Genomic DNA, 144,179 nt, shown 5'->3' on the forward strand with positions numbered 1-144,179 from the left:
GAGTGTTAGGACTGTTTTAGGGTAGGGGGTCTCTCAGTTGGAGATTGGTTAATACACGGAATGGTTGTGGAGGGGAAGGATAGGTTTATATTGGAATTAGATGGGCACCTGGATGCACTCGAGATAGAGGAGTATGGGGGTATTGGCAGCACTTGAACGTAGTTTGTGTGTGCATGGATGATGGTTTGTGGAGATGGTGCCGCGCAGGCGTGATGGGCCGAATGACCTTCTGCACCAAAGTTCATTGTGAGTTTCGGATTTTGAGATCCGTGCAAATGCATGTTTCGTTTTCCACATGATCATTAACTTTGCTTGAATTTTTAGCCACATCGCAGATGCTGCTAATAGAGTGCCCTCTGCTGTTGTTGTTGTTCTTCTTGTTCTTCTTCTTGTTCTTGCAGAGAAGACAAAACCTCAAAGCTCCACCCATTCTGGGAATCATAGCTCCACCCATTGTGGGAGAGGCTTCATATAAACAAATATCCACCATTTTATTAACTCGCATAGCTTTGAGGCCTGTTTTGTAGGCCCGTGGTGTCTTCCTCTCTCACACAGTTTTATTTCAAATCAAATTCGATATATCATTTCATTTTTCACAGTCGCTAACATAGTTTTAGACTCGGTTGAAAAAAAACGGGAAGAAAATCCGATGAAAGTTGCCCTTTATAGAACGAAATGAATTCTCAAAGGCCTGTAACTTCAAGTCCATTGAGATTTTTTTTTTTTTAATCGTGGCATGCTCAGTCATACACCGCCCGAAATAACAGACGGGAAAATGCCGAGATATATATATTTTATTTAAATCGCGGCATGGTCAGTCATACACCGCCCGAAATAACAGACGGGAAAATGCCGAGATATATATATATTTTGTTTAAATCGCGGCATGGTCAGTCATACACCGCCCGAAATAACAGACGGGAAAATGCCGAGATATATTAAAAATTCGTCCATTTGATGACAATCGTCACGATGAAATATTTAATTTATACGTCGTCACAATAATGTGGAGAGAGGAGCATAGCTTCGTTCACGTGTCGCTACACACGAGAAATTGCCGAGATATATTTTTTTTAAATCGCGGCATGGTCAGTCATACACCACCTGAAATAACAGACGGGAAAATGCCGAGATATATTAAAAATTCGTCCATTTGATGACAATCGTCACGATGAAATATTTAATTTATACGTCGCCACAATAATGTGGAGAGAGGAGCATAGCTTCGTTCACGTGTCGCCACACACGGGAAATTGCCGAGATATATATTTTTTAAATCGCAGCATGGTCAGTCATACACCGCCTGAAATAACAGACGGGAAAATGCCGAGATATATTAAAAATTCGTCGCCACACGGGAAATTGCCGAGATATATTTTCACTTTGCACAAAAATAACATCAAGTAATCGAATCAATAGGAATGTCCTGTGCCTATAACATCGACGTTATAGGCACAGCTGCATCTAGGCATTGTGTAACATCGACGCGGCTTTTGTTTTAATTAAAACTTTTTGTACTTGTTAATTTAAAATAGCTTTGTGTTTAAGATTGACAAACCATACTGGAGAATAAAAAGAAATGCACAATCATTTTTGTGGAGATGGTGGGAGTGGGACCCCTCCAAACCTGTTAACTCAAACAAGGTGTTTCTGTGGATGCTTTTATTGATCATTTTATTGACTAAATCCCTCCAGAATACTGGATCAAACTGATGGTGTAAAGTTAAATTTATCATGTGCTTCGGCATTGACTTGATGCACTTAAATCCATGAAGGAATGTGTGTATAGCTATCGGTTAACAAGTTAATGAATCAAGGTAAGCAATAAATTGATATCACAGGTATTGAAGGAGCTGTGCTCCCACGTAATCGGAAGAATGGACGCGACAAAAAGCTGGAATTCGTCCGAGTTTCTTTATTGTCACAAAACAACTCGGGTACTCTGAAAAGCCCGTTTATCGGGCAGCAATATATATATACACACATTATCCCGGAGCGTTTGCCCGGGAAAGGCGAGAGGGGGCATGCCCGGGCGTCCCGGCCGAGGCCTGGCAAGTTGAGAGCGGGCCTGCCCGGGCGTCCTGGATGAGCCCGGCCTGGTGATCGCTCCGCGTCCTTGGTAGGTGCAAGGCGATTGTGTAAACCCAGCGGTAGCCGCTACAGAAGGGTATTTAGTAGATAAACTCATCAAATTTGAATAAACCTTTTTGGCCCCCCCGCCCATACCGAACATGGAAACTTTCATGACATTGACCCCCTCACGCCACACCCATTCGGGTGGTCAAAACCTTTTGGGCCCCCCCTACTATTGCACCGCCCCCCCCCCCCCCTACATAAATTATGAACACTCCCTAAAAATTGTATCGCCGCATAAAATAGATTTGTCTCGCTCTTGTAGTCACCAGCCAATATTCTAGCTTGGTGGCAAATATTGATTGATTTTGTGCATTTATAATACTAGGGCATGCCCGTACTATATATATATCTAAAATTATATCCCCCCCCTCTATTTACATGAAATGGTTTGGTCCAAAGCGAACGGCTTGCGAGTACGGTGACAATCCCCCCCCTCTATTTACATGAAATGGTTTGGTCCAAAGCGAACGGCTTGCGAGTACGGTGACAATCCCCCCCCCCCCTCTATTTACATGAAATGGTTTGGTCCAAAGCGAACGGCTTGCGGAGTTTGGTAAAGAAATCGCCATAACGTGCACAAACGCGCAGGAAAGCGAAAGAATCGCAAATTAGTTTTAATTAGTTTTAAAACATAGTTTAACGCCAACATAGCGGCAACATAGTTTGCCAACGTGAAATAAATGAATACGCTCTCAAATGTGCCGTCCGAGGCAGAGTCTGTTCGGCACGTTCGGCACACGTGATGGCTCGCTGCTCTCTGATTGGTTGAATCGTTTTTTGGACATAGCTCGGTAACTACTTGTCCGATTAATATGAAACCTTGAAAAGGCACATCCTCGGGTCCCCAGCAATATACCTGGCAAGTTTCAAGTATATCGAACCCGTGGTTGTCGAGAAACAGCGGTCACAGACATACATACATACATACATACATACATACATACACACAGAGATTACTGGAATTATAGATAGATATTGTTGCGGACGCGGTTAAATATGTTATTTACCGAGCGGTTGGTATTACCGCGACTGAACAGTTCCCCCGATTCTTCCCCAACTCACCCGATTCACCCAGACGTTGGCCAAATCGCGCTATGCCAAATCAATGAGAGAAAGGACACGACGACTGGGAAAGAGGAAACGACGCAAGGGGTACAGTTCTCAAGACCTCCGGAGGAGGGTATAATTACAGTGGTGGAGAAAAGGGGTAGATTACAAGGCAGTGAGGTAAAGACACAGAAAAGATGGGCACTTAATTACCGTCTTATCTTATCCCAGACAGACCACAGACAAACGGAACAAGGCAGACTTACACAGGGATTGATGGCAGGAAGGGACAGGTAGGTCGATAGCACAAGGTGCACCTTGGCTCGGGGACAGGATAAAGCACGGTCCAGAAGATGCGGGGAGGCCTCACAGCGCTCCGAGGGGACGTCTTTCTTTCTCCAAGCTCAGCGCGCATCTGACGTCACCCCCCTCTCACTGCGCATGCTCAGTAGGGAGTGACACGCCCTCGGCTGGTTGGTTCCGCCCCACTGGGGCCGGTCCGCCGCTTCCATTGGGTGCGGGGGTTACCGGGCTCCGTCCTTGACGAGGAGCTGACAGGGAGCCCCTATTTGGTAACCCCGTCGAGCACATGTTTGATGGCGGCTCGTTGGGAAGGCCTGGTGCCCTCCCAACACCCCCTACCAACCAAGCCGGAGTGAGGACGCGCACTTCCTGCGCTCGTTGTTGTTGTTGTTGTTGTTGTTGAACTGTGAGGAAGAGCTGCGGGGAGGTATTGGGAGGTCCTAAACTTCCTAACGGTGCCATACAATCACATTCTGGTGCAACGAAGGGTCAGAATTAATGGAAACGAGTCCTTAACTGACATAGACTAAGAATAACTAGCAAGATGTCCTATAGTTGTCTTACATGAGATGCGGTGAACCTGGGCACGACATTTAATGGGGGAAATAGGGGGAGGTCGGGTCGACAGAGTGTTGTTTACAGAAAATGGGACTAGGGAATGGGGGATTGGGGATAGTTGGGAAGTATTGAGGAAATAGGGGAATATTTACAAGCGGATATGGATGGATGCAAATCCCATATCCGCAACACTGCACCCTTCTCTACCTCGGGGCGTCCCGACCCGATAAATTTTTACCTACTTTAGTGTGGCACTCAGATGTAGTTCCCTCTACTATTAACTCAACCCTGAGTGCGACAGTTTTACAGATGTTCACAAATGAGTAAATATGTCCCCCTGCGACGTTGCACCCTTCTCCTAACAGAAACACACCCACAGGATAACCGAATCGCGGAAAGCATCCTCAAACTAAACATACAGCCGGTAGGGAGCATTATTTATACAACACTGATATTTACACTACGATCCAGGACCTGTTCTTTGAGGAACATATGCAGATGTTATGCATAGGGAGAGCACGCATGCCATCATCGATACACCAACCCACGAGTGCCCTGTGGCCCTACGGCCTTTAATAATGTGCAGAGCACCCCGTCCAAGCACCAAAAGCACCACCCCATTACGCACCGTCAGCACCATCCGGTGCACCAATAAAGTGTTCATAAAAATGCACAATTAAGTGTCCATGGTCACCGGTGGTGTCGCAGCCGGCCGATGTTCTGCCGCTGGTCTTGCCTTCATGGAGTGCACTTGGCTTTCTGGCTTCTTTAGAAATAAAGAAAGGCGCCAACCGCGTCCATTTCTGAATTGTGGCCGTCAGGGCGGCCAACTAAAAGTGGTTCACCTGTATGGCATAGGTGCCACGTTGACCCAGAGGTCCATCCATGGGTGGTGCTTGACCGCAAAAGAACTGCGGTCCATTGTGGGCGGCCACAAAAATTGCGGTCCATATGGTGTATCGATCCAGGCAGCAAGCAGCGGAAGTACAGGCCCACAACTGCGGAGCCAGCACCTCTCTCTCCTCTCTCTCTGCCCCAAAGCCAGATCCTCGGAGGTGGGAGACAAAAGAAGACAAGTGAGTAAGGTGGTAAGGGCGCAAAAGTGCACGCAATACAAGGTAATGCACACTGGGGGCACATGGGAACCAGGTGAGACAGGTACGTTCCTACCGTACGCCCCCCCCCCTCCACCAGGTAACCTACATTGCCCCTCCCTTACCCCTTACTGTATGCACAAAACACAACACTACCCATAAACATCTACTTTACACATCAACAACGTCCCTACTGTCTTCCCCGTTCCTCCCATAAACCAAATTCGTCTTCTCTCCCTCCTAACCAATCAAATTTGCCATTTCCAACTCTCATCAAAATCTGCCATCTCCAACTCAACATCAAAATCTGCCATCACCAATTCATCATCAGTCCCTCCTAAGGAGGGAGAGATGGAATCACCCCAATGTCTCATCCACGTCGTGATGCGTCTCACAAATCCAAACAGCAATTCTCCTTTCCTGCAACACAAAACAAAGAAAACACAGGTGTGGAGTCATCAGCATCACCTAAGGTAAGCGGCTGCGTATGGTGCAACAGGTTCATCAATCCTAACTATTTCCTAAATGACTAACAACTTTACATTACCCGGGGTCTTTCCCTGCCAATCCATTGGCCAACTTACACTATGGGTTCTAAAAACCAATTCCCATTGACCAAACTGTGGTGCTTCTCAATTTGGGGTCTCACTCCCCCGATTCATCTCCCGGTGCCCTTGCACAATTTCTGGGCTGGGGCGTGTAGCTCTCCCAGCAGGTCTACCCACCTGCACACCTCCACCGCTGCAGTTGCCACCCGAGCTTACCTAGCTCCTCACCCTAACCTAACTAACTGGGGAAGGCCCCTCCTGGCTCTGTCACCCCATGGTGCCCTCTGGCACTGGGCTACCCGGGTCCGTCCTCCGGATCCTCGGGCCCCATCCACAACTACCGGCTCCCAGAGCCCACCTGCGGCCTCACCTGGCCGACATCCTCACAGTGGTGGAGTGCCCAAACCAACTACACACACTAACAGGCTACACGCCCAGCCATTTCCACAACACTAATGCACCCATCCAAATATCATTCTTCCACTCGCACCACAGATGCCAATATCCAACCACAATTTACCTATACCCTCTACCTAACACTTACACTACCTGCCCCGGGTATCCGTGATGGGGGTCCACTCTTCCCCCATCCACACCTTCGCACCACGCACACTACTCCGTACCACTTACTCCAACTCTCTCCACACCACTCATTCTCTGCTCCATATATTCCACACACCTGTACTTGCACACCTGTGCTCTCATATTTGGTGCCGCCTGCACCCTTCTCTCCCCCAAGCGCATTCGCGCTGATCCACAACACTCACTACTCACCATGACACTCATCCGCAATGCTCTCTCATTCATCACTTGTACACTCACACACACCTCGGAGCATTGCCTCACCGATGCCTCATTTGAAGCTGCTCACCAGCACTTCCATTCACACTGCATCATCTGCTCTGTCTACTCCCTTCTAAAACTCGCGCTCCTCCGTCTTCCCTTACACTCAGCGCTCCCACGTCATTATCAAACACTAAGCTACTACGTCCCCACTACAGGTACCAAGTCTCTTACTTAAATCTTGTCACCTATAGTCACCTCTAGTCCCTATCATATATAACCAAGCCCTCCCTGGCTCGGTTGTCATAGCCACCCCATAAACTATAGCGCATTTGCCCCCGATCATGGGAAGGGTGGCAGGGATGCCACCCTTACCCACCGTCATACGGCGCGAGTGGGACCTTGTGGGACCACCTCGTATGTGAGTCGTTGCCCGCCTGCCGGACCCCGTGCGTCGCCCCTTGCGGGGTCAGCGCGGGGCCGAACCGGCCGGGCCCCCACAGTACATTACCCCCAAGGGGCTCCCGTGCCTCCCCTGTCCCTCTAAAAACTACCCCTGTTGGTGTCGATGCATGGGTCACGCTTCTGCAACCCGCTACCCATTCCATACCACCACAACCTTGCTCACTCACACCTCGCACCTCTCCCATCACCGGACCCTCTCGCTCGCACCCTCGTTCCATACACTCCGGACCAGCCATACACCTCAATCTTGGCCTCTCACGAACATCCGGGTCCATCTCGACCCCCAAGCTTATTAAATCACCTGGCGCATCATACGCACGACCATATTGGTCACCACTTACACCGGGTCCTCTTTCTCTTCGCTTCTCCTCCATCACCTGCGAATCCCTCATCCGGTTAATGAGCACATCATCACGATCCGAACACAGACTTTGGACCAATTCTTTTACTTCCTCTTTTATCTCTTTCTTATCCTCTCTCCGTCGCTTCTTAATTTCGCTCACCCCTTCTTCCACTTCTTCTAATTTCTGCTTCACCTCCTTCATCTCCTCGTGCGCCCCCTTAAGTTCTTCCTCTAACTCCACCTTATTTTTTTCTATGTGCTCCCGCACCTCCCGCTCTTTAACCTCCATCACCTCTACCACCTTGTTCATTTTCCTCGTCAGGTCCTCATGTACCGTCTGACACTCTTTTTTAATTACCCCTACGTCCTTTTTCATCTCCTTCTGTGTCGATTTTAAACCCTCTATTACCGCTGTGTTCTTCTTTACCTGGTCCCCCAACTCCTTTTGTCCCACTGTCAGCTGTTCTACTCCCAGCGTCAACTCCTCTATACCACCTTGCAATTTTACAGTCCCCTTTCTCACCTCCTTCTCCATGCACTCCTCACAGTGCCTCACCTCCTCGCGCACTCCTCCGACCTCCTCACTCACACCTCTTCTGATCTCCTCTCCCATCACTTGCATCTCCTGCCCAGATGCCACCCTCATCTGCTCCATTTCCTCCCTGTGAGCATCCAATTTAGTTTCTACCCCCATTCTGGCCCCCTCTGTCTGCTGCCCCATTTGTTTAACTTCCCTTTCCGCTTGGTCCCTCATGTCCCTCAATTTGCCTTCCATACTGTTTTCTAACCCCTCTAACCCCTTTTTCATCCCTTCCATTTGATTCTCTTGAGCGGCCATTCTGTTTTCTACCCCCGTTAACCCCTCCTGTATTTCCCCTAATCTATTGTCTAATCCCTCAAATTTGTTGTCTAGTCCCTCAAATTTGTTTCCTAATCCCTCTATTCTACTCCCTAACCCTCCGATCTGGGCCCCCATGTCCTCCCTCAATTTCTCGCTATTGGACCCCATCCTTTGTTCTAACCGTTGGCTATTGGCCCCCATGTCCTCCCTCAATTTCTCGCTATTGGACCCCATCCTTTGTTCTAACCGTTGGCTATTGGCCCCCATGTCCTCCCTCAATTTCTCGCTATTGGACCCCATCCTTTGTTCTAACCGTTCGCTATTCTGGGCCATAAGGGCCTTCATTTGTATAAAAAAAAGGTTCAAATCCACCAGCGGCGCTGCTACGGTCGCGGGCGCAGTCGCCGTAGCCATCTGCGAGGCGCCATTTTGCACGCCCGTAACCTCGTGCGCGAGGACGCCATTTTGCGAACCTGCCGCCCTCACTGCTTCGCTCTCCTCATGTCCCTCAATTTGGTCCTGGATCGACCCTGCCTCACTCTCCTCTACCGGAACCCAGCCGTCTTGATCTCCCATAGCGCGACTTTCAAAATTCGGGTTTTTTTTTGTAAAACAAAATCAAATTTCGGTGACTTGTAATTTTGAGCGTGTTAAGTGCGCTTCGGGTCCGTATCTCACTCCCAGACACCCATTGTTGCGGTAATAACACAATTGGTGTCTAAAATTTGGGCTAAATAAATTTAGTCCCAGGTTCGAATCCCAACTCCTGACTACCAATTGTTGCGGACGCGGTTAAAGACGTTATTTACCGAGCGGTTGGTATTACCGCGACCGAACAGTTCCCCCGATTCTTCCCCAACTCACCCGATTCACCCAGACGTTGGCCAAATCGCGCTATGCCAAATCAATGAGAGAAAGGACACGACGACTGGGAAAGAGGAAACGACGCAAGGGGTACAGTTCTCAAGACCTCCGGAGGAGGGTATAATTACAGTGGTGGAGAAAAGGGGTAGATTACAAGGCAGTGAGGTAAAGACACAGAAAAGATGGGCACTTAATTACCGTCTTATCTTATCCCAGACAGACCACAGACAAACGGAACAAGGCAGACTTACACAGGGATTGATGGCAGGAAGGGACAGGTAGGTCGATAGCACAAGGTGCACCTTGGCTCGGGGACAGGATAAAGCACGGTCCAGAAGATGCGGGGAGGCCTCACAGCGCTCCGAGGGGACGTCTTTCTTTCTCCAAGCTCAGCGCGCATCTGACGTCACCCCCCTCTCACTGCGCATGCTCAGCGGGGAGTGACACGCCCTCGGCTGGTTGGTTCCGCCCCACTGGGGCCGGTCCGCCGCTTCCATTGGGTGCGGGGGTTACCGGGCTCCGCCCTTGACGAGGAGCTGACAGGGAGCCCCTATTTGGTAACCCTGTCGAGCACATGTTTGATGGCGGCTCGTTGGGAAGGCCTGGTGCCCTCCCAACACCCCCTACCAACCAAGCCGGAGTGAGGACGCGCACTTCCTGCGCTCGTTGTTGTTGTTGTTGTTGTTGTTGTTGAACTGTGAGGAAGAGCTGCGGGGAGGTATTGGGAGGTCCTAAACTTCCTAACGGTGCCATACAATCACATTCTGGTGCAACGAAGGGTCAGAATTAATGGAAACGAGTCCTTAACTGACATAGACTAAGAATAACTAGCAAGATGTCCTATAGTTGTCTTACATGAGATGCGGTGAACCTGGGCACGACATTTAATGGGGGAAATAGGGGGAGGTCGGGTCTACAGAGTGTTGTTTACAGAAAATGGGACTAGGGAATGGGGGATTGGGGATAGTTGGGAAGTATTGAGGAAATAGGGGAATATTTACAAGCGGATATGGATGGATGCAAATCCCATATCCGCAACACTGCACCCTTCTCTACCTCGGGGCGTCCCGACCCGATAAATTTTTACCTACTTTAGTGTGGCACTCAGATGTAGTTCCCTCTACTATTAACTCAACCCTGAGTGCGACAGTTTTACAGATGTTCACAAATGAGTAAATATGTCCCCCTGCGACGTTGCACCCTTCTCCTAACAGAAACACACCCACAGGATAACCGAATCGCGGAAAGCATCCTCAAACTAAACATACAGCCGGTAGGGAGCATTATTTATACAACACTGATATTTACACTACGATCCAGGACCTGTTCTTTGAGGAACATATGCAGATGTTATGCATAGGGAGAGCACGCATGCCATCATCGATACACCAACCCACGAGTGCCCTGTGGCCCTACGGCCTTTAATAATGTGCAGAGCACCCCGTCCAAGCACCAAAAGCACCACCCCATTACGCACCGTCAGCACCATCCGGTGCACCAATAAAGTGTTCATAAAAATGCACAATTAAGTGTCCATGGTCACCGGTGGTGTCGCAGCCGGCCGATGTTCTGCCGCTGGTCTTGCCTTCATGGAGTGCACTTGGCCTTCTGGCTTCTTTAGAAATAAAGAAAGGCGCCAACCGCGTCCATTTCTGAATTGTGGCCGTCAGGGGGGCCAACTAAAAGTGGTTCACCTGTATGGCATAGGTGCCACGTTGACCCAGAGGTCCATCCATGGGTGGTGCTTGACCGCAAAAGAACTGCGGTCCATTGTGGGCGGCCACAAAAATTGCGGTCCATATGGTGTATCGATCCAGGCAGCAAGCAGCGGAAGTACAGGCCCACAACTGCGGAGCCAGCACCTCTCTCTCCTCTCTCTCTGCCCCAAAGCCAGATCCTCGGAGGTGGGAGACAAAAGAAGACAAGTGAGTAAGGTGGTAAGGGCGCAAAAGTGCACGCAATACAAGGTAATGCACACTGGGGGCACATGGGAACCAGGTGAGACAGGTACGTTCCTACCGTACGCCCCCCCCCCCCCCACCAGGTAACCTACATTGCCCCTCCCTTACCCCTTACTGTATGCACAAAACACAACACTACCCATAAACATCTACTTTACACATCAACAACGTCCCTACTGTCTTCCCCGTTCCTCCCATAAACCAAATTCGTCTTCTCTCCCTCCTAACCAATCAAATTTGCCATTTCCAACTCTCATCAAAATCTGCCATCTCCAACTCAACATCAAAATCTGCCATCACCAATTCATCATCAGTCCCTCCTAAGGAGGGAGAGATGGAATCACCCCAATGTCTCATCCACGTCGTGATGCGTCTCACAAATCCAAACAGCAATTCTCCTTTCCTGCAACACAAAACAAAGAAAACACAGGTGTGGAGTCATCAGCATCACCTCAGGTAAGCGGCTGCGTATGGTGCAACAGGTTCATCAATCCTAACTATTTCCTAAATGACTTTAACAACTTTACATTACCCGGGGTCTTTCCCTGCCAATCCATTGGCCAACTTACACTATGGGTTCTAAAAACCAATTCCCATTGACCAAACTGTGGTGCTTCTCAATTTGGGGTCTCACTCCCCCGATTCATCTCCCGGTGCCCTTGCACAATTTCTGGGCTGGGGCGTGTAGCTCTCCCAGCAGGTCTACCCACCTGCACACCTCCACCGCTGCAGTTGCCACCCGAGCTTACCTAGCTCCTCACCCTAACCTAACAACTGGGGAAGGCCCCTCCTGGCTCTGTCACCCCATGGTGCCCTTTGGCACTGGGCTACCCGGGTCCGTCCTCCGGATCCTCGGGCCCCATCCACAACTACCGGCTCCCAGAGCCCACCTGCGGCCTCACCTGGCCGACATCCTCACAGTGGTGGAGTGCCCAAACCAACTACACACACTAACAGGCTACACGCCCAGCCATTTCCACAACACTAATGCACCCATCCAAATATCATTCTTCCACTCGCACCACAGATGCCAATATCCAACCACAATTTACCTATACCCTCTACCTAACACTTACACTACCCGCCCTGGGTATCCGTGATGGGGGTCCACTCTTCCCCCATCCACACCTTCGCACCACGCACACTACTCCGTACCACTTACTCCAACTCTCTCCACACCACTCATTCTCTGCTCCATATATTCCACACACCTGTACTTGCACACCTGTGCTCTCATATTTGGTGCCGCCTGCACCCTTCTCTCCCCCAAGCGCATTCGCGCTGATCCACAACACTCACTACTCACCATGACACTCATCCGCAATGCTCTCTCATTCATCACTTGTACACTCACACACACCTCGGAGCATTGCCTCACCGATGCCTCATTTGAAGCTGCTCACCAGCACTTCCATTCACACTGCATCATCTGCTCTGTCTACTCCCTTCTAAAACTCGCGCTCCTCCGTCTTCCCTTACACTCAGCGCTCCCACGTCATTATCAAACACTAAGCTACTACGTCCCCACTACAGGTACCAAGTCTCTTACTTAAATCTTGTCACCTATAGTCACCTCTAGTCCCTATCATATATAACCAAGACCTCCCTGGCTCGGTTGTCATAGCCACCCCATAAACTATAGCGCATTTGCCCCCGATCATGGGAAGGGTGGCAGGGATGCCACCCTTACCCACCGTCATACGGCGCGAGTGGGACCTTGTGGGACCACCTCGTATGTGAGTCGTTGCCCGCCTGCCGGACCCCGTGCGTCGCCCCTTGCGGGGTCAGCGCGGGGCCGAACCGGCCGGGCCCCCACAGTACATTACCCCCAAGGGGCTCCCGTGCCTCCCCTGTCCCTCTAAAAACTACCCCTGTTGGTGTCGATGCATGGGTCACGCTTCTGCAACCCGCTACCCATTCCATACCACCACAACCTTGCTCACTCACACCTCGCACCTCTCCCATCACCGGACCCTCTCGCTCGCACCCTCGTTCCATACACTCCGGACCAGCCATACACCTCAATCTTGGCCTCTCACGAACATCCGGGTCCATCTCGACCCCCAAGCTTATTAAATCACCTGGCGCATCATACGCACGACCATATTGGTCACCACTTACACCGGATCCTCTTTCTCTTCGCTTCTCCTCCATCACCTGCGAATCCCTCATCCGGTTAATGAGCACATCATCACGATCCGAACACAGACTTTGGACCAATTCTTTTACTTCCTCTTTTATCTCTTTCTTATCCTCTCTCCGTCGCTTCTTAATTTCGCTCACCCCTTCTTCCACTTCTTCTAATTTCTGCTTCACCTCCTTCATCTCCTCGTGCGCCCCCTTAAGTTCTTCCTCTAACTCCACCTTATTTTTTTCTATGTGCTCCCGCACCTCCCGCTCTTTAACCTCCATCACCTCTACCACCTTGTTCATTTTCCTCGTCAGGTCCTCATGTACCGTCTGACACTCTTTTTTAATTACCCCTACGTCCTTTTTCATCTCCTTCTGTGTCGATTTTAAACCCTCTATTACCGCTGTGTTCTTCTTTACCTGGTCCCCCAACTCCTTTTGTCCCACTGTCAGCTGTTCTACTCCCAGCGTCAACTCCTCTATACCACCTTGCAATTTTACAGTCCCCTTTCTCACCTCCTTCTCCATGCACTCCTCACAGTGCCTCACCTCCTCGCGCACTCCTCCGACCTCCTCACTCACACCTCTTCTGATCTCCTCTCCCATCACTTGCATCTCCTGCCCAGATGCCACCCTCATCTGCTCCATTTCCTCCCTGTGAGCATCCAATTTAGTTTCTACCCCCATTCTGACCCCCTCTATCTGCTGCCCCATTTGTTTAACTTCCCTTTCCGCTTGGTCCCTCATGTCCCTCAATTTGCCTTCCATACTGTTTTCTAACCCCTCTAACCCCTTTTTCATCCCTTCCATTTGATTCTCTTGAGCGGCCATTCTGTTTTCTACCCCCGTTAACCCCTCCTGTATTTCCCCTAATCTATTGTCTAATCCCTCAAATTTGTTGTCTAGTCCCTCAAATTTGTTTCCTAATCCCTCTATTCTACTCCCTAACCCTCCGATCTGGGCCCCCATGTCCTCCCTCAATTTCTCGCTATTGGACCCCATCCTTTGTTCTAACCGTTGGCTATTGGCCCCCATGTCCTCCCTCAATTTCTCGCTATTGGACCCCATCCTTTGTTCTAACCGTTGGCTATTGGCCCCCATGTCCTCCCTCAATTTCTCGCTATTGGACCCCATCCTTTGTTCTAACCGTTCGCTATTCTGGGCCATAAGGGCCTTCATTTGTATAAAAAAAAGGTTCAAATCCACCAGCGGCGCTGCTGCAACAATATTTTCACATGTCAAGCTTTAATTCGATTTTATTTTTACAATAATTGCACATGCAAATTATATCATATATTTTGTTTCTGTACTTTATTTTCACCAGCATTTCCATTTCATTTGCATTTTTTTTAGCTATTTAAAAACAATAGAATTAAGCAAATGTTCCACTCAGACATGCGTTGGTGAACAGTGTTTCTGCACAGAGGTATGCTATGATTTTGGTCTCAAAATAAAAGGCACCCCACAAATAATTGTACCATGCCCCCCACAATGTTAATCCGGCACTGGCCAAAGCCACTCCCCCACCCATACACCTATCATCTGGTTTTCCCCTGACGACTTGTCATAAATAAGACACTGTTTGAGTAATCTAATTTATCAATTATAATAATAATAAAGGAGTCATATAGCCCCATCAAGCAGAGTAAACGACCCTCATGGCGCTTTACATTATCATGCGAACGCACACACACCGCACACACACACACAAACATACACACACACTCACCTTCACTCTTGCCCTATTCCTCTCCCTCCCCATTCAAAACCCACAGATGTGTGGAGTGCTCGCCTTATTTTAAACACTCAAGCAAGCACTGCAAAGAAAGGGTTGAGAAGGAACGGCTGGCTTGGCCAGCGACAGAAAGCTGATTGCTCATGGAAAATACATTATGTTGCAAAGCCTCGTTGTCGTTAAGGACGCGAAGACTGCCTGGAAACCGCTAAGCCACGCCCCTCTGTCAGTTGTGTTTTTCATGAGTCGAAATCGATGAACTAGAGCAACCCCCCTCCTCCTCCCCTCCCTCCCCCGCACATGTACACAGACATACTCTCGATCTCTGTCCCACCTCAAACCAAAGGGAAAACAGGACTTAGACATTGAAAGACTTGTGAAACAGATAGGTTTTGAGGGAGGTTTTAAAGGCAGGAAGAGAGTCAACATGTCGAACAGAGGAAGGCAAGTCATTCCAGAGCAGAGGTGCAGCAAACGAAAAGGATTTCTCGCCAAACGACTTGGTGCTGGTGCGCGGCGGCTCTAAGGTCATAATTACATAAATAATTATAATACATAAATTATAATATAATATATTATAATTATGATTATAATGCATAAATAATCATAAAATACGTGTCAGTCGGAGGACACGGCAGGAAAAGTTCGTTGCAAAACAATCACTAACTTCCCCATTGACAAAAAGACGAACACATGCTAACCTTTATAGTGTTTCTGTTGTACGATAATCTGTTGTGCACAACATTATTCCACTTACCTATGAAATGATACATTGGAGCTCTTCCCTGTGGCATTTGTGCAACCAAATGCAGCACATCGAGGCATATTTTTAGCGTGAGACTTATGCAGAGCTGTCTGTGTCAAAAAGTTCGAAGCAGCTGACAATCGGCCCTCCAAGATGGCCGTCTCATTACTTCCGGCTGCTTCAAAAGAGAGGCTTCATTGGCTCTCCAGATTCGATTTATAACTCCGTGCGTTAAAATCATATCCTCGACACTACAACTGCAATTGCTTTTCAATATACAGAGTTGTTTTTAACGGATGTGCAATGGAGCCGTCAGGAGATGGCGACTGGGCGCTGTAGTCGTCGTCACGAGATAGCGACTGGGCGCTGTAGTCGTTGTCAGGAGATGGCGACTGGGCGCTGTAGTCATCGTCACGAGATAGCGACTGGGCGCTGTAGTCGTTGTCAGGAGATGGCGACTGGGCGCTGTAGTCGTCGTCAGGAGATGGCGACTGGGCGCTGTAGTCGTCACGCGATGGCGACTGGGCGGTGTAGTCGTCACAAAATACGTCACGTGGTCACTGCCCATCGGCCCCTCGTCCGAAGCTCGACGCAGCACGGCGACTTCGGTATGTTTGCAGTCGTTGTGGAAAATTTTATCGTTTTTATTCTTAAATGGGCGGTCAAATGGTCAAATTGTTTTTGAATGGGTGTTGTACACTGAAAGTGAAAGATCGATATCCACAAAGAGCAATCAACCTTGTTTGTTAATCGCGTTGTCTGTGACGTTTAGGTTAAAGATCTACAAAGATCTATATAACATCACAAATGCATGGCACGTTTGAAGCTTGACACAAGCTCGTCATGGCTCTGTATTGTTTTATTTTTGTATACAGAATTCGAGGCTCGTGTAAGAGCGAACACATTAAACATGAAAACATGCACTGACACATGAAACACAATGAAGGGAGCGGGAAACAGATCTTGTGCGACTTGTAAGAATATTTGGGGGACAGAGCACAGACAGAGCTGGGGGAGCAAGGCCGGAGAGGAGTCGGTAGAAGACAGAAAGACCACCAACCTGCCTGCGAAAAAGAAAAGAAACAAAAAGAGAGAGAAAGGCCCTCAGAATCAGCTTTATCGTGGGAGATTCCAATGATTCTGAAAGCTTTGGCTTCAACAGCGTGAAGCCGAGCCAGGTGTGAGGCAGGAGCACCAGCCCAGAGGGGAGAGCAGTATTCCATTGAGCTGCGGATGAAAGCCTTATATGTGGTGAGGAGCTCAGGTGTGCCAAGGAAGGGCTTCGCACGATGGAGGATGCCCAGTCGGCGACTGGCTTTGGAGGCCAGCTTGGAAATGTGGTTTTCCCAGGAAAGATCATGGCAGATAGTGAGACCCAAAAGCTTGAGCGACAGAACTTCTTGGAGAGCATTATTCAGAAAGGAGATGGGAGGGTTGTCCAGTCGGTCCTTTCGGAGAGGCATCGTAAGAGTGTGAGATTTGTCAGGATTGAAAGACATGTTCCACTTGTTTAACCAGTCTGTGATTTTGTCCAGGTCTGCAGGGAGTGAGGAGTAGTTTGCTGCTTGTGGTGGCATGTCGAGCTGCCGATCGGTCTTGTCACCTAACCAACTCATCTACCTCGTTGTGTCATAACTCGTCCACAACGTTTTGAGACATTGTGCTAAATATCATTTTTGGCTCCATCACTCAATGGTGAAGAATCATTTAAAAGTTTCTCGGATCTTGAACTTCACCAAAATTCGATTCTTCCTTGCCACACACCTGACTTGTCCACCAAGTTTCGTCCAAATCCGTCCACAACTTTTTGAGATGTCCTGTTTGCAGACAGACAAACAGGTGAAAACATGACCTCCGTTCACCTTCGGTGGTGCAGGTAAATATCCAGCAGTTTTGAAATAGTCAAAGCACTCAAGGGAAAAGTGAAAGTTGATCAGGATGTGAAGTCATATATTGTGATTTATTAGTCCTCTACGCGGAGGGGAATATAGGTTTGCTCTCTGTCTCTCCCACCTACCTGAGGTTTTCTGCACCTTTCCCCATTACCTTTAACATATTGAACTGAAACTTGGAACATGACTTTATTATGATAAATTACATACGTTCAAGTTTTGGGTTGTTCGGGTTAGGGTTACGGTTAGGGTTAGGGTTAGGGTTAGGGTTACGGTTAGGGTTAGGGTTGTTCGGGTTACGGTTACGGTTAGGGTTCGGTTTAGGGTTCGGGTTACGGTTAGGGTTACGGTTAGGGTTAGGGTTGTTCGGGTTACGGTTACGGTTAGGGTTCGGTTTAGGGTTACGGTTAGGGTTAGGGTTAGGGTTACGGTTAGGGTTAGGGTTGTTCGGGTTACGGTTACGGTTAGGGTTCGGTTTAGGGTTACGGTTAGGGTTAGGGTTACGGTTAGGGTTACGGTTACGGTTATGGTTATGGTTAGGGTTAGGGTTAGGGTTAGGGTTAGGGTTGTTCGGGTTACGGTTACGGTTAGGGTTCGGTTTAGGGTTACGGTTACGGTTAGGGTTCGGGTTGTTAGGGTTAGGTTTCATCAATCTCTATAGTTTGTTTAAACATTTAAAAAGCATTCATTTGCACCTGTCGGGGACGTGTGTTGCAAAGCAATTCTCGTCTTGTTTAAATGGCGGCCGGACGCCTTCAGCGATAATTGTTTCTTTTTGAGGCTCATAAGCATAAGCCAGCTCTTCCATGAGCCTCGACTCTGCATACAAGTGTTTGTTGCTCCTGCAACAGTCATCATCTTGGAGGCTGTATTTGTCATCAAGGCACAATCCAAGGCAGCTCTCATCACACCGCAACACTCTCCACATGTTCCCCTCTGGAAAAGGCAAATGGCTTACACTCCTTCATGGGGCAAATGGCTTACACTTCTTCATGGGGCAAATGGCTTACACTCCTTCATGGAGCAAATGGCTTACACTCCTCCATGGGGCAAATGGCTTACACTCCTTCATGGGGTAAATGGCTTACACTCCATGGGGCAAATGGCTTACACTCCTTCATGGGACAAATGGCTTACACTCCTTCATGGGACAAATGGCTTACACTCCTTCATGGGGCAAATGGCTTACACTCCTTCATGGGGTAAATGGCTTGCACTCCTTCATGGGGTAAATGACTTACACTCCTTCATGGGGCAAATTGCTTACACTCCATGGGGCAAATGGCTTACACTCCTTCATGGGAGCTTACAAAGTATTGGCTCACGTGATGCCAAGATGTGCGTCACTCCTTGTGCCATGAGATGATGCTCCCGCTAGTCGCGGTTAATGCCCTGACATTGGTGTAGTTAACACCCTGTCCTTGTGGTAGTTAACACCCTGTCATTGGGGTGGTTAACACTCTGTCCTTGCGGTGGTTAACATCCTATTCTTGTGGTGATTAAAACACCCTGTGCTTGTGGTGGTTAACACCCTATTCTTGTGGAGGTTATCACCCTGTCCTTGTGGTGGTTAATGTTGTACTTGGGTTGGTTAGCCCTGTATTTGGATGTGGTGGTTAGCCCTGTATTTGGTTGTGGTGGTTAGCCCTGTATTGTGGTGGTTAGCCCTGTACTTGGATGTGGTGGTTAGCCATGTATTGTGGTGGTTAGCCATGTATTGTGGTGGTCAGCCCTGTATTGTGGTGGTTAGCCCTGTATTTGGATGTGGTGGTTAGCCATGTATTGTGGTGGTTAGCCATGTATTGTGGTGGTTAGCCCTGTATTTCGTTGTGGTGGTTAGCCCTGTATTTGGATGTGGTGGTTATCCCTGTAGTTGGATGTGGTGGTTAGCCCTGTCTGTGGGGTGGTTAACACTCTGCCCTTGCGGTGGTTAACATCCTATTCTTGTGGTGATTAAAACACCCTGTGCTTGTGGTGGTTAACACCCTATTCTTGTGGAGGTTATCACCCTGTCCTTGTGGTGGTTAATGTTGTACTTGGGTTGGTTAGCCCTGTATTTGCATGTGGTGGTTAGCCCTGTATTTGGATGTGGTGGTTAGCCCTGTATTTGGATGTGGTGGTTAGCCCTGTATTTGGATGTGGTGGTTAGCCATGTATTGTGGTGGTTAGCCCTGTATTTGGATGTGGTGGTTAGCCCTGTATTTGGATGTGGTGGTTAGCCCTGTATTTGGATGTGGTGGTTAGCCCTGTATTTGGATGTGGTGGTTAGCCCTGTATTTGGATGTGGTGGTTAGCCATGTATTGTGGTGGTTAGCCCTGTATTTGGATGTGGTGGTTAGCCCTGTATTGTGGTGGTTAGCCCTGTATTTTGGTGGTTAGCCCTGTATTGTGGTGGTTAGCCCTGCATTGTGGTGGTTAGCCCTGTATTTGGATGTGGTGGTTAGCCCTGTATTGTGGTGGTTAGCCCTGTATTGTGGTGATTAGCCCTGTATTTGGATGTGGTGGTTAGCCCTGTATTGTGGTGGTTAGCCCTGTATTGTGGTGATTAGCCCTGTATTTGGATGTGGTGGTTAGCCCTGTATTTTTTTTTTTTTTTTTTTTTGTATACAAGATCGAGGCTCGTGAAAGAGCGAACATTAATCACACAGAAAGACAAACCGACACATAAAACATATAACATCGGGAGCGGTAGACAAGATGGGGAGAGAGGGGGAAGGACACAAACACAACATTTGAGAGCAGGGACCTAGAGACATGGAGACATCGAGAGATCTGAGAGAGGGCGAGGGCTTTGGGGGGGGGGGGCATGGGAAGGGGGCGGTGGGAGAGGTATAAAACATATGGACACTGCCAGGACTTCCAGGAAAGAAGTTGGAATTTCAAACAAGGTGGATCTGGGGTGAATTAGCGGGGGTAGAAAAGATCAAGGTTTTGGATGGGGGAAGATAAGAGATGGTGGTGAACAGCTGTTTTAAAGACCTGGAGGGAGGAGTGGGATTGAAGGGAGTGAGGGAGTTTATTCCAGAGGCGGGAGAAAAGAGGAATGAAAGAGTGAAGGTGAGCAGAGAGCCGAGATTTCGGCAGTTTAACCATCAGAGGGTTGCTGGCAGATCTTGTGCGACCTGTAGGAATATTTGGGGGACAGAGCACAGAGAGAGCTGGGGGTGCAAGGCCGGAGAGGAGTCGGTAGAAGACAGAAAGACCACCTACCTGCCTGCGGTGAGTGAGTGAAAGGCCCTCAGAGATAGCTTCATCGCGGGAGATTCCAATAATTCTGAAAGCTTTGGTTTCAACAGCATGAAGCCGAGCTAGGTGTGAGGCAGGAGCACCGGCCCATAGGGGAGAACAGTATTCCATTGAGCTGCGGATGAAAGCCTTGTATGTGGTGAGGAGCTCAGGTGTGCCGAGGAAGGACTTCGCACGACGGAGGATGCCCAGTCGGCGACTGGCTTTGGAGGCCAGCTTGGAAATGTGGTTTTCCCAAGAAAGATCATGGCAGATAGTGAGACCCAAAATCTTGAGCGACAGAACTTCTTGGAGAGGATTGTTGAGAAAGTAGATGGGAGGGTTGTCCAGTCGATCTTTTCGGAGAGACATCGTAAGAGTGTGAGATTTGTCAGGATTGAAAGACATGTTCCACTTGTTTGACCAGTCTGTGATTTTGTCCAGGTCTTCAGAGAGTGAGGAGGCAGCAGACTGCCGATCTGAGGGAAGAGGAATGGAGCGGCAGAGAGTGGAGTCATCAGCAAAGAGATAGAGAGGATTTTCGAGAGAGTCAGAGAGATCATTGATGAAGACCAGAAAAAGCACGGGGCCCAGAACACTGCCTTGGGGAACTCCAGCCTGAACAGGAAGAGGAGATGAGAGAAACCCATTCAGGGCCACACGTTGACGACGACTAGAGAGGAAGTCCGCCAGCCATGCGTGGAGATTTCCATGGATACCAAAGGAGGAGAGTTTGGTGAGCAGAGCGGGGTGCCAGACCGTGTCGAAGGCACGTGATATGTCGAGGGAGACAGCTCTAATTTCCTGTTTGGCATTGAGGACCTCCATCCATTGTTGAGACAGCAGAAGCAGCATGTCCAGAGTAGAGTGACCTGGTCTGAAACCAAATTGATGATCAGAGATCAAGCCATTGGAGAAGAGGAAAGATTTCATATCCGAAGCAATGATGGATTCCATGACTTTGCTGATAATTGGGAGAAGGCTGATTGGTCTGTAGTTGCGAGGATATGTTTTTGCACCTTTTTTGTGCAAAGCGGTGATGTTGGCTGATTTCCAAGCAGATGGCAGTTGACCTTGAGCAAAAGAGAGGGTGAAGAGAACAGAGAGAGGGTGAGATAGAGCAGCAGAGCAGGATTTTAGGACCCGTGGGCTGATGCCGTCGGGTCCAGTTGCAGAATCAGAGTCGAGGGTTGACAGAAACTTTTCCACCTTGTCAGGAGGAAAGGACACGGAGTCCAGGAGCAGCAGGGTACGACTGGGTATGGTGGGTACAGAGAGGGATGGGTTTGGGACACAAGATTTAGAGGCAAACACAGAGTTGAGGCATTCAGCTTTTTCACGTGCGGAGTCAGCTGTGTAGCCGTTTGAGGTAAGGGAGGGGATGGAGGGGGAACAAACACCAGAAACGGATTTGACCAGACGCCACCAGGATTTGGAAGAGGGAGACAGATAAGAGAGTTCGGTCTTGAGAACGGAGAGATATTGTTTCCTGGCTCTCCTGAGGGTGGACACACACTTGTTTCGGGCTTTGTGAAAGGAAATGAGATTTCCTTCCGTTGGATTTGCTTTCCAGGAGACGAAGGCAAGTTGTTTCTGGGCAACAGCCTCACCACAAGATTCCGTGTACCATGGACGGGAGGAAGGGTATGACAACTGAAGACGAGATGGGATAAATCTGTGCATGAGAGAGAGCAATTTACTTTGGAAGAATTCCCAGGATGAGTTGATGTCAGAGGTGGTAGAGATGGGAGACCAGTCCAGATGATTGATGGCTGCTTGAAGACCGTGCCAGTTGGCCTGAGTGAAATGCCAGACTCGTCGACGCTGAGCAGGCTCCCTGAGGATGGTCAGAGAGATGTCCACTTTAACAAGGACATGATCAGATGATCCGATCGGAGCAGAAGAAGAGCAGCAGACATTTTCAGGGAAGTTAGTCATAACCAAGTCCAGAAGAGAAGATGTTCCGTTGACTGAGATCCGGGTCGGGAAATTGACAGATTGTGTCAGTCCCAGTGAGTCGCAGAAGTCCTTTGCTGAAGAGCCATGGCTGGTGAGAGAGGTACCCACACCCAGCCAACTGGCATGGTGACAATTGAAATCACCACATATGAGGAAGAGAGAGTTGGGATGAGTAGATAGAAGTTGGTCCATATCATCAGACAGCGAGATGTAGATGGAGTCATCACTGTTTGGTGGACGGTACAACACACATATGAACAAGAGGTGGGAGCGAAGGGGAAGCCGTAGCCAGAGGTATTCCTGGGGGTGAGGTGGAGAGAGTGCAGTGCAGGGCGAGTGAGGAAGAGAGTTTTTGATAAAGATAGCAACCCCGCCTCCAGGACGAGGCTCAGGTCTATCATACCGGAGGAGGGAGTAGCCCGGGAGAGATACTATGGAATCGGAGACATCATAAAGGAGGAAAGTCTCTGTTAAGCAGATCAAGTCTGGATTGTCAGAAGCAACCTGTATGGAGATATCAGTCAGGTTTGAGTGAAGGCCCCGGATGTTTGAGGTCCATACCATTAATGAAGAGAGAGTGGGAGCATCGGGTACAGGACAGGGGAGGGGAGGAATAGGGTAAGATGTGGAAGAGGTGGAAGAGATAGGGAGAGCTGTTGAAGGTGTGTCAGAGATTTCAGAATAGCTCGGAGAAAGGGAAGGATGGGGCGGACAAAAGGTTTGATGGTGATTGGGTGAGCCACAATGAGGTGTTATTTGAGGAGGGGGAAGAGCGAGGCAGAAGGTTGGGGGAGATGGAGGTGAGAGTTTGAAGGGGGAAGAAGCGGGGAGGACGCTTTGAGGAGGGGGAGTGAGAGGGGGGAAATTGAGAAGCAATGAGGGTGGGGAGATTTGAAGGGGAGGGGTGAGGGGGGAGTTTGGGAGGGAAGGGACAAGGGGAGGGATTTGAAAGGGATGGGATATGGGGGAGATTTGGAGGGGAGGGGTGAGGCAGGAGTCTAGGAGGGGAGGGGCGAGGGGGCGTCTTGGCGGGGAGGGGTGAGGGGGTAGTTTAGGAGGGAGGGGGCAAGGGGGGAGATTTGAAGGGGATGGGTGATGGGGAAGATTTGGAGGGGAGGGGTGATGGGGAAGATTTGGAGGGGAGGGGTTATGGGGAAGATTTGGAGGGGAGGGGTGAGATTGGATTTTTGAAAGTGTACGATTTATGGGAAACGAACATTTATTGCAAAATGAGTTTCTTGTGACCTTCGAGTTAAAAATACGTTTAAGGACGCTGGATGGAGGATGGAGTGCAGGAGAGTTTAGGGAATGTAGAAAAAAGGCACTATAGGAGATGGATATTTTTTTTGGGATGAATTGATTTGGTGAGCAAGTCGAAAGCAGCCTTTTAAAGAAGAAGAAGAAAAAGGTGTTATAAAATATGACGGAATACATAACTTGAGGGGAAAGTGTAAACATTGAAGGTTAATGAGTGAAAACTATCTGGGGAAATGGGGGAGAAACACGTGGTCGAAGAACGAACGAACGAATAAGAATGAATAAACGAATGAGAACAGAGAAGGAAATTTTTTTTTTTTTTTTTTTTTTTTTTTTTGAGTTGAGATTTACACAAGGAAGTAGGCTATGGGTGAAAAGACTGGGAATACAGAGAACGAAAGTTATTGGATCACAAACGACGGACCACTGAGAGAAAAACAAAGCCTCAAGGTTGTACAGTGCACACTGTACAAGGCCTTGCTCGCGACACGGCAAACAGACGATCAATTTATGAAAGATAAACACCGAGAAACAACCAAAGTTGCACACAATAACTTCACACACCGAAAGATAAATACAGTTTCGACAAAATACAATTGTGAACAGACTTAACTTCGAAAAACGTGGAGACCGTGTGGAGCTTCGAAAATCCCTCCCACCGTCTCCGAGATCTCGCGAATCTCCGAATTGTGGTATTGTGGTGGTTAGCCCTGTATTGTGGTGGTTAGCCCTGTATTGTGGTGGTTAGCCATGTATTTGGATGTGGTGGTTAGCCCTGTATTTGGATGTGGTGGTTAGCCCTGTATTGTGGTGGTTAGCCCTGTATTGTGGTGGTTAGCCCTGTATTGTGGTGATTAGCCCTGTATTTGGATGTGGTGGTTAGCCCTGTATTGTGGTGGTTAGCCCTGTATTGTGGTGATTAGCCCTGTATTTGGATGTGGTGGTTAGCCCTGTATTGTGGTGGTTAGCCCTGTATTGTGGTGGTTAGCCCTGTATTGTGGTGGTTAGCCCTGTATTGTGGTGATTAGCCCTGTATTTGGATGTGGTGGTTAGCCCTGTATTGTGGTGGTTAGCCCTGTATTGTGGTGGTTAGCCCTGTATTGTGGTGATTAGCCCTGTATTTGGATGTGGTGGTTAGCCCTGTATTGTGGTGATTAGCCCTGTATTTGGATGTGGTGGTTAGCCCTGTATTGTGGTGGTTAGCCCTGTATTGTGGTGGTTAGCCCTGTATTGTGGTGGTTAGCCCTGTATTGTGGTGGTTAGCCCTGTATTTGGATGTGGTGGTTAGCCCTGTATTGTGGTGGTTAGCCCTGTATTGTGGTGATTAGCCCTGTATTGTGGTGATTAGCCCTGTATTTGGATGTGGTGGTTAGCCCTGTATTGTGGTGGTTAGCCCTGTATTGTGGTGGTTAGCCCTGTATTGTGGTGGTTAGCCCTGTATTGTGGTGATTAGCCCTGTATTTGGATGTGGTGATTAGCCCTGTATTTGGATGTGGTGATTAGCCCTGTATTGTGGTGGTTAGCCCTGTATTGTGGTGGTTAGCCCTGTATTTGGATGTGGTGGTTAGCCCTGTATTGTGGTGGTTAGCCCTGTATTGTGGTGGTTAGCCCTGTATTGTGGTGGTTAGCCATGTATTGTGGTGGTTAGCCATGTATTGTGGTGGTTAGCCCTGTATTGTGGTGATTAGCCCTGTATTGTGGTGATTAGCCCTGTATTTGGATGTGGTGATTATCCCTGTATTGTGGTGATTATCCCTGTATTGTGGTGGTTAGCCCTGTATTGTGGTGGTTAGCCCTGTATTGTGGTGGTTAGCCCTGTATTGTGGTGGTTAGCCCTGTATTGTGGTGGTTAGCCATGTATTGTGGTGGTTAGCCCTGTATTGTGGTGGTTAGCCATGTATTGTGGTGGTTAGCCCTGTATTGTGGTGATTAGCCCTGTATTTGGATGTGGTGGTTAGCCCTGTATTGTGGTGGTTAGCCCTGTATTGTGGTGGTTAGCCCTGTATTGTGGTGGTTAGCCCTGTATTGTGGTGGTTAGCCCTGTATTGTGGTGGTTCGCCATGTATTGTGGTGGTTAGCCCTGTATTGTGGTGGTTCGCCATGTATTGTGGTGGTTAGACCTGTATTGTGGTGGTTAGCCCTGTATTGTGGTGGTTAGCCCTGTATTGTGGTGGTTAGCCCTGTATTGTGGTGGTTAGCCCTGTATTTGGATGTGGTGGTTAGCCCTGTATTTGGATGTGGTGGTTAGCCCTGTATTTGGATGTGGTGGTTAGCCCTGTATTGTGGTGGTTCGCCCTGTATTGTGGTGGTTAGCCCTGTATTGTGGTGGTTAGCCCTGTATTGTGGTGGTTAGCCCTGTATTGTGGTGGTTAGCCCTGTATTGTGGTGGTTCGCCCTGTATTTGGATGTGGTGGTTAGCCCTGTATTTGGATGTGGTGGTTAGCCCTGTATTTGGATGTGGTGGTTAGCCCTGTATTGTGGTGGTTAGCCCTGTATTGTGGTGGTTAGCCCTGTATTGTGGTGGTTAGCCCTGTATTGTGGTGGTTAGCCCTGTATTGTGGTGGTTAGCCCTGTACTTGGAGTGTTTGGGAGATTTCCATTTGCTCATTCACATCTCACAATGAGTGATGGAGGTCTTGGTTGTTCGACAATGAACGATTCAGTAACTCTTCCCTTTCATCTTCCTTGTGTACTCTGATACCCTTCATATGAGGGAAAGCCATTTACCATACACGTGGTGCTGTCACTCGGTGAGTGCAATGCGACACTCCTGGCACTCCACACATCCGACCCTCACCCTCCCCGTTTCCTATTTTTTTTCTCGTTTTACTGTAACAATGATCCAAGGAAGTATTCCAAGAGGAAGTGGACCTCTCACTATTCCTCAGAAAGCCATGCCACCAAGTCCAGTTTGTGGTTTCCCATCCTGCCCTCAACCACCTTCTCCTCCTCCCCAGGATAAGTTGCATGGTGGTTAAACGTGGTTTAACATCCACTTCGCTCACCCCCACTAGTGAGAATCAAAACGCCGTTAAATGTGGTTTAAGACCCCGACACCCTCTCATGGGTTCCATGGCGGTTAGATGTGGTTGAAGACCCCTACACCCTCTCATGGGTTCCATGGCGGTTAGATGTGGTTGAAGACCCCTACACCCTCTCATGGGTTCCATGGCGGTTAGATGTGGTTGAAGACCCCCTGCACCCTCTCATGGGTTCCATGGTGGTTAGATGTGGTTGAAGACCCCCTGCACCCTCTCATGGGTTCCATGGCGGTTAAATGTGGTTGAAGACCCCCTGCACCCTCTCATGGGTTCCATGGCGGTTAGATGTGGTTGAAGACCCCTACACCCTCTCATGGGTTCCATGGCGGTTAGATGTGGTTGAAGACCCCCTACACCCTCTCATGGGTTCCATGGCGGTTAGATGTGGTTGAAGACCCCCTAAACCCTCTCATGGGTTCCATGGTGGTTAAATGTGGTTGAAGACCCCCCTTCACCCTCTCATGGGTTCCATGGCGGTTAGATGTGGTTGAAGACCCCCTACACCCTCTCATGGGTTCCATGGTGGTTAGATGTGGTTGAAGACCTCTACACCCTCTCATGGGTTCCATGGCGGTTAGATGTGGTTGAAGATCCCCTACACCCTCTCATGGGTTCCATGGCGGTTAGATGTGGTTGAAGACCCCCTACACCCTCTCATGGGTTCCATGGTGGTTAGATGTGGTTGAAGACCTCTACACCCTCTCATGGGTTCCATGGCGGTTAGATGTGGTTGAAGACCTCTACACCCTCTCATGGGTTCCATGGTGGTTAGATGTGGTTGAAGACCCCCTTCGCACGAGTCACGTCATTGCGGAAAGTCATTTTGGAGACGATGTGGATTGTGGGCCCCTGGTAATACTCAGTGCTCATCTCTGTGTAAGATTGGGATCATTTCCACGAGAACATTCCTGACATTCCTTTGGGAACAACAGAGTTCCTGCTCAGAAATTGGTATTTTACATTTTAGACCCCCAGCCTCCTCATTCCAGAGCCTGTCGGAGGGGTTGGGCGGGGGGGCGGGAGGGGGGGGTGTCCTCGAGTGGACCTTTTCTTTCCAACCTTCGTCGTTATGAGATTTGAAAGTTTCAAAAGTTAACCGCTCCACCACTCCAGGTCACCACAACAGAAAGTCTGGTGTTATGAGGGTTAGGGTGGTTGCCTTAAGATCCTAAGGTCTTGAGTTCAAGCCCCGGTTGCTCCATTGCATGAAGACCAGGCGGGTCGACTCGGCCAAATGAAGACCAGATAGCTGGTAATGGAGCACTGCATCAGTGGCACAGCTGTGCCTCCACAAAATGGTGCCACAGGGTAACGAATGCATACAAAACCACAACAACATAAACAACGATGACACATCGCCAATCACAGTAATGTGCATGGAATGAGCACAGTGATGTGATGTGATGTGCATGGAATGAGCACAGTGATGTGATGTGATGTGCACGGAATGAGCACAGTGATGTGATGTGATGTGCATGGAATGAACACAGTGATGTGATGTGATGTGCATGGAATGAACACAGTGATGGGATGTGATGTGCATGGAATGAACACAGTGATGTGATGTGATGTGCATGGAATGAACACAGTGATGTGATGTGATGTGCATGGAATGAACACAGTGATGTGATGTGATGTGCATGGAATGAACACAGTGATGTGATGTGATGTGCATGGAATGAACACAGTGATGTGATGTGATGTGCATGGAATGAGCACAGTGATGTGATGTGATGTGCACGGAATGAGCACAGTGATGTGATGTGATGTGCATGGAATGTACACAGGGATGTGATGTGATGTGCATGGAATGAACACAGTGATGTGATGTGATGTGCATGGAATGAACACAGTGATGTGATGTGATGTGCACGGAATGAACACAGTGATGTGATGTGATGTGCATGGAATGAACACAGTGATGGGATGTGATGTGCATGGAATGAACACAGTGATGTGATGTGCACGGAATGAGCACAGTGATGTGATGTGATGTGCATGGAATGAACACAGTGATGTGATGTGATGTGCATGGAATGAACACAGTGATGTGATGTGATGTGCATGGAATGAACACAGTGATGTGATGTGATGTGCATGGAATGAACACAGTGATGTGATGTGATGTGCACGGAATGAACACAGTGATGTGATGTGATGTGCATGGAATGAACACAGTGATGTGATGTGATGTGCACGGAATGAACACAGTGATGTGATGTGATGTGCATGGAATGAACACAGTGATGTGATGTGATGTGCACGGAATGAGCACAGTGATGTGATGTGATGTGCATGGAATGAACACAGTGATGTGATGTGATGTGCACGGAATGAACACAGTGATGGGATGTGATGTGCACGGAATGAACACAGTGATGGGATGTGATGTGCATGGAATGAACACAGTGATGGGATGTGATGTGCATGGAATGAACACAGTGATGTGATGTGATGTGCATGGAATGAACACAGTGATGTGATGTGATGTGCATGGAATGAACACAGTGATGGGATGTGATGTGCATGGAATGAACACAGTGATGGGATGTGATGTGCATGGAATGAACACAGTGATGTGATGTGATGTGCATGGAATGAACACAGTGATGTGATGTGATGTGCACGGAATGAACACAGTGATGGGATGTGATGTGCATGGAATGAACACAGTGATGGGATGTGATGTGCATGGAATGAACACAGTGATGTGATGTGATGTGCATGGAATGAGCACAGTGATGTGATGTGATGTGCATGGAATGTACACAGGGATGTGATGTGCATGGAATGAACACAGTGATGTGATGTGATGTGCATGGAATGAACACAGTGATGTGATGTGATGTGCATGGAATGAACACAGTGATGGGATGTGATGTGCATGGAATGAACACAGTGATGTGATGTGATGTGCATGGAATGAACACAGTGATGTGATGTGATGTGCATGGAATGAACACAGTGATGGGATGTGATGTGCATGGAATGAACACAGTGATGTGATGTGATGTGCACGGAATGAACACAGTGATGTGATGTGATGTGCATGGAATGAACACAGTGATGTGATGTGATGTGCATGGAATGAACACAGTGATGTGATGTGATGTGCATGGAATGAACACAGTGATGGGATGTGATGTGCATGGAATGAACACAGTGATGTGATGTGATGTGCACGGAATGAACACAGTGATGTGATGTGATGTGCATGCAATGAACACAGTGATGTGATGTGATGTGCATGCAATGAACACAGTGATGGGATGTGATGTGCATGGAATGAACACAGTGATGTGATGTGATGTGCACGGAATGAACACAGTGATGTGATGTGATGTGCATGGAATGAACACAGTGATGTGATGTGATGTGCACGGAATGAGCACAGTGATGTGATGTGATGTGCATGGAATGAACACAGTGATGTGATGTGATGTGCACGGAATGAACACAGTGATGGGATGTGATGTGCATGGAATGAACACAGTGATGTGATGTGATGTGCACGGAATGAACACAGTGATGGGATGTGATGTGCATGGAATGAACACAGTGATGGGATGTGATGTGCATGGAATGAACACAGTGATGTGATGTGATGTGCATGGAATGAACACAGTGATGTGATGTGCATGGAATGAACACAGTGATGTGATGTGCATGGAATGAACACAGTGATGTGATGTGATGTGCATGGAATGAACACAGTGATGTGATGTGCATGGAATGAACACAGTGATGTGATGTGCATGGAATGAACACAGTGATGTGATGTGCATGGAATGAACACAGTGATGTGATGTGCATGGAATGAACACAGTGATGTGATGTGCATGGAATGAACACAGTGATGGAATATGATGTGCATGGAATGATCACAGTGATGGGATATGAGGTGCATGGAATGAACACAGTGATGGGATATGATGTGCATGGAATGATCACAGTGATATGATGTGCATGGAATGAACACAGTGATGTGATGTGCATGGAATGAACACAGTGATGTGATGTGCATGGAATGAACACAGTGATGTGATATGATGTGCATGGAATGATCACAGTGATGTGATGTGCATGGAATGAACACAGTGATGGAATATGATGTGCATGGAATGATCACAGTGATGTGATGTGCATGGAATGAGCACAGTGATGGGATGTGCATGGAATGAACACAGTGATGGGATATGAGGTGCATGGAATGAACACAGTGATGGGATATGATGTGCATGGAATGCCCATCATATCCCATTGGCCCGACCGTGGAGCGATTGAGTGGAACTTGGCTTGGCGATTGGTCGGGGTGATGTCGGTGTGACGTCAGAGCGAAGGTTCGAACAGGAGGAAGAAGAATCAGTCTCTCTCTCTCTCTCTGGTGCTGGATTTGTGGCGGGCGGTTGCGGTTCTTGTGTGCGCTTGGGGAGAACTGTTCGGAGCCCGGAGAACCTGGCTGCGTTCGAGCCAGGGGTGGTGTTGACTCGGTGCTCTTCAGGGAAGCTGTGGACCGTGTTGTGCTGGCTGGCCCGGGATCGAGTGGGGACGTTTGCTGCCTGCTGCATGGCTCGGTGTGCTGGCGCGATTGACCGACGCCATTGTTTGGGCGCTTCGACACGCGGTCCTCTCATCGACCGACCCCACAAAAGTGCTCGTCGAGACCAGAGCTGAGTGTCGGCAAAAAGAGGGGATGTTCTTTTCTTTTCTTTAATCATTCCCCTATCTCTTTTCGTGTCTGAGTGGAGACGGCTCAAGTTAGGATTATAGATTTGCCTCACCATCCATTTTGTTTCAGTGATTTAATTTCATTAAACCCATTATTGTGCATTTTCTTTGTTGTGTCTTGTTTGCATGGTGTTGGGTTTCGGATAAAACCCAGTGGCTTTCGTCCGTGCAGGTAAGCACCCCGTTGCCTTTTGTCCGGCGCGTGCCAAAAAGCAAGCCAAAAAATTGTCAGCTTGATCGCCTCAGAGTGAAGACCGACTAGCTATTCATCCAAGGCTGGTCTTCATCGGCCGCGGACTTGGTATTACGTAATATGCAATTCATTGATGTACGTAATTAATACACAAAAAGTATGCCTCGCACGCACACATACACACAACTCAACCATTTATAGTAGATAAGTTAAGCGTACCCCATATGTACTTGAGTCAGTAAGTATTCAACCCCTTTGCCATGACACTCCAAATTGAGCTCAGGCGCATCCACTTTCCTTTGGTCATCCTTGAGATGTCTCCATAACTTGATCGGATTCCACCTGTGGCAAATTCAGTTGATTGGACATTATTTAGAATAAACACACCTTTCCATACAAGGTCCTACAGTTGACAGTGCATATGTCAGAGCAGAAACTTTACCATGAAGTCCAAAGAACCATCCATAGAACTCTGAGATAGATCTGGGGAAGGGTACAAAACAACTTCTAGAGTGTTGAAAGTTCCCAAGAGCTCCATCATTAGGAAATGGAAAGAATGTAAAACTACCCAGACTTTTCCGAGGGCTGGCCATCCGACCAAATTGAGCAACTGGGCAAGAAGGACCTTGATCAGGGAGGTGACCAAGAAACCAATGACCACTCTGACAGAACTACAGAGTTCCTTCGCCAAGATGGTAGAACCTGCTGGAAGGACAACAGTCAGTGCAGCACTTTACAAATCTAGGCTTTATGGTTGAGCAGCCAGATAGAAGCCACTCCTGAGAAAAAGACACATGAAAGCAAACCTGGAGATTGCAAAAAGGCAGGTGAAAGACTCAGAGCATGAGGCAAAATATTCTGTGGTCTGATGAGAGGAAAGTTGAACTCTTTGGCCTGAATGCAAGGTGCTATGTCTGGCAGAAACTGAGCTCATCACCCATCTAACACCATCCCTACCATGAAGCATGGTGGTGGCAGCATCATGCTGTGGTGATGGTTTTCAGTGGCAGGGACTGTGAGACTTGTAATGATAGAGGGAACATTGAATGGAGCCAAATACAGGAAAATCCTTGAGGAGAATCTGCTTGAGAGAGCAAAAGACCTTTAACTGTGACGAATATTTACGTTCCAACAGGACAATCACCCCAAGCATACAGCCAAAGCAACACGAGAATGGCATCAGAAGAATAACGTGAAAGTCCTTGAGTGGCCCAGCCAAGGCCCAGACTTGAATCCCATTGAGAATCTGTGGAAAGACTTGAAGATTGCTGTTCACCGACGCTCCCCGTCCAACTTGACAGAGCTTGAGCAAATCTGGAAGAAAGAATGGGAGAAACTCCCCAAATTCAGATGTGCAAAGTTGATACAGATGTACCTAAGACTCGAAACTGTAATCGCTGCCAATAGTGTAGCAGCATAGCAAACCTGTTGTGCATTTTGTGATACAAGCACCAAATTTGGCACAAATGTACATTAATATGTTGCGAACATTTTCAGATATTGGGCCACTTGAAATTCCGTAATTTTTTTTTTCAAATTTTTTCAAATTTCGTAATTTCAAATTTTTCGGGTGACACCGTCACAATTTCGGTCTTCGAGGCCGGCCGATATAGTGGGGCGGCTTAGCCCAAATATTCAAAAGAATTGTGCATTTTGTGATACAAGCACCAAATTTGGCACAAATGTACATTAATATGTTGCGAACATTGTGTGGTCAGCAATGAAGACGAGAGTCTGAATTACATGTATGCAAAAGACCTTGTGAACCAGTGAAGCAAATACACGGGTAAGCATGAATTAAATCTAGGGCATGATATAATTTCCATGATGTTTACCTCTACACTCAATGGTGGAAGGAGGTAATGTTTTGATCCCAGCTTGTCTGTATGTCTGTTTGTCTGTTTGTCCACAAAATTCCAGACAAAGCTTGTAGTAGTGGTAGTTGTAGTGGTAGTGGTGATAACATGAAATTGTTATATAGAACTGAACTTATATTATTATTATATGCAGAAAATAACTTCATTTCTATATGCCCTGCAGTGGACAGGTTAATTGGTTTATGCACTGAAGGGGTCACCCTGGTGTGCACTGCTGTGTTCTGCCTCACTGAGTTGTTCAGGTATGATGTACTCAGCACAAGCTTCCGGTCGGCCCGGAGGTGGGGGTGCGGGGCCTGTCACGGAACGTCAAAACAAACGGCCTGCCGGGGCCGCCCGAAAGTCGGGCGTGAGGGGCGCGTCCGCTAATGGAACGCCTCTCGCTTCCCGGATCGAGGGCCACGTGGTCAGGAGAACCTCGTCCCTTCCGGTCACACTTTGCCTATCGGCCGGCCTCGAAGACCGAAATTGTGACGGTGTCACCCGAAAAATTTGAAATTACGAAATTTGAAAAAATTTGAAAAAAAAAATTACGGAATTTCAAGTGGCCCAATATCTGAAAATGTTCGCAACATATTAATGTACATTTGTGCCAAATTTGGTGCTTGTTTCACAAAATGCACAATTCTTTTGAATATTTGGGCTAAGCCGCCCCACTACAAAGTAAAGTCGCTTCTACGAAGTATTGACTCATGGAGCTGAATACTTATGTAAATTCGGTATTTCTGTATTCCCTTTTTAATTACTTTGTAAAAAATCTCTAAAAACAATTCGACTTTAACATTATGGGGTATTGTGTGTTGATCAGTGACAAAAAAAAATCTCAATTTAATCCGTTTTAAATTCAGGCTGAAACAATAAAAAATGGGAAATAAGTCAAGGGGTGTGAATACTTTCTGAAGGCACTGTATCTACCTGTAAACATTACCTAGCTGTAACGGTTATCCATCTGTAAACATTATACATCTGTAATGGCTATCCACCTGTAAACATTATCCATCTGTAACATTATCCATCTGTCATGATTATCCACCTGTCATGGTTATCCACCCGAGTAAGCATCATAATGTCGAGGTGAGCCAGTTCACTAAGGGTCCAAGGTTTTGAAAGGGTCGCGAATCGTTACCCTTGTGATGGTCGTGAATCGTTACCCTTGTGATGGTCGTGAATCGTTACCCTTGTGATGGTCGTGAATCGTTACCCTTGTGATGGTCGCGAATCGTTACCCTTGTGCACCATTACCGTTTCCAGGCCTGACCAGTATCGTCCCGAAACCTGTGGACCATGGCCGTCTCAACACGAGCACTGAAGCAGATGGCCATTTTCTGGGGCATTGTGTCCGGTTCTGGAAGCCTGCTGATGTACTGTCTAATGCAGAGTACGTGAGTTACCTGCTGATGTACTGTCGAATGCAGAGTACGTGAGTTACCTGCTGATGTACTGTCTAATGCAGAGTACGTGAGTTACCTGCTGATGTACTGTCTAATGCAGAGTACGTGAGTTACCTGCTGATGTACTGTCTAATGCAGAGTACGTGAGTTACCTGTTACTGTTCATATTCTTCCATATTAATGCTCCCCTTTTCCCACCTGTGGAACTGTCCAATCACAGCCCATTGCCACGAGGTCTGATGTACACTATTTCAAGTGTGCTGCCTTCAGTCACCTCATGCTCTCACCTGTCACTATTTTGTTTTATTGCACCCACCGTGACCCTATTCCTGTCCTTTACCAGCAATTCCTCACCTTGTGATGTGGGGCATACATTTGTTACCTTTACATTGTTTCCCCTTTACCCTATTTTGTCAATTGATCCTTTACCTTCTGTCATGCTGCTCTTCCAAAACCCGGTTACCTGTATCGTTAAACACACTTGGTAAATGTTGAAGGCTCCATCCTATGTGTTTGGCCTCATCCGTTACCTGCCCTCCTCTCCTATACACTACGGTATTGTAGACTCTGCTCGGACACCACAGGTGTTTTCGAGATAAATCTCTTCCCGTATGGGGTTTGCACGAACCTTGAAGTGATGGTTTTTGTCCCTCCAGACAAGTTGGCCAACACCGAGGCCTACAAGCAATCGTTACAGCGTCTGGAGGAGCACTCGGAGGCCACGGCGGCACTCGGAACGCCACCTCTCCGCACTCACTACGTCAGCCTTTCTGACGTCAAACGTAACCATCTTGACGCCTCAATTGCCCAGGTGAGATTGAATGCGGGCCAGGTGTCGAGTTTGAGGCAATTTGCAATGTCACCAAGTTTCTGTCATACCTGAATGTAAAACTTCACAAACTTTTTCTGACAAATAAATTGAATTTTGGATCATTTGGATCAATAAATTAATGAAAATGTCGATATTTTTTGTGTGATATTTGTTTAATCAGGTTCTCTTTATCCATCATTACCACTTAGATGAACATGTGATCATATTTTATGCCAAATTTATGCAGAAATACAGTAATTTCTAAAAGGTTCGCAAACTTTTTCTCACCACTGTACACCTCGTGTACTGGATATATACCTGGGGTGTCCAAAAGTCCTTGTGCAAGTTTGAACTTTTATAACTTTTGATGTACATATCTGATAGAAACAAACTATAAATGGCATTTGAAAGCATAATCCATCAAGTTTTGGGAATGTTAATGTTATTATTTCCCTGCACATGCGAAGTGAAAGACTCGGTTCAAGGGGATTTTTGGTATAAAAGAAAATGTCCCTTTACTTTTGCATTTTATTTTTCGTGTTTGGTCAATAGGAAGAGCTGAGAATGGATAGTTGTTCTTCACGACGACTCGATGCTCCTTTTAATCGCCTTTAAAAGCTGGTGGCAAAGGTTTCATGTCGCGAAGAAGATTTTCATATAGATTTCAATGTATGGCCGCCATCTTTTTTTCTTGAAACTTTTTCAAACAAATAATGATTTCAATGGATTCGTTGTATCTGAAAACATATAAAATTACATTTTATTCTTGTTTCTATCTGGTCTAGCACCGAAAATATTATAATTTATGGATTTTGAGAAGTCCATGGCAGCCATCTTGGATTTCACCTCCTTAATATGGACTGGTTTTTTGGAGCGTGGGATTTTTTTTTAAATCTATACATTTCTAGCGACTCAAAAATAAATTGCACTTTTGTCACTGTTGCAACAATTTCATCATTTTATGGCAGTAAGCCACCTGACTACTGGTCCTATCGGCGTCTAATCTGCTGAGCCCCTCCATTATGTTAAACGTCTCTATCATATCCCTTCGTAACCACCACCTTTCTAATATATAAAGCCCCGTCTCCTTCAGCTGCTTCTCATAGCTAAGTCTACCGAGGCCCGGAATCAATCTAGTAGCCATACGCTGATCCCACTCCATGGCAGTGACTGTATGTGCTTCTTGAGTTGTGGTGACCAAAACTGCACACGATATGCTCGATGAGGCCTCACTAAGTGTTCAAGTATATACTTCAATTTTAATGAAATAATGATATTCAAGATCGTTGAAAAAAATCCGGAAGTTTAGCACTACTAAAGCAGAGTTACACATCACCCTTATACACTGTAATAAGACGACATTGAGTCGCAGTTTAGTCTAGCTGAATCGCCATCGCCATATTTGGCAGAGTCCTCTTCACCCCGACACTATCCATATATCTCATGGTTCTTGGAAGTATTATGAAGGCAATTTGTGTTCTACAGTGCTCAAATATATAATTCCGTTCTTATTAAGGTTTAAAAAGGCTTAAAGTCGGAAAGACAAATTGTCTTTGCAGGTTTTACCACCGTTTTATCCAGTTACTATTACACCACCCTATCGAACACGTAAAATTAGTTATTTGCACCTGTTGTTTGTGTCCTTTATGACGTTATTAACAACAGCAAGTTTCCTGTTTGAAATGATTTTCAATTTGGTTTGATTGTCATGCAGGAAGACAAAGTAACAATACCCTCGGACCCCGCTATTCACGGGGGATACGTTCCTGGCAAATCCGCGACTAGTGAAACTGAGAATAGCGGGGCAAGGTTCCCGAGTCGTGAAAATCCGTGAACAGAGAGGACCAAACCGCGAATAGAGAGACCAAACTGTGAACGGCGAGGCAAAAAAACACAAATGGTGAGGCAAATCCAGAGAATGTCGACGATAATCCATGAAGGTCGATGAAAATCCCACGAATGTATGCTGCGGCATCGTTTCAATGCCCCTGAAAAATCGTGAATTCGCAGAATACGGCTGCAAATAGGGGGAAAAAATAAAAATCTAAAAAACAACCCGATTTCACGAAACACGGCTGCAAATAGGGGGTGGGGGGAAACCGCGATTTAGCGGAACACGGCCGCAAATATTGGGGGGGGGGGGGGGGAAACCGCGATTTAGCAGAACACGGCCACAAATAGGGGGTGGGGGGAAACCGCGATTTAGCAGAACACGGCCACAAATAGGGGGGGGGGGGGGAAACAGCGATTTAGCAGAACACGGCCGCAAATAGGGGGTGGGGGGAAACCGCGATTTAGCAGAACACGGTCGCAAATAGGGGGTGGGGGGGAAACCGCGATTTAGTAGAACACGGTCACAAATAGGGGGTGGGGGGAAACCGTGATTTAGCAGAACACAGCCACAAATAGGGGGGGGGGGGGGGGAAACCGCGATTTAGCAGAACACGGCCGCAAATAGGGGGTGGGGGGAAACCACGATTTAGCGGAACACGGCCGCAAATAGGGAAAAAAACCCCGCAATTTTGCGGAACATAGCCATGAATAAATAAAAAAAACCCACAAATTTGTGGAACACTTTTCCGCAAATAGAGAAACAGGTCGCATTTTATCACCCGGGAATACGCGGAACCCGCAAAATTGCGAGGTCCAACAGTATTATCTCACTCCTCTCTGCGCATGTTCAATCGGGACAAATTCAGACCCAAAGTACTGTTAAACTGCAAACTTGTCTTTCTATTCATGTTCCGATTCGTGTTCAAAATATAACATTCAATTTAAATAAAGTTGTTCCTTGATCATATACTGATCAGATGGACATGAGCCAGATGATTAACCCTGGTGTGGGAGTCAGAGGATAGCAGAGTGGTGGTGTGGTTGCCTTTCCCTTTGTGCTTTCACTAAAACAATATTTGCTAATTTTGTTTTTGATTTTTTAAAAGATGAGTAGAAAGTGTCTTCCCAATAACTGTTGTGTAATATGAGACTTTTGAAATAACATGAATTTTAAGGGAGGCCTTTCACGCATGTGCTGTGTGTGTGTTTACACCAACTCGGTTCTGCTAGCCAGACACTTTTAACCTGCCGTTACACTAGCGTGACATCGAGTTCAAATCGTCTTTGTATCATAATTTTCAGCATTTAGACAAAAGAGGGTAATTTCAAAATGGTTTAACCACATTGTTTTATTCCTAAATTAAAATCGGACTCACAGAAATATTGGAATATGAGAAATATCTGTGTATGAGAGTTTGTCGAGTTCATACCATTTCCTTTTCGTACAAATGCGCAGTGGCTGTGGTTGCACGCACGCGCGCACAACTTTTACCAATAGATGCAAAAATCCAGTGCAATTTATCTTGTGGCGTCGCAACCAAACAAAGAAAACATTTATAACGGACCTTACAGCTCATACAACTCCCACTCGCCCCCCACCCCCTCCACAAACATGATTAACAGTAAAATCATCATTTAAAATGTACCTTGTGCATTGACCAGCCTCAGAAATGACCTTCTCATCGGTGTTAAGAAGCACCCAAACCAGATAAGGTGTCTCCCTCTGGGAAGTCTGCCTAAATGTTGACGGCATCGGCTTTCCAATTGATGAGGTGCATTAAATAATTCGCCAAACCTGCCATGTTCATACAAGGTACAAATAATGTTTACATGAGGTTCAAAGTCCACTAATGTACAGAGATGATCGGGGAGGTCGGGTAGCATGCGCCATCCACAGGTCTTGCACAGGCCCACTTTGCCGGGAGTTTTTGCAGTACGTGATACAAGATATCAACTTTTTGGATGATTTGATCAGAAAGTTCTCCAAATCGTTCGTTGTGCGGTGGCACACCCCTTTCTCTCAGGTACATTTCCATGTATATTTGGCTCGTTTTAGAAGTTTGGTGAGCCATTGTAGGTGATAATCCTGACCTGTCACGCATGGTACAACGTTCCCTGCCCCGATGACCGTTTTTTCTCGGGGTTTCTGCACGTGTGCCGAGCATTTTGTTTCAGAATACATTATTTTAAAAGCCACATATTGAACAATGAGGAAGCCAGTTAGTTATTTCTGTAAACAATTTATCATTTAAAAAAATAACAATAGTTAGGCTAACCTAGCAGAAAATGCTAGTTATTGTCGATAGATTGTGGGAATCAATTCCAATGTCTTTGCAGCTTTGCATTCCCGTTTCTGGAGCGCTTTCATCTGGGATGCTGCGGACACGCTCTGTGCGGGATGCACACACAGGGTATGCACACTTTGTCCGTGGAAATGTTTGTCCCATGCACCCAGGGGTATGGACACGCTCTGTGACGTACAGGGTGGGTGTGCACACAGTACATGTGACGTACACTTGCTTTTGAGACTCAAATGAGTAATTTATTGCTCAATATGACATTTCCCCATTTTGATGTAATTGTCCTTCTCGCTCTGAAAACACAACTTTAACTTACAAAGGGGATATTCACAATGTACTTAGTTTTCATTCCGTTGGTTCATTTCATCTTACCGATCCTATTCCTGCTCTTGCAGAATAACAAAAATGCCGTTTTGCTAATACCGTTTGAAAGCTAATAATAGATTTACTTGGTTGGAAAGCATCGGCATAGTTTGACTTCCCTATTTGGGGGGCGAGGGGGAAGGAGAAGGGCTTAATATTAATAATGGGTAGCTAGGCCTGACTTCCAAAATTACCATTTGTTAGTGTAGTTACAGTGTACGTGAAATCACAAATACAGTTTACGTTCATTATTGTTACTCACGTTTAAATACAGGATGTTTTAATCTTAATTGTAAACTACTGAAAAAAAATTAAGATGGGGGCATTGCCTCCCCCCCTTTCCTCATACTCCACCGGTGTTGGAAAGCTAATGATGGATTTACTTGGTTGGAAAGCTGCCGAGGAGAGAGGAGAGGGAGGATGGAGAGGAGAGGAGAGAGGGAGGATGAAGAGGATGGAGGGAGGATGGAGAGGAGAGGAGAGGAGAGAGGGAGGATGGAGAGGAGAGGAGAGAGGGAGGGTAGAGAGGAGGGAGAGAGGGTGGTGATGAGAGGAGGGGTAGAGAGGAGAGAGGGAGGGTAGAGATGGGGGGAGGGTAGAGAGGCAGGAGAGGAGAGATATTGTAGAGGGAGGAGAGGAGAGAGGGAGGAGAGAGGGAGGGTGGAGAGGAGAGAGGGAGGGTGGAGAGGAGAGAGGGAGGGTGGAGAGGAGAGAGGGAGGGGAGGAGAGAGGGAGGGTGGAGAGAGAGGGGAGGAGAAAGGGAGGGGAGAGAGAGGGAGGGGAGAGAGAGGGAGGGGAGAGAGAGGGAGTGTAGAGAGGAGAGGGAGTGTCCAGAGGAGAGGGGGTGTAGAGAGGGAGGAGAGAGGGAGGGGAGGAGAGAGGGAGGGGAGGAGAGAGGGAGGGGAGGAGAGAGGGAGGGGAGGAGAGAGGGAGGGGAGAGAGAGGGAGGAGAGGAGAGGAGAGAGAGGGTGGAGAGGAGAGAGAGAAGAGAGAGAGGAGAGGGAGGAGAGAGGAAAATATATTACATAAAGAACACAAACTCTCAAAGCAGTAGAGCAGAGAAAGGCACCTATTTATACAAGGTAAAGTCATTTTAAATGATAGAATGGGTGCCCTTTTCAGTGATTATATTTTCAGGAGGGGGGTGGGGGGTGGTGGCATTATTACACGATTATCACCGGGAAACAGCTTTCTTTGTAATGAAAATTGGTCTTTTCTTGGTTTTTCTTTGCTCCACCAATCCCGAAGTGTTCCTGGCACACTTGCTGGCAATGAAACCATCAGCGTTGGTGATCAATGGCTGGGTTCAAACCTGAGGGGGGTGGAGGAGGGGCGTGTATGGGTTCAACCCTAAAGGTGGGGGACCTTTTGGGGAGTTTGTACCTTTGCACAAGCGATGACAAGTTTTGTATCAGTAATAGATTTGGTTTCCTGAGTCAGTGCCCACTCTGACTCATGTGAGGAACTGCAGACAAGTTCGTGCAGTAATGCGATTAAGGTGTCATTTCCACTGTGCTTGCAGGTGGCACCTTGAGGAAGCGGCGCTGGATATGAACAATGAACACGTCATCACGATACTCCCATCCACTACAGGAAGCCATCAATCATGATACCCGTGAAAAAGCACGTTTACCCACTCTAGCCTGATACGTCTTGGCTGCTCGGTACCAAATGAAGAGGTCATCCTTCAAACTGTCTTAAGGCTTCATCCTCTGACAAATTTCTGAAGATGTTTACAACATCATGAAAGTTAAATGACATGTAATACTTTATTTGTATGACATAAAAACGTTTTTTCAAATGTTAAACAGTTATCAAAGTGTGCACCAAAACAATTAAATAGCAGAACAACACATTTTCTACATTGGTGCTGGAGGTAGGTACAAGTAGTACACTGACCGGTATCAAATAGATGGTATAGACAGTGGAGACCACCGAGTGGTATTACATACATGGTGCAGACAGTGGAGTCCACCGAGTGGCATCACGTAGGTGATACAGACAGTGGAGACCACCGAGTGGCATCACGTAGGTGGTACAGACAGTTGAGACCACCGGGTGGTATTACGTACATGGTACAGACAGTGGAGTCCACCGAGTGGCATCACGTAGGTGGTACAGACAGTGGAGTCCACCAAGTGGCATCAAATAGGCTGTGCAGGTGATTCATCCCAATGACCTATATACAATGGCTGCCGATTCAGCAACATAACCGCCTAGGCCGTGCCACATTGGATAAATCAGCAAATGGTCGAATTAAGGTTTGTTCATTCACAAAACTTCATTTATCATGATAACCAGTGAAGGTAACGCACTGTGGCGGTTTCCTGATGCATCGTTTGGTGACTAAGTGCGTCGATGGGCAAATGAGTCAACACCTTCTCAGAGTACGAGTCCACGGTGATCCTCGGGCGTGGCGGGGCTGAACTGGAGCAGCTTGCAGTAACACAAACGAGCGTCCTGCTTATTATCCAGGAAAGTGTCCGAGATCGGAGAGCACAGCGAGTTCTCGTCCAAGCAGTCCGCCGGCCTGGCCATCGGGACAGGTGTGGCCATCGGGACAGGTGTCTCGTCCGACCGGGAGGTCGTCTGCAGCCACGGGTGACGAAGGCACTGCTCTGCCGTGGCTCTGAGGCTGTCGGCAGACAATGTGGACAAACCATGTTAAACGACCTAAACACAATAATGTATGGTCGTAAAGTACGGATCACAACCATGTTTATGGCCAACTTGCTCGACATGCTCATTATGTTTACTCAACTTTCACAAATCATTACTCCCATAAAGTTATACTATGGATTCTACATGCAAAAAAAGCAGCTTCCTGAGCAATGGTTGTACTAGGTGGTTTGCCATTGCCTTTCAGCAGTGGTTCGGGCAGAAATTTGTCATTTATTCAGAGTGCCGGCGATAGCTTGCCCACTCTTCATGAACCGTGGGGATCTTTAACGTCCACCAACTAATGTCGGAAGACGGGATTGCCCAGTTTAACATTCCCAGACGGGATGCCCTTTTTCTGGTCTTCATCAATGATCTCTCCGACTCTCTGGAAAATCCTCTCTATCTCTTTGCTGATGACTCCAGTCTTTGCCACTCCATTCCTCATCCCTCAGATCGGCAGTCTGCAGCCTCCTCACTCTCAGCAGACCTGGACAAAATCACAGACTGGTCAAACAAGTGGAACATGTCTTTCAATCCTGACAAATCTCACTCACTATGCCCCTCCGAAACGACCGACTGGACAACCCTCCCATCCACTTTCTGAATAATCCTCTCCAAGAAGTTCTGTCACTCAAACTTTTGGGTCTCACTATCTCCATGATCTTTCCTGGGAAAACCACATTTCCAAGCTGGCCTCCAAAGCCAGTCGCCGACTGGGCATCCTCCGTCGTGCGAAGTCCTTCCTCGGCACACCTGAGCTCCTCACCACATACAAGGCTTTCATCCGTAGCTCAATGGAATACTGCGCTCCCCTCTGGGCTGGTGCTCCTGCCTCACACCTAGCCCGTCTTCACGCTGTTGAAACCAAAGCTTTCAGAATCATTGGAATCTCCCGTGATGAAGCTAACTCCAAGGGCCTTTCACTCACTCACCACAGGCAGGTTGGTGGTCTTTCCGTCCTCTACCGATTCCTCTCTGGCCTTGCTCCCCCAGCTCTCTCTGGGCTCTGTCCCCAAAGTATTCCTACAGGTCGCACAAGATCTGCCTGCAACCCTCTAATGGTTAAACTGCCAAAATCAAGACCCCCTGCTCACCTTCACTCCTTCATTCCTCTTTTCTCCCGCCTCTGGAACAAACTCCCTCACTCTCTTCAATCCCACTCCACCCTCCAGGTCTTTAAAACAGCTGTTCACCACCATCTCTTATCTTCCCCCATCCAAAACCTTGATCTTTTCTACCCCCACTAATTCACCGCAGATGCACTTTTTTTTTGAAATTCCAACTTCTTTCCTGGAAGTCCTTGCAGTGTCCTTGTTTTATACCTCTCCCACCTCCCCCCAAGCCCTCTCCCTCCCACAGTTCTCTTGATGTCCCTGCTCTCAAATGTTGTGTTTGTGTGCTTCCCCTTCTCTCCCCATCTTGTCTACCGCTCCCCTTATTATATACTTTGTGTGTCGGTTTGATTTTTTTGTGTGATAAATGTTAGCTCTTTCACGAGCCTCGATCCTGTACACCCAACAACAACAACAACAACAACAACAACAACAACAACCAAAAAAAAAACCCATCCGACGGATGGGACACTGATGAAAACAACAGTATGATCCAGTCTGTAAAACACCAGTATGATAGTTTATGGCTGCACCGGGTTTCGAACCCATGCTAGACAGCTTAGAGGTGTGTACAGGTACCTCGAGATCACACCTGAACACCCCGTTAATACCTAAACGGATTCCATATTGGACCGGTACTATACGTTAAAAATGGACAATAAAAGTAGAATCCGAAACCAAAAAGATCGTGACCGATGTACCTGGGCGGTGTAAAATAAAATAGGATGTACAATAATTACCTTTAAAAGTGAACAATGAATTTTGGAGTGATTTTACCTTGATTTTACCTTTTACCTCACACTAGGCCTTTTGTTTAATTTTTAAAATTGCTTTTTCCTAATTTTGTTCCAATTTCACTCGAGATTTTGACATTATTTACGTCATGAGTTCCAATCGTGAAATATGGAATCAGATTTTCAATATTAGCTTTTAATAAGCCTATAGAATTCATTATTCAATCTTGCCAGGAGCCAATCACATTGCACCTCACATCACACGAGCCAATCACATTGCACCTCGCCTCACACGAGCCAATCACATTGCACCTCACCTCACACTAGCCAATCACATTGCACCTCGCCTCACACTAGCCAATCACATTGCACCTCGCCTCACACTAGCCAATCACATTGCACCTCGCCTCACACTAGCCAATCACATTGCACCTCGCCTCACACTAGCCAATCACATTGCACCTCGCCTCACACTAGCCAATCACATTGCACCTCGCCTCACACTAGCCAATCACATTGCACCTCGCCTCACACTAGCCAATCACATTGCACCTCGCCTCACACTAGCCAATCACATTGCACCTCGCCTCACACTAGCCAATCACATTGCACCTCGCCTCACACGAGCCAATCACATTGCACCTCGCCTCACACTAGCCAATCACATTGCACCTCCCCTCACACTAGCCAATCACATTGCACCTCGCCTCACACTAGGCAATCACATTGCACCTCGCCTCACACTAGGCAATCACATTGCACCTCGCCTCACACTAGGCAATCACATTGCACCTCACCTCACACTAGCCAATCACATTGCACCTCCCCTCACTAGCCAATCACATTGCACCTCGCCTCACACTAGCCAATCACATTGCACCTCACCTCACACTAGCCAATCACATTGCACCTCGCCTCACACTAGCCAATCACATTGCACCTCGCCTCACACTAGCGAATCACATTGCACCTTCCCTCACACTAGGCAATCACATTGCACCTTCCCTCGCACTAGCCAATCACATTGCACCTTACCTCACACTAGCGAATCACATTGCACCTCGCCTCACACTAGGCAATCACATTGCACCTTCCCTCGCACTAGCCAATCACATTGCACCTTACCTCACACTAACGAATCACATTGCACCTCGCCTCGCACTAGCGAATCACATTGCACCTTACCTCGCACTAGCCAATCACATTGCACCTTACCTCACACTAGCGAATCACATTGCACCTCGCCTCACACTAGCGAATCACATTGCACCTTCCCTCGCACTAGCCAATCACATTGCACCTTACCTCACACTAGCGAATCACATTGCACCTTACCTCGCACTAGCGAATCACATTGCACCTTCCCTCGCACTAGCCAATCACATTGCACCTTGCTTCACACTAGCGAATCACATTGCACCTTCCCTCGCACTAGCGAATCACATTGCACCTCGCCTCACCTCACACACAACCAATCAACGTAACCACGAACAAACAGCAATCTGTTATATACATATATAATATATATATATATATACTTGTACCAAGTCTGATTTAAATTCCTTCAGCTGTTCTCAAGGATCACATTTTTACCTGACATGACCTCTAACCTTCACAGTGAAATCTAATCAGTTTATCTTTTCATCATATTAAATAATATATAGTTATACCAAGTTTGGTCAAAATCCCATCACTTTTGTGTGCTGGTGTTACTTAATCAATAAAAAAAACCCCCACCTTTAGAGGCCATTTTTCCCCGCAGAGCAGGGGTTGGCCATTTTTGGGCACCCTGGTCCCCTTTTTGAAGCAATGTTTTACGGCCGGATGCCCTTCCTGCCGCCAACCCTGTTAGTCGCCTCTTGCGACAAGCAGGGAATTACCAGTGAACTGGTACTCAATTTGCCGACCTCGGAAGGATGACAGGCTGTGTCAACCCTCCTAGTGTTAATTCAGCGATCGACCGGGATTCGAACCCAGGATCCTAGGATCCCAAGCCGGCACCCTAACCGCGAACCCAGGATCCTAGGATCCCAAGCCGGCACCCTAACCGCAAACCCAGGATCCTAGGATCCCAAGCCGGCACCCTAACCGCGAACCCAGGATCCCAAGCCGGCACCCTAACCGCGAACCCAGGATCCTAGGATCCCAAGCCGGCACCCTAACCACGAACCCAGGATCCGAGGATCCCAAGCCGGCACCCTAACCGCGAACCCAGGATCCTAGGATCCCAAGCCGGCACCCTAACGGCTAAGCCAACACCAGGCTTTGTGTTACTTAATCAATGACACACATAATTACAAGATCTACTCAGTTGTAATAGTACGTAATTAATAGACACCCTCATGTTCTGTGTGGCCAAACGGATCCAAATGCAATACCCCATCCTCTGGTCTTCTGGCAAGAGTAATGACCAAACACTTAATGCTGATAAGATTACCTGAATGGAGGTGTAATACGATGAATCACACGAGGAATCGGGGATAAGGTGGTTCGGCACTTTTTGTAGCGTCAAATGGTTTATTTATCACTAAAGGATCGGAGGCTTCTTCGTATCCGAGTGAGGGAGCTTCATTCACAACAGGCCGCAAAGGCTTCGTTCATTACAGCAGGCGGTGGTGGTTTTGAACTGATTGATTTTTCTGATAAGCATTTACTTGTAAGGTGAATAACCACACCTTTAAGGTATTAAGGAGAGAGAGAGAGAGAGAAAAAAAGAGAAGAGAAGAGTGAGTGAGAGAGAGAGTGGGTGAGAGAGTGTGAGTGAGTGAGTGAGTGAGTGAGTGTAAGTGTGAGAGAGAGAGTGTGAGTGTGTGTGTGAGAGAGAGTGTGAGTGTGTGTGTGAGAGAGAGTGTGTGTGTGTGAGAGAGAGTGAGTGAGTGAGTGAGTGAGAGAGTGAGAGAGAGTGAGTGAGGGAGTGAGTGAGGGAGTGAGTGAGTGAGTGAGAGAGAGTGAAAGAGAGAGAGAATGTGTGAGGGAGAGCGAGAGAGTGTGAGAGTGAGAGTGTAAGTGTGAGAGAGAGTGTGAGTGTGTGTGTGAGAGAGAGTGTGAGTGTGTGTGTGTGAGAGAGTGTGAGTGTGTGTGTGAGAGAGAGAGTGTGAGTGTGTGTGTGAGAGAGAGTGTGAGTGTGTGTGTGAGAGAGAGTGTGTGTGTGTGAGAGAGAGTGAGTGAGTGAGTGAGTGAGAGAGTGAGAGAGAGTGAGTGAGGGAGTGAGTGAGGGAGTGAGTGAGTGAGTGAGAGAGAGTGAAAGAGAGAGAGAATGTGTGAGGGAGAGCGAGAGAGTGTGAGAGTGAGAGTGTAAGTGTGAGAGAGAGTGTGAGTGTGTGTGTGAGAGAGAGTGTGAGTGTGTGTGTGAGAGAGAGTGTGAGTGTGTGTGTGAGAGAGAGTGTGAGTGTGTGTGTGAGAGAGAGTGTGAGTGTGTGTGTGAGAGAGAGTGTGAGTGTGTGTGTGAGAGATAGTGTGAGTGTGTGTGTGAGAGAGAGTGTGAGTGTGTGTGTGAGAGAGAGTGTGAGTGTGTGTGTGAGAGAGAGTGTGAGTGTGTGTGTGAGAGAGAGTGTGAGTGTGTGTGTGAGAGAGAGTGTGAGTGTGTGTGAGAGAGAGTGTGAGTGTGTGTGTGAGAGAGAGTGTGAGTGTGTGTGTGAGAGAGAGTGTGAGTGTGTGTGTGAGAGAGAGTGTGAGTGTGTGTGTGAGAGAGAGTGTGAGTGTGTGTGAGAGAGAGTGTGAGTGTGTGTGTGAGAGAGAGTGTGAGTGTGTGTGTGAGAGAGAGTGTGAGTGTGTGTGTGAGAGAGAGAGTGTGAGTGTGTGTGTGAGAGAGAGAGTGTGTGTGTGAGAGAGTGTGACTGTGTGTGTGTAAGAGAGAGAGAACACACAGGGGTAGGATAACAGGTTAGGGTAGTAGGTCTAGCAGATCAGCATGGGCAGCATTGCTGATTGATGACCTGACTATCCCAAATTGATAAAGATTGTACGAGCTCTGCCAGGTGAGTAGTGGTTCAGAAGCAATGTCAGGCTATGTAGTTTGGATGTGGGATCAGTGGGAGGTGGGAAGGGGAAGGGGGAAGGGGAAAGGGGGAAGGTTGAGGTTGTGGAGATTATGCACAGAAGGAGGTTGGAAGTGTTGTGTGTACACAAGACCAGATGGAAAGGAGACAGTGTGAGGAGGTTGGTACGGGGGCACAAGCTGTTGCATGCAGGTGGGGATACAAAGAGTAATGGTGTGGGAATAATAGTATCGGAAGAGATCAGGAAGCAGGTCGTCGGAGTGGAAAGGTGTGTGGGGTTAGATAGTTATGGTATGGGTGGTGATAGACAAATCGTGGTATTTCGGTTGATGGGCCACAAACGGGAATGACAGGTGAAGAAGAAGGAATTCAGGGACACACTGGAGAGGATGATGGGAATGGTTGAGATGGAGGCGATGTTGTGCATTGAAGGGAGGGGGGGGGGGGGGCTTTAACATGGATGTGGGTGTAGAGGATCGTGTTGGTAAATTTAGTTGGTTGAACGGGGTCAATAGAGCTGGTGGCAAGGAATGGGACGGCCATAGCTGATTCATTCTTTCAAGAGTGGGAGAACCACATGATTACCTATGGGAGTCCACAGCAGAGAACAGAATTGGATTTGGTGGTGGTAAGGAAGTGACAGCAGTGGAGGGTTGAGGATTGCAAGGCAGTGGCAGGAGAGCATGTTACCATCCAGCACAAGGCTGCGGTGTTTGTGGTGAAGATGAAGAAAAGGAGGGAGGTTAGCAGCAGGGGACGGAAGGTTATTATTAGGTGGGGTAAGGCGTCTGGGAAACGTCGCCGTAGAGTACAAGGAGATGGTGAGGGCCATGCTCGAGCAACTTGGTGAAGAAGCGGAAAGTTGAGGAGTGGAAGCAGTACAGAGAGGCATTTTGGGGAATTGCAGAAGTCTTGTGTGGAAGGACATCAGGAAAGGGTGCAACATAGGGATAGAAACCAGGTATGGTGTGTACAGAGGAAGTAGCAAAGGCAGTTGGTGAAAAGAAGGCGGTTTGGAAGAGGATAGAGAAGATCAAGGATAGAGGGAGGCAGCCGGATGTGGGGTTGCTGTACCCGTATGGGTAGAAGAAAGCTGTAAGGAGAACCTTGGATAAGGCGAGGGAAGGATACTTCAAAGCTGTTGAATCCGGAAGGAAGCAACGGCGAGCTGGAGCTACTGAGTTATGTGGAGAGGAAAGTAGAGTTCGTGAAGATCAGTGTGAAGAAGAAGTGTGAATGGTATTGAAGAGGATGAAAAAGGAAAGGGCACCTTCCGAGTCAGTTGGACGAAGAGGTTGTTGAATGTCCGTACGATAGATGGTTCAAATCGAGGAGTGGAGGACAGGGTTAATTGCACCGATATGGAAGGGGAAGGGGATGTTCAACATCCGAGGAAGTGCAGGGGCATCACATTCCTTCGTGACACCATGAAGGTGCTGGAGAGGGCTCTGGGCAGGAGGATAAGGAAGAGTGTGGAGACAGAGATCGAAGAAGAGCAGCAAGGTTATATAAAGGGTAGGGGAATGACAGATGGGATGTTCACGTCGAGACAGCTGGTGGAGAAGAGGTTGGAGGTGCAAGGTGAAATGGCATTGGGATTTGTGGATCTGGAAAAGGGCTATGGCATTGTCCCGTGAGAGATTGTGATGGCGACATCAAGATGGATGGGAGTGCTGGAAACGGAGGTTAGGTTGGTGGAGGAGATGTACAAGGGAATGAAGGGAAGAGTTTTGGTTGTTCCTGGGGTGTTGGAGGAGTTCAATGTGAACATCGGTTTTAGGCAGGGAAGCTCTCAGCCCTCTGCTGTTTATCATGGTGATGGAGCTGGTAAGCAGGAAAGGTAAACATGAAAGGTATTCTGGGGAGGATATTGTATGTGAACGATCTGGTTGTTGTGGTGGAGAGTTGGAGGGAGATGCAGGAAGTACTGGGGGAGTGGAAGGAGGAATTTCAGAAACATGGGCTGAAAATGAGCATGGAGAAGACGGAGGTGATGTGGGTCGGGCAGCAGAGAAAAATAAATTAATATCAGGTTGGAGGGGAATGACATTAGACAAGGAAATAGGTTTGAGTGTCTGGAGGGAACAGTGACCGGGGATGCGAGAACAGTCAGAGGTGGAGTTGCGGAGGAGTATTCAGGTGGGTGTGAATGCGTGGAGGAGGGTTGAGGGTGTAATGGCAGAGAAAGATTTCAAGGATTGAAAAGAAAGGTTCTGATGTCCCGTGTAACGCCGGCCTTCCTTTACGGTCTGGAGACGGTGGCACTGAGAGACAACAGAGGCTGCAGGTTTACGAGAACAACTGGGTCAGGAGGATTGTGGGCAAGGCAGGGCAGGACATTGGTACCATTGCAACTCACCATTTATAAAGGGAAGTGGAGGAGGAGAAGAAGGGTCTCGTCTCACATAATCCCCATCACAACCCCTTGGCTACCTTACCAGGTTCTCCACTAGAGGTAGGCCCGCTTGAAGTAGGATTTGAATTAACTTTTGGATTATTTGGATTAGCGTGGAACCACCGATGCATTATTTACAATATGGCCACCTTAAATCAAGGATCAGTGGATCCACGTTTAAAAGTAGTAGGAGCTTAACCGACATGAAAACAGAGGTTTATCACCAGGTACAGTCAACAAAACAACAACGGCAACTTGGTTTAGGCCATCATGAAAATAAGCTCCGATAACTCGAGGGACGAACGCAAGGCAAAGGAGATGTGAAAATGGCAACACCACACAAGACACCGAAAGGTGTGGTTTGCCATTTTGTTTTTTGTTTTTTTACAATCGGTTTGCTTTGCCCGAACTGCTTTCTATGAACATTGGAGTCATCCATACTCGGGCTTTTTGATGAGCAGCGTCTGGATGAAGTCAACGGCCGCCTGGGAGACTCCTGTGAAGGCGCCAGGTGAGTAATCCACATGAAGCAGGGAAATGTTGAGAAAGGTCTCCAGCTTGTCCTCGCCAAGGAAAGGAGACGTGCCCGTCAGCATGACGTACGTCAGGACGCCTACACTCCTGTGCAAGGCACACACACACACACACGGACACACCTGTGCACGTCCCACCTTGAAACAATCACGGTGACCCAACTTCAAGCTCAAAATGTCACCTTTCACTCACTTTCAGCAATGACACTGCAATTACGATCTCCAACCCCCTCTACTCCCCACCCCAGGGCGAAAACCAAGGTAACATACCTGTTTATGTGCAAACTGCCAGTTTCACCAATCACACAACAACAGGACATGACACTTACCACATGTCTGTTGCTGTCGTAATAGGTTCGTAGTCCAGTATTTCTGGTGCTGTCAAAAAACAGAGGCCAGAATGTAGCACAAACTGTTGGATTTTCAATAGGTCAGACGAACCAATCTACTTCCGCATTTGTGACTTGGGCAAAAAACATTTGAATGGAATGATTGTGTCCCTTACATGATTGACGTCATGTAGTTTGCATGTACGTACAACAAAACCACCTGAAATGGATCATTGTGCACGTATTACCTCCTCTGGGGACTGTTACCAGATTTGAAACGTCCAACCTTATTTAGGGTCGACAGGATGGCCTATAGGTACGCACACCGGCCTCCAAGATGCCCAGCCAACCCACACCCACAATTCACAGGTATGGTGATTCATAAATGTGTGCGCCGTCCCTTGGATGGACGTTAAACGGGCGCCCCGTCTGCAGACATTAGTCGATCGATGTTAAAGACCACACGGTGTCCTTCGCAAAGGGCGAGTGACCTATCGCTGGTACCCTGAACAAAATTCCTGGTGACTAAGCAGGTGGTAAAGCCACAGGTAAACCTTACCGACATACTCGGGCGTCCCGAGAATCTCGCGGAGTTCGGCAACGCTGCTCACGCGACGAGACAGGCCCAGATCCGCAATTTTTATGTCCCCCAAAGGCACGGCGCTCGTCAGCAGAATATTCTGAGGCTGAGAAAGGTTGAAGAAGAGGAGGGAGAGGGGTGTGGATGGAACAGGTTTTTCACATCGCAGGTGACTGTGGCATTCCCTTTTAACCACTTGCACGTAACTTGGTACGGAAGGCAAAGATCTTTTGTAGAAGGGTCATCCCAAAAAGAACGCGTTAACTTTTGGGATGACCATTCACCAATGGGATCAATCTCAGAAACGATGATTGTACCATGAGTGGCATCAACAATGGTGCTTTCATAACCTGGTGACCACTACCAAAAATGAAAAGGTTGAGCAGAGGCAGCAACCGGACGGAGTTTGAAAATAACAGCGTTCAAGGACGCAAACCATTCCAATATGTCCGAGGAAGATTAATCGTCTCCAGGAACCACAACTATGTGAGATATTCCAACCAATGGGTCGATACGGTTCAAAAGCATCATAAACGACAAGGAAATGAGACATTGGAAAACAACAGAGACCCACGGGGGAGCGTTGTGCTAGTTCATTGAAGGTCTTACATGATCAGGACGACATCAATGGAAGAATCCCATCAACCAATAGCTTCAGGGACCATCACCTGACATCATGGATGCAGAGCCCTGATCACCTGACATCATGGATGCAGAGCCCTGATCACCTGACATCATGGATGCAGAGCCCTGATCACCTGACATCATGGATGCAGAGCCCTGATCACCTGACATCATGGATGCAGAGCCCTGATCACCTGACATCATGGATGCAGAGCCCTGATCACCTGACATCATGGATGCAGAGCCCTGATCACCTGACATCATGGATGCAGAGCCCTGAACACCTGACTTCATGGATACAGAGCCCTCATCACCTGACTTCATGGATGCAGCGCCCTGATCACCTGTCGCTCCACATCAGTGTTTGCACTGACAATCACAAGTTTTTTTTCCACTTATTCACACCACAAAACCAGCTCAGATTAACATCACCACTCCATTACCACTCACACTGCTAAACCAGCTCAGATTAACATCACCACTCCATTACCACTCACACTGATAAACCAGCTCAGATAAATATCACCACTCCATTACCACTCACACTGCTAAACCAGCTCAGATTAACATCACCACTCACACTGCTAAACCAGCTCAGATTAACATCACCACTCCATTACCACTCACACTGCTAAACCAGCTCAGATTAACATCACCACTCCATTACCACTCACACTGCTAAACCAGCTCAGATAAATATCACCACTCCATTACCACTCACACTGCTAAACCAGCTCAGATTAACATCACCACTCACACTGCTAAACCAGCTCAGATTAACATCACCACTCCATTACCACTCACACTGCTAAACCAGCTCAGATAAATATCACTACTCCATTACCACTCACACTGCCAAACCAGCTCAGATTAATATCACCACTCCATTACCACTCACACTGCTAAACCAGCTCAGATTAACATCACCACTCACACTGCTAAACCAGCTCAGATAAATATCACCACTCCATTACCACTCACACTGCTAAACCAGCTCAGATTAACATCACCACTCCATTACCACTCACACTGCTAAACCAGCTCAGATAAATATCACCACTCCATTACCACTCACACTGCTAAACCAGCTCAGATTAACATCACCACTCACACTGCTAAACCAGCTCAGATTAACATCACCACTCCATTACCACTCACACTGCTAAACCAGCTCAGATTAACATCACCACTCCATTACCACTCACACTGCTAAACCAGCTCAGATAAATATCACCACTCCATTACCACCACTCACACTGCTAAACCAGCTCAGATTAACATCACCACTCACACTGCTAAACCAGCTCAGATTAACATCACCACTCCATTACCACTCACACTGCTAAACCAGCTCAGATAAATATCACCACTCCATTACCACTCACACTGCCAAACCAGCTCAGATTAATATCACCACTCCATTACCACTCACACTGCTAAACCAGCACAGATAAACATCACCACTCACACTGCCAAACCAGCTCAGATTAACATCACCACTCCATTACCACTCACACCGCTAAACCAGCTCAGATTAACATCACCACTCCATTACCACTCACACTGCCAAACCAGCTCAGATTAACATCACCACTCCATTACCACTCACACCGCTAAACCAGCTCAGATTAACATTACCACTCACACTGCCAAACCAGCTCAGATTAACATCACCACTCCATTACCACTCACACCGCTAAACCAGCTCAGATTAACATCACCACTCCATTACCACTCACACTGCCAAACCAGCTCAGATTAACATCACCACTCCACTACCACTCACACTGCCAAACCAGCTCAGATTAATATCACCACTCCATTACCACTCACACTGCTAAACCAGCACAGATAAACATCACCACTCACACTGCCAAACCAGCTCAGATTAACATCACCACTCCATTACCACTCACACCACTAAACCAGCTCAAATTAACATCACCACTCACACTGCTAAACCAGCTCAGATTAACATCACCACTCACACTGCCAAACCAGCTCAGATTAATATCACCACTCCATTACCACTCACACTGCTAAACCAGCTCAGATTAACATCACCACTCCATTACCACTCACACTGCTAAACCAGCACAGATTAACATCACCACTCACACTGCTAAACCAGCTCAGATTAACATCACCACTCCATTACCACTCACACTGCTAAACCAGCACTGATAAACATCACCACTCACACTGCTAAACCAGCTCAGATTAACATCACCACTCCATTACCACTCACACTGCTAAACCAGCTCAGATTAACATCACCACTCCATTACCACTCACACTGCTAAACCAGCACTGATAAACATCACCACTCACACTGCTAAACCAGCTCAGATTAATATCACCACTCCATTACCACTCACACTGCTAAACCAGCTCAGATTAACATCACCACTCCATTACCACTCACACTGCTAAACCAGCACAGATTAACATCACCACTCACACTGCTAAACCAGCTCAGATTAACATCACCACTCCATTACCACTCACACTGCTAAACCAGCACTGATAAACATCACCACTCACACTGCTAAACCAGCTCAGATTAACATCACCACTCCATTACCACTCACACTGCTAAACCAGCACAGATAAACATCACCACTCACACTGCCAAACCAGCACAGATAAACATTACCACTCCATTACCACTCACACTGCCAAACCAGCTCAGATTAATATCACCACTCCATTACCACTCACACTGCTAAACCAGCACAGATAAACATCACCACTCCATTACCACTCACAGTGCTAAACCAGCACAGATAAACATCACCACTCACTGCCAAACCAGCTCAGATTAATATCACCACTCCATTACCACTCACACCGCTAAACCAGCACAGATTAACATCACCACTCCATTACCACTCACACTGCTAAACCAGCTCAAATTAACATCACCACCCCATTACCACTCACACTGCTCACACTGCTAAACCAGCTCAGATTAACATCACCACCCCATTACCACTCACACTGCTAAACCAGCTTAGATTAACATCACCACCCCACTACCACTCACACCGCTAAACCAGCACAGATCAACATCATTTGACATTTTGCAGTCATGGTAAAATGAACTTTAATCGTGTGCTCAACAAGCCGATGTCAAGAATCATAACTCTCCACCGCACAAAGGAGCCAAAGCCGGTCTTGCGAGTCCAAAATGCAACAAGATGCCTTTAGAGACCACTTTGGATTGTGGGACAAATACTCATGCTGGCTGGGAGGGGCCATTTTAGTTTTTTAGTTTTGTGTATATGTATGTATATGTATATGTATATGCATATATATCATTAACCAGTGTGGCAGCTACATTCAAGTGTAAGGTGTGCACAGAGGGAGCTGCAGATGGCGGTAATGTTGAGTTGGATCTTGGAGGCGGCGTGACGCTGGAAGGTGTGAAAACATTTTGCTACCTCGGAGACATGCTGAATGGAGAAGATGGATCAGACTCGGCAACGGTTGCTAGAGTGAGATGTGCATGGAAGAGTTTCGGGAACTGAGTGGCGTGCTGACGAGGAGGGGAGTGTCGTTGAAGCTGAAGGGAAAGGTGTATGCTGCATGTGTGAGAAGTGTTATGATTTATGGGAGTGAGACATGGGTAATGAAGGTAGAGCAGCAACGAAGGCTGGAAAGGGTGGAAATGTGAATGGTTCGGTGGATGTGCGGAGTATCGTTGAGAGAGAGGAAGACAAATGATGAATTGCGAAAGATGATGGGAATACAGCCTGTGATGGATGCTGTGAAGAGAAACAGGTTGAGATGGTTTGGTCATGAGTTGAGGAAGGATGAAAGTGACTGGTTGAGAAGAGTGATGGAAATGAATGTAGAAGGAAGTAGAGGATGGGGAAGACCAAGAAAGACTTGGCTAAAGATGGGCGAAGAAGAAATGCGGGCAAGGGGGTTAACAAGGGGAGATGCAGAAAATAGGGCAAAATGGAGAAGATCGTCATGGGGACTGCAAGGCTAACCCCGCTCTTGCAGGAAAAATGGCCTTAAAATGCCTGTTGTTGTTGTGTTGTAATGTATATATATATATATATATATATATATATATATGTATATATATATATATATATATATATATATATATATATATATATATATATATATATATATATATCGATAGATATAATCGGGAGATTAAATCAGATGTGGACATAGCTTCAGGACTTCAATCTTTAATTTTTGACAAGCTTTCGACCAACAAAGGTCTTCTTTTGAGTCGGCCCCAAGTTGTAAGAAGACCTTTGTTGGTCGAAAGCTTGTCAAAAATTAAAGATCGAAGTCCTGAAGCTACATCCACGTCTGATTTAATCTCCCGATTATTTATTCAATGCAAATGAGACGCCCTGCTCGTACTGTGGAGTTTCTACTATTTCTCAGTTATATATATTGTTACAGACGCGGTTTTAGATGTTAGTTTACCGAGCGGTTTGGTATTACCGCGTCCGCACAGGTACTCCCCGATTAGAACCCTATCCCGCCCGATTCCACTCGAACGTTGGCCAAATCGCGCTATGCTAAATCAATGAAGGAAAGGACACAACGGCTGGGATTAATGCAACGACACAAGGGGTACAGTTCTCAAGACCTCCGGAGGAGGATATAATATTGGTGATGCAGAAATGGGTAGATTACACGGCAAGAGGTAAAGCACAGCAAGATGGGCACTTAGACACAGTCTTATCTTATTCCCGACAGACCACAGACAAACGGGACAAGACTGACTCACACAGGGATTGATGGCAAGGAAGGGCAGGCAGTCGATAGCTCAAGGTGCACCTTGGCTCAGGGGCAGAATCGACCCGGTCCGGTCCAGAGATGCGGGTAGGTATCGTTGCGCTGGAGGTGGCGTCCGTTTCTTCTCCAAGCTGAGGCGCATCTGACGTCACCTCCCTCTTCCTGCGCATGTCCAGCGGGGAGTGACACGCCCTCGGCTCGTTAGCTCCGCCCCAGATGGAATCGGTCCGCCGCTTCTTATTGGGTGCGGGGGGTTACCGGGCTCCGCCCTTGACGAGGAGCTGACAGCGAGCCCCTGCGTGGTAACCCCGTCGGAGCACATGTTCAATGGCGGCTAACCAAGCCGGAGTGAGGACGCACACTCCCCGCGCCGCCGCCGCTGTTGTTGTTGTTGTGGTTGTAGCATGAGGAAGAGCTGCGGGGAGGTATTGGGAGGTCCTAAACTTTCTAACGGTGCCATACAATCACATTCTGGTGCAACGAAGAGTCAGAATTAATGGAAACGAGTCCTTAACTGACATAGACTAAGAATAACTAGCAAGATGTCCTATAGTTGTCTACGTGAGATGCGGTGAACCTGGGTACGACATTTAATGGGGGAAAAATGGGAAGGTCGGGGCTACAGTGTGTTGTTTACAGATAATGGGACTAGGGAATGGGGGATTGGGGATAGTTGGGGAGTATTGGGGAAATAGGGGAATATTTACCAGCGGATATGGATGGAGGCCAAATCCCATATCCGCAACAATATATACACATACATACATACATACATACATACATACATATATATATATATATATATATATATACATATATATATACACATACATACATACATACATACATACATACATATATATATATATATATATATATATATATATATATATATATATATTGTTACGGACACGGCTAAAGATGTTGCTTGACCGAGCGGAATGGCCGCCGTGTTCGCACAGTTTACCCGATTACCCCCATCTCACCCGATTCCACTCGAACGTTGGCCAAATCGCGCTACGCTAAATCAATGATGGAAAGGACACAACGACTGGGATAAATGAAACGACGCAAGGGGTACAGTTCTCAAGACCTCCGGAGGAGGATATAATTAGTGGAGGAGAAAAGGGGTAGATTACAAGGTCGAGTGAGATAAAAGACACAGAAGAGATAGGCACTTAGATACAATCTTATCTATCCCAGACAGACCACAGACAAACGGAACAAGACTGACTTACACAGGGATTGATGGCAGGAAAGGACAGGCAGTCGATAGCACAAGGTGCACCTTGGCTCAGGGACAGGATACAGCACGGTCCAGTCCAGAGATGCGGGGAGGTGTCACAGCGCTCGGAGGTGGCGTCCTTCTCTCTCCAAACTCAGCACGCATCTGACATCACCTCCCTCTTCCTGCGCATGCTCAGCGGGGAGTGACACGCCCTCGGCTCGTTGGCTCCGCCCCAGATGGGATCGGTCCGCCGCTTCTATTGGGTGCGGGGGTTACCGGGCTCCGCCCTTGACGAGGAGCTGACAGCGAGCCCCTACTTGGTAACCCCGTCGAGCACATGTTCGATGGCGGCTCGTTGGAAAGGCCTGGTGCCCTCCCAACACCCCCTACCAACCAAGCCGGAGTGAGGACGCACACTCCCCGCGCCGCCGCCGCTGTTGTTGTTGTTGTTGCTGAACCGTGAGGAAGAGCTGCGGAGAGGTATTGTGAGGTCCTAAACTTCCTAACGGTGCCATACAATCACATTCTGGTGCAACGAAGAGTCAGAATTAATGGAAACGAGTCCTTAACTGACATAGACTAAGAATAACTAGCAAGATGTCCTATAGTTGTCTACGTGAGATGCGGTGGACCTGGATGCGACATTTAATGGGGGAAATAGGGGGAGGTCGGGTCTACAGTGTTGTTTACAGAAAATGGGACTAGGGAATGGGGGATTGGGGATAGTTGGGAAGTATTGAGGAAATAGGGGAATATTTACAAGCGGATATGGATGGATCCAAATCCCATATCCGCAACAATATATACATACATACATACATACATACATACATACATACATACATATATTGTCGTGCGACTCCCGGTTAACACCAGAAAATCGCGGATAGGACTAAACGGTTTATTCGGAGGCAACAACCAATACGGATTTCACGATCAAACACGGGAGGAAGAAGGAAAATGGAAGGCTGCGGAAGTGCTTACCTTTTGCGTGCCGGCGCATCTTCGATCATGCAACCGAAATTAACTCGACACGGACACCAAATTAAATGTACGAAAATAAAGATTTATTCCGGACCCGATACAATAAAACGCGACGATAATCAAATAATGGCCTAAATTGAGACGTCCCCACACAACAGATCTCAAAGCACAGACGAGGGAAAAGAATACCAAAATAACACGTCTCGTCGTGTAAGGGGGGAACGCGTCGCTCGGTCTTATCTGTCTCTGGTCGTCTTCCATGTAACACGGCCCCGCTCGGCCGCCACCAGGCCTCGCTCCAAGCTCCAATCCACTCGCCGCCCATGAGGTCCGTGCACCAGCACCACGTGTCCAATGCAGGCCAGCGAGCTCCACACAAGGTCAACCCTCAACTTGAGCACGAACACAGAATGACGAAGAACAGCAAAAATGGGAAGAAGGCGCAAGTCCACTGCACGCCAAGTGCCACTTCGAGTCAAGTTCAAGCCAACGAAGCAACTCTCACAATTCTCTCCCTGTCCAAACCCCTCTGCTTGCCAACCCACTCACTTTATTGCATCTCAAGACTCAGTGCCAGAAGCAACTCTCCAAACCAACTCGCTTCTCAGTCTCTCTCCGTCCTTCCAAATCCGACCAACTCTCTCAAGACTCACTCGGCGCAAGACCCACTGCCAGACTAAACAATGGCGTTCGGCGCTCGCTAATATCTCCTCACCGGTGACGTCAGCCTTGGCGCGCTGCCAACCAATCAGCCCCTTCCACCGAACCTCCCAGCTTCGCTCAGGCGCACACCCGCCGCGCCTCCCAACCTCGCTCCCTACACTGTGGTCATAGCGCGTGCTATTCGAGGTGGATCGGCCCGCCGGAGGTGTAGGTGGCCACGGCCATTATCGGTGGTGTCCCGGCCTGGTTTCCTTTTGCCGGTTCTCTTTCACAATCATATCAGGGAAGGGCGTTATTTAGTGTTGCAATAAAGATCCTAACTAAGTTGTCTAAGTGGTTGCGGTGCCAAAAGGGACAAAGGTTTGGCTGACCAGGTGAGACTCACAAGGGCGCTACTCTTAATCCCTACACTACATATCACTCGAAGCTCTACTGGTAGATTCACAAGTATACATCTTAACCCGACAAACGCCTACACATGAAGAACTTATTACAGGTAGTTTTCCTTACCGCGACACACGAAACATGTTACCTACTCAGATCTATCTGCTCTACATATCACTACCACATCGACATAACACAGCCCCCCCCCCCCCCTCCCCTGGAACCGTAGCTCCTGCAAAGTTCACTGCAGGCGCTACCATCCCAGTCTTAACATTTACTGTCACACACTTAATTAACCTATGAAATAAATCAGGAGGGTTGTGGGAAGCGAGTCGGACTACTTACCTACACTTCCTTAACATTCGAAACCCCTTAACAATCATGCATTCATGTATTTACATTTTCTTCTTTGTTCCTGCAGAGGGAGGAAACAAACAACACTCAAAAATCTACCTTAACCACAAACCTTAGCCTTCTTCAAAAATTCAAAACTTCCAAAACTCTACAACATTTGTACATACCCCGGTTTACAGACAAGACAACCTTACCTGCGGGGCCATCCCCAATGCGCCCCAAAATTTCCGCGGGCCCTGTCCAGGTGTTACAGGTGAGTGACATGGCTCTGTGGATTTCGCCCACATTCATTCAACACAAACCCCTTAACCACTCATTCTCATTCCACCACTCATTACTGGATTTCAAAAATCAACAAAGCCCTTACTTCACCCCCCCCCCCCCCCCACAGGACCATGGCATTGATGTCATATACAGTCATGTGAAAAGGTAAGTACACCCCATGTAAAGTTTTTTTTTTTTTTTTTTTTTTTTTTTTGTGTGCAAGATCGAGGCTCGTGAAAGAGCGAACATTAATCACACAAAAAGTCAAACCGACACAAAACACAAAAAACAAGGGGAGCGGCAGACAAGACGGGGAGAGAGGGGGAAGGACACAAACACAACATTTGAGAGCAGGGACATCGGGAGGACTTGGGGGGAGGTGGGAGAGGTATAAAACATATGAACACTGCAAGGACTCTGGGTGAATTAGCGGGGGTAGAAAAGATCAAGGTTTTGGATGGGGGAAGATAAGAGATGGTGGTGCACAGCTGTTTTAAAGACCTGGAGGGAGGAGTGGGATTGAAGAGAGTGAGGGAGTTTGTTCCAGAGGCGGGAGAAAAGGGGAATGAAAGAGTGAAGGTGAGCAGAGAACCTAGATTTTGGCAGTTTAACCATAGGGTTGCAGGCAGATCTTGTGCAACCTGAAGGAATATTGGGGGGGACAGAGCACAGAGAGCTGGGGGAGCAAGGCCGGAGAGGAGTCGGTAGAAGACAAAGATCACCAACCTGCCTGCGGTGAGTGAGTGAAAGGCCTCCGGAGTTAACTTCATCGCAGGAGATTCCAATGATTCTGAAAGCTTTGGCCTCAAGAGCGTGAAGCCGAGCTAGGTGTGAGGCAGGAGCACCAGCCCAGAGAGGGGAACAGTATTCCATTGAGCTGCGGATGAAAGCCTTGTATGTGGTGAGGAGCTCAGGTGTGCCAAAGAAGGACTTCGCACGACGGAGGATGCCCAGTCGGCGACTGGCTTTGGAGGCCAGCTTGGAAATGTGGTTTTCCCAAGAAAGATCATGGCAGATAGTGAGACCCAAAAGCTTGAGCGACATAACTTCTTGGAGAGGATTGTTGAGAAAGTAGATGGGAGGGTTTTCCAGTCGGTCCTTTCGGAGAGACATTGTAAGAGTGTGAGATTTGTCAGGATTGAAAGACATGTTTCACTTGTTTGACCAGTCTGTGATTTTGTCCAGGTCTGCAGAGAGTGAGGAGGCTGCAGACTGCCGATCTGAGGGATGAGGAATGGAGCAGCAGATAGTGGAGTCATCAGCAAAGAGATAGAGAGGATTTTCCAGAGAGTCGGAGAGATCATTGATGAAGACCAGAAATAGCACAGGGCCCAGAACACTACCCTGGGGAACTCCAGCCAGAACAGGAAGGGGGAGATGAGAGAAATCCATTCAGGGCCACACGTTGCCTACGACCAGAGAGGAAGTCCGCAAGCCATGAGTAGAGATTTACATGGATACCATAGGAGGAGAGTTTGGTGAGCAGAGCTGGGTGCCAGACCGTATCGAAGGCACGTGATATGTCAAGTGAGACAACTCTAATTTCCTGTTTGGCATTGAGGACCTCCATCCATTGTTGAGACAGCAGAAGCAACAGGTCCAGAGTAGAATGACCTGGTCTGAATCCAAATTGATGATCAGAGATCAAGCCATTGGAGAAGAGGAAGGATTTGATATCTGAAGCAATGATAGATTCCATGACTTTGCTGATAATTGGAAGCAGGCTGATTGGTCTGTAGTTGCAAGGATCTGTTTTTGCACATTTTTTGTGTAAAGCGGTAATGTTTGCTGATTTCCAAGATGCTGGCAGATAACCTTGAGCAAAAGAGAGGGTGAAAGAACAGAGAGAGGGTGAGATAGAGCAGCAGAGCAGGATTTTAGGACCCGTGGGCGGATGCCGTCTGGTCCAGTTGCAGAATCAGAGTCGAGGTTTGATAAAAACTTCTCCACCTTGTCAGGAGAGAAGGACACAGAGTCCAGGAGCAGTTGGGTTCGACTGGGAAAGGTGGGAACAGAGAGAGATGGGTTTGGGACACAAGATTTTGAGGCAAACACAGAGTTGAGGCATTCAACCTTGTCACGTGCGGTGTCAACTGTGTAGCCATTTGAGGTAAGGGAGGGGATGGAGGGGGAACAAACACCAGAAACTGATTTGACCAGACGCCACCAGCATTTGGAGGAAGGAGACAGGTTTGAGAGTTCAATCTTGAGTGTGGAGAGATAGTGCTTCCTGGCACTCCTGAGGGTAGACACACACTTGTTTCGAGCTTGGTGGAAGCAACTGAGATTGACTTCAGTTGGATTTGCCTTCCAAGAGGCAAAGGCAAGTTGTTTCAGGGCAACTGCCTCACCACAAGATTCAGTGTACCATGGACAGGAGGAAGGGTAAGACAACTGAACATGAGATGGGATAAATCTGTGCATGAGAGAGATCAGTTTGCTTTGGAAGAATTCCCAGGATGAGTTGATGTCAGAGGCAGTAGAGATGGGAGACCAGTCCAGATGATTGATGGCTGCTTGCAGACCGTGCCAGTCGGCCTGAGTGAAATGCCAGACTCGTCGGCACTGAGGAGGCTCTCTGAGAATGGCCAGAGAGATGTCCACTTTAACAAGCACATGATCAGAAGAACCTATTGGAGTAGAAGAAGAGCAGCAATTTGCAGGGAAGTTAGTCATAACTAAGTCCAGAAGAGAAGATACTCCATTGACTGAGATCCGGGTCGGGAAATTGACAGATTGCGTCAGTCCCAATGAGTCGCAGAAGTCCTTTGCTGAGGTGTCATGGCTGGTGAGAGATGAACCCACACCCAGCCAGCTGGCATGATGACAGTTGAAGATGAACCAGAGACAGAGATGAACCCAGATGATAGTTGATGACTTTTTCAACATATTTCAACATACAGCTATTTGATCTTCATTTCATCAATATTGAGAGATAAAGGTGATATAACATAACAAATATCATAAAACGTTTACATTTTGTAGTCCATTGTATAATTTAAATAAACATAAATGCAAATTTCGCATGTGGAAAAATATTGTCAAATACCTAAAATTAGAATCAGGTGCACCAGCTCAGGTGCAATCGATTAGAACATCATTAGAGAGGATCTTGGAGGAACCTGTCTTATTTAAACCTCAGACATTTCGTTTTGTTTGCTCTTTGTTGTTGAAGTGTGCGGCGTCACCATGCCTCGATCAAAAGAGCTCCGAGGCCTTCAGAAAGAAGGTCATAAATGCCTACGAGTCTGGGAAGGGATTTAAAAAGATCTCCAAACAATTTGAAATCAATTATTCGACTGTGCAGAAGATCATCTACAAGTGGAGAAGATTCCAAACAACTGCCGACTTGTTCAGGCCAGTCTGCCCCAGCAAGTTCAGCCCGAGAGCAGACCGCAAGATGCTGAAAGAAGTCTCTAAGAACCCCAGAATGTCATCACGGGACCTACAGGTAGGTCTTGCCACTGTTGATGTCAAAGTGCACGAGTCTACCATTAGAAAGAGGCTGCACCAATTTTATTGCATGGGAGGTGTGCTAGGAGGAAACCTTTGCGGTCCAGAAAGAACATCAGGGCAAGACTAAAGTTTGCCAATGAACACATAGGCAAAGACCAGCACTTCTGGAACAATGTGCTCTGGACAGATGAGTCAAAGGTAGAGCTATTTGGCCACAGTACCAGAAGACATGTTTGGCGAAAACCAAAGACAGCGTTTGACCACAATAACCTGACACCAACTGTAAAGCATGGTGGTGGAAATATTATGGTTTGAGGCAGCTTTGCTGCATCAGGGCCTGGGCAGCTCACCATCATAGAATCCACTATGAATTCTTCATTGTACCAGAGGGTGCTTGAGGATAATGTGAGGCCATCTGTCGGAGAGTTGCAGCTCAACCGAAGGTGGACCTTGCAACATGACAATGACCCTAAACACGCCAGTAAATACACCAAGGAATGGCTGAAAAGAAAGAAATGGAGGGTTCTGGAATGGCCAAGTCAAAGCCCAGATCTAAATCCCATCGAGATGTTGTGGGGGGATTTGAAACGAGCTGTGCATGCAATTGTGCATGCTGTGCAACAATTTTTTGTTGAATAAATTATTGCAAAGTCAATTTTTCATTGTTTTTTGTTCAATTCGATCACCTTTATCTATAGATAGTTTAAATGAAGATCAAATATTGATATGTCCATGTATGTTAAAAAGATTTTTAAAACATTTCATGGGGTGTACTTACTTTTTCCACATGCAAAATTTGCATTTATGTTTATTTAAATTATACAATGGACTACAAAATGTAAATGTTTCATATTTGTTATATTATATCACCTTTATCTATCAATATTGTTGAAATGAAGATCAAATAGCTGTATGTTGAAAAATGTTGAAAACGTCAAAACTTTACATGGGGTGTACTTACTTTTTCACGTGACTGTACATGTGCGCATTTCTCAACTCGGCAGCGGGGAGGTACCACACAAAAAGATGGTGGGGCGCTTCAGGCTGTGGTGCCCGCAGTCCCAAAAACAAGTCAACCGACTCACAAGTTCATTGCCCCCCCCCCCCCTTACCTCTTGGCCCCGTGACAGCCCGACAGCCCCTTTCTGCCGTTACCTCGCCGGTGAGGGTCTCCACACACCAGGCTCCTCCGTGGCCTCCTGCTTCCGCGCAGCGACACGGGTCACCGGGGATCTCCTTTATCCCAGGGCGCCCAACCAGACCCTCCACCGACGAGCTCCAATTTCCAGATACCACCGGCTGCCAGGGGTAATTGCCACAGAGGGGGGCCGCAGGCATCGCTCCTCAGAGCTTGATCCGTACCTGCGGACACACACACCTTCCCCACCCACAAAATCCCAAAACACATTTCCTCCCCCGCTGCCATTCAATTCTCACACATTTCAGCACAATTCCATAGATGGTACAAAAGATGTTTCAAAAGTTTTTGCCATGGCCTGGCTCATGTGAAATCCCCTATTCACATTTGCCATAACATTTCCAAAAGCACAATAATCACCACTCATTGTCTCCAATAATCATCACTCATCCTCAGTTTCCACTCTCACGACCACATCAAAACACATAACCACAACACCAACACAAACACAAACGCCACCCACAACATTCCAATCCCCCTCACCGACCATGTCATCACTCTCACCCGCCTCCCAACTCCAGTTTACATGTCCCCAATTTAACAAGCAAGTCCTGAAGCCTGGGATAGTAACCATCAAGGCCTTACCTCTACCTTGATATACAGGCAACTACGGTTGGTCAGGTCCAAAGTGCAATCCACCCTTCACAATCCCAAAATTTACCATTGGACCAATCAAATTTCACCAAATTTCTCTTTTGTCCACGACACTGGCAGATATGTGGGTCGGCATCCAACGGTGATCATCACTACACAACTACCTGTGGCCACGACAGCTCTGCACCTCTACCATGCAAGGGTCATCGGGACAAGGTGAGCAGTCAAAACGCCAACATGGCCCATGAGTGTCCATAAGGGTGCGACCCACCATTCATCCTTCGGCCCCCCCCTGCAAGGAACACAGCTGCACCAGCCCCAGCTGGCCAATGTGGTGAGAGCACCTGCTGCCAAAAACACACTACCGCACGCACAACCTCGGCCCTGGGGGGGCACGGTTGCAGTGCGCGGCATCCCTACAGCCACGTCCCCTGCACCTCCACATCATCCCCCAGTCCGACCACAGAACGGCATCCCCCCAGTGCTCACCCACACTTGACCATACCAAGGTCCAGTCGACAGCCATGCTCCACCAGGAGACCCACCCAGAAGACATGGTCCACACACCTCGGACACGCACAACACCACGTTGACCCTCAGGCTACATAACTACATCCCCATAAGCCCACGTCCCAAATATCAGCACAGTCGCCCCCGCAACCAGTTGGAAGCTTTGTCCTGCTACCCTGTCAATTTTATCACAGCCTCCAACACTTTGGTCTAACACACCTGGATCAATAATGGCGTCACTATACAGTGTCCACCATTTCTCTTCACAAAATTCACCCTTAAATTTACATCTAACCCACAGATTACCCATGCCAAACATGTCACAATTCACTAACCTCACCAAAGAAAGATGCTTTGCCATACACATGCCAGCCGAGCATGGCCCATATGCTCGGCACGTTACACATCTTCCGATTCAACACTCCCATGGTTCTCTTTCCAAACCGAGAGTCCATAAATCATAACGGAACATCTGTGGAAGGTCACTCTCACACCATCACGTTCCACAGATGCCCCAATGGTTGTCCGGCAGGCTATCTCCATTCCTGTCCATTCGGTTCGACCCGTCTCCATAGCCCAGCACAGCATGTCATGTCATGTCATGTCACCACATGCTGGCTGTCCCAGAGTCTCAGGGAGAGGGTGCCAGGCCGCATGCCAGGGTGGTCACCACAACAGGCTCAAGTTGGCCGTCCGCAGTGCCACCACCAAAGCGCGGCCCACAACACCTCCCCCTAGTGGTCCTCAATACATGCCATCCCAGGCTTGAGAAACCACCTCGGACCCCCTAGAGGTCTTAACCCCCACCAAGGTCCGGTGACCGTCGGCCCGGCCGGCGCCCCGCTGGACAAGGGACGCCACACTCCACCAGACCCCCCGTGGGGCCCAGGTCACACCATGCCACCCATGGCTGGACCCCACGTCCAAATCTCGCCAGCACAGCCCCCCCCCCCCCCCCCCAGCTGGCTGGCATTACCAAATTTTGAAAGGGGCAACTTTTGCCCAAGGCCATCACCAATGACCTCCCCTTCTCCAAATTCCACAGCCAGGGGACCAACTCCAACCAAGCCTGCTCTAAATCCAACTCCCATTTAAATGTAATTTTCTTTTTTCTTTTAAAATTATCCCCCACCTGCACCAAAAGGTAACAACTCCCTCAGGCCCTCCCTGCAACAACAACAACAACATGCATTTTAAGGCCATTTTCCCTGCAAGAGCGGGGGTTAGCCTTGCGGTCCCCATGACAATCTTCTCCATTTTGCCCTATTTTCTGCATCTCTCCTTGTTAACCCCCTTGCCCACATTTCTTCTTCCACCATCTTTAGCCAAGTTTTTCTCGGTCTACCCCGTCCTGTACTTCCATCACTCTTCTCAACCAGTCACTTTCATCCTTCCTCAACACATGACCAAACCATCTCAACCTGTTCCTCTTCACAGCATCAATCGCAGGCAATATTCCCATCATCTTTCGCAATTCATCATTTGTCTTCCTCTCTCTCAACGATACTCCGCACTTCCATCGAACCATTCGCATTTCTACCCTTTCCAGCCTTCGTTGCTGCTCTACGTTCATTACCCATGTCTCGCTCCCATAAATCATAACACTTCTCACACATGCAGCATACTCCTTTCCCTTCAGCTTCAGCGACACTCTCCTCCTCATCAGCACGCCACTCAGTTCCCGAAACTTCTTCCATGCACATCTCACCGTTGCCGAGATGCAGTTCCCGAAACCGTTGCCGAGTCTGATCCACCTTCTCCATTCAGCATGTCTCCGAGGTAGAAAAATGTTTTCACACCTTCCAGCTTCACGCCGTCTCCAAGATCCAACTCAACATTTCTTCCATCTGCAGCTCCCTCTGTGCACACCTTACATTTGAATGTAGCTGCCACACTGGTAAATGACCCTCTCAGACCACTACATTTTTGATGAACCCACTCAGCGCACATTGTACATTGAATTGAGTTCACTCCGACACCCTTCCTGCACACAGCACACGGCCACTTCCCAGTTCTTTCCACCTCACCACATGCTTTACCACTTGCCATCACCTTCGTCTTTCCGATATTCACCTTCAGACCTTTTGTCTCCATACATTCCTTCCACTTGTTCATCTTTTCCTTCAGTCCATCCATACTTTCCGCAATCAACACCAGATCATCTACATACAACAACTCCCACGGTAAACCCTCCCTTACGTTCTGAGCCAGCACCTCCATCACAGCTACAAATAGTAGTGGACTTAGTACCGACCCCTGATGCACTCCCACCTTCACCTCAAACTCACCACTGTTCCCGTCCTTCGTCCTTACAGCTGTGCGCGCTCTTTGTACATTGCCACACTACTCTGATCAACCATTCCTCCACTCCTAACTTCCTCAATGCCCATGTCAATACTTTGCGTGGAACCCTATCGAATGCTCTCTCCATATCAACAAACTCAAAAAACAACTTCTTCCTCTTATCCATGTACTTCTCCTGCAACTGCCTCACAATGAAAAGCGCATCTGTCGTTCCTCTTCCTGGCATAAATCCAAACTGCATTTCGTCGATCTTCACTTTCTTCCTTATCCTCCTCTCCAACACCCTTTCCAATACCTTCATTCCATGCTCCAATAACTTTATCGCTCGGTACGAGCCACACTCCAGAGGGTCACCTTTCCCCTTGTATAGAGGGACGAGGGTACTCAGTTCCCAATCCACTGGAATGCGGCCTTCTTTCACCACCAGATTACAGATCTCTGTCATTCTCTTCACACCCCAACTTCCTGCTGCCTTCAACATATCTCCCACAACTCCCGTCGGCCCTCCCGCTTTTCCACTCTTCATTGCTTTATCGCTTCCTCAACTTCCTTCTCAGTTATCTTCTCTGCCGGTCCTAAAACTGGGTTACTCTCTATGTTGCCATCCCATTCATTCTCTGTATTCAACAGCATTTCCATATATCTTTTCCATCTTCCTTTAATTCCATCTGGGTCGACAACGATTTGTCCCACTTCATCCTTCAAGCAACTCACCCCCATCACATCACACCTCTTTCGCTATGTGCTTTGCAATCCTGAATACTGCTTTCTGACCCTCTTCCGAATCCAAGCGTTCTCCGAACATTTTCCTACATGCCTCCTGCGCCTTTGCTACCTCTTTCTTTGCAGCCTTCTAACTTTCATGCTCTGCTGTTTCTGCTCCCGTACCCTTCGCCTTCTGCCACTCCTTGAACTTCTTCCTCTTCTCGTCAATCCTCTTTCCAACTTCATCATCCCACCACCATGTTTCTGAGTGCCTCGGTGGTCCTTTTGTCCATCCACATACCTCACCAACGGCTCCCAACAGACTAGCTTTCATTGACATCCAACCACTTTCAAGCTCAACCACATCATCCTCTACCCTACTCAGCCTCTCTTTTAATGCCTCCCTTACTGTCACCTCTTTCAACCTCCACACCTTCATTCTCGGTTGGTACTTCACCCGCCGAGCTCTCCTCGCACCTTTCACCCTTATGTCGCAGACAACCAAGTGGTGCTGTGAAACAGCCTCCTCCCCCGGGATCACCTTTGTGTCCCGGAGGTGCCCCCTATCTCGCCGACGCACCATCAGGTAGTCAACGGTTGTCGTCGACCCACCTGACGTGTATGTAACAAGCTTATTATCCTCTTTCTGGAACTGAGTATTACAAATCAACAAATCAGCTCCATCAGCAAACTCCAAAATCCTTTCACCTTCTCCATTTCTCTCACCATAATCCGTAACCCCCATGAACTCCCTCAAAACCATCCATACTCCTTCCCACATGTCCATTCAGGTCTCCTCCCACCACAACAACTTCCTCATCTTTCACGTTTTCCATCAGCTTCTCTATCGCACACCAGAACTTGTCCTTCTCTTCATCGCTTCGACCAACCTGCGGAGCATATCCCGAGATGACATTCACCAAGAGCTTTCCAATCATCATTTTCACCATCATCAACCTATCACTCACTCTAGTCACACTCACCACACTGTCTACAAACTCCTCAGAAAACAGGACACCAACACCATTCACGCCCTCCGGGTACCCTTGCCACACAAACTTGTATTTCTGTCCCTGCCTGCCCTTCACCATTCTCACACCACTTCCCTTCCATCTCGTCTCTTGCACACAACATATGTCCACTCTTCTTCTGACCAATACTTCCACCACTTCTCCTGATCTCCCTGTCATTGTCCCTACATTCCATGTCCCAAATCTCAGAAACCAATCTCCACTTCGGGCTGCACCCTGCCCATATGTACTTGTAATTGTCATGGTTCTCTTTTTGATGCAATGTTTTTTTGGCCGGATGCCCTTCCTGACGCCAACTGCAGCTGCAGCTGTTCCAAATTCCCCTCCCTGCAGCTGTTCCAAATTCCCTACAGGGACCAAATCTCCAGAGGCTCTATCTCCCGATCCTCCAAGGTCCAAATCCAGCCTGGAGCCAACACACTCCCCCAACTGGTTGTCCAATTTCGGAGCCTCAGTTACCAAATCGTAGTGCATGGTGAGGATCCCCATGGTCACCTCAACTACCTCCTTGGACCGACTCACCTCATCCCCCAAACTATTTTGGACCTGGTCAAACTCTTCCCCGATGGTACTGTTCAAGGCCTCCAGCCGCTGTGTCAATTCATTCTCATCATCCTCCCCCATCAATTCTGGCTCCGACAGGTATTCATCGACGACTACCCAGTCCGGTTCCGTTTCACGGATCTCCAATATTCTTACCCCCTGTTGCTTTGAACCACCGCCCTGGCACAGCAAGGATTCAAATCCATCCCCTGGTTGATGTGTTGGGGCATCCACCTGGTCCCGATAAACCTCCAGGCCACCAGGTATCAAACATGTCCCATTTACCTCCAATTGTTCATTCACTTCCCTCATTTCATTCCCCTGTTCACTCATTCGTTCGTTCGTTCATTCCACATAGGGTTTTTGTTTCTTTAATCCGTGCATCCAATCTTTCACGACCAGCATCACTTTCCTCTTTCATAGATTTCTTTACTCATTCCCCTCATAATTTCACTCATGCCCCTTTTTAGTTTCAACATGGCCTGGAAAGGCATAGGACACGTCTTCGGGCTCGATCGCTCCGAGACAGGGAAGGTTCCATCTTTACCCTCCACTTCCCCATTCACCTGTGAATTTGCAGTCTCCCCATTTACTCAAATTGCCATTCCCGGTGCAATTCCCAATTTGCCTTCCCCCCGTTCCGAATGAATTTCTGCCACCTTTGGCTTCTCCTGTGCCCCAACGGCACCATTCGTTCGTCCTTCCCTCAATTCATTCGTCCAGGCATCCATTTTGTTAATCAGTCCCTCAATTTTTCCTTTAATTTGCCCCTCCAATCGATCACTCATTCCCTTCATTCCTTCCCTACATTCATTCCCCTGGGACTCCATTTTGTTTTTCATTTCACTTATCATTTCTTTCATGTTATTTTCCAATCCCCCAATTTGATTTTCCAACCCTTCCTTCATTCCCTGCATAAATTTCATTGAGGCCTGGCTGTCCATGGCAGCCGTCTCACTGGCAGGGGAAGTTCCATCACTATGCTCAACCCGAGCTACTTCCGACTCACTCCAACTACTTCCCGCATCTTCCATACCGCTCACCTCCTCCTCCGTAAAGGAGGTCGCTTTCCAACCGGAATAAAATTAAATTTTAACTGACGCGCTGTTCGCGTCCCGCGCACCAATCGACTATGCAAATTTGCGCCTCCGACTACAAAAATTTTCTTTCCAAATTCTCCACACTCCTTGACACCAATTTGATTCGGGGTTCAATCCCACTACCTGACAACAGTCGTCGTGCGACTCCCGGTTAACACCAGAAAATCGCGGATAGGCCGAAACGGTTTATTCTGAGGCAACAACCAATACGGATTTCACTACCAAACGCGGGAGGAAGAAGGAAAATGGAAGGCTGCGGAAGCACTTAACTTTTGCGCGCCGGCGCAGCTTCGATCCTGCAACCGAAATTAACTCGACACGGACACCAAATTCAATGTACGAAAATAAAGATTTATTCAGGACCCGATACAATAAAACGCGACGATATAATCAAATAATGGCCTAAATTGGGACGTCCCCACACGACAGATCTCAAAGCACAGACGAGGGAAAAGAATACCAAAATAACATGTCTCGTCGTGTAAGGGGGGAACGCGTAGCTCGGTCTTATCTGTCTCTGGTCGTCTTCCATGTAACACGGCCCCGCTCGGCCGCCGCCAGGCCTCGCTCCAAGCTCCGATCCACTTGCCACCCACGAGGTCCGTGCACCAGCACCACGCATCTAACGCAGGCCAGCAAGCTCCACACAAGGTCGATCCTCAACTCGAGCACAAACACAGAATGACGAAGAACGGCAAAAAATGGGAAGAAGGCGCGAGTCCACTGCACGCCAAGTGCCGCTTCGAGCCAAGTTCAAGTCAACGAAGCAACTCTCACAATTCTCTCCCTGTCCGAACTCCACTGATGGCCAACTCTTCTGCTTGCCAACCCACTAACTTTATTGCATCTCAAGGCTCACTGCCAGAAGCAACTCTCCAAACCAACTCGCTTCTCAGTCTCTCTCCGTCCTTCCAAATCCGACCAACTCTCTCAAAACGCACTCGGCGCAAGACCCACTGCCAGACTAAACAATGGCGTTCGGCGCTCGCTAATATCTCCTCGCCGGTGACGTCAGCCTTGGCGCGCTGCCAACCAATCAGTCCTTTCCACCGAACCTCCCAGCTTCGCTCAGGCCCACGCCCGCCGCGCCTCTCAACCTCGCTCCCTACTCCGTGGTCATAGTGCGTGCTATTCGGGGTGGATAGGCCCGCCGGAGGTGTAGTTGGCGGCGGCCATTATCGGCGGTGTCCCGGCCTGGTTTCCTTTTGCCGGTTCTCTTTCACAGTCATGTCAGGGAAGGGCGTTATTTAGTGTTGCAATAAAGATCCTAACTAAGTTGTCTCAGTGGTTGCGGTGCCAAAAGGGACAAAGGTTTGACTGACCAGGTGAGACTCACAAGGGCGCTACTCTTAATCCCTACACTACTTATCACTCGAACCTCCTGGTAGATTCACAAGTATACATCTTAACCCGACAAACGCCTACACATGAAGAACTTATTACAGGTAGTTTTCCTTACCACGACACACGAAGCATGTTACCTACTCAGATCTATCTGCTCTACATATCACTACCACATCGATATATATATATATATATATATATATATATATATATATATATATATATATATATATATATATATATATATATATATGTATGAGTGTGTGTGTGTGTATGTGTGTGTGTGTGTATGTGTGTGTATATGTGTGTGTATATGCATGCATGCAGACTATGTGATGGCAAGAAAACCCAATCAAGTTAGAAAGGTTCAAATACATATTAGCAAAAGAAATAAAACATTGAAGTTTATCACAAAGCTCAAAATACACAGCAAAATCATGATTAAAAAGGTATCCAGGCCCAATTGTAAATCCACACATTGTTCACACTTTATTCAAATACTCTTGAAAATGTGTGCATATATATATATAATCATTAAAAAGGTGTGATTATGAATAATGTGAACACCATATTCAAGCCACACCTTAACAATGGTGTGGTGAACGAATAGTGACATGCTCATGGTGTTCCAAAAAGAGCTGGACAACTTTGGTTATTAATGTATTTAGTACCACAAATGATACAACTATACCTTTTGGTTTATATGATACAGAAACTCTTTTTTAATTTTCATGGCTGTTGGTTTAATGAAGAAGAAAATGGTGATTCCACAGTAAAAAGCTCAATGTGTCAAATGGTTCATCGAGACGAGATCCGACACGCAAGTTCAACATAATTTCCATACAAGGTATGGAAGGAACCAGACATTGTGGACTTGTATCAGAGTGGTACAATAGGTTTAAGGAGACTGGAAGTTGTCAGAAACAGAAAAGTACCGGTCGACCAATCACAAGTGCAGCAGACGTTGAACGATTACATGGATCATTTCAACAAAATCCCAGAAAATCAATCTGATGCGCATCCTGAGAACTGGGATAACCAACCACCACTGCACACAGGATTTGCATCCAGAGAACTGGGACTACCAACCACCACTGCACACAGGATTTGCATCCAGAGAACTGGGACTACCAACCACCACTGCACACAGGATTTGCATCCAGAGAACTGGGACTACCAACCACCACTGCACACAGGATTTTGTATAAAACACTGAAGCTTTTTGTCTATAAGATGCAGACTTCTGCAGGAACTCAAACCAAATGACTAACCCAAACATAAGGCCTTTGCCTTGGAAATGCTCAGTCACATAGAGGACAACAAAGATTACCTGAAAAGGTCATGTACACAGAGGTCATCACAGCTGCATGTGCACTGGTGGATGCAAATATGCTGACCTAAACATGGCAAGAACCCATGTACTGCCTTGATGTCATACGCGTGACAAACGGAGCTCACATTCAAGTGGATTTGAAGAGCTCACATTGAAGTGTTCACATTCATGGTGTGCACAAAACTTTATGAGTTTCTGTATCATAAAACAAAGGGCATTGTTGTATAATTTGTGGTTCTAAATATATTAACAATTAAAGTTGTCTGGTCTTTTTGAGAACCTGTATGATATGTAACAAATACCTCAAAATGCTGGAAGAAGGGGGCGGGCCCAATCAAAAGGAGTGGGCGGGCCCAATCAAAAAGAGGGGTGGGTCCAATCAAAAGGAAGATGCCATCAAAATGCTCCAACAACACAGGAACAAATGGTGAAATGTGGGCTTTAAGGCAAACCTCAAAAGTTCTCTTTTGCATCAATTAGGACATCACCTCACCTTGAGATCCAGGTGCACGATGTTACATTGGTGCATAAACACGACACCCTCCAGGATTTGACGCATCAGACGAACAGTGTTTTGCTCGGAGAATACCTCGTCATCCTCACCAAAGCATTTGTGAAAAATCTCACCACCTGCAGCACTGCAACACACCCAACAAGGAGGACAGTTTGGTTTGCATCCAACACACCTCATCAGTAAACTATCAAGGACACTTTGGTTTGCATCCAACACACCTCGTCAGTAATCTATCAAGGAGGACACTCTGGTTTGCACCCAACACACCTCGTCAGTAATCTATCAAGGAGGACACTCTGGTTTGCATCCAACACACCTCGTCAGTAATCTATCAAGGAGGACACTCTGGTTTGCACCCAACACACCTCGTCAGTAATCTATCAAGGAGGACACTCTGGTTTGCACCCAACACACCTCGTCAGTAATCTATCAAGGAGGACACTCTGGTTTGCACCCAACACACCTCGTCAGTAATCTATCAAGGAGGACACTCTGGTTTGCACCCAACACACCTCGTCAGTAATCTATCAAGGAGGACACTCTGGTTTGCACCCAACACACCTCGTCAGTAATCTATCAAGGAGGACACTCTGGTTTGCATCCAACACACCTCGTCAGTAATCTATCAAGGAGGACACTCTGGTTTGCACCCAACACACCTCGTCAGTAATCTATCAAGGAGGACACTCTGGTTTGCACCCAACACACCTCGTCAGTAATCTATCAAGGAGGACACTCTGGTTTGCACCCAACACACCTCGTCAGTAATCTATCAAGGAGGACACTCTGGTTTGCACCCAACACACCTCGTCAGTAATCTATCAAGGAGGACACTCTGGTTTGCACCCAACACACCTCGTCAGTAATCTATCAAGGAGGACACTGGTTTGCATCCAGCACACCTCGTCAGTAATCTATCAAGGAGGACACTTTGGTTTGCATCCAACACACCTCGTCAGTAATCTATCAAGGAGGACACTCTGGTTTGCATCCAACACACCTCGTCAGTAATCTATCAAGGAGGACACTCTGGTTTGCACCCAACACACCTCGTCAGTAATCTATCAAGGAGGACACTCTGGTTTGCATCCAACACACCTCGTCAGTAATCTATCAAGGAGGACACTCTGGTTTGCACCCAACACACCTCGTCAGTAATCCATCAAGGAGGACACTCTGGTTTGCACCCAACACACCTCGTCAGTAATCTATCAAGGAGGACACTCTGGTTTGCACCCAACACACCTCGTCAGTAATCTATCAAGGAGGACACTCTGGTTTGCACCCAACACACCTCGTCAGTAATCTATCAAGGAGGACGCTTTGGTTTGCATCCAACACACCTCGTCAGTAATCTATCAAGGAGGACACTTTGGTTTGCATCCAACACACCTCGTCAGTAATCTATCAAGGAGGACACTCTGGTTTGCATCCAACACACCTCGTCAGTAATCTATCAAGGAGGACACTCTGGTTTGCATCCAACACACCTCGTCAGTAATCTATCAAGGAGGACACTCTGGTTTGCATCCAACACACCTCGTCAGTAATCTATCAAGGAGGACACTTTGGTTTGCACCCAACACACCTCGTCAGTAATCTATCAAGGAGGACACTTTGGTTTGCACCCAACACACCTCGTCAGTAATCTATCAAGGAGGACACTTTGGTTTGCACCCAACACACCTCGTCAGTAATCTATCAAGGAGGACACTTTGGTTTGCACCCAACACACCTCGTCAGTAATCTATCAAGGAGGACACTCTGGTTTGCACCCAACACACCTCGTCAGTAATCTATCAAGGAGGACACTTTGGTTTGCACCTAACACACCTCGTCAGTAATCTATCAAGGAGGACACTTTGGTTTGGACCCAACACACCTCGTCAGTAATCTATCAAGGAGGACACTTTGGTTTGCATCCAACACACCTCGTCAGTAATCTATCAAGGACACTTTGGTTTGCACCCAACACACCTCGTCAGTAATCTATCAAGGAGGACACTTTGGTTTGCACCCAACACACCTCGTCAGTAATCTATCAAGGAGGACACTTTGGTTTGCACCCAACACACCTCGTCAGTAATCTATCAAGGAGGACACTTTGGTTTGCACCCAACACACCTCGTCAGTAATCTATCAAGGAGGACACTTTGGTTTGCACCCAACACACCTCGTCAGTAATCTATCAAGGAGGACACTTTGGTTTGCACCCAACACACCTCGTCAGTAATCTATCAAGGAGGACACTCTGGTTTGCACCCAACACACCTCGTCAGTAATCTATCAAGGAGGACACTTTGGTTTGCACCTAACACACCTCGTCAGTAATCTATCAAGGAGGACACTTTGGTTTGGACCCAACACACCTCGTCAGTAATCTATCAAGGAGGACACTTTGGTTTGCATCCAACACACCTCGTCAGTAATCTATCAAGGACACTTTGGTTTGCACCCAACACACCTTGTCAGTAATCTATCAAGGAGGACACTTTGGTTTGCACCCAACACACCTCGTCAGTAATCTATCAAGGAGGACACTTTGGTTTGCACCCAACACACCTCGTCAGTAATCTATCAAGGAGGACACTTTGGTTTGCACCCAACACACCTCGTCAGTAATCTATCAAGGACACTTTGGTTTGCACCCAACACACCTCGTCAGTAATCTATCAAGGAGAACACTTTGGTTTGCACCCAACACACCTCGTCAGTAATCTATCAAGGAGGACACTTTGGTTTGCACCCAACACACCTCGTCAGTAATCTATCAAGGAGGACACTCTGGTTTGCACCCAACACACCTCGTCAGTAATCTATCAAGGAGGAGACTCTGGTTTGCACCCAACACACCTCGTCAGTAATCTATCAAGGAGGACACTTTGGTTTGCACCCAACACACCTCGTCAGTAATCTATCAAGGAGGACACTCTGGTTTGCACCCAACACACCTCGTCAGTAATCTATCAAGGAGGACACTTTGGTTTGCATCCAACACACATCAGTAATCTATCAAAGAGGACACTCTGGTTTGCACCCAACACACCTCGTCAGTAATCTACCAAAGAGGACACTCTGGTTTGCACCCAACACACCTCGTCAGTAATCTGTACGTTGAAAGGACGAGTTGGTGCAGGAGGAGGGGTGGAGGTGGGCGGGGTCAAGCCACCAAGGCCCTTATCAAATCACCATCTCATATCATCCCCATCCCTTCAGTCATTTCTGTCCCCCCACCCCCATTATCTCTACATAACCAACACCTCTTTCCTTCCATCCTGGTTTCCTGCTTGGAGTCAAAATGTGTCCACAGTAACCATCGATTCCCTTTTTACCCTCCGTAACATGACCTTGCCTCATGACCTCCGTAACATGACCTCCGTAACATGACCTTGCCTCATGACCTCCGTAACATGACCTCCATAACATGACCTCCGTAACATGCCTCAATCTTCCATAGAAAAAAGGAAATGAAAACAAAGATGGTCACGTGATAGTTCAATGCTGTAAGTTGCCCAAATGAGGCCGGTGGTGGCATTGTGATGATTCCCACAATGACCGAGGGTGTACCACCTCATGGAGAACATCTGGGTGGTATTACGTTTGGAAAGTATTAATACGTCAAAGCACGTGTCCTGAAGTATCTGCGTACACGGCCCAAAGACTTACATGTCGACAGCATCATGGCACGAACATGTAGACGACACGCGTGTGCATATGACAGAGGAAGATTGAGGAACCGGTGAATTTTATCAACTTCCTGTACATTTTCATTTTCCACAACATGATCCCACCAGCACCTTGAGCGACCCTCGCAGAGCACCTCGTCAGAGATTGTGCAGGTGATTCCGAGCAGGTCACGTGTGCTTGGAACTCCACCTGGATGTTCCTGGTCGTGGAAGAAAGTTCCTCTGGTTCTACAAAAATAACCATCACATGGATGCGTTTTCTTTTCATCTTCGAAACGAGTGGACAGACTTTAACTGGGACCTTCCGAGTCTTTTAACGAGTCCTATAGTCTGAGGGTGTGATGACCCATGTAGACAATATCGAAGAAGAAGTCTCGCAGGTGCTCGCAGGTGCCTTGCAGACCGAAGTCGTTCGGTGCACGACATCATTGGTGAAAATGGTTTGAAGGTAACAAAAAGGTCACATTGTTCTTTACTGCAAGACAAGTGGAACTTAAAGGTAACCCGAGCCGTAACCCTAACCCTAACAACCCTAACCCTAACCCTAACCCTAACCCTACAGTTCACAGTCATCGGTTCGTCCAGAGGGACACGACTGCGAACAGCGAATGCGAGCCAAACGGTCCGAGTCCACGGAATTTGGACATTTGCATCAATATTAGAAACAATTAATCCTGGAATGAACTTCAGATGCTGGAAACAGACATTCCAACCTTTGTTCATGTTTAAAACATGGCCTGGTGCTAAACTGATATGCATTAGATAATGCGCATCAATAATGCGGTAATCTATGATCTGCACATCCGTATGGTGAAGGTGGAGGGGAGGAGGAGAGAGGGGTGGGGGGGAGGAGGGATGGGTGGGGGGGAGGAGGGATGGGTGGGGGGAGGAGGGAGGGGTGGGGGAGGGGGGAGGGGGGGAGAGGGAGAGGAGGGAGGGGTAGAGGGGGAGGAGGGAGGGGTAGAGGGGCAGGAGAAGGGGAGGAGGGAGGGGTGGAGGGGGAGGGGGGAGGGGGGGAGAGGGAGAGGAGGGAGGGGTAGAGGGGGAGGAGGGAGGGGTAGAGGGGGAGGAGAAAGGGTGGAGCGGGGAGGAGGGAGGGGTGGAGGGGGAGGAGGGAGGGGTGGAGGGAGGGGTGGAGGGAGGGGTGGGGGGAGGGGTGGGGGGAGGGGTGGGGGGAGGGGGGGAGAGGAGGGAGGGGTAGAGGGGGAGGGGGGAGAGGAGGAAGGGGTAGAGGGGGAGGGGGGAGAGGAGGGAGGGGTAGAGGGGGAGGAGAAAGGGTGGAGCGGGGAGGAGGGAGGGGGGGAGCGGGGAGGAGGGAGGGGGGAGCGGGGAGGAGGGAGGGGGGGGAGGGGATGGGGGAGGAGGAAGGGAGGGGGAGGGGAGAGGAGAGGAGGAAGGGAGGGGGAGGAAGGAGGGGTGGGGGGAGGAGGGAGGGGTGGGGGGAAAAGGGAGGGGTGGGGGGGAAGAGGGAGGGGAGAGGGGTGGAGGAGGGAGGAGTAGAGGGGGAGGAGGGAGGGGTGGAGGGGTGGAGGAGGGAGGGGGCAGAGGAGGGAGGGGTAGAGGGGGAGGAGAAAGGGTGGAGCGGGGAGGTGGGAGGGGTGGAGGGGGGAGGAGGGAGGGGTGGGGGGAGGAGGGAGGGCTGGGGGGGAGGAGGGAGGGCTGGGGGGAGGGGGAGGAGGGAGGGGTAAAGGGGATGGAGGAGGGAGGGGTAGAGGGGGAGGAGTAGAGGGGGAGGGGGAGGGGTAGAGGGGGAGGGGTAGAGGGGAGGGGTATAGGGGGAGGGGTAGAGGGGGAGGGGTAGAGGGGGAGGGGTAGAGGGGGAGGGGTAGAGGGGGAGGGGTAGAGGGGGAGGAGAAAGGGTGGGGTGGGGAGGAGGGAGAGGTGGATGGGGAGAGGAGGGAGGGGAGGGGGAGGGGCGAGGAGGAAGGGGGGGAGGAGGGAGGAGGGAGGGGTGGAGGAGGGGAGGAGGGAGGGGTGTTTCTTTAAACAGATGGCATGGATATTACAAATGGGATGGCGGAAGTTTCGTGGACGGAATGGAACATAAACGTTGGACAGACAAGTTGGGATTCCATTGCATGGAAGACAACATGACATGTGGTGGCACGCAATCATAGATTAGAGGTCGGCAGCACTTGCAAACATGAGATTCCAGGTGGGTGAAAGTTGGAGTTAAGTGGAAAACCGATTTATACAAGGTGCATGCCAGGTATCCGTTCCTTCACCTTTTGATCAAGGTGCAGGGAATCCAGTTATTGCCACAGTACAAGTAGCATGTCCAAAGTGATATCCCATGACCAGAGACTTGATGGTTGGGATCTCTACTGGAAGATTTTCTGCAGAGTCGAAAGACAAACCGGGTCAGAAATTTTTTGGAAAGTCCGACAGTGATAGACGAACCGGAAGCGCAAAGATATCGATGTTGAACAGGAATGTTGGGTCTACACCAAACCACCGCCGCCCCATCCCACATCACAAACTACCAAACCCTCCTCATTCTCCTTCTTCTTCTTTTCTGATCCGATTCATTATTACATTTCAAGATGTCACATCCTCTCTAAAAATAACGAATAATTAAAAGATGCACAGAGAGAGTCGGACTCGTCCAAATGAGGCCACGGCTGCAGCACCACCGGGATTGATGTTCCCGCAGAGGCCCGAGAGTCATGGCCGTGGCATTTGGCTCTGACATTTATTTTGGAAAAGGCAAACGGCAGCACCTGCCATGGAAGTGCTGTGGTCACGGCGACAAACCGTCTCGCATTTTTGGTTCCAGCGATTAGAAGTTTCATTCTTAAAGCAAAAGTGAAGCAGCCGCAGCGACGCATCCCCGAGTCGTCATCGTTCAGCGAAGTCCAAATGACAATTTGAAAGGTAACAAACTTCTGCTTCACAGACTGTGCCTCCTCAAAGATCACACAGGTTTGTCTTCGTGACCGATTGCCTTTTCCTTGGCTCAAGCAGGTCGAAAGGGAATTGCAAACGTCTGTCATTTTTAACGGTGCAACATGGCATTTCAAAGCGGAACGAGCAAACTTACAAGAAATGCGCAAAATAAGAAAATGTGAAAAGTGCTGAAGGTAGAAATGCGGACATTCTCGGTAACAGAACCAACAGGAAGTACAAGCACATTATCAACCCGTGCCACGCGTACAACATCCAAATGCAGGTTCGGGTTAGCAACACTCAAAAGGAAGCAAACAGTAAAACCACACCTGGTACAACTGATAACGCGGTTAACCAAGGAAAAACCTAAATAAATAAATAATTCACGTTCAGGTAAATGTAAATTAAATAAATAAATAAAAACCAAGCGGGTTCGAAATCCCCGAGATTATTTTGCCGGGTCACTCCTTCCCTCGAGTGTGATGGCATGTCCGACCACAGTCCGCACGCAAATTATGGACGGCGTTGGCCATCTGCCACAAAATTGGGCTCTCGCTGCGATGGAAATCTAAGGCAATCTACACAGATGTCACAGACAGGTCTAGGGAAATGGCGCATCGACACGCGAGCCACGTGCACCACATGCACCACACTTCAACCACTTGCTAAATGAGACCGGTGCTCAGAATAGCGAAAGGGTAGAGAAGGAAGAGGCCGGTGAGAACTTACAATTCAAGCACGAGTGTGATCTCGGAGTGCGTCTCGTAAGCGTCGTGTAGACCGATCACACGCGAGCACGGCCGGGCCAGCTCCAACAGGGACATCTCGTGCACGATGTCCGCGCGGCAATCTTGTCCCTTCCGACGCTTGCGCATTATCTTGGCAGCAAATGCTTCACCGGTCGCAATCTCGATGCATTGCTTCACCACTGCAAACTTGCCCCTGCCAGAAAGAAACATTTAACAAAATAACACATCGGCTTCAGCACTCCGGGTTACATTAATGGTCAAATGTATATATATTTACCTTGGTGTGGGACACACAGACACAGACAGTCATTAGAAAGAGCTTTATAATATATAAAGTTATTTCTAACCACTGAATGACAGGTATTAATGTTCGGTACCTTCTGGGCGTCGTAGAAAGCTGAAACTTGGCGTGCCGGCGAACATCGAAGCCGGTACACCAGTAACAATCACAGAACCGTCCATAAATGAAAATTTACATTACAAAACCATAAAACGGTCCATTAAAAAGAATAATTAAATTAAAAACTCGATCGATAAAGGATTTGAAAATTGAAATTTCCATAACCATGAACTACGAATAAAAAAAAATCAATGAAAATTTATGTAAAAACCGTAAACGTGTCCACATTGAATAAATAAACCGAAATTGATATCTAGCAGCAGCTTGTCGATGCTTGCGTATAATCATTTCAGCTTATATTTATTATGTACCTGCATACAAAGTACGGTTTGTTATTGCTTACAATGTGTAAGGATACCTCGTGAGTACATATATGTATGTATACACACACACACACACACACACACACACACACACACACACACACACACACACACACACACACACACACACACACACACACACACACACACACACACACACACACACACACACACACACACACACACACACACTGCGTATCAAAAAAAAGGTAATCCGAATTCAAGGGGTTAATATGCAAAGGTTATTTAGTTTGACAATTTACATGTGGGTTACCAATTATGAGGAGATCCTCAGATTTCCATTGATACCTTCCATGCATCATTGCTGTCACACATGACCGAGTACATGTTCATTGAAAATGACAAGTTCAAATCGCATTTTTACAATTACGAGGTATCCACATGATATCCCAGTCTTTGCTGACTCTATGGTCACAAATAAACGAAGACAGAGATGTCAATCGAGATTTGGCCCTTATTATGGGCTCATCAGGACAACATACCGCTGATGGTTTCTTTGTGACCAAACTAAGCTGCGAATAAACACAAATGGAACTCCATAACTTGACGAGGCAGCACCACACAGATCGAACCTCAGCACAGCAGCTGCTAACACCTGTTAGCATGTAGGGCAGCATGACAGCATGTAGAATCATAGTAGCGTAATAATAAGACTTAAAACAAGCAAAAAATAACTATTTTGGGGGGCAACTTTAAAATCACCTAACCTTCAAAAAAACATTAACGAAGAATTTAACAAGTAGGCCACTCCTCCCGTACTAACATATTTGCTTATGCACCCTCCTGTTCCTTTGTGCTTTGCTCTCCTGGCTGTCAAATCCTATTCTTCTATTCCTGCTTCTGAACCTGTGCTGGAATCCTTAATCCCCCTTAGGAATCCTTCATGCCCTCATTTAGGGAATTTCCCCAGATAGTTTCCACGGTTTAGTTTTAAGCTGTTTAAACTTTCCCTGGAGTGTTTTATTCTGTTGTATATTATAACACGCTTTTCTTCTTCTTCTTCTTTAAAAGGTTTTTTTTTGTTTTTTTTTTGGTATACTGAATCGAGGCTCGTGAAAGAGCTAACATTTATTTCACAAACAAATCAACCAGACAAACAAAACACACAAAAAGAGGGAGCGGAAGACAAGATGTGGAGAGAAGGGGAAGCACACAGCCACAACATTTGAGAGCAGGGAGAAGTGTGGGAGGGAGAGGGCTTGGGGGCAGGAGGCGTGGGAGGGGGAGGGCGGGGGGGAGAGGTATAAAACACAAGGGGACCAAAATTAGCGGGGGTAGAAAAGATCAAGGTTTTGGATGGGGGAGGATAAGAGATGGTGGTGAACACCTGTTTTAAAGACCTGGAGGGTGCAGTGGGATTGAAGAGAGTGAGGGAGTTTGTTCCAGAGGCGGGAGAAAAGAGGAATGAAGGAGTGAAGGTGAGCAGAAAGTCTCGATTTTGGCAGTTTAACCATAAGAGGGTTGCAGGCACATCTTGTGCGACCTGTAGGAATATTTGGGGGACAGAGCCCAGAGAGGGCTGGGGGGGCAAGGCCAGAGAGGAGTCGGTAGAAGACGGAAAGACCAAAAACCAAACAACGAATGGTTGTTTTTGAGTTGCTCACCAAATCTCTTCATTTCAAATAAAAATTCAATCTTTGTTCTTCCTTCCTACATTCCCTAAACTCACCTGCATTCCACCCCTCCTCCAACGTTTTCAAAAGGATCTCTGACTCAAAAATCACAAGAAACTCATTTTGCAACAAATGTTCGTTTTCCATGAATCTCCAACACTTTCTAAAATCCAAACTCACCCCTCCCCTCCCCTCCAAAACTCCCCCCTCGCCTCCTAAACTCCCCACTCCTCCTAAATTCCCCCCTCACCTCTCCCTGCTTCCTCTCCCTTCCAACTCTCACCTCCTCCAACCTTCTTCCTCACTCTGCCCCCCCCCCCCTCAAAAAACACCTCACTGTGCCTCATCCAATCACCATCAAACCTTTTGTCCTTCTCATCCTTCCCTTTCTCCTCGCTCTTCTGAAATCTCTGACACACTATCAACAGCTCTCCCTACCTCTTCCTCCTCCTCTTCCTCTTCCTCATCTTACCCAACCCTTCCCCTGTCCTGTATCCGATGCTTGCCCTTCCTCTTCCTTAATGGTATGGACCTCAAACATCCGGGGCCTTCGCTCAAACCTGATTGATCTCTCCATTCAGGTTGCTTCTGACAATCCAGACGTGATCTGCTTAGCAGAAACTTTCCTCCTTCAAGATGTCTCTGATTCCTTAATATCTCTTCCTGGTTACTCCCTCCTCAGGTATGATAGACCTGAGCCTCATCCTGGAGGTGGGGTTGATATCTTTATCAAAAACTCTTCTTCACTCTCGCGGCACTCCGGCTCTCTCCACCTCACCCCCAGGAGTACCTCTGGCTACGGCTTCCCCTTCGCTCCCCCTTATTTTTATTTTTTTGTATACAAGATAGAGGCTAGTGTAAGAGCTAACATTGATCACAAAAAGACAAACCGACACATAAAACATATGATAAAGATAGCGGGAGAACAAAATGGAGAGCAGGAACATCGGGAGATCTGTGGGAGGGAGAGGGCTTGGGGGGGGGGGGGGAGGAGGTATGGGAAGGGGGAGGGAGGATGTGAGGGGTAAAAAAAAAAAAAACCCACATGGACACTGCTTGGACTTCCAGGAAAGAATTCGGTATTTCAAAAAAGTGGATCTGGGGTGAATTCACGGGGGTAGAAAAGATCAAGGTTTTGGATGGGGGAAGATAAGAGATGGTGGTGAACAGCTGTTTTAAAGACCTGGAGAGAGGATTGGGATTGAAGAGAGGGAGTTTGTTCCAGAGGCGGGAGAAAAGGGTAATGGAAGAGAGAAGGTGAGCAGAGAGCCTAGATTTTGGCAGTTTAACCATAAGAGGCATGCTGGCAGATCTTGTGCGACCTGCAGGAATATTTGGGGGACAGATCACAGAGAGCTGGGGGAACAAGGCCGGAGAGGAGTCACTAGAAGACAAAGGCCACCAACCTGCCTGCGGTGAGTGAGTGAAAGGCCCTCAGTTAGCTTCATCGCAGGAGATTCCAATGATTCTGAAAGCTTTGGTTTCAACAGCATGAAGCCGAGCTAGGTGAGGCAGGTGCACCAGCCCAGAGGGGAGAACAGTATTCCATTGAGCTGCGGATGAAAGCCTTGTATGTGGTGAGGAGCTCAGGTGTGCCAAGGAAGGACTTCGCACGACGGAGGATGCCCAGTTGGCGACTAGCTTTGGAGGCCAGCTCGGAAATGTGGTTTTCCCAAGAAAAATCATGGCAGATAGTGAGACTCAAAAGCTTGAGTGACAGAACTTCTTGAAGAGGATTGTTGAGAAAATATATTGGAGGGTTGTCCAGTCAGTCTTTTTAGAGAGACAACGTGAGAGTGTGAGATTTGTCAGGATTGAAAGACATATTCCACTTATTTTCCCAGTCTGTGATTTTGTCCAGGTCTGCAGAGAGTGAGGAGGCTGCAGACTGCCAATCTGAGGGATCAGCTGCAGACAGACATCAGATCATGAGGAGGAGACAGACATGAGGAGGCTGCAGACATCAGATCGGATCTGATGGGACAGCAGAGAGTGGAGTCATCAGCAAAGAGATAGAGAGGATTTTTTCCAGAGAGTTGGAAGATCATTGATGAAGACCAGAAAAAGCACAGGGCCCAGAACACTGCCTTGGGGAACTCCAGCCTGAACAGGAAGGGGAGATGAGAGAAAACCATTCAGGGCCACATGTTGACTACGACCAGAGAGGAAGTCCGCAAGCCATGCGTCCTCCGTCTTCCTTGGCACACCTGAGCTCCTCACCACATACAAGGCTTTCATCCGCAGCTCAATGGAATACTGTTCCCCCGCTTTGGGCTGGTGCTCCTGCCTCACACCGAGCTCGGCTTCACGCTGTTGAAAGCAAAGCTTTCAGAATCATTGGAATCTCCCATGATGAAACTAACTCCGAGGGCCTTTCTCTTACTCACTGCAGGCAGGGAGGGAGGTGGTCTTTGTCTTCTACCGATTGCTATCCGGCCTACCTCCCCCAGCTCTGTCTGTACTCTGTCCCCCAAATATTCCTGCATGTCACACAAGATCTGCCAGCAACCCTCTTCTGGTGAAACTGCCAAAATCTCGGCTCTCTGCTCACCTTCACTCTTTCATTCCTCTTTTCTCCCACCTCTGGAACAAACTTCCTCACTCTCTTCAATCCCTCTCCTCCCTTCAAGTCTTTAAAACAGCTGTTCCCCACCATCTCTTATCTTCCCCCATCCAAAACCTTGATCTTTTCTACCCCCGCTAATTCACCCCAGATACACTTTTTGAAATACCGACTTCTTTCCTGGAAGTCGTAGCAGTGTCCATGTGTGTTTTTTTTATTGTTTTTTTTAACTCAACCTTCCTATTCCCAACCCACCAAGCCCTCTCCCTCCCACAGATCTGCCGATGTCCGATCTTTACTTTTGTACTTGTGTGCTTCCCTCTTTCTCCCCATCTTGTCTCCCGCTCCCTTTATCATGTTTTATGCGTCAATTTGTTTTTATGTGATTAATGTTAGCTCTTTCATGAGCCTCAATCTTGTATACCAAAAAAAATAAAAAAAATTAATGTCGAAGTCCTAATCAGACAGCCAAATCTTCCAAGGTCCTCCATCTGACACCGTTTACCTGGGGGTGATGTGGCCAACCTAATTGGGGGTCACACACTCGGTTCACACTCACCTTTTCTAATCAGGGGCAGGCGAGCAAACTGCCCAGTACGGACCGGCTAATGTGGTGGAGCGAAATGGTTTGGGAAGAGGAGAGGGGGGGGGGGGGGGGGAGGGGCACTCAAGAGATCCAGCAGGAGGAGAAGGATGGGAGATCCAGCAGTGGTGGGGGTGAACCTCCACATCTGACAATTTAAATTGAAATAATCTTCACCATTGAGAAATATATCGTACGATGTCTCAAAAAGTTGTGAACCGATTATGATAAAACCTGGTGGAGGAGTTGGTTAGGTGAGAAGAACAAGCTGATTGGATTTTAGTTCAAGTATGGATCCAGATCTGGCCTATCAGTGGGATACAAAACTAAACTGTTCAGCCTGGCGGAGGTGTGAGCTCTTCAAAGTGTCGTGCAAGTTTGTCTTGTTTCGACCCCCTATCATGATGGAATCGCCTCGTAACCACACCTCAGCGTAACGTCATGTCAGTGTAACTTCACCTCAGCGTAACCTCACCTCAGCGTAACCTCACCTCAGCGTAACCTCACCTCAGCGACCATCCGGCCTACCTACGGTCATAATCCGTCCACACTAACAATATCTGAGACTTGGATTTGATGGCTTTCATGTCCAAATGCATAGCTGTCTGCCATTGGCTGATCATCCAGATCAGTTATCTGTGTGTCCTCAAGTGGCTTTTATGTCGTCAAACTGTTCAAAGTTTCCATGTTTTATTTCGCTGGATAAACACCTACATTTAAAATTCACCCTCAAGTTACATTTGCAGCACGAGTATATGAATCAACAAAGATCAAAAACGCTAAACCTCAAATAAAACATCAGAAATCACAAATTTTACACCACATATTGTACCGTCACCACGCACTGCACCGCCACGTCGCCGTGTACTGCACTGTCACCGCGCACTGCAACGTCACCAGGTACTGCAACGTCACCGCGCACTGCAACGTCACCAGGTACTGCAACGTCACCGCGCACTGCAACGTCACCAGGTACTGCAACGTCATCGCGTACCACACAATCACCACATACCGCAACGTCACCGCGTACCACACACTAAGTAACGCACCGTCACCGCGCACTGCGTACTGCACCGTCACCGCGTACTGCAACGTCACCGCGTACTGCAACGTCACCGCGTACTGCAACGTCACCGCGTACCGCAACGTCACCGCGTACCACAACGTCACCACACACCGCAACGTCACCGCATCGTCACCGCATACCACAACGTCACCGCATACCACAACGTCACCGCGTACTGCAACGTCACCGCATACTGCAACGTCACCGCGTACTGCAACGTCACCGCGTACTGCAACGTCACCGCACACCGCAACGTCACCGCAACGTCACCGCAACGTCACCGCAACGTCACCGTGTACAGCAACGTCACTGCATATTGCACCACCAAGTATGATGTTTGTGTCACAAATCATAATTACAACTTTGGTACAACACAACACTAAGTATAACGCATCAATAACATGCAAGAATATCCCTGTTTTTGTAACATTACAATCCCTCCTTGGAACACACCAAATAACACGTTCAATCAAAGAAGCAAATTTATATTGATCTTTCAAAGATGGTAACTTCGTCAGTTACCAAACCTCATCCAAAGAGACCAATGTTGAGTGAAGGGCTGAGTAATAAGTGGCGTATTGAAATAGACAACTGCCACCAACACTGAAAACTATTTGTCCAATAGGAAATGACACATTTGTCCAAAAGAAGAGTGTTGGCGATATTGAAATGATGACCTTGTGGTTTGTACAAATTGGATGACGGAGAATCCTGATGGGTCAACCAGATCCTTTATTCTAATGTAAAATAAGACAAGACAGTATAAAAGTAAGACAACCCAAAATCTGTCCGATGCAAAGGTTAGTATCCCATCCTCCCCCCCAGGATCTACAAAGGTGTATCAGGGCCAAGATCCCAACATACCCTGTGGGTCCATAAAGAGATCCCCGGCCTCCATCGTTTTGTGTAAATTGCATGTGTACACACACGTTGGGTCGGAGGATATGCACCGTCTTATTACTGGCAAGAAACTTGGAAATGTTATTGCACTTCTTGAACAACCTGTCGCTCTTCAAACAGCTCCCAGGAAATTGTCAGAGAACTTCACGAACATCTCGGATCTCAAATTCTGTCTGGTCTGTACCAACCCCGATCCGCGGAATCTCATCATCTTTGAAAGTACAGCTTCTCTCGTTTACATCCCCCGAATGGATCTTCCCAGGACGGAGAGCACAGACCTCGATTCAACTAAAAAAAATTGCTTCTCCCCCCAAACCCCCACCCTGCCCCTCCTCCTTCCTTCTTCCATCCACAGTGAATATCCAAAAATACAAATGCAGTTCAAGGTCGACTTCAAAATAAAAACACTTGCCTTAAAATCATTATCCATGCTCGAGATGCCTGAACTGAGCTGTACAACAGCTGGAAGGACAATCACACTCTTTTGGAATCGAAAGTTCACTCTCCTCTTCTCTTCTCTTCTCTTCTCTTCTCTTCTCGCCTCCCCTCCCTCTCCCTCTCCCGCTCCCCACCAATGAATGGTCCTCGCTTTGCTTCCCACCCCTCCACCTACATGCCCCCCACATGCTTGGCCCTTCCTCTCCTCCAACCCACTCTCACTGGATGAAACTTTTTATAACATTTTTGGAGCCATTAATTTGTCCATGAGGTAGAGGAGGATCCATCACAGACCCTCTAGTTATCACACAGGCAAATAAACAGGACTTTGACCAATCACAGCAAAGCAAATCACAACATGATCACAAAATGCATCAGTCATGAATGACATCCTTCAGAAATTACTTATTTGCACACCCAGTGTCATGTGACCACAAAGGAAGAGCACGCGACTCCTGGAACTTGAAATTGGAGTTAAACGCTCAATGTTTGTGCAAAAGCAACTCCAGGACGGTTAATGATCCAAGTGGTTATTAGAAGCAACAACAAGTAATGCCAATTCTGTGTAGGAAATGGTACAAGAACAATTATCTAAATTGGCCTTTTGTGCCAACACGAGGACCTTTGGAAAATCAACGAAGTTGAGGCTCCTGAGAGAGACTTTTACAATCTCAACTAGAAGGGCACTGGGTAGAGCACACACCTCCACCAGTATGAACAGTTTATGTTTTCTATCCTCTGATAGGCCTGATCTGGATTGGGACCTGATCCAAAATCGAATCGGCTTGATCTCGTCACCAAACCAACTCAACCACTTAGTTTTGTCATAATCCGTCCACACATTTTTGAAATGTCATGCCATGTATCGTTGTTGGCCCCATCATTCAATAGTGAAAAATCACTAAGAAATTAAAAATTATCGGATCTTCACCAAAATATAATTGATTGGGCCATTTCACATACCCAACCTGTCCGCCAAATATCATCCAAATCATTATACATAATCCGTATATTATGTATAATCGGTTTTAGCCCGATCACTCAATGGCAAAGAATCACTTAAAACATCCTCAGATCCAGATCTTCACCAAAATCTAATCATTTCTTCCTTGTCACACACCCAGCCTCTCCAACAAATTGTCAGAATCCGTCCATAATTTTGAAATATTCTGTTCACAGACAAACAAACAAACAGACAAACAAACAAGAAGACGTCATGCGTAGCATGATACTTGCAAAATCCCCCCCCACCCCCCCAAAGTTTTCCATTGATACAGCAAATTGTCCATTTCATGAAGATGAAAATTTACAATCTTGATCAAAACTCGGGTCAACAGGATGAAAATTTACGATTTTTCAGATGAAAAATGACGATTTTGGAAGGTTGACCTTGAGTTGACCTTTGACGTTTTGACCACAAAACTAGTTAGTTTCCCTATTTAGTGACTCGATGTGCAAATGCTGTTCAATTTTCAAGTCAATCGGATGAAAATTAAGGATATTAAAAATTTGGCCTATGTTGACCTCAAAAATAGATGGTGGTTGAATTCAGTGACCATATATATAAATCCTCTAAGAAGTTCAAGTCAATCAAATGAAAATTGAGGATTTTAGAAATTTGGCCTATGTTGACCTTTTGGCCTATGTTGACCTCAAGAATACTTGGTGGTTGAATTCAGTGACCAGATATGCAAGTCCTCTTCAAATTTCAAGTCAATTGGATGAAAATTGAGGATTTTAGAAATTTGGCCTATGTTGACCTTTTGGCCTATGTTGACCTAAAATATAATTTGTGGTTGAATTCAGTGAACAGAAGTCCTCTTCAAATTTCAAGTCAATTGGATGAAAATTGAGGATTTTAGAAATTTGGCCTATGTTGACCTTTTGGCCTATGTTGACCTCAATAATACTTTGTGGTTGAATTCAGTGACCAGATATGCAATTCCTCTTCAAATTTCAAGTCAATTGGATGAAAATTGAGGATTTTAGAAATTTGGCCTATGTTGACCATTTGGCCTATGCTGACCTCAAAAATACTTGGTGGTTGAATACAGTGAGCAGATATGCAAGTGGTCTTCAAATTTCAAGTCAATCGGATGAAAATTGAGGATTTTAGAAATTTAGCAAAGTTGGTGATCTTTGGCCTATGTTGACCTTTTGACCTATTGACCCCAAAAACAATAGGCTTCTGACCAACTCTACCATTTGGTGAAGTTTGGTGAAGATCGGTTGAAAATTGTGACCTGTAGGCCGGTGACAAACAAACAGACAGAACCACAAACACAACCGACCAATATGCTTGAAAAATCTTCGATTTTGCAAGTAACAAACCGTAGACAAACAAACAGGCAGGGGTGGCACTGAGTTAGACCACTCCACATGTAACATCCTAAATGGACCAGGAACTGTGAGTAAGACCACTCCACATGCATCCTAAATGGACCAGGAACTGTGAGTTAGACCACTCCACATGGAACATCCTAAATGGACCAGGAACTGTGAGTTAGACCACTCCACATGGAACATCCTAAATGGACCAGGAACTGTGAGTTAGACCACTCCACATGGAACATCCTAAATGGACCAGGAATTGTGAGTTGGACCACTCCATGCGGAACATCCTAAATGGACCAGGAACTGAGTTAGACCACTCCACATGGAACATCCTAAATGGACCAGAAACTGAGTTAGACCACTCCACGCGGAACATCCTAAATGGATCAGGAACTGCGAGTTAGACCACTCCAAATGGAACATCCTAAATGGACCAGGAACTGTGTTAGACCATTCCACGTGGAACATCCTAAATGGACCAGGAACTGTGAGTTAGACCACTCCACATGGAAAATCATAAATGGACCAGGAACTGCGAGTTAGACCACTCCACGCGGAACATCCTAAATGGACCAGGAACTGCGAGTTAGACCACTCCACATGGAACATCCTAAATGGACCAGGAACTGTGAGTTAGACCACTCCATGCGGAACATCCTAAATGGACCATGAACTGTGAGTTAGAGCACTCCACATGTAACATCCTAAATGGACCAGGAACTGAGTTATACCACTCCACATGGAACATCCTAAATGGACCAGGAACTGTGAGTTAGACCACTCCACAAGGAACATCCTAAATGGACCAGGAACTGTGAGAGTTAGACCACTCCACGTGGAACATCCCAAATGTACCACGAACTGTGAGTTCGACCACTCCACGTGGAACATCCTAAATGGACCAGGAACTGTGAGTTAGACCACTCCACATGGAACATCCTAAATGGACCAGGAACTTTGTTGGACCACTCCACGTCGAACATTCTAAATGGACCAGAAACTGTGTTGGACCACTCCATGTGGAACATCCTAAATGGACCAGGAACTGTGAGTTAGACCATTCCATGTGGAACATCCGAAATGGACCAGGAACTGTGAGTTGGACAACTCCACGTGGAATATCCCAAATGGACCAGGAACTGTGAGTTAGACCACTACACGTGGAACATCCTAAATGGACCAGGAACTGTGTTGGACCACTCCACGTCGAACATTCTAAATGGCCCAGAAACTGTGTTGGACCACTCCACGTGGAACATCCTAAATGGACCAGGAACTGTGAGTTAGACCACTCCACATGGAACATCCTAAATGGACCAGGAACTGTGAGTTAGACCACTCCACATGGAACATCCTAAATGGACCAGGAACTGTGAGTTAGACCACTCCACATGGAACATCCTAAATGGACCAGGAACTGTGAGTTGGACCACTCCATGCGGAACATCCTAAATGGACCAGGAACTGTGTTGGACCACTCCACGTCGAACATTCTAAATGGACCAGAAACTGTGTTGGACCACTCCATGTGGAACATCCTAAATGGACCAGGAACTGTGAGTTAGACCATTCCATGTGGAACATCCGAAATGGACCAGGAACTGTGAGTTGGACAACTCCACGTGGAATATCCCAAATGGACCAGGAACTGTGAGTTAGACCACTACACGTGGAACATCCTAAATGGACCAGGAACTGTGTTGGACCACTCCACGTCGAACATTCTAAATGGCCCAGAAACTGTGTTGGACCACTCCACGTGGAACATCCTAAATGGACCAGGAACTGTGAGTTAGACCACTCCACATGGAACATCCTAAATGGACCAGGAACTGTGAGTTAGACCACTCCACATGGAACATCCTAAATGGACCAGGAACTGTGAGTTAGACCACTCCACATGGAACATCCTAAATGGACCAGGAACTGTGAGTTGGACCACTCCATGCGGAACATCCTAAATGGACCAGGAACTGTGAGTTAGACCACTTCACATAGACCATCCAAATGGACCAGGCGATGAGAGTACTCCACATTGGATATCCTAATGGACCAGGCGCTGCAAGTTAGACCACTCCATATGGGACAATCATTTAGCAGATTCAAATTCAAAACAAAGACCACCTCGTGACTCGGTGAAGCAAAAACACTTTAGAGGCAAAAAAACATCACTTGTCCGGAATGTTACACTTCCCTCCCTCCACCCTTCTCCTCCTTCTGCTCTCCCTTTACTCGGATCACTTGTGCACTGCGATGTAGATGTTACTTATGTTAACATATACAGCATACTCATGGGAGAGGGAGGGGCAAGGTGAGGGGAGGAAACAGGATGCGGGGATGCAGGGAGGAGGAAGAGTGCAGGGTGAGGGGATGAGGGCAGGGTGCGGGGTGAGGGGAGGAGGCAGGGTGCGGGTATTCAAGGAGGGAGGCAGGGTGCGGGGATTTGGGGAGGAAGCAGGGTGAAGGGAGGAGGAAGGGTGTGGGGATGAGGAGAGAAGGAAGGGTGTGGGGATGCAGGGAGGGGGAAGGGTGTGGGGATGAGGGCAGGAGGCAGTGTGCATGCTGAAGGGAGGAGGAAGGGTGTGGGGATGAGGACAGGAGGCAGTGTGCATGGTGAAGGGAGGAGGAAGGGTGTGGGGATGAGGAGAGGAGGAAGGGTGTGGGGATGCAGGGAGGAGGAAGGGTGTGGGGATGCAGGGAGGAGGAAGGGTGTGGGGATGCGGGGAGGAGGAAGGGTGTGGGGATGCGGGGAGGAGGGTGGGTGTGGGGATGCGGGGAGGAGGGTGGGTGTGGGGATGCGGGGAGGAGGATGGGTGTGGGGAGGCCACAGGATGTGGAGATGCAGGGAGAAGGTAGAGTGCAGGGTGAGGGAAGGAAGCAGGATGCGGGGAGGAGGAAAGGTGTGCGGATGCGGGGAGGAGGCTGGGTGTGGGGAGGCCACAGGATGTGGAGGTGCAAGGAGAAGGTAGAGTGCAGGGTGAGGGCAGGAAGCAGGATACGGGAAGGAGGAAGAGTGCAGGGTGACGGGTGAGGGGATGAGGGCAGGGTGCGGGTATTAAAGGAGGGAGGCAGGGTGCGGGGATTTGGGGAGGCAGCAGGGTGAGGGGAGACCACGGGATGTGGGGATGCAGGGAGGAGGTAGGGTGCAGGGTGAGGGGATGAGGGCAGGGTGCGAGGTGAGGGTAGGAGTCAGCGTGCCGGTATTAAAGGAGGGAGGCAGGGTGCGGGGATTTGAGGAGGAAGCAGGGTGGGGGGTGGAGGCAGGGTGAGGGGAGACCACAGGATGTGGGGATGCAGGGAGGAGGTAGGGTGCAGGGTGAGGGCAGGAGGCTGGGTGTGGGGATGTGGGGATGAGGCAGGTTGAGTGGAGGAGGCAGTGTGCAGGGATGCGGGGAGACACAGTGTTACATAAACACACCGGACGGTGAACATTACATCCTCAGTAAGAAATCATGTGATCATGTCCCATTATTGATCAGGTCCCAGCAGATACAAGACCAAACGTTTCATACGGAGCGGCTTCGAGTCGGGGCACCGAGGAGCCGAAGGACACAGTGCAAGTGCATCACGTATCGCCTTCTCGCTGGGAGTGCGGACATCGGACACTGACGGACATCACGGTTCGGACCGAACTGCGCACACCAATTGTTGCGACATCAATACACACTGGGGAAAGCACGAGTAGTCACTGACTCCTCAGTGCCATCGTCCTCATCGACACCATCACCACCACCATGAACAGCATCACCACCACGATCACCACCACCATGAACAGAATCACCACCACCACCATGAACAGCATCACCACCATGAACAGCATCACCACCACCATGAACAGCATCACCACCACCATGAACAGCATCACCACCACCATGAACAGCATCACCACCACCATGAACAGCATCACCATGAACAGCATCACCATGAACAGCATCACCATGAACAGCATCACCATGAACAGCATCACCATGAACAGCATCACCACCACCATGACCAGCATCACCACCACCATGAACAGCATCACCACCACCATGAACAGCATCACCACCACCATGAACAGCATCACCATGAACAGCATCACCATGAACAGCATCACCATGAACAGCATCACCATGAACAGCATCACCATGAACAGCATCACCACGAACAGCATAATCACCACCATGAACAGCATCACCACCACCATGAACAGCATCACCACCACCATGAACAGCATCACCACCACCATGAACAGCATCACCACCACCATGAACAACAGCATCACACCAACCACTTCCAGCGCAGAATCCTCACCTGCCCAACTCGTTCTCCAGTAGTTTGTAGCGCTCGCTGAACGGATCTTTGCGGAGCTTCATGTCCCCAGCGGTCACTAACCCGTGTCCTGCCACTTGGTAACGTTAACTGAATAACTTCACCAGCAGGTACTAACTATTTTATCGTTACTAGTAACAGTCGGGTCTTCAGTGTGGTTCATCCACTTTTAAGCCAAGACGGAGCAAAGGGTTATTAAACGAACCCCGAACAAGAAGCGCCGTTAACCTCGTTTAGCCACCGTTAACCTCGTTCTACCACCGTTAACCTCGTTCTACCACCGTTAACCCCGTTCTACCACCGTTAACCCCGTTTTCTCACCGCCGAATCAACTTCTTACCGATAGCGTATACCTACCTAACCTGCATCCTCTTTACCGGAGGATCTTTAAAGCTGAGAGAGCGTTACGCCCCTTGAGCGGACTTCACCAATAGCTGATCGGCAGTGCGGTGGAATTCAGCCAATCAGCGCTAAAGGGCGGTGCTTCGGTAATTTGCTCAATGCAACCGGGCGGACGGCGGCTTTCACCGGAGGTGGTACTTACTGTATATAGGTTGTAGTCTAGTAGGAAGACTAGGTCCCCCTGCACCCCCCGGAGATATACTTCTAATCAGTGTTTCTAGATTGGAAAAAATGTGTAGAAAATGACTAGCTATGGCCCCAAGCTGAAAAAATGTCCCACATACCATTTTTATGCAAATTACTGCTGCAAATTTTATGCAAAATTATGCAAATTTTATGCAAATTTTTGATGAGGAGTAGAGTTGAGGGGTCTTTGAGGGCTTCATCGAGGTGCTCTCGGTTGCAAGACTGGGTCATTCTGAGAAGCACAGCAGGGTCAGAGATCATGATGTTCTCCTCCTCAGTGAATCTCTCCATCAACAGCCTCTCCATTGCCTCACACACTGTTTTGAGGCAAAAGAGGGACTTTGCGTAGGCCTTTCCACTGAGAACACCTTTGAGAGATCCACTTGTTACTAGTTGTGCCTCAAAGAGAATCTCTGCATATCCAGAACCACGCATCTTGTGTCCAGTGAGCATCCCGATGTAGTTCATGGATGTGTGGAAGGGTCCAATCGTTACTACATGACTAGCAAATTCATTTGGCCAGCGCCAGATGATGGGAAGGGCTTTCATGCAGACACCCAGATCAAATGTATTCAGGACCCATCTCTGACCCACCTCAGCAGTTGCTGCCTCGGAACGCTTCAGTAGCTCACGAACAACTGCGTTGTCTGTGATCGGTTGGTGGATAGGCGTGCAGTAGTCGACTGTTGATTTGCTGGGTGGGGGAGAACCAGTTGCAGAGGTGAAACCCCCTAGCCCAGGCACAGGCTGCAGGCCATTGCCATGCCATGCAGGCACCAGGCACAGACCGATCACAGACAACGCAGTTGTTCGTGAGCTACTGAAGCGTTCCGAGGCAGCAACTGCTGAGGTGGGTCAGAGATGGGTCCTGAATACATTTGATCTGGGTGTCTGCATGAAAGCCCTTCCCATCATCTGGCGCTGGCCAAATGAATTTGCTAGTCATGTAGTAACGATTGGACCCTTCCACACATCCATGAACTACATCGGGATGCTCACTGGACACAAGATGCGTGGTTCTGGATATGCAGAGATTCTCTTTGAGGCACAACTAGTAACAAGTGGATCTCTCAAAGGTGTTCTCAGTGGAAAGGCCTACGCAAAGTCCCTCTTTTGCCTCAAAACAGTGTGTGAGGCAATGGAGAGGCTGTTGATGGAGAGATTCACTGAGGAGGAGAACATCATGATCTCTGACCCTGCTGTGCTTCTCAGAATGACCCAGTCTTGCAACCGAGAGCACCTCGATGAAGCCCTCAAAGACCCCTCAACTCTACTCCTCATCAAAAATTTGCATAAAATTTGCATAATTTTGCATAAAATTTGCAGCAGTAATTTGCATAAAAATGGTATGTGGGACATTTTTTCAGCTTGGGGCCATAGCTAGTCATTTTCTACACATTTTTTCCAATCTAGAAACACTGATTAGAAGTATATCTCCGGGGGGTGCAGGGGGACCTAGTCTTCCTACTAGACTATTGGTGCTGTGTTCAGGCTTTGGTGACGTCCATTTATTACGTCTGTGGCGGATACAAGGGGAAAAGTTAAAATTGATAAAGAATTGAGAAAAGGGCGTTGGAAGAGAAAAAGGAGGTTCAGTGGGTGGGGGTGGGGGCGAAGTTTCCTCCTCCCCAACGTAATCCCCTTCACCCAACCCCCCCCCCCCCTAAATTCCTGCTGTCCTGTCTGTCTTTGATTCATCGAAATATTTGTCATTTTTTATTTTCTTCTTTTTCTGCTATGCGTACGTAATAAATGGATGACCCTTAATCGTCGTTTTTAACATCGTAGGGACAAAACTACAGTGTGTAATGTGTATAAAGTACTCTTGGTGAGTAGCACTCACCAACACGATGGGGGTTAAACCCCAGACCTTCCTCGCATCGGCAGGTGTCCATTCATCGCTCACCTTGCGCTCGAGAGGTCTCATTAGGAAATAAAAACATCTTTCTCCCAAGAACGAACTCAAGACAATGATCAGGTATCAATGATGAAAAAACCACCTCTACTCGGACATCCGAGATTCCACGGACGTGTTCCAGAAGGGTACGACCTTTGATCTAGAGTGAGCACCACGTGAACGTACCACCATTGATCCAGAGTGAGCACCACGTGAACGTACCACCATTGATCCAGAGTGAGCACCACGTGAACGTAGCACCATTGATCCAGAGTGAGCACCACATGAAGGTACCACCATTGATTCAGAGTGAGCACCACATGAAGGTACCACCATTGATCCAGAGTGAGCACCACGTGAACGTACCACCATTGATTCAGAGTGAGCACCACATGAAGGTACCACCATTGATCCAGAGTGAGCACCACATGAAAGTACGACCATTGATCTAGAGTGAGCACCACATGAAGGTACCACCATTGATCCAGAGTGAGCACCACATGAAGGTACCACCATTGATTCAGAGTGAGCACCACATGAAGGTACCACCATTGATCCAGAGTGAGCACCACATGAAAGTACGACCATTGATCTAGAGTGAGCACCACATGAAGGTACCACCATTGATCCAGAGTGAGCACCACATGAAAGTACGACCATTGATCTAGAGTGAGCACCACATGCAGGTACCACCCTTGATCTAGAGTGAGCACCACATGAAGGTACCACCATTGATCCAGAGTGAGCACCACATGAAAGTACGACCATTGATCTAGAGTGAGCACCACATGAAGGTACCACCATTGATATAGAGTGAGCACCACATGAAAGTACGACCATTGATCTAGAGTGAGCACCACATGAAGGTACCACCATTGATCTAGAGTGAGCACCACATGAAGGAGTGAACCCAGACACCCAGAGGACGAAATCCCTTGATCGTGACGTCACGAAGTCCATACCTGCTGATTGTGTGAACGCTGGAGCCCAGGTGCAGATGATGGCTTTCTGGTGTGTAAATGCTACACTCGACACCTTCACACTCTGCCTCGTGTAAAATAATAAAGGTCTCATCAGTTACCTGGCAACGGTGAACACGACCCACAAACGCCCTCGGTTGTGATCGTGATTTTTCTCTCCCACAATGGACCAGCAACCAGGTGTGCACCAGGAGCACCAGCACGTCCTTGGTTAGACTGGGATTCATTACCCCCAGAAACTCCGCGAGACCACCACACCCTGACGGCTAACAACCACTAAACAGGCCGTTGTATACCAGGTGTGTGGTGTGGAATTTTCATTATCATTTCAAGCTTTGAGAGTTTAAACCACACCGGGGGAAAGCTCCTGGAAGTTTGACAATCCCTGGGTTTGTTTGTCGTCATCACCTTGGTGACAGGTAAACATTGTCCTTTCAATTCTCATTTTAAACAAACAAGCAACTTTACCATTTCACTCGCGATCACATCCAAACTGGTGTCTCTGTCTGGGGTTGGACAAGTTCATGTCCCTGTCCGGGATTGGACAAGTTCGTGTGAACACCTTTGGCTGTTTGAACATTTATATCTTCATTACCTGATTGCAATGAACAAACAAAAATGGCTTTTATTAAACACGAGCTGAACCCCGACAGGTGCTGCAATGTGGGGGGAAAGTGGGAAGCTCGGACAAAGAAACCTAAGGCAATTTCGAGAGTAAATGCCGAAAGTAAAAGTCACAATTTACTAACTTTAGTGACTCGTTCTTTGAAGGACACAACCTCTCATTCCACCGCTTTTCAATACACGTCACAATGACTTTGAGCCTTCAAAGGACACACCTACAAACTCGTGTACGTGACCAGTATTTCCTCCAGTTTCACGAATTCTCAGATCTACTTGAATCGATCACACACACACACACACACACACACACACACACACACACACACACACACACACACACACACACACACACACACACACACACACACACACACACACACACACCACCACCACCATTACGAGCACTCACCTTAAACACTCGAAAATAGTCACTCAGAAGGGCAGTGCATTTATGACGTCATAAAACAACACAAGAGCACCCATCGGCCCATCGTAGTCCTAGTCACAGAGACATTTAGCATCATTATCCTGATAAAAATCCATCGACGCTGTATAACACGACTGATACAAAACCCCAGCGGATGACATAACTTGGTTTGTGTAAAAAGTTTAAATTTTGTCCAAAACAAAAATCGAGCACATAGGAGTTGTTTATAAAACAAAAAGTGGTGCATTATGAAACAAGCAAGAGCTATCAGAGATTGCAGACCCCCGGCAGGATATGTTTTTAGTGCTTTTTAAGGCTTTTGTGGTAAAACAAATATGGCGGCCTAACCATTTGACGGATGACGTCACCATTATTTTTTTCTCTCCGCCGATTTATCGACAGACGACGCTCAACAAATTTCATCTTGATCGGATGAAATTTTGTACCTGTCAAATTATGACGTCATAATGGAGGAACCTATGACATCATCATTCACGAATTTTATTCCCCATGGAGAGTTGTTTACAATGAGCCATGTCTCAATTTTTTCGATGCAGCGCTTTCGGAGATATAGAGGTGCAACGTTTTTCGGTTTTTCCAAGATGGCGCCCATACCACATGACCTATAACGTCATAATTATCATTAAACAATTATACATGAACTATGGTGCACCTATGGTGAAAATTTCCTATCAATCGCACCCTCAGTTGCAGCGAAAATCACATTTATTCTGTGCGGACAAACAGACATGTGGAGGAAACAAACAAAACAAACAAACAGACAGACAGACAAACAAACAAACAAATGAAAAATCACTCATAGAGTGACACTTGGCAAAACAGAACAAAGTAGCAGGGCACTCAGTGGAGCATCCTTTTGACCTCAAAAATAATTAGTGGTGGAATTCAGTGACCTGATATGCAAACCGTCTTCAAAGTTTAAGTTAATCGGATGAAAATTGACAATTTTAGAAATTCGGCCTATGTTGACCTTTTGGCCTATGTTGACCTCAAAAATTGTTGGTGGTTGCTTTCAGTAAGGTGATATGAAATTCCTTTTAAAATTTCAAGCCAATTGGATGAAAATTGACGATTTTAGAAATTTGAAAAATTGTTGTTGACCTTTGACCTATGGTGATCCCAAAAATAGTTGGTGGTTGAATTTAGTTTGCTGATATGTAAATCCCATTCAAATTTCAAGTGAATCGGATGAAAATTGAGGATTTTAGAAATTTGAAATTGTTGTTGACCTTTGGCCTATGTTGACCTTTTGGCCGGTGTTTATCTTTTTTTTTTTTTTTCTTTTTTTTTTGTATACAAGATCGAGGCTCGTGAAAGAGCGAACATTAATCACACAGAAAGACAAACAGACACACAAAACATATAACATCGGGAGCGGTAGACAAGATGGGGAGAGAGGGGGAAGCACACAAACACAACATTTGAGAGCAGGGACCGAGAGACATGGAGACATCGAGAGAACTGTGGGAGGGAGAGGGCTTTGGGGGGAAGGCATGGGAATGGGGGGGGGGGGGGGGGGTGGGAGAGGTATAAAACATATGGACACTGCCAAGACTTCCAGGAAAGAAGTTGGAATTTCAAACAAGGTGGATCTGGGGTGAATTAGTGGGGGTAGAAAAGATCAAGGTTTTGGATGGGGGAAGAAAAGAGATTGTGGTGAACAGCTGTTTTAAAGACCTGGAGGGAGGAGTGGGATTGAATGGAGTGAGGGAGTTTGTTCCAGAGGCGGGAGAAAAGAGGAATGAAAGAGCGAAGGTGAGCAGAGAGCCGAGATTTCGGCAGTTTAACCATCAGAGGGTTGCTGGCAGATCTTGTGCGACCTGTAGGAATATTTGGGGGACATAGCACAGAGAGAGCTGGGGGAGCAAGGCCGGAGAGGAGTCGGTAGAAGACAGAAAGACCACCTACCTGCCTGCGGTGAGTGAGTGAAAGGCCCTCAGAGATAGCTTCATCGCGGGAGATTCCAATGATTCAGAAAGAAGTCTTTCATGTCTTTCATATGTTCATGTCTTTCAATCCTGACAAATCTCACACTCTTACTATGTCTCTCCGAAAAGATCGACTGGACAACCCTCCCATCTACTTTCTCAACAATCCTCTCCAAGAAGTTCTGTCGCTCAAGATTTTGGGTCTCACTATCTGCCATGATCTTTCTTGGGAAAACCACATTTCCAAGCTGGCTTCCAAAGCCAGTCGCCGACTGGGCATCCTCCGTCGTGCGAAGTCCTTCCTCGGCACACCTGAGCTCCTCACCACATACAAGGCTTTCATCCGCAGCTCAATGGAATACTGTTCTCCCCTATGGGCCGGTGCTCCTGCCTCACACCTAGCTCGGCTTCACGCTGTTGAAACCAAAGCTTTCAGAATTATTGGAATCTCCCGCGATGAAGCTATCTCTGAGGGCCTTTCACTCACTCACCGCAGGCAGGTAGGTGGTCTTTCTGTCTTCTACCGACTCCTCTCCGGCCTTGCACCCCCAGCTCTCTCTGTGCTCTGTCCCCCAAATATTCCTACAGGTCGCACAAGATCTGCCAGCAACCCTCTGATGGTTAAACTGCCGAAATCTCGGCTCTCTGCTCACCTTCACTCTTTCATTCCTCTTTTCTCCCGCCTCTGGAACAAACTCCCTCACTCCCTTCAATCCCACTCCTCCCTCCAGGTCTTTAAAACAGCTGTTCACCACCATCTCTTATCTTCCCCCATCCAAAACCTTGATCTTTTCTACCCCCGCTAATTCACCCCAGATCCACCTTGTTTGAAATTCCAACTTCTTTCCTGGAAGTCCTGGCAGTGTCCATATGTTTTATACCTCTCCCACCGCCCCCTTCCCATGCCCCCCCCCCCCCCAAAGCCCTCGCCCTCTCTCAGATCTCTCGATGTCTCCATGTCTCTCGGTCCCTGCTCTCAAATGTTGTGTTTGTGTCCTTCCCTCTCTCTCCCCATCTTGTCTACCGCTCCCGATGTTATATGTTTTATGTGTCGGTTTGTCTTTCTGTGTGATTAATGTTCGCTCTTTCACGAGCCTCGATCTTGTATACAAAAAAAAAAAAAAAAAAAAAAAAAAAAGCTTTGGATTCAACAGCGTGAAGCCGAGCCAGGTGTGAGGCAGGAGCACCAGCCCATAGGGGAGAACAGTATTCCATTGAGCTGCGGATGAAAGCCTTGTATGTGGTGAGGAGCTCAGGTGTGCCTAGGAAGGACTTCGCACGACGGAGGATGCCCAGTCGGCGACTGGCTTTGGAGGCCAGCTTGGAAATGTGGTTTTCCCAAGAAAGATCATGGCAGATGGTGAGACCCAAAAGCTTGAGCGACAGAACTTCTTGGAGAGGATTGTTGAGAAAGTAGATGGGAGGGTTGTCCAGTCGGTCTTTTCGGAGAGACATAGTAAGAGTGTGAGATTTGTCAGGATTGAAAGACATGTTCCACATGTTTGACCAGTCTGTGATTTTGTCCAGGTCTTCAGAGAGTGAGGAGGCTGCAGACTGCCGATCTGAGGGATGAGGAATGGAGCGGCAGAGAGTGGAGTCATCAGCAAAGAGATACAGAGGATTTTCCAGAGAGTCGGAAAGATCATTGATAAAGACCAGAAAAAGCACAGGGCCCAGCACACTGCCTTGGGGAACTCCAGCCTGAACGGGAAGGGGAGATGAGAGAAATCCATTCAGGGCCACACGTTGACTACGACCAGAGAGGAAGTCCGCAAGCCATGCATGGAGATTTCCATGGATACCATAGGAGGAGAGTTTGGTGAGCAGAGCTGGGTGCCAGACCGTATCGAAGGCACGTGATATGTCAAGGGAGACAGCTCTGATTTCCTGTTTGGCATTGAGGACCTCCATCCATTGTTAAGACAGCAGAAGCAGCATGTCCAGAGTAGAGTGACCAGGTCTGAAACCAAATTGATGATCAGAGATCAAGCCATTGGAGAAGAGGAAAGATTTCATATCCGAAGCAATGATGGATTCCATGACTTTGCTGATAATTGGGAGCAGGCTGATTGGTCTGTAGTTGCAAGGATCTGTTTTTGTACCTTTTTTGTGTAAAGCGGTAATGTTTGCTGATTTCCAGGATGCTGGCAGATGACCTTGAGCAAAAGATAGGGTGAAAAGAACAGAGAGAGGGTGAGATAGAGAGAGGGTGAGATCTCATCAATAGTTGGTGGTTGAATTTAGTTCGCCGAAATGTAAATCCGCTTCAAATTTCAAGTCAATCGGATGAAAATTGAGGATTTTAGAAATTTGAAATGGTTGTTGACCTTTGGCCTATGTTGACCTTTTGGCCTATGCTGATCTCCAAAATAGTTGGTGGTTGCTTTCAGTAAGGTGATGTGAAAATCTTTTCAGATTTCAAACCAATCGGATGAAAATTGACGATTTTAGAAATTTGAAATTGTTGTTGACCTTTGACCTATGGTGATCCCAAAAATAGTTGGTGGTTGAATTTAGTTTGCTGATATGTAAATCCCATTCAAATTTCAAGTGAATTGGATGAAAATTGAGGATTTTAGAAATTTTAAATTGTTGTTGACCTTTGGCCTATGTCGACCTTTTGGCTGATATTGACCTCAAAAATAGTTGTTGGTTGAATTCAGTAACCAGATATGCAAATCCTATTCAGATTACAAGTCAATCAGATGAAAATGGAGGGTTTTAAAAATTCGAAAAACCTAGTTGACCATAGGCCTATGTTGACCTTTTGGCCTATGTTGATCCCAAAAATAGTTCGTGGTTGAATTCATTTCGCGGATAAGAAATTCCTACTCAAATTTCAAGTCAATCGGATGAAAATTGAGGATTTTAGAATTTGAAAAAAACGTGATTGACCTCTGGCCTATGTTGATCTTGTAACTTATGTTGATCTCAAAAATAATTGGTGGTGCAATTCAGTTAACTGATATGAAAATTACATTCAAATATCAAGTCAAGCCGATGAAAATTGAGGATTTTAGAAATTAAAAAAAAAAAGTGGTTGACTTTTGGCCTATGTTGACCTTTAGGACGATGCTGATCTCAAAAATAGTTGGTGGTTGAATTCAGTTTGCTGACATGTAAATCCTATTACAAAATTGAAAGCAATTGGATGAAAATTGAGGATTTTAGAAGTTCTATAAAAAATGGTTGACCTTTTGGCCTATGTTGACCTTATGACCCATATTGATCAAAAAAATAGTTTGTGGTTGAATTCAGTTAGCTGATATGAAAGTCCTTTTCAAATTCCAAGTCAATCGGATGAAAATTGAGGATTTTAGAAATCTGGCCTATGTTGACCTCAAAATAGTTGGGGGTTGAATTCCGTGACCAGATATGCAAATCCTCTTCAAATTTTAAGTTAATCGGATTAAAATTGAGGATTTTAGAAACTTGAAAAAAACGTGGTTGACCTTTGGCCTATGTTGACATTATTACCGAAGTTGATCTCAAAAATAGTTGGTGGTTGAATTCAGTCAGCTGATATGAAAATCCGATTCAAATTTCAAGTCAATCGGTTGAAAACATTTTAAACAGTGGCACACTTTAAACACAGCGGAGGTGGACACAGTTTAGAACAGGGGGCAGGAGGGTGGCACATTTTAAACAGTGGCACACTTTAAACACAGCGGAGGTGGACACAGTTTAGAACAGAGGACAGGACGGTGGCACATTTTAAACAGTGGCACACTTTAAACACAGCGGAGGTGGACACAGTTTAGAACAGGAGACAGGACGGTGGCACATTTTAAACAGTGGCACACTTTAAACACAGCAGAGGTGGACACAGTTTAGAACAGGGGACAGGACGGTGGCACATTTTAAACAGTAGCACACTTAAAACACAGCGGAGGTGGACACAATTTAGAACAGAGGACAGGACGGTGGCACATTTTAAACAGTAGCACACTTTAAACACAGCGGAGGTGGACAAAGTTTAGAACAGAGGACAGGACGGTGGCACATTTTAAACAGTGGCACACTTTAAACACAGCGGAGATGGACAAAGTTTAGAACAGAGGACAGGACGGTGGCACATTTTAAACAGTGGCACACTTTAAACACAGCAGAGGTGGACACAATTTAGAACAGAGGACAGGATGGTGACACATTTTAAACAGTGGCACACTTTAAGCACAGCAGCGGTGGACACAGTTTAGAACAGAGGACAGGACGGTGGCACATTTTAAACAGTGGTGTGGCGGACACAAAAGCCCACTGGCGTGGTGACATCATTCCGCGCACCAAGTGGGCGGTGGCCACGCCCAAGGGGTAGGCGTGGCCTCATGATATACACCGGGCGCGCAGCCCGGAGCGCGCCAGTGTTACAGTGAGCTCCTGAAATAAAGACGCTTATAAGTTACCGCTTGTCCGCTTCCTCCTTGCTCGCAAGCAGCGCGCGTAACGCCGCGCTTTACTGGTGACCCCCTCGACGTTGGATCTGCCGGAGCGATCCTTCCACACGCGACGCCATTGCCATGGCCAACTTCATCAAACTTCCCGAATTTTGGGAGGCTCAGGCCGAAGTCTGGTTCGTCCAGGCCGAAGCCCAATTTCAGCTTCGGCGCCTCACCGGCGATGACACGCGCTATTGCCACGTCGTCGCCTCCCTCGGGCCCGGCACGGCCGCTCGAGTTGTGTCCGTCCTTCGCCACCCACCGGACGGCCACAAGTACGAGGCACTCAAGCGGCTACTCCTAGCCACGTTCGGCCTCACGGACGACGCACGGGCCGACCGCCTCCTGGATCTCCCCGAGCTCGGCGACACGCGCCCGTCGGTCCGAATGGACCATATGCTGTCACTGTTGGGCGACGAAGCCCCCGGTTCTCTATTCCGGGCGCTTTTCCGTTGCCAACTTCCAGCGCAGGTTCGCCTCGCGTTGGCCGGGACCGGGCTAACGGAACCCCGAGCATTGGCAGCCGAGGCGGACAAGTACTTCGCCGCTTCGGACACGCGGGCGAGAGTCGGCGTGGCCGTCACGGCCCTCGTGGCTGATGCTGCTAATGCTGCTGATGCTGCTGATCCACAGCATCAGCTTATACAGCATACGCAGCATGCTGATACGCACCTCGTGACCGCCGCCATGCCCCGCCTACCGCCGCGGCGAAAACCGCCACCGCGGGGAAACCCACCAACTCCACCGGCCTGGCGGAGCCAGCCGCGCTCCTCCAGCTCCACCACCTGGTGCTGGTTCCACGCCAAGTTCGGCCACGAAGCTCGGCAGTGTCATCCGCCATGCTCCTTCAACAGGTCGGGAAACGCCCGGGCCGGCGCTCAATAGTGGCGATGAGCGCCGGCCGTTCGAGCAGCCTGCTGTTCATAATGGACACCTTCTCCAGGCGCCGTTACCTGTGCGACACGGGAGCGCAGGTGAGTGTCGTTCCCGCCGGCACGTCAGACAAGCACGCCGCGGGTGGGGGCCCCGCGCTGCTTGCCGCGAACGGGACGCCCATCCGTACGTACGGAAAACGCTGCCTCTCTCCGCGGTTCGGAGGGCAGGTTTTCCGATGGACGTTCGTCACCGCCGACGTGCCCATGGCACTGCTTGGCGCGGACTTCCTGTGCGCTAATGGGCTCCTGGTCGACGTCAAGCGCAGACGTCTTGTCCAGGCCGAGACGTTCAGCTCGCTCGCTTGTGCGTTGCCCAGCTCGTCGAGCAGCTCAACAAGCGGCTTGCCAAGCGGCTTGCCGAACGGTTCGGTTCCGGCCACGTTGGTCTGTACGCTTCCGGCAGCGGACGCATTCACCCGCCTCCTCGCCGGCTTCCCGGCCCTCACGCGGCCCACCTTCTCAGCGGGGGCCGTCAAGCACGGGGTGGCCCATCACATCCCCACCGTCGGGCCACCGGTCTACGCCCGGGCACGCCGCCTCGAGCCGACGAAGCTGGTGGTGGCAAAAGCGGCGTTCGCTACCCTGGAGCGACTCGGCATCGTTCGGCGCTCAGAGAGCGCTTGGGCGTCGCCGCTGCACATCGTGCCGAAGCCCGGCGGGGGATGGCGACCGTGCGGGGACTATCGCCATCTCAATGACGCCACGACTCCCGACCGCTACCCCGGCCCCCACATTCAGGACTTTTCCGCCCGTTTGGCGGGCATGTCCTTCTTCTCGAAGGTGGACCTCATACGCGGCTACCATCAGGTCCCCGTCAGGCCGGAGGACGTCCCGAAGACGGCGGTCATCACGCCATTCAGACTCGTCGAGTTCCTGCGCATGCCCTTCGGTCTGAAGAATGCGGCTCAGGCGTTCCAGCGACTGATGGACAGCGTCCTGCGCGACTTGGATTTTGTCTACGTCTACCTGGACAATATCCTCGTCGCCAGCGCGTCCCGCGAAGAGCACCTACGCCACCTCCGCACGCTCTTCGAACGCCTGGGCCAGCATGGCCTGATTGTGAACCCCGCAAAGTGGCGGTTCGGCGCCGCCATAATCGATTTTCTGGGGCACCGTGTCACCAGGCACGGAGCTGTCCCCCTGCCGGCCAAGGTGGAGGCGGTGAAGGGGTTTCCGCGCCCCCGCACGATCAGAGGGCTGCAGGAGTTCCTGGGCATGGTGAACTTTTACCATCGGTTCCTGCCCCGTATCGCCCAGCTCCTGCGCCCCCTGCACGAAGCTCTCCGAGGTAAGCCGGGCAAAGGCGACGTTACCTGGACCGAGCAGATGGACACGGCGTTCACGGGCGCGAAGCTCGCCTTGGCTAACGCCACCATGCTCGCGCACCCGGCGCCCGATGCACCGATCGCCCTCACCACCGATGCCTCGGACTATGAGGTGGGCGCGGTGCACGAGCAATGGGTGCGTGGAGCTTGGCAACCGCTGGCGTTCTTTAGCCGGCAGCTTCGCCCGCCCGAACGCCGTTACAGTACCTTCGACCGCGAGTTGCTCGGGCTTCACTTGGCGGTCAGGCACTTCCGCCATCTGCTCGAGGGCCGTGCGTTCACTGCCTTCGTCGACCACAAGCCGCTGATCTTCGCGATGGGCAAGGTCACCGAGCCGTGGTCGGCCCGGCAGCAGCGTCACCTCTCGGCCGTGTCTGAGTACACGACGGACATCCAGCACGTCACGGGGAAGGACAACCCGGTGGCGGATTGCCTTTCCCGGGCCGTCGCCCACGCAGTCCACCTCGGCATCGACTATGCCCGGATGGCAGCGAACCAGGCCGCTGACCCCGACGTCCAGGCCTTGCGGACCGCCATCACGGGCCTCCGCGTCACCGAGGTGCCGTTCGATGGCGTGGGCGCGGCCCTCTTGTGCGACGTCTCCCTCGGGCGTCCTCGCCCCATCGTGCCCACGGGCTGGCAGCGCCAGGTGTTTGACGCCATCCACGGCCTGTCCCACCCGGGCGCGAGGGCCTCCCAAAGGCTGATCGCCAACAAGTTCGTCTGGCATGGCCTCCGGAAGGCTGTCCGCGGCTGGGCCAGGACGTGCCTCGCGTGCCAGCGCGCCAAGATGCACCAGCACACCCAGGCCCCGTTGGCCCCGTTCACGGTGCCGGAACGCCGGTTTGACCACGTCCACGTGGACCTGGTGGGACCTCTGCCCCCCTCGCGGGGTTTCACCTACGTCCTCACCATGGTGGACCGCACCACCCGGTGGCCGGAGGCCGTGCCCTTGGCGTCGACAACGGCGGCCGATGTCGCGCAGGCTTTCATCGCCACCTGGGTCGCCCGGTTCGGCACCCCCTCAGACATCTCGTCCGACCGCGGCCCCCAGTTCACCTCGGAGCTCTGGGGGGCGGTCGCGCAGGGGCTCGGGGTCCGGGTGCACCGAACCATGGCCTACCACCCCCAGGCTAACGGCCTGTGTGAGCGATTTCACCGCTCATTGAAGGCCGCGCTCCGGGCCACCCTCCGCGACGGCGGCTGGGTCGACAGGCTCCCCTGGGTCCTGCTAGGCCTCCGGACGGCGCCCAAGGAGGACCTGCGCGCATCCGCGGCGGAGTTGGTCTTCGGGCAACCGCTGCGGGTGCCGGGCGAGTTACTCCCCGACTCCACGGCACCATGGTCGCACAGCAGCGCTCCACTCTGCAAGAGACCGCCCAGAGGTTCGCCCCGGTGCCAACGGCATGCTACGGGCACCCACCGACGCACGTCGCCCCGGAGCTTCGCACGGCGGAGTACGTCTTCGTCCGCCACGATGCCCACCGGACACCACTGCGGCCCCCGTACGACGGGCCTTTCCGCGTGCTGGAGACCGGGGCGAAGCACTTCACCCTGGACATCGGCGGTACTCCTGACCGCGTTTCGGTGGACCGCCTCAAGCCGGCCCACCTCGACGTGGACCATCCACCGCCAGTGGCCCGACCCCCACGTCGGGGCCGCCCCCCTGCGGGCGGACCCCCGGCACCGCCCAGCCCCGCCGCCACGGCGCCCCCCGGTCCTGCACCCATCCCAGGGGCAGCCAGGGGCATCCCACCTGGCATCCCTGCACCCCGGACGCCGCCGATCGCCAGGGGGCGCTTCGGCCGGGTCATTCGTCTGCCCCGCAAACTGGCCCTCCAGGTGCGCGGAATTCTGGGGGGGCGCGTGTGGCGGACACAAAAGCCCACTGGCGTGGTGACATCATTCCGCGCACCAAGTGGGCGGTGGCCACGCCCGAGGGGTAGGCGTGGCCTCATGATATACACCGGGCGCGCAGCCCGGAGCGCGCCAGTGTTACAGTGAGCTCCTGAAATAAAGACGCTTATAAGTTACCGCTTGTCCACTTCCTCCTTGCTCGCAAGCAGCGCGCGTAATGCCGCGCTTTAGTGGCACACTTTAAACACAGCAGAGATGGACACAGTTTAGAACAGGGGACAGGACGGTGGCACATTTTAAACAGTGGCACACTTTAAACACAGCAGAGGTGGACACAGTTTAGAACAGGGGACAGGACGGTGGCACATTTTAAACAGTGGCACACTTTAAACACAGCGGAGGTGGACACAGTTTAGAACAGAGGACAGGACGGTGGCACATTTTCAACAGTGGCACACTTTAAACACAGCGGAGGTGGACACAGTTTAGAACAGAGGACAGGACAGTGGCACATTTTAAACAGTGGCACACTTTAAACACAGCGGAGGTGGACACAGTTTAGAACAGAGGACAGTACGGTGGCACATTTTAAACAGTGGCACACTTTAAACACAGCAGAGGTGGACACAGTTTAGAACAGAGGACAGGACGGTGGCACATTTTAAACAGTGGCACACTTTAAACACAGCGGAGGTGGACACAGTTTAGAACAGAGGACAGTACGGTGGCACATTTTAAACAGTGGCACACTTTAAACACAGCGGAGGTGGACACAGTTTAGAACAGAGGACAGGATGGTGGCACATTTTAAACAGTGGCACACTTTAAACACAGCGGAGGTGGACACAGTTTAGAACAGAGGACAGGACGGTGGCACATTTTAAACAGTGGCACACTTTAAACACAGCGGAGGTGGACACAGTTTAGAACAGAGGACAGTACGGTGGCACATTTTAAACAGTGGCACACTTTAAACACAGCGGAGGTGGACACAGTTTACAACAGAGGACAGTACGGTGGCACATTTTAAACAGTGGCACACTTTAAACACAGCGGAGGTAGACACAGTTTAGAACAGTGGACAGGACGGTGGCACATTTTAAACAGTGGCACACTTTAAACACAGCGGACGTGGACACAGTTTAGAACAGAGGACAGGACGGTGGCACATTTTAAACAGTGGCACACTTTAAACACAGCGGAGGTGGACACAGTTTAGAACAGAGGACAGTACGGTGGCACATTTTAAACAGTGGCACACTTTAAACACAGCGGAGGTGGACACAGTTTAGAACAGGGGACAGGACGGTGGCACATTTTAAACAGTGGCACACTTTAAACACAGCGGAGGTGGACACAGTTTAGAACAGAGGACAGGAGGGTGGCACATTTTAAACAGTGGCACACTTTAAACACAGTGGAGGTGGACACAGTTTAGAACAGAGGACAGGAGGGTGGCACATTTTAAACAGTGGCACACTTTAAACACAGCAGAGGTGGACACAGTTTAAAACAGTGGACAGGACGGTGGCACATTTTAAACAGTGGCATACTTTAAACACAGCAGAGGTGGACACAGTTTAGAACAGAGGACAGGACGGTGGCACATTTTAAAGAGTGGCACACTTTAAACACAGCGGAGGTGGACACAGTTTAGAACAGAGGACAGGACGGTGGCACATTTTAAACAGTGGCACACTTTAAACACAGCGGAGGTGGACACAGTTTAAAACAGTGGACAGGACGGTGGCACATTTTAAACAGTGGCACACTTTAAACACAGCGGAGGTGGACACAGTTTAGAACAGAGGACACGACGGTGGCACATTTTAAACAGTGGCACACTTTAAACACAGCAGAGGTGGACACAGTTTAAAACAGTGGACAGGACGGTGGCACATTTTAAACAGTGGCACACTTTAAACACAGCGGAGGTGGACACAGTTTAGAACAGAGGACAGGACGGTTGCACATTTTAAACAGTGGCACACTTTAAACACAGCAGAGGTGGACACAGTTTAGAACAGAGGACAGGACGGTGGCACATTTTAAACAGTGGCACATTTTAAACAGCGGCACACTTTAAACACAGCGGAGGTGGACACAGTTTAGAACAGTGGGCACGACGGTGGCACATTTTAAACAGTGGCACACTTTAAACACAGCGGACATGGACACAGTTTAAAACAGAGGACAGGATGGTGGCACATTTTAAACAGTGGCACACTTTAAACACAGCGGACGTGGACACAGTTTAGAACAGAGGACAGGACGGTGGCACATTTTAAACAGTGGCACACTTTAAACACAGCGGAGGTGGACACAGTTTAAAACAGTGGACAGGACGGTGGCACATTTTAAACAGTGGCACACTTTAAACACAGCGGACGTGGACACAGTTTAGAACAGAGGACAGGACGGTGGCACATTTTAAACAGTGGCACACTTTAAACACAGCGGAGGTGGACACAGTTTAGAACAGAGGACAGTACGGTGGCACATTTTAAACAGTGGCACATTTTAAACACAGCGGAGGTGGACACAGTTTAGAACAGGGGACAGGACGGTGGCACATTTTAAACAGTGGCACACTTTAAACACAGCAGAGGTGGACACAGTTTAGAACAGAGGCCAGGAGGGTGGCACATTTTAAACAGTGGCACACTTTAAACACAGCGGAGGTGGACACAGTTTAGAACAGAGGACAGGAGGGTGGCACATTTTAAACAGTGGCACACTTTAAACACAGCGGAGGTGGACACAGTTTAAAACAGTGGACAGGACGGTGGCACATTTTAAACAGTGGCATACTTTAAACACAGCAGAGGTGGACACAGTTTAGAACAGAGGACAGGACGGTGGCACATTTTAAACAGTGGCACACTTTAAACACAGCGGAGGTGGACACAGTTTAAAACAGTGGACAGGACGGTGGCACATTTTAAACAGTGGCACACTTTAAACACAGCGGAGGTGGACACAGTTTAGAACAGAGGACACGACGGTGGCACATTTTAAACAGTGGCACACTTTAAATGCAGCAGAGGGTGGACACAGTTTAAAACAGTGGACAGGACGGTGGCACATTTTAAACAGTGGCACACTTTAAACACAGCGGAGGTGGACACAGTTTAGAACAGAGGACAGGACGGTGGCACATTTTAAACAGTGGCACACTTTAAACACAGCGGACGTGGACACAGTTTAAAACAGTGGACAGGACGGTGGCACATTTTAAACAGTGGCACACTTTAAACACAGCGGACGTGGACACAGTTTAAAACAGTGGACAGGAAGGTGGCACATTTTAAACAGTGGCACACTTTAAACACAGCGGACGTGGACACAGTTTAAGACAGTGGACAGGACGGTGGCACATTTTAAACAGTGGCACACTTTAAACACAGCGGAGGTGGACAGTTTAGAACAGAGGACAGGACGGTGGCACATTTTAAACACAGCGGGGTGGGCACAGTTTAGACTTCAGAACAAGGGGTGGGACGGTGGCACATTTTAAACACAGCGGGGGAGGGCACAATTTAGAACAGGGTGGGACAGTGGCACACTTTAAACAAACCGGAGGCGGGCACAGTTTAGAACAGAGGACAGGACGGTGGCACATTTTAAACACAGCGGGGTGGGCACAGTTTAGACTTCAGAACAAGGGGACAGGACGGTGGGACGTTTTAAACACAGCGTTTTTTTTTTTGTTTTTTTTTGTATACTGAATCGAGGCTCGTCAAAGAGCTAACATTTACTTCACAAACAAATCAACCAGACAAACAAAATATACACAAAGAATTAAGTTAAGCACCCCCCCCGTTTTTTTACAACCTCGCACATTACAAGTTTGTTGTCGTCAAAACAGTGTAATATACCCATGATATTGCTATATTTTCTGGAGAAGTGATATTATGGTCACATAAAAACATAACAATCATGCCGTTTTCAATATTTTATTCTGAATAATTTAAGGTGAAATTTTTTGGGAATTTTAGGGATATTTTCACCTCAATTTAAGTATGGAGCTATAGGTCCATCACGGACAGTGTGGATGACGTTTATGTTTTCTAACGTACAGTCATTGTTCTGAGAAGACCTCTAGCGATCTTTGCGTCAATAACGTGTGTAGGACCCACGTGATCGGATGGAGCAAGGTGCTGTGACAACCATCCCCTGGCCTGCGTACAGTCCTGACCTGAACCCCCTCGAGCACGTTTGGGACATGTTGGGACGACAAATTGCGAAGATGGTCCCTCCAATAGCCAATCTGGATGAATTGGAACGTGCATTACATCGGGAATGGAACAACCTGCCACAGCAACGCATACGACGGCTTACAGGGTCTATGAGACGTAGGGTTGAGTCAGTGATCCGATCACGTGGGTCCTACACACGTTATTGACGCAAAGATCGCTAGAGGTCTTCTCAGAACAATGACTGTACGTTAGAAAACATAAACGTCATCCACACTGTCCGTGATGGACCTATAGCTCCATACTTAAATTGAGGTGAAAATATGCCTAAAATTCCCAAAAAATTTCACCTTAAATTATTCAGAATAAAATATTGAAAACGGCATGATTGTTATGTTTTTATGTGACCATAATATCACTTCTCCGAATATAGCAATATCATGGGTATATTACACTGTTTTGACGACAACAAACTTGTAATGTGCGAGGTTGTAAAAAAACGGGGGGGGTGCTTAACTTAATTCTTTGTGTATATATAAAAAGAGGGAGCGGAAGACAAGCTGGGGAGAGAAGGAGAAGCACACAAACACAACATTTGAGAGTAGGGAGATGTGTGGGAGGGGGAGTGCTTGGGGGGAAGAGGCGTGGGAAGGGGGGGGGGGTGGGAGAAGTATAAACCACAAGACACCAAGGACTTCCAGGACAGAAGTTGGTATTTAAAAAAAGTGGATTTGGGGTGAAATTAGTGGGGGTAGAAAAGATCAAGGTTTTGGATGGGGGAAGATAAGAGATGGTGGTGAACAGCTGTTTTAAAGACCTGGAGGGTGGAGTGGGATTGAAGAAAGTGTGGTCGTTTGTTCCAGAGGCAGGAGAAAAGAGGAATGAAGGAGTGAAGGTGAGCAGGGGGTCTTGATTTTGGCAGTTTAACCATAAGAGGGTTGCAGGCAGATCTTGTGCGACCTATAGGAATATTTGGGGGACAGAGCCCAGAGAGAGCTGGGGGGGAGGGGGGGGGTACAAGGCCAGAGAGGAGTCGGTAGAAGACGGAAAGACCACCAACCTGCCTGCGGTGAGCGAGTGAAAGGCCCTTGGAGTTAGCTTCATCGCGGGAGATTCCAATGATTCTGAACGCTTTGGTTTCAACAGCGTGAAGACGAGCTAGGTGTGAGGCAGGAGCACCAGCCCAGAGGGGAGAGCAGTATTCCATTGAGCTGCGGATGAAAGCCTTGTATGTGGTGAGGAGCTCAGGTGTGCCAAGGAAGGACTTCACACGACGGAGGATGCCCAGTCGGCGACTGGCTTTGGAGGCCAGATTTGAAATGTGGTTTTCCCCGGAAAGTTCATGGCAGATAGTGAGACCCAAAAGCTTGAGTGACAGAACTTCTTGGAGAGGATTATTTAGAAAGTGGATGGGAGGGTTGTCCAGTCGGTCTTTTCGGAGAGACATAGTAAGAGTGTGAGATTTGTCAGGATTAAAAGACATGTTCCACTTGTTTGCCCAGTCTGTAATTTTGTCCAGGTCTGCAGAGAGTGAGGAGGCTGCAGACTGCCGATCTGAGGAATGAGGAATGGAGCGACAGAGAGTAGAGTCATCAGCAAAGAGATAGAGAGGATTTTCAAGAGAGTCAGAGAGATCATTGATGAAGACCAGAAAAAGCACAGGGCCCAGCACACTGCCTTGGGGAACTCCAGCCTGAACAGGAAGAGGAGATGAGAGAAACCCATTCAGGGCCACACGTTGACTACGACGAGAGAGGCAGTCTGCCAGCCATGCGTGGAGATTTCCATGGATACCAAAAGAGGAGAGTTTGGTGAGCAGAGCGGGGTGCCAGACCGTATCGAAGGCACGTGATATGTCAAGGGAGACAGTTCTAATTTCCTGTTTGGCATTGAGGATCTCCATCCATTGTTGAGGAAGCAGAAGCAGCATGTCCAGAGTAGAGTGACCAGGTCTGAAACCAAATTGATGATCAGAGATCAAGCCATTGGAGAAGAGGAAAGATTTCATATCTGAAGCAATGATGGATTCCATGACTTTGCTGATAATTGGGAGAAGGCTGATTGGTCTGTAGTTGCTGGGATCTGTTTTTGCACCTTTTTTGTGCAAAGCGGTGATGTTGGCTGATTTCCAAGCAGATGGCAGATGCCCTTGAGCAAGAGAGAGAGTGAAGAGAACAGAGAGAGCGAGTGAAAGAGCGGAAGAACAGGATTTTAGGACCCGTGGGCTGATGCCGTCAGGTCCAGTTGCAGAATCAGAGTCGAGGGTTGACAGAAACTTTTCCACCTTGTCAGGAGGAAAGGACACAGAGTCCAGGAGCAGCTGGGTACGACTGGGTACGGTGGGTACAGAGAGGGATGGGTTTGGGACACAAGATTTAGAGGCAAACACAGAGTTGAGGCATTCAGCTTTTTCACGTGCGGAGTCAGCCGTGTAGCCGTTTGAGGTGAGGGAGGGGATGGAGGAGGAACAAACACCAGAAACAGATTTGACAAGACGCCACCAGGATTTGGAAGAGGGAGACAGATAAGAGAGTTCGGTCCTGAGAACGGAGAGATATTGTTTCCTGGCTCTCCTGAGGGTGGACACACACTTGTTTCGGGCTTTGTGAAAGGAAATGAGATTTCTTTCCGTTGGATTTGCTTTCCAGGAGACGAAAGCAAGTTGTTTCTGGGAAATAGCCTCACCACAAGATTCTGTGTACCATGGACGGGAGGAAGGGTATGACAACTGAAGACGAGATGGGATAAATCTGTGCATGAGAGAGAGCAATTTACTTTGGAAGAATTCCCAGGATGAGTTGATGTCAGAGGCGGTAGAGATGGGAGACCAGTCCAGATGATTGATGGCTGCTTGAAGACCGTGCCAGTTGGCCTGAGTGAAATGCCATACTCGTAGATGCTGAGGAAGCTCTCTGAGAATGGTCAGAGAGATGTCCACTTTAACAAGCACATGATCAGATGAGCCGATTGGAGCAGAAGAGCAGCAGACATTTTCAGGGAAGTTAGTCATAACCAAGTCCAGAAGAGAAGATGCTCCGTTGACTGAGATCCGGGTTGGGAAATTGACAGATTGTGTCAGTCCCAGTGAGTCGCAGAAGTCCTTTGCTGAAGAGCCATGGCTGGTGAGAGAGGTACCCACACCCAGCCAACTGGCATGGTGACAATTGAAATCACCACATATGAGGAAAAGAGAGTTCGGATGGGTAGATAGAAGTTGGTCCATATTATCAGACAGCGAGATGTAGATGGAGTCATCACTGTTTGGTGGACGGTACAACACACATATGAACAAAAGGTGGGAGCGAAGGGGAAGCCGTAGCCAAAGGTATTCCTGGGGGTGAGGTGGAGAGAGGGCAGTGCAGGGCGAGTGAGGAAGAGAGTTTTTTTGTAAAGATAGCAACCCCACCTCCAGGATGAGGCTCAGGTCTATCATACCGGAGGAGGGAGTAACCTGGGAGAGATACGAAGGAATCAGAGACATCAGGGAGGAGGAAAGTTTCTGTTAAGCAGATCACGTCTGGTTTGTCAGAAGCAACCTGTATGGAGAGATCAGTCAAGTTTGAGCGAAGGCCCCGGATGTTTGAGGTCCATACCGTTAATGAAGAGGAAGGGGGAGCATCGGATACAGAACAGGGGGGGGGGGGGAGGGGTAGGGTAAGATGTGGAAGAGGAGGAAGAGGTAGGGAGAGCTGTTGAAGGTGTGTCAGAGATTTCAGAATAGCTCGGAGTAAGGGAAGAATGGGGCGGACAAAAGGTTTGATGGTGATTGGGTGAGGCGCAGTGAGGTGTTATTTGAGGAGGGGGAAGAGTGAGGCAGAAGGTTGGGGAAGATGAAGGTGAAAGTTGGAAGGGGGAAGAAGCTGGGAGGACGCTTTGAGAAGGAGGGGTGAGAGGGATGGCAGACATCGTTTAGAACAGGGCACAGGATGGTGGCACATTTTAAACACAGCAGGCGCGGGTACAGCTTCGAACAGGGGGTGGGACAGTGGCATATTTTAAACACAGTTGGACGGGCACAGTTTATAACAGGGGGCAGGACGGTGGCACATTTTTAACACAGTGGGGTTGGACAGTTTAGAACAGGGGACAGGACGGTGGCACATTTTAAACACAGCAGTGGCGGGCACAGCTTCGAACAGGGGGTGGGACAGTGGAATATTTTAAAACACAGTAGGGCGGGCACAGTTTATAACAGGGGGCAGGACGGTGGCACATTTTAAACACAGCGGGGCGGGCACAGTTTAGAACAGGGGACAGGACGGTGGCACATTTTAAACACATCGGGGCGGGGACAGTTTATAACAGGGGGCAGGACGGTGGCACATTTTAAACACATCGGGACGGGCACAGTTTATAACAGGGGGCAGGACGGTGGCACATTTTAAACACAGCGGGGCGGGGACTGTTTATAACAGGGGGCAGGACGGTGGCACATTTTAAACACATCGGGACGGGCACAGTTTATAACAGGGGGCAGGACGGTGGCACATTTTAAACACATCGGGGCGGGCACAGTTTATAACAGGGGGCGGGACAGTGGCACATTTTAAACACAGCGGGGCGGGCACAGTTTAGAACAAGGGGTGGGACAGTGGCACATTTTAAACAGAGCAGGGTGGGCACAGTTTAGAACAAGGGGTGGGACAGTGGCACATTTTAAACACAGTGGGGTTGGACAGTTTAGAACAGGGGACAGGACGGTGGCACATTTTAAACACAGCGGGGCGGGGACAGTTTAGAACAAGGGGTGGGACAGTGGCACATTTTAAACAGAGCAGGGTGGGCACAGTTTAGAACAAGGGGTGGGACAGTGGCACATTTTAAACACAGTGGGGTTGGACAGTTTAGAACAAGGGGTGGGACAGTGGCACATTTTAAACACAGCGGGCCAGGCACAGTTTAGAACAAGGGGCGGGACAGTGGCACATTTTAAACACAGCAGGGCGGGCACAGTTTAGAACAAGGGGTGGGACAGTGGCACATTTTAAACAGAGCAGGGTGGGCACAGTTTAGAACAAGGGGTGGGACAGTGGCACATTTTAAACACAGTGGGGTTGGACAGTTTAGAACAGGGGGTGGGGCAGTGGCACATTTTAAACACAGCGGAGGCAGGCACAGTTTAGAACAGGGCGTGGGACAGAGGCACATTTTCAACAGCGGGGTGGGGACAGCTTAGAACAGGGGGTGGGTGTGGGGAGAGGAGTGTCGACACAAGGCAGTGGAAGGAGGGGGGGGGGCGAGCCCCTATACAGGGTGGGGGGGGGGGGTCAGGAGTGCTTCAATACTGGGAGGTGGGAAGGTTCAACATGGAGGGAGGAGGGAAATTTATCATAGGAGAAGGGGTGCGCACAATTAACAGGGTTAATTCAAACGGAGGGACAGCAGGGCATTGAGATGTTTGGTCGACTTGATTACCCACCACGGTAGAGTCCTTGATTAGCGACTATGGTAGCACACTTGATTACCGACTACGGAAGGGTACTTTATTACCCACCACGGTAGAGTACTTGATTAGCGACTATGGTAGCACACTTGATTACAGACTAGGGTAGGATACTTGATTACCGACTACGGAAGGGTACTTTATTACCAACTACGTTGGTAACTACAAACCATACATACAGAGGATGGTGATGAGGTTACAAACCATACATATAGGGCATCTTGATGAGGTTACGAACCATACATACAGGGGATCCTGATGAGGTTACAAACCATATATACTATTATGTTTGTGGGGGGTAGGGATACCTTAATCCAGGTAGAGTGCATAGATTAGTGTGCGCCGACTGTCGTGAAGAAGAAGAAACCTCAATGTATCATAAATAGGGCATTTGTGTAGACTGGAGGTCGGGTAAGCTTGCATCTTCATCGTTCATCCCCATCAGAGGGGTGGGGCTTGTTAATTAGCGAGAGATTATGGGTAATTGATTCCCTGTTTGTAATTGCCTCTGTAATTTATTCCTCTGTTCCTTATAACACCGCATGAGACACCTAGCCAGAAATCACCCATTAAACACACTAATTAAAAAACCAACCGGAAACAAGTCATGAAGCACTACCGTGGATAACACCGACTTGGTCAGCACACAGGACAGGCAGGGCCATGAGCCACACCCCAAAGAGCAGTGATTGGCCGGGATTTGATTAGCACAGGGACTGGTAAGATGGGACGATGGGTTTGGTGAAGCAGGCACGGATGACATCAGAGCCGCGCGTACAAAAGACTTGGAACGGTGGACATCTTTCTTCTCGTTCTGGACTTTGTTCATGAACAGTCATGTGCCGACATCTCCCCGCTTTTTCTGATCCTGGATCCGATAGCGAATGGTCGCATTTTCAACTCTCTCTCGGCATCGACATTTTCTCTCGCTCAGCATCGACGCCCTCTTGGCTCTTCTCGTTTTGGAACTGTTGGTGAACGGTCGCTATTGCTCTTGCACAAGGAAGCTTCATCGCCAACGGTCGTGTTCCGACATCTTGCTAGTGGTCGTGAAGAGGGGAACTGCGGATGGAGAGCTGGGTTTCCGTGCAGAGATCGTGAGGACAAAGACGACGTGGAAGAGCGAGCTGCACGCCAGGCTCGTTCACTTCGCACGGAGGCCTAGTTTTTCCCGCCCACGCGCTGCGCGCCAACGAACGTGCATTTCCTGCCAAGGCCTCAGATGATCTTTGACGATTCCTGACGAGATACACCAGCCGATTTGAGCTAAGTGCCCTAATAAATCACACCTATTTATTTTTCAATTATATTTCCCTTTGTCTGTATTCAGGTCTGTTTGGGAGCGCTCCATTTAGGAATCATAGTTTTATTTTGCAGTGTTTTATTTTGTTACCCGCATTTTCTTTAATAAAACCGGTATTTTTGTACAGTTTACTTTCACGTTGTTTGAGTTAATTTATCCAGGTGTGAAGACTGCAAGTGGGATCCGTGAAGGTAAGCGCTCTTCGGTCTCTTCTTCCCCGCACATATAACGAATACCGTCATATTGAATTGAACGCCTCGGAGTGTTAATCTCGTTTGGTCTTCCGTGTCACCCTGCGGTGTTCACCACACAGGGTAGGCACACGACAATACCGAGGATGGTGATGAGGTTACAAACCATACATACAGAGGATGGTGATGAGGTTACAAACCATACATACAGAGGATCCTGATGAGGTTACAAACCATACATACAGAGGATCCTGATGAGGTTACAAACCATACATACAGAGGATGGTGATGAGGTTACAAACCATACATACAGAGGATCCTGATGAGGTTACAAACCATACATGCAGAGGATCCTGATGAGGTTACAAACCATACATACAGAGGATGGTGATGAGGTTACAAACCATACATACAGAGGATCCTGATGAGGTTACAAACCATACATGCAGAGGATCCTGATGAGGTTACAAACCATACATACAGAGGATGGTGATGAGGTTACAAACCATACATACAGAGGATCCTGATGAGGTTACAAACCATACATACAGAGGATGGTGATGAGGTTACAAACCATACATACAGAGGATCCTGATGGTGAGGATGGTTACAAACCATACATGCAGATGATCCTGATGGTGAGGATGGTTACAAACCATACATACAGAGGATCCTGATGAGGTTACAAACCATACATGCAGAGGATCCTGATGGTGAGGATGGTTACAAACCATACATGCAGAGGATCCTGATGGTGAGGATGGTTACAAACCATACATACAGAGGATCCTGATGAGGTTACAAACCATACATACAGAGGATCCTGATGGTGAGGATGGTTACAAACCATACATGCAGAGGATCCTGATGGTGAGGATGGTTACAAACCATACATGCAGAGGATCCTGATGGTGAGGATGGTTACAAACCATACATACAGAGGATCCTGATGGTGAGGATGGTTACAAACCATACATGCAGAGGATCCTGATGGTGAGGATGGTTACAAACCATACATGCAGAGGATCCTGATGAGGTTACAAACCATACATGCAGAGGATCCTGATGAGGTTACAAACCATACATGCAGAGGATCCTGATGGTGAGGATGGTTACAAACCATACATGCAGAGGATCCTGATGGTGATGAGGTTACAAATGTTAAATAGAGCATGATGAAAAGTTGGTGAAACTTTACACAACCTTGTAAAATGGTTTAAACAAAACAAATACAATGTTGTTGATGTAAAGTACGGAAGTGAATCGCAGATTATAATTTTATTGGAAGTTAAAAGAATTATTCATTTGTTTATCATTCCTTTTAGCATTCTGTACCATTCCGTGTGCAAACGGTTCATAAAACAAATGGCCAGGAAATGAGTGGCTCTGTCAGAACAAACACAACGTAAATAAAATAAAAACAACTTTTTCAATATATAATAACAATAACAATAACAATAACAATAAACATAAATAAGGTTCTTTGACGAGGATAGAATGAATCAAGTGCACGAGTCATTTGAACTATAATATAAAATACATTTGTTCGTGTGGAGGATGTTACTAAATGTATAAAATACACATTATGTAACAAGTTTGCACCGTACGTGTCTGTACACTTACACTGGTGGGTGTGTGTTGTTGTGTGTGTTGTTGTGTGTGTGTGTGTGTGTGTGTGTGTGTGTGTGTGTGTGTGTGTGTGTGTGTGTCTGTACACTTACACTGGTGGGTGTGTGTTGTTGTGTGTGTGTGTGTGTGTGTGTCTGTACACTTACACTGGTGGTGTGTACACTTACACTCAGGTGTGTGTGTGTTGTGTGTGTGTGTGTGTGTGTGTGTGTGTGTCTGTACACTTACACTCTGGTGGGTGTGTGTTGTATGTGTGTGTGTGTGTGTGTGTGTGTGTGTGTGTGTGTACACTTACACTGGTGTGTGTGTGTTGTTGTGTGTGTGTGTACACTTACACTCAGGTGGATGTGTGTTGTGTGTGTGTGTGTGTGTGTGTGTGTGTGTCTGTACACTTACACACTGGTGGGTGTGTGTTGTTGTGTGTGTGTGTACACTTACACTCAGGTGGGTGTGTGTTGTGTGTGTGTGTGTCTGTACACTTACACTCTGGTGGGTGTATGTTGTGTGTGTGTGTGTGTGTGTGTGTGTGTCTGTACACTTACACTCTGGTGGGTGTGCGTTGTTGAGTGTGTGTCTGTACACTTACACTCTGGTGGGTGTGTGTTGTTGAGTGTGTCTGTACACTTACACTCTGGTGGGTGTGTGTTGTTGAGTGTGTGTCTGCAAACTTACACTCTGTGGTGTGTGTGTGTGTGGTTGAGTGTGTGTCTGTACACTTACACTCCATTGTATTTGTGGCTGAGAGAAGGCAGTGATAACATTACATGCACGTAGTTAAAAGCCCGACCACACCCCACACCGGATGTCCAATTACATTGGATGTAATAGCTTACAGAGTCCCCCCCTCCCCATTAAATTGGATGTATAGCTGATGGAGCCCCCCACCCCCCATTACATTGGATGTATGGCTAACGGAGCCCCCTCTCCCCATTACATTGGATGTATAGCTAACGGAGCGCCCTCTCCCCATTACATTGGATGTATAGCTAATGGAGCCCCCTCTCCCCATTACATTGGATGTATAGCTAACGGAGCCCCCTCTCCCCATTACATTGGATGTATAGCTAACGGAGCCCCCTCTCCCCATTACATTGGATGTATAGCTAACGGAGCCCCCTCTCCCCATTACATTAGATGTATAGCTAACGGAGCCCCCTCTCCCCATTACATTGGATGTATAGCTAACGGAGCCCCCTCTCCCCATTACATTGGATGTATAGCTAACGGAGCCCCCTCTCCCCATTACATTGGATGTATAGCTAACGGAGCCCCCTCTCCCCATTACATTGGATGTATAGCTAACGGAGCCCCCTCTCCCCATTACATTGGATGTATAGCTAACGGAGCCCCCTCTCCCCATTACATTGGATGTATAGCTAACGGAGCCCCCTCTCCCCATTACATTGGATGTATAGCTAACGGAGCCCCCTCTCCCCATTACATTGGATGTATAGCTAACGGAGTGCCCTCTCCCCATTACATTGGATGTGTAGCTAAAGGAGCCCCCCCCCTCCCCATTACATTGGATGTATAGCTAACGGAGCCCCCTCTCCCCATTACATTGGATGTATAGCTAAAGGAGCCCCCCCCCTCCCCATTACATTGGATGTACCGTAAAAACCAAACCTGCATGTGATCTGTGTGTTTACTCGTGATGTACCATGTGCACCATCATGACAGGTGCATTAAAACCCCCAGAATTTGCATCTCCCCGTTTTTTGTTTGTAACCCCCACCTCTTCTCCCCCCCTCCTCCTCCCAACCTCCACCGCCCCGCCAACTACAGATAATGTTAAATGCACAACTAAAATATCAGATGCCCTGTTTTACAAGAATGAAATCCTCCCCCTTTTTACCCCCCCCCCCCCCAATTCCCCAAGTATCCCAATGCCCCCTCATTCCCCAGTGTTATATGGATGAAATTGTTTAACCTTTGGTTTACAAACATGGTCCATGCATGATGAGAATGTACCATCAACAACAGTGATCATCCAAACATGGTGAACGCATCAATGATCCACCTCACGATTTCCAAAACCTGTCTAGTTAACTCGAGTTAAAATCGTTTAACAAATCATTGATCGAGTTAAACTCGATGATGGTAAAGCTGGGTTGGAGTCTCACTCGAGACCAAAGGTGCTCGTTTCCTCCACGGCGATGAGAACCTTTTCATACAGCATGGCGTATGATGGGTACGGAGGAAGGTCCATGCGGTTAAAGCAGGTGTGAGCTCTAGTGGTTGGGATGATCAGGTGAAGATAAACACAAAAATGGAACAAAATTAGGAACACTTGCAGGGTATCCACCCTCTGGGTGGGTCAGGTTTCACATTGCTTGCTGAAAAAATAGGTGCAATACCCCAGAGCGCTCACCTGGTAGAATGAAGCACTCTACTATACTGACTAAAGTTATTACTCCCGCCAGGGAGTAATGCATTCGATCGTGTCCGGCTGTGTGTGTGTGTGTGTGTATGTTCGTGTGTTCGTGTGTTTGTGAACAAGATATCTGGAAAAGTTCTGAACGGATTTGGATGAAAGTTGGTGGGATGGATTGCCCTTGGGATAAGGAAGAATTGATTAGTTTTTGGTGAAGCTCAGGATATTATTCCGGATCCAGGAATTTTTTGGGGAATTTTTTTTTCTGTTTTCCTTTAAAAAAACATTTTCTCTGCAATAATTGGACCGATTGAGAGCAAAATTTTACCATCGGAGGGACTCGGTCTGTAGAATATTTTATGGTAATTATGACGTCACAGGTCACGTGGTTCGGCCGCCATATTGTTTTGAGTGAAAAACACTAAAATCCAATTTTCTCCAAAACGCCTGAACAGATCGAGGCCAAACTTTGCAGGCAGAATCGCATACCCATGACGAACAAAAAAGTCAGCGAGCATGACGTCATGCATCACATGGTTTCAGAGTTATGACGTTTTTAAGCACAAACATTTAAAACCTAGCTCCTCCCTCATTTGTGATCCAAATCGAGGGGAAACTTCACAGATCTGTTCAGCATATCAGTCAACTAAAATGCCCTTTTGGAAATTGTGATAGGTCACGTGGTTTGGCAGACATCGTTAATTAAACGCAAATAATAAAAACATTTATATCTCTTGAACCACTTCAATGATCGACGTGAAACTTCATACTGTATTAGACGTCTTGAAGAGTAACAAGTGTGCAAAATTTGAAGATCATTGGATGTACGGTCTGGAAGCTAGAAGTTGTTATTGCGTGAAGAAGAAGTCTTCGACTGTGGACGATTAATTATTTATCACATGGGCAGACTTGCAGGCATCGTTTGACACAATCTCCCGGGTTAATTTGAACCTCAAATAAAATTATAATTCCAGATTTGTCAATGGCTGAGGTATATTAGCAAACGAATAAAACAGATTTGGCAAAATTCCAACTTTTAAAAAAAAGATCGCATATTCACCCAGGGTTGTGAGAGGCTGAAGAAGAACAAACCTCGCATGGGCTTCTCAGACCAAATAAATAATTCTGGTTCTGGCTCTGCGATCTTCAGGTTTATTACTCCCGCCAGGGAGTAATGCATTCGATCGTGTCCGTCCGTGTGTGTGTGTGTGTGTGTGTGTGTGTTCGTATGTTCATGTGTTCGTGTGTTTGTGAACAAGATATCTGGAAAAGTTCTGAACGGATTTGGATGAAAGTTGATGGGATGATTTGCCCTTGGGATAAGGAAGAATTGATTAGTTTTTGGTGAAGCGCAGGATATTCCCGATCCAGGAATTTTTTTGGGGAAAGATTTTTTTTCTGTTTTTTTTGCATTAAAGCTTTTATTCTTATTCTTAAATGATGTTTTTCTCCTCTAATTCCGAGATATATCAAAATAAATTCTCCGACAGTTAGGGCTTACTTTCCTTTTCATTTATTGTTTTGGGGAGCGGGGATGTTAAACAAAACGTATTATTCCAATTAAACCCACGGCGGGAGTATGCGCTCTACTGAGTGGCGTTCTAGTTTTAAACAGCATCATGGTATTTTTAAACAATTTCAATGGTTCCTAGGAGACAGGGCAGCCAAGTCCCCCCCCTCACACCCCTACCCAACCCTCCCCTCTCCAGCCTCCATATACCTCCTTAGACCCCGATCTTTTAAGGCCTTGAAACAAACATTGGTACATCACAGGTGATGAAAGTTGTGATCAAGTTTCAACAAAATTGTGTGTGTAGTTTTGGAGAAGAGTAATTTTAGGGGTGTCAACCCCCACGGATCCCCTTAAACCCTGGTTTTTTATGCCGTGAACAAACGTTGATGCATCATGGGTGATGAAAGTTGTGATCAAATTGCATCAAAATTGTGTGTGTAGTTTCAGAGAAAAGAGCAAATACCTACTTTAGGGGGTCAAACCTGGACCAACTTTGACCCCAATTTTTTTAATGCTGTGAACAAACTTGAGTTGCAGCATACCAAATATCATTTGTGCCAAGTTTGATCACAATACAATCAGTGGTTTCAGAGAAGAAGTTGCAAGTGTTTAAAGATGGACGAGGCACGACGAGCCACGACGAGCCATCGCATAAGCTCCCCGGAACTACGTTCCAGGTGAGCTAAAAAACGTATAGTCTGTGTTTTACAAGAGGTCTACACTCTACACTGTATATGTTCGAGTGGTGTGTGCTGAGAAAGTTTTAGATGGTTTAAAGGTCTAAAGGGTAGATACATTCCAATAGTAGTTAGGGTCTAAGGGGTTGAAAGAGTATAATCTCTCAGGCACATAAAAAGGGTCTAAAAAGGTCCAAGTGGTCAAGAGTCCAAGCTGTCTAACATGTCTGAAAGGTGTAAGGGGTGTAAATGGTGCTAAGGCCGAAGAAGTCTAATAGGAGTCAAGGGACTTAAGGGGTGTAAAGGTCTAAATGATTTGTGGGGTCTAATGGTTCTAGGTGTTCAAATGGTCTACAGGGTGAAGGGATCTAAAGGTGTCAAAAGTGTAGAAAGGGTTTTAAAGGTAAAATGGGTCTTAGAGGTGTATAGGTGTCTTAAGTGTTGTTAAAGGTCTTATGAGGTCTTGAGGATCTTGGGGTCTTAAGTGTGTTGGATGTCTTAAGGATCTAAAGAGTCTTGGGGGTCAAAAGGGTCTTAAAGTTGTTTTTGATCTTAGGGGTCGTGGGAGGTCTGAAGGATGTTTTTTTATCCATGGTCGAGGCTCATGGAAGACCAAGGACACAACATAACAAAGGGAACAGCAGGAGAAAGGGGAAACGCCAATATAAAGCCAGAAGGAGAAGGCAGACAGAGACAGACAAACAAGGAATGCAGGTAACGATGATGGTTAGGGAAGAACGCGAGGGGTGGACAACATGGATACATTAGCAAAATTTTGGGAAGGGTGCGGATGGTTTACCGGGTGTAGAAAATATCATGCCTTTGGATGGGGGATCACCTGAGATGGTGGAGAACAGCTGTCTTGAAGACCAGGAGAGAAGAAGAAGATTGAAGAGAGTGTGGAATGTGGTTCCACAGGTGGGAAAACAGAGGAATAAATAAGTGGAGGTGAGCATTGGTTCTGCATTTAGGTAGTTTAAATTGGAGGGGGTTGCTGGTGGACCACATGCATCCTGAAGATACTTTGGGTGGACAGAGCATTGAGAGGGCAGAGGGTGCAAGTCCAGAAGTGAGGCTGAAGAAGATTGAGAGACGAGCGACCTGTCGGCGACAGGGAAGTGATAGTCCCATAGACTCAGCTTCATCACGAGAGATTCCAATGATCTTGAAAGCCTTGGTTTCTACTGGCTCAAACTGAGCAAGATGTGAGGCAGGGGAGCCAGCCCAGCGGGGAGAGCAGTACTCCAAGCTGTGGATCAAAGCCTTGTAGGTGGATAGGAGCTCAGGTGTGCCAAGTAAGGACTTTGCACGATGGAGGATGCCTACCAAATCCAGAAAGGAAGTCTGGCTTTGGAGACCAACTTTGAAATGTGGCCTGCCCAAGGGAGATCATGGCTGAGAGTGGACGCAAGAGGTTAAGTGATGGGACCTCTTCGAGACCGTTATTGAGAAAGTTGATGGGAGGATTTGCGGAATGGTGCTTTCGGAGAGAGTGAGTGATTGGGGTTTCTCAGGATTGAAAGAGATTTTCCAAGTGCTTGCAATTTTTGTGATTCTGTCAACGTCAGAGGAGAGGGAAGAGGCTGCTGCCTGTCTATTAGAAGAACGACGGATGCCACAGCAGAGAGAGGAATCATCAACAAAAAGACAGAGGATTTTCCAGAGAGTCAGGGAGATCATTGATAAAGATTATGAATAGAATGGGGCTGAGAACACTGTCTTGCGGTACTCCAGTCTTGACAGGGAGAGGAGAAGAAAGGGTTCCGTTGAGAGCCACACGTTGGCTACGTGAGTGGAGGAAGTCAGCAATCCAACAGTGGAGTTAGCCTTGGATTCCATAAGCAGACAATTTAGAGAGCAAGGAGGTCATAATGGTCTTGGGATATAGGGGGTCTTCAGGGTTTTAAGGTTCTAAACGGTCTTAGGGTCTTGAAGGGTCTTCGAGGAGTCAAGGGGGTCTAAAGGCATAGAGTGGTCGGGAACTCGCATGCATGGACGGACCAGTGTTGTAGTCGAATCCACCTGCTCCGAGTCCAAGTTATCCAGATCCGAGTTCTTGGCATTCCGATTCCTTTGAATTCCGAGATTGAGTTCTGTGCTGAAAGCGTATTGCAGAGTAGGAAACAAAAGTGAATTTATTTGTGGTTATGTATTATATATATGAAGACAAAACAAGTACAGAAACATTCAAAGTACACTGCCCCCATGACAAATAAATAAATATCCTCCAGCGCAGCATTGCCGGGGCAACTTAGGCGCCCGGCGATACCGCCGTGCAGCTCATAGAGACTGGGAGGGAGAGGTGTACTATATTGATTGATTAATTGCATAATTAAATTCAATAAATAATGATCGTAAAATATTTTCTGAATCAATTGGCTAATATAATACCGAAACCACCAGTGCTTCATCCGAAGCTGTAACTTTTTGAGAATTAATTAAATAAGTCATTAATCGAAAAAAATAAAGAATTAATTGATTAATCAATAAATAATTAATCGATTAATTGATTAATCAATAAATCAAAAATATTCTTTTTAGCCACATCAATTGGTCGCTGTCGTGTCCAAATATTAGCTTCCTAGCTCAAAATGTGCCTGAGATATTGGCCAGATGAGAAAGAAAATAAATAAATGATTAATAAATAATGAAAATAAATAAATAGCGATCATAAAATAATTAATCAATTGGCTAATAGTATACCTAAACCAACACCGTTTCATCCGAATCTGTAACTAAATTTTTTAAAATTAATTAAGTCATTCAAATGAATAATTAAATAATTAATCGATTAATTGATTAATCAATAAATCAAAAATAGCCTTTACAGCCAAATCACTTGGTTACTGTCGTGTCCAAATATCCGCTTCCTAGCTCAAAAGGTGCCTGAGATATTGCCCAGATGAGAAAGGAAATAAATAAGTCCTTAATTAATCGATAATAATTAAAACATGAATCAAGTAATTGATTAATCAAAAAAACAAAAAATAACGTTTTTGCCAAAGCATTTGCTCACTATTGTGCCGAAATTTCAGCTTCCTAGCTCAAAGGATGGCTGAGATATCGCCTGGAAAAACAAGAAAACAAGAAAATGAAAAATCAGTCAGCGACCGAGGACTTGCCGGAATGTACTTTTTAAAATCGGCCATTTTGGATCAAGTTTTTCGGTTTTTCCAAGATGGCGGCTGAACCACATGACCAATGACGTCATCATTATTTGTTTTCTAAACTAATTTATTCCTAGATTATGCTCAAGCAATTTCATCTTGATCGGATGAAGTTTTGTACTTGTCAAATTATGACGTCATAATGGAGGCACCTATGACATCATCATTAACATATTTTATTCCCCATGGAGAGTTCTTTACAATGAGCCATGTCTCAATTCTTTCTGTTCAGCACTTTCGAAGATATAGAGGTGCAAAGATTTTTGGTTTTTCCAAGATGGCGGCCGAACCACGTGACCGATGACATCATCATTATTTCTTTTTTCTCCACCAGTTTATGCCGACATGGCGCTCAAGAAATTGCATCTTGATTGGATGAAGTTTTATACTTGTCGAATTATGACGTCATAATGGAGGCCTTGGGTCTGGAGAGTTAAAAATTGGGCACAGTCTATTCCAGGGCAACTAGATTATGCTCAAGAAATTTCATCTTGATCGGATGAAGTTTTGTACTTGTCGAATTATGACGTCATAATAGAGGCACCTATGACATCATTAACATATGTTATTCCCAATGGAGAGTTCTTTACAATGAGCCACGTCTCAATTTTTTTCTATTCAGCACTTTCGGAGATATAGAGGTGCAAAGTTTTTCGGTTTTTCCAAGATGGCGGCCGAACCACGTGACCGATGGTCATCATGATTTTTTTTTCTCCACCAGTTTATTTATTCCGACATGGCACTCAAGAAATTGCATCTTGATTGGATGAAGTTTTGTACTTGTTGAATTATCGAATTATGACGTCATAATGGAGGCCTTGGGCCGAGAGAGTTAAAAATTGAGCACAGTCTATTCCAGGGCAAGGCAAATATGTGTAAAGTATGGCGATTCTATGTGCAACGGTGTAGACGTAGTACTGCGCACAAACAGACAAGCAGACAGACAAACAGACTAGAAATCGGTCAGGGGGGGGGGGGGGGGGGAGGGGGGGTGAACTTGCCTGTCTATTCAGCACTAGTCCAAGAGGACTTGCCGGAATGCATTTTTTTATCGGCCATTTTGGACAAATATGGTGGCCGAACCACATGACCGATATCATTATTTGTTTTCTAAACTAATTTATTCCTTGATGATGCTAAAGAAATTTCATCTTGATCGGATGAAGTTTTGTACTTGTCGAATTATGACGTCATAATGGAAGCACCTATGCCATCATCATTAACATATTTTATTCCCCATGGAGAGTTCTTTACAATGAGCCATGTCTCAATTTTTTTCTGTTCAGCACTTTCGGAGATATAGAGGTGCAAAGTTTTTCGTTTTTCCAAGATGGCGGCCGAACCACGTGACCGATGACGTCATCAATTGGGCACAGTCTATTCCAGGGCAATACAAATATGTGTGTAAAGTTTGCCGATTCTACATGCAACGGTGTAGACGTAGTACTGCGAACAAACAGACAGACAAACAGACAAACCAACCGATCAACATATTTGCCGGAATCTTTTCCGGCAAGTAACAAACCAACCAACCAACCAACATACTTGCCGGAATCTTTTCCGGCAAGTAACAAACAACTGGAGTGAAAACTGAGTACTCCCTTTAAGCGCATGTCATTGCCGGGTTCCATTCGGTGCTCGGCAATGACACCATGCAGCGCCTGGAAATGTCATAGGAAAGGAGTGGTGTACAACATGAAAACGGACTAACTGTTTAACTTGTTACTTGCAACACCAATTCCATATTTATGGCCATACTAGTTGAAAGCATCCGGCGTTGCCCGGGTTATTTTTGAATGAATCTATAATTTAGATTTTACTCGCGGCCATAGAAGATTGACTACGATAATTCAGCTCAGCTTTTAATTGCGAAATGGGCCCAGCCCGGCCGATGCGGCCTCACCACCTAGCCTATAACCTTCCCTGGGCCCGTCCCGACATTTTTGGTTCTTTTTGAATGAATTTACTACTATAATTCATCTTTTACTCACGGCCGTAGACGATTGACTACTATAATTCAGCTCAGCTTTTAATTGTGAAATGGGCCCAACTTGGCCGACGCGGCCTTGATCGGCCTCGCCACCTAGCGTATAACCTTCCCGGGCCCGTCCCGACATTTTTGGTTCTTTTTGAATGAATTTACAACTATAGTTCTACAGTTTATATAAATCGTCGAGATTTGAGACGTCGAAAGAGTTTACTACTATAATTTAAACAGGAAATGAGAGCAGTCTCCCTTGACATATCACGTGCCTTCGATACGGTCTGGCACCCCGCTCTGCTCACCAAACTCTCCTCTTTTGGTATCCATGGAAATCTCCATGCATGGCTGGCGGACTTCCTCTCTAGTCGTATTCAACGTGTGGCCCTGAATGGGTTTCTCTCATCTCCTCTTCCTGTTCAGGCTGGAGTTCCACAAGGCAGTGTTCTGGGCCCTGTGCTTTTTCTGGTCTTCATCAATGATCTCTCTGACTCTCTTGAAAATCCTCTGTATCTCTTTGCTGATGACTCTACTCTCTGTCGCTCCATTCTTCATCCCTCAGATCGGCAGTCTGCAGCCTCCTCACTCTCTGCAGACTTGGACAAAATCACAGACTGGGCAAACAAGTGGAACATGTCTTTCGATCCTGACAAATCTCACACTCTTACGATGTCTCTCCGAAAAGACCGACTGGACAACCCTCCCATCCACTTTCTGAATAATCCTCTCCAAGAAGTTCTCTCACTCAAGCTTTTGGGTCTCACTATCTGCCATGATCTTTCCTGGGAAAACCACATTTCAAATCTGGCCTCCAAAGCCAGTCGCCGACTGGGCATCCTCCGTCGTGCGAAGTCCTTCCTTGGCACACCTGAGCTCCTCACCACATACAAGGCTTTCATCCGCAGCTCAATGGAATACTGCTCTCCCCTCTGGGCTGGTGCTCCTGCCTCACACCTAGCTCGTCTTCACGCTGTTGAAACCAAAGCATTCAGAATCATTGGAATCTGCCGCGATGAAGCTAACTCCAAGGGCCTCTCACTCACTCACCGCAGGCAGGTTGGTGGTCTTTCCGTCTTCTACCGACTCCTCTCTGGCCCTGCCCCCCCAGCTCTCTCTGGGCTCTGTCCCGCAAATATTCCTACAGGTCGCACAAGATCTGCCTGCAACCCTCTTATGGTCAAACTGCCAAAATCAAGACTCTCTGCTCACCTTCACTCCTTCATTCCTCTTTTCACCCACCTCTGGAACAAACTCCCTCACTCTCTTCAATCCCACACCACCCTCCAGGTCTTTAAAACAGCTGTTCACCACCATCTCTTATCTTCCCCCATCCAAAACCTTGATCTTTTCTACCCCCGCTAATTTCACCCCAATTCCATTTTTTTGAAATACCAACTTCTGTCCTGGAAGTCCTTGGTGTCCTTGTGTTTTATACTTCTCCCTCCCCCCCCCCCCCCTTCCCACGCCTCCTCCCCCCAAGCCCTCTCCCTTCCACACATCTCCCTGCTCTCAAATGTTGTGTTTGTGTGCTTCCCCTTCTCTCCCCATCTCGTCTTCCGCTCCCTCTTTTTATATATTTTGTTTGTCTGGTCGATTTGTTTGTGAAGTAAATGTTAGCTCTTTGACGAGCCTCGATTCAGTATACAAAAAAAAAAAAAAAAAAAAAAAATTCAGCTTTTACTCACGGCCGTAGACGATTGACTACTATAATTCAGCTCAGCTTTTAATTGTGAAATGGGCCCAGCTCGGCCGAGGTGGGTCTCGACCGGCCTCGCCACCTAGCTTATAACCTTCCCGGGGCCTGTCCCGACATTTTTGGTTCTTTTTGAATGAATTTACTACCATAATTCAGCTTTTACTCGTGGCCGTAGAAGATTGACTACTATAATTCAGCTCAGCTTTTAATTGCGAAATGGGCCCGGCCCGGCCGAAGCGGCCTCAACCGGCCTCACCACCTAGCCCAAAACCTTCCCGGGGCCTGTCCCGACATTTTTTGTATTAGAGGTTTCCTCCTATCTTTCACCGTTCAGGAGATTAGCTTGCGCAGACAAACAAACAAAAACTTTCTTTTATAATATAGACAGATTATATTATGGCATATTTCCATTTGATGGCCCTCTTGCTGTAGATTGCTCATTCCTTTCAGACTACAAGGTTTCTGATAGCATACGAATCAGGTCCAGAAAATATGGTAGTAAAAATTTGCATTTTATTTATCAACTGTCAAAGTCCAAAACAGCATCGCACAAACATAGCTCAAATTATATGGTTGCTTTCCCACTTATTTTCCTTGCTTTTCCCCTTACTGAATATGGGCTGCTGTGGTTCCTTTGCCCCTTATTATATAAAATCAATGAATACTTTAATACGGGTCTCTTAATTGTGTTAAAATTGCAGAAGGCTGTTATTTAAAGAAAGCATAATTTTGGTAAATGTTTTACGTTTTAAAATTGATTTTACTTTTCAAGAAGGTATTTCATGGACTCTGAAGGGTCTATCCAAGTGAAATTCAACATATGAACTGACTTGCATGTCCTCGTGACGATGTGTACAAGAAAAGTACGTGGGGTGAGAGAGTTAGCCGTAGTTGATGTTGCGTAGGATTTTTGTTGTTGTGCCGAGGACAACAACAGTCCACCTCTAGTTACTAACAACTCGTATGACAAATTTGGTGGACACAGAGATATCCACTAATTTCTTACGATTTTCCAACCCCGTACCCTAATATGTGCACTCATTCAGACAAAATTAAATATGTCTGTACAAATGTCCCAGCTACTGTATTCCATTTATTTTATGTCGTACAAGATCATGCAGCCACTCGTTCTTCCCGGAAATACTCCCTCGACACCGTAGTCTCATTAAAAAGAGGATTCCAAGTAAAAACAAAAAAAAACTTCACATAATCTATAAGAGAGAGAGAGAGAGAGAGAGAGAGAGAGAGAGAGAGAGAGAGAGAGAGAGAGAGAGAGAGAGAGAGAGAGAGAGAGTGTGTGTGTGTGTGTGTGTGTGTGTGTGTGTGTGTCAGTCAGTGCATCTCCTCCATAACTCCAAAACCATGAAACATAGCGGCCAGAAACTGTGTATGCATACAAAGGAAACTCCAAGTGAGTGCCTGAATGAAAACTGGGTGTTTGGGTGAATTTAAACACCACTTTTGAAGATAATTGCCAGGCTTATTAAGATAAAACCAAAAGCAGGCTTACCCTTGATCAGCCCGCGATCACCTCGCAGGGGTCTCAACCCACCATTTTGTTTCGGCCTAATAAAAAATGCCTTGCCTTGGAACCATGATGACCTCTCACGGACTAATTAAAGTATATCATCAAAATCTGTCTTCAGATTTGAGGATCGGAACTGGTGGACTAAATAAGTGTTGAAATCTGGAGTGAAATCTGAAAAATTTAAGAAATTACCGATTCTTATAACTACAGTAAATGTATGTCTTATAACTAAGGTTTAAGCAAGGCTTCCTGCTTTATGCTCCCTGCTTCTCCATATTTACACAAGAAAATGCGAAATTGCCAAAGCATTTAAACTTAAGTTTTTCTACTGTTTTTCCCAAAGTGTAACATCATTGAGTGATGAAAATAATTAAGCAAATAAAGTCTCCCGTGGCGTGAGCGGTTCGGTTCTCCGTGGGGACATCCCTGGAGTTAGGAAGGAAAAATAGATTAGAGGGTTAGAATGAGCAAAGCAACGCGATAAGTGAACTACGAGTTCAAGAGAGAATTGAAAAATGTTTTCAGTGGCTACAAAGCAATGGCCGAGAGGTACACACTTCCAAGCTTTCTACCCTGGGTTTGAATTGTTTCAGCTTTTTGCGTGATCTGCTTTCATTTAGGATGTTATTTCATTTCATTAGGACCTTACATGTAAAAGTGAATTAGATGTTTGTTTGTTTGTGATGCTACTTCTCTGGACTCTCAAGGTTAATCGCAACAAAACTTTATAGGATCACATTTTTACCATGATACAACTTACTAGGGATTCAAACAGTAATTTCTGACAATTCACTACTTAAAAACACATGAGCCACCACCTGTTGCGGGGAAGGGGTGGGAGACCGGAGGGAGGGGGTGGGAGACCGGAGGGAGGGAGTGGGGGTGGGGTAGGAGTTGGGAGGTGTCCGAGTCCGGACTGGAGTCCTACATCACTGGGACGGACGCTCGACTCCTTTTATATATAGAAGCCGGCATGATCGACTCGCACAGAGCGTGTGAACTAGCAACGCCGTAGGGTAACCAGCTCAACCCTCCGATAAATACACGACTTGTATTGGTTACAAGATGGTAAATAACAGGACAGCCGGCTTAATATCTTACAAAACCCGTGCTCATTTATGCTGCACTAGCTTACAACACGGTGAAGAGCTGAAGAACAGTCTGACCTCGTGAGGGTTCGAAGGTCGAGTGTGTCACTCCACCGGTACAACTGGTGGAGAAGCGCATTGTAGGAGTACGTACAAATCATGACACACAGCGACGACAACAACACGCTCAAACGAGCTAGGGTAAAGGGCCTGGTGCTGGGACAGTGGTTCGGTTTTGTCGCTTTTTCCCGATTAAATGGAATGCACGACTCAGAGTAATCTGCACGATTTAAAGGACTGTGGGTAATATCTCAACTCTAACATGTTTTAATGGTCTCGATGATGCCACGGCCACGACCAGTTGGAGCGACCACGTTACCAGAACTCGAAGCAGGGGCCTGTGCTCGGTGCAGTGATGTGGCTTCGCCGTCATCGTGCTGGCTGAGCGTACAAATGTAAAGGTAATTACAAAGGAATTGGCAGGAAAATCGAAATCCTGTACAAATGGCCATTCCTGTGTAATTACTGTGATTACACTTTCCCTAATATACCAACTAAACATCCATCCAGCGCCCGATGAACATTTTCTGTTCTTAAAACCTTTTTGCAGTTACAAACCATACTTTGAACCTCGTCCTGCCGTGAGGTGTTGATTGGTTCGAAACGTTCGCTTTCATTCTTCCTGAAACGTAAACACGAAGTACGACTATATGAGACCGGAGCTGTAACCGCCGTGCCAGTCCCACGAGGCTGGTAAATCCGATTACGCGCTCACGATGAAGCTGCACATCCCATGATGGGAGGACGTTTAATGGGGTTTGTGAATCACCGAGGCTTTACCAACACCAGCACAAAAAAACCCCAAACAAGAAAATGAGAAGGTTCTGCAAGCGTGAACGAGCTGTGTGACACCAGGGTGAAATCACCTTTAACATCCTGTTTACACACGTCAACAAGACAGATGGTGTGTGTCTGTGTGTGTGTGTGTCGTATGTGTGTGTGTGTTGTCTGTGTGTGTGTGTGTGTCGTCTGTGTGTGTGTGTCGTCTCTGTGTGTGTGTTGTCTCTGTGTGTGTGTGTTGTCTGTGTGTGTGTTGTCTGTGTGTGTGTTGTCTCTGTGTGTGTGTCGTCTGTGTGTGTGTGTGTGTGTCGTCTCTGTGTGTGTGTAGTATGTGTGTGTGTGTGTGTGTGTGTGTGTGTGTGTGTGTGTGTGTGTGTGTGTGTGTAGTATGTGTGCATGTGTGTGTTGTCTCTCTCTCTGTGTGTGTGTGTGTGGTGTGTGTGTGTGTGTGTGTGTGTGTGTGTGTGTGTGTGTGTCGTCTGTGTGTGTCTGTTGTCTGTGTGTGTTGTCTGTGTATGTGTGTCGTCTGTGTGTGTGTGTTATCTTGTGTGTGTCGTCTGTGTGTGTGTGTTTTCTGTGTGTGTGTGTGTTTTCTGTGTGTGTGTGTGTTTTCTGTGTGTGTGTGTGTGTGTGTGTTTTCTGTGTGTGTGTGTGTGTTTTCTGTGTGTGTGTGTGTGTGTGTGTGTGTGTGTGTGTGTGTGTCGTCTCTGTGTGTGTGTGTATGTGTGTGTGTCGTATGTGTGTTTGTGTGTGTGTGTGTATCGTCTGTGTGTGTTGTCCGTGTGTGTGGTGTCTGTGTGTGTCGTCTCTGTGTGTGTCGTCTGTGTGTGTGTCGTCTCTGTGTGTGTTGTATGTGTGTGTGTGTGTTGTATGTGTGTGTGTTGTATGTTTGTGTTGTCTCTCTCTGTGTGTGTGTGGTGTGTGTGTGTCTGTTGTGTGTGTGTTGTCTGTGCATGTGTGTTGTCTGTGTGTGTGTGTGTGTGTGTTGTCTCTGTGTGTGTGTGTGGTCGGTGTGTGTGTGTCGTCTGTGTGTGTGTGTCTGTGTTATCTGTGTGTGTGTCGTCTCTGTGTGTGTGTGTGTTTTCTGTGTGTGTTGTCCATGTGTGTGTGTGTGTCGTCTCTCTCTCTGTGTGTGTATGTGTGTGTGTGTGTAGTATGTGTGTGTGTGTAGTATGTGTGTTTGTGTGTGTGTGTGTGTGCGTGTCGTCTGTGTGTGTTGTCTCTCTCTGTGTGTTGTCCGTGTGTGTCTGTGTGTTGTCTGTCTGTGTGTCATCTGTGTGTGTGTTGTTTGTGTGTGTCTGTGTGTGTGTTGTCTGTGTGTGTGTTGTCTGTGTGTGTGTTGTCCATGTGTGTGTGTCATCTCTGTGTGTGTTGTCTGTGTGTGTGTTATTTGTGTGTGTGTTATCTGTGTGTGTGTTATCTGTGTGTGTGAGTTGTCTGTGTGTGTGAGTTGTCTGTGTGTGTGAGTTGTCTGTGTGTGAGTTGTCTGTGTGTGTGTGTTGTCTGTGTGTATGTGGGTCCTTTGTGTATGTGTTGTTTGTGTGTGTGTTATCTTAGTGTGTATTTTCTCTCTGTGTGTGTTATCTACAGTCACGTGAAAAAGTAAGTACACCCCATGTAAAGTTTTGACTTTTTCAACATATTTCAACACAGCGATTTGATCTTCATTTCAACAATATTGATAGATAAAGGTGATATAATATAACAAATATCATGAAACATTTACATTTTGTAGTCCATTGAATAATTTAAATAAACATAAATGCAAATTTCACATGTGGAAAAAGTAAGCACACCCCCACATGTATCACTACTTCAAATACCTAAAATTAGAATCAGGTGCACCAGCTCAGGTGCAAATGATTAGAACATCGTTAGAGAGGATCTTGGAGGAACCTGTCTTATTTAAACCTCAGACATTTAGTTTGGTTTGCTCTTTGTTGTTGAAGTGTGCGGCATCACCATGCCTAGATCAAAAGAGCTCTCTGGGGCCTCTCAGAAAGAAGGTTATAGATGCCGACGAGTCTGGGAAGGGATTTAAAAAGATCTCCAAACAATTTGAAATCAATCATTCAACTGTCCGGAAGATCATCTACAAGTGGAGAAGATTCCAAACAACTGCCAACCTGTTCAGGCCAGGCCGCCCCAGCAAGTTCAGCAAGAGAGCAGACCGCAAGATGCTGAAAGAAGTCTCCAAGAACCCCAGAATGTCATCACAGGACCTACAGGTAGCTCTTGCCACTGTTGATGTCAAAGTGCACGAGTCTACCATTAGAAAGAGGCTGCACAAATTTGATCTACATGGGAGGTGTGCCAGGAGGAAACCTTTGCTGTCCAGAAAGAACATCAGGGCAAGACTAAAGTTTGCCAATGAACACCGAGGCAAAGACCAGCACTTCTGGAATAATGTGCTTTGGACAGATGAGTCAAAGGTAGAGCTATTTGGCCACGGTACCAGAAGACATGTTTGGCGAAAACCAAAGACAGCATTTGACCACAACAACCTGATACCAACTGTGAAGCATGGTGGTGGAAATATTATGGTTTGGGGCAGCTTTGCTGCATCAGGGCCTGGGCTGCTCACCATCACAAAATCCACGATGAATTCTTCATTGTACCAGAGGGTGCTTGAGGACAATGTGAGGCCATCTGTCGGAAAGTTGAAGCTCAACCAAAGTTGGACCTTGCAACATGACAATGACCCTAAACATACCAGTAAATTCACCAAGGAATGGCTGAAAAGAAAGAAATGGAGGGTTCTGGAATGGCCAAGTCAAAGCCCGGATCTAAATCCCATCGAGATGTTGTGGGGGGATTTGAAACGAGCTGTACATGCAAGAAACCCCTCAAACATCGCACAGCTGAAAGAATTCTGCATGGAGGAGTGGGCAAAAATTTCTCCCAGTCGATGTCAGAGACTGGTAGACAGTTATAAGAATCGCCTACTTGAGCTTGGTTTCTGCCAAAGGGGACAATACCACCTATTAGAGCCAA

General features: G+C 47.6%; 3 protein-coding genes across 12 annotated transcripts in view; 1 reads left to right on the plus strand and 2 right to left on the minus strand.

Moving 5' to 3' along the window:
- Nucleotides 1-15,103: 15,103 nt before the first annotated feature.
- COA1 (cytochrome c oxidase assembly factor 1) lies at nt 15,104-42,276 on the plus strand. Of its 7 annotated transcripts, none has more exons than XM_078781250.1 (6): nt 15,104-15,335; nt 34,977-35,103; nt 35,773-35,927; nt 40,098-40,171; nt 41,672-41,779; nt 41,946-42,276. In XM_078781250.1, the coding sequence occupies exons 2-5, from the start codon at nt 35,010-35,012 to the stop codon at nt 41,775-41,777; spliced, it is 429 nt and encodes a 142-aa protein (XP_078637376.1). In that variant the 5' UTR covers nt 15,104-15,335; nt 34,977-35,009; the 3' UTR covers nt 41,778-41,779; nt 41,946-42,276. The 7 variants fall into 7 exon arrangements, with proteins under 7 accessions (XP_078637376.1, XP_078637375.1, XP_067977800.2 ...); XM_078781249.1 differs by lacking the exon at nt 15,104-15,335 and adding an exon at nt 15,870-16,161; XM_068121699.2 differs by lacking the exons at nt 15,104-15,335; nt 34,977-35,103 and adding an exon at nt 15,870-16,161.
- Nucleotides 42,170-98,932, minus strand: LOC137430931 (serine/threonine-protein kinase 17B). The gene is made up of 7 exons (XM_078781248.1): nt 98,524-98,932; nt 83,970-84,182; nt 76,648-76,792; nt 52,745-52,871; nt 52,186-52,234; nt 51,765-51,944; nt 42,170-43,058 (listed from the first exon to the last, which is right to left on the minus strand). The coding sequence occupies exons 1-7, from the start codon at nt 98,583-98,585 to the stop codon at nt 42,806-42,808; spliced, it is 1,029 nt and encodes a 342-aa protein (XP_078637374.1). The 5' UTR covers nt 98,586-98,932; the 3' UTR covers nt 42,170-42,805.
- Nucleotides 98,933-128,192: 29,260 nt separating this feature from the next.
- LOC137412114 (E3 ubiquitin-protein ligase HECW2) overlaps nt 128,193-144,179 on the minus strand; it is a 318,934-nt gene continuing 302,947 nt past the window's right edge. For all 4 annotated transcript variants that reach the window (XM_078781247.1, XM_078781243.1, XM_078781246.1 and 1 more), the window contains one exon: nt 128,193-128,552. In XM_078781247.1, coding sequence (XP_078637373.1) covers nt 128,441-128,552 — 112 coding nt within the window. In that variant the 3' untranslated portion in view covers nt 128,193-128,440. The remainder of the gene's footprint in view (nt 128,553-144,179) is intronic.

This window comes from Myxine glutinosa, chromosome 7, assembly GCF_964187855.1.
Source record: "Myxine glutinosa chromosome 7, kmMyxGlut1.1, whole genome shotgun sequence".
NCBI lineage: Eukaryota > Metazoa > Chordata > Myxini > Myxiniformes > Myxinidae > Myxine > Myxine glutinosa.

Coding starts and splice junctions, on each gene's coding strand:
- COA1 (XM_068121699.2), top strand. CDS start 15,873: ATGGCGACTGGGCGCTGTAGTCGTCGTCACGAGATAGCGACTGGGCGC. Junction 16,162..35,772: donor GACGCAGCACGGCGACTTCG/GTATGTTTGCAG, acceptor TTGTCCCTCCAG/ACAAGTTGGCCAACACCGAG. Junction 35,928..40,097: donor TTGACGCCTCAATTGCCCAG/GTGAGATTGAAT, acceptor ATGTCTTTGCAG/CTTTGCATTCCCGTTTCTGG.
- LOC137430931 (XM_078781248.1), bottom strand. CDS start 98,585: ATGAAGCTCCGCAAAGATCCGTTCAGCGAGCGCTACAAACTACTGGAG. Junction 84,183..98,523: donor CTGGAGAACGAGTTGGGCAG/GTGAGGATTCTG, acceptor TCTTTCTGGCAG/GGGCAAGTTTGCAGTGGTGA. Junction 51,945..52,185: donor ACGACAGCAACAGACATGTG/GTAAGTGTCATG, acceptor TGCCTTGCACAG/GAGTGTAGGCGTCCTGACGT.